Here is a 133795-nt window from a genome sequence, read left to right as displayed (position 1 = left end):
GGGGCTCCGCCTTCCCAGCCACAGCATGTCTTCCACGGACGCCTTTATGATCCACGAAACGCCACGGATCGCCGAAGCTCCCACGTAATATTTCCTCCCATTCCACGCGCGATCTTTCGATTCTTCTCCGGCGAGAGTGCGAAGGAGCTGCGACAGCCGACGTTGTACGGCCGCCGTGGATGTGCACGGTCTGCGGGAGGAGATGAACTGACGGCACACCGGACCCCTCCCACTGCGCAATGCCCCGCCCGTCGCCCCGCCCAGCCCGACCCATGCCCCGCCCGACGCCCCGCCCCTTCCCGCCCATGCCCCGCCCATGCCCCGCCCGCGCTGTGCGCTTTGAATAATGACGCTGTGATTAGAGCGGGCAGCTCGGCTCCGGGTGCAAAGCTGCGCCGAAGTCGTGCATCTTAAAAAGATGTTAAACGTTCCGGGAGGGGCAGCGTAGGACAGACCTGTAATCATCCTTTACTCTTCATTTTTCTGACGCTTTTCTGTAAAGCAAAAAAAAAACTCAATGTACTTTTTTCAAGGTACTGACAATATTCACTAATTTATACAGCTGCTCAAAAGCACTACTGCAAGAACAGGGGTTTGGACCCAGACTCTTAGGTTGCAGGATATCAGCTCTCACAACTAGCCCACGTGCTTCAATCCTGCAACCCTGTGATGACTGTTGACACCACATGTTCATGTTGTCCCATTTTGAGCTGATTAGTAGGGACACAACAGGAGGCTGCTCTTTTTCTCTACCTTCATTATTATCGTAACATATTCACTTGAATGACACTTTTCTCTTAAGCTGCTTACAGGGCTTCACCCATTTATACAGCTGGGAATTTTTTTTATCAATTCAGGGTCCATCAGCTGCAAGTTGAGATCTCGAACTACTGCGCCACCTGCTGGTCTCTTGGTGAAGTTGTTGTCTTGTTGGCAGTGTGTTCGGGGCGGTTGCCGTTACCATCTATGAAATAGTTTGAGTCTGAGGAAAGAAAGGGAATAATAAACAGTAGAGAATAAAATCCTGCCTCATCGGGGGCTTCTGATGACAACCATAACGCACCCAACCCCCTCCCCGTGAAGGCAGGAGGGTGGGTAAGGAAGTGGGCAAGCAGTGACAGGCCCCAGACGCAGACATCATCATCATGAGAGACCTATTGCAGTCTGATTACAGGTCTCCAACGGTCCAGCAGAGCGTTAATATTTAATTGGATGACAGACACGAGTGCTCCATAGTGCTCCATGGGCTACACTTCACATGAGTTACTGTCTTTAATCAGGGCAACACAGCGAAATGCCGGAGTGCCTTCTTTTTTTTAACAGAGCCGTGGCATGGTGGAAAAAACAGCATTTACAAAAGCTGGTCAGATGGTGGCATGGCAGTTTATAAAGTTAATTAAATTTACATATATACATAGATATATTTAATGCATTCTTATAGAATTTCAAGGTTCTCTGTTAGCACCGTTCCTGAATTATTGCTTTTTTCAAGATATTCACCTGAGTGTTCGGGTTAAATTTATGGTTTTAAGGCACCCGAGTAAAGCACAGACAGATATAAGAAATTGCTGGTCCGAACAAGACAACAGGCACAACATTTTAAATGATCTGAAGCAAAAGCTCGTGAAGAAAGATAAATCATGTTCACCCTGGAATTTAGATTTACGTGTATTCACTTAGCAGACACTTTTCTCCTCTCTAAGAAAAATACAAAGAGCGCATCACATCGACAGAAGTGGGTTGGATGCAGACACGAGATTCTAGAGTTAATTTGTCACATCCCACCGTATGAACCAGTGTACGACACACGAGCAGCTGCAGAAAGGCTTATCCATCCATCAGTTTCCATCTTGCGTGGAATTCCTTAAAAATATGGCTGATTTCTAAGTCAGCGACACTATTTAGAGAAAATCTTCAGAAAAACGTTTGTGTTTTGCTGAGGTTTGACAAAGCTCCACATAGACAGAGGCAAATGTTGTTTCATTTTCATTATTTTCTACATAAATACTGAGGTTTTCAAAAATGATACGGTTAATTTATGTTTACCAATAAAAATGACATTGAGCATTATGTCCAGAAGCACTGTTTAAATTCCATCCCGAAGCACACCAGAATATTCTTCTGTTGATACAGCACGGAAGCCCCACATTGTCTGGAATTAGAAAAACCACCTTTTAGTTGTGACTCGAGGCTCTGGGATTGGGACATGGGGTTATTGCTAGAAATTGTGGCCAGGATAAGAACAACTTACTCTTCAGCAAGATTCTGTCAGCTGTTTGTGCACCCAATAAAAAAATATTAAATTTCCTTTTGTTTCCTCCGAAAACCCACAGATGCAGCTGAATTAGGAGGCCCTACAGAAAAAAGCAGCTTCAGGTTTCAGGGACTCAAAGAGTCTCTCGGAGGTCTTACCGGATGGGGAACCCCGATATTTGCCCTCCGAGAGAAGAAAAGAAATAGAAAAACGAGAAGTAGCACGTTTTCAGTACGTTCCCCTCGTCAAGTTTTCATGGCATTCACTGAACATGTTAAGTATGATCTGTGTGAATCTCCAACAGCGTGTGAAGGAGCACACTTCTGTCTTCTTCAGACATTTCAGTTAGAATGAATCCCCCAGACTGATAAATGCTTAAATAGAACCGTAAATATCTTGCATATTATGCATTGCCATGGTAACGTCGCCCCTCCAGCCGTGCTAACTCGCATTATTTCCATGGCAGTGGACCCCCCACCATAACTCCAGTGGCAAATATACTGCTTGCACAGACATGGAGAGCAACAAAGTGGGAGAGCGTTTGTGCAGGAGAAAGAGGAAAGAGGAATTCCTCTGCCCAACGGCCGCCCAGCCCTCATGCGTGCATGGGTTCAAACACATTGCAGTTTCGGGTGCCATTGACGTGGCCATTGAATGCAAAAAATGTACATTTTAAAACCACGCTGGGCATTTGATACCATCAATGGAATCTTGTGAGGTTTGGTGAGGTGGCAGAGGTTGGTTACCAATACTGTTCTGATGCACCTTGCGAGGTTCGAGCTGTGCTTTCGCCTCAAAGATAAGGAGGTGACCTACTTCCGCGTGAGTGTGCCGACCTCCTAGAGTGACAAAGGGTGATTCGCTCTGGCTGGTGTACACTCTCCAGTGCCTTCTGGCAACATATGCATGACCACAGCATTTTCACTGTCATGCACCCAGCTCTTGTGTGGCTCCTGTTGGTTCTCATGTGCATGAACATGGCTGAACAGACCCATTGGATCAAATTTGGGGTTGCATGTACCCTCTACCAAGTCCATCGTCCATGGCTAAAATCATGCTGATGTCAATAGTTTTTCCACTTGCATTTTTGTATGTATGGGGCTCAACTCTTTGTAGCCTCTTCTGTATGCTTTTTTCGTGCCCACCCATCAGGGGGCTTTTTATGCTGTCCTAGGTAACATTCAACATCAGCAGCATAGAAAGGTCATTTGATATAGTCATCCCTTGATTTACAATCTCTCTCTGTTAGAAATTTTGGTATAATGGCTCTTGGCTTTTGATACCCAATTTTCGATTTACGAAACAAAAATCAATACAATGAAATTTATCCAAAGGTGGGTGCGGTGGCGCAGCAGGTTTGGCTGGGTCATTCTTTCCGGTGGGTCTGGGGTTCGAGTCGTGCTTGGGGTGCCTTGCGGCGGACTGGCGTCTTGTCCAGATGTGTGTCCCCTCCCCCTCCAGCCTTGCACCCTGTGTTGCCGGGTTAGACTCCGGCTCACCACAACCCCGCTCGGGACAAGCAGCTTCAGTCAGTGTGTGTGTGTGTGTGTGTCACTTGAGTGAAGCGGAAGCACAATGATGTACTATAGTTAGTGCATATGCATTCACATCTGGAATGTGTGAGTTTAGCTTTAGAGTAGGGCATTATGGGAAGTGTATGAAATTCTAAAGGAGTGTCATCTTGGATGCCTTATTTAATAACAAGATTGCAGAGACAACAGAGCCATTAACAGTTTAGCTGACAGATTTTTTGGTATGGATGTGCATTTTAGCAACATCGTGCAGTTCTAGAAAGTTCTTCACAATAAACACAACATGCTCAGTGGCTCCTTGCTTGCCCTGTTGCTCATCATGTGGAAAAACTGATCGATTACAAAGAAATGTGGGAATTACCCTGCAGAAGTAACTCCTCTCTGGGGTTTTTGACAGAGACAGAAAAGCAGCCTGGGTTTTCCAAACATGGTCTGGAAGCAGGACAGCAAAGGTATCAGGTATAAGGCACTTTATTTTGTGTTTTGCTTTCTGAGATGTACATCACTTTAGAGAGAATCATCTGCTAATTGAATAAATGTAAATGTAAGTGTTTATAAGTTATAAGTTCATAAAATCTGAGAAAGCTGTGTTGGGGTTTTCAAGTGCGCTGAGGACGCATTATTAATTTTTTCATTTAAAGTAATGGGAAACAAGTATTTTGGTATCTGAAATTTCAATATCAGCACCATTTTCAGCTGTGACTTTTCTGAAGTGGAGCACTTATTGAAAAAAGAAAAACCATTGACTCTACCATGTCAACATTTTGCTACAGCAAATGAAGAATCTACACCAAGTTCCCGTAGCTAGTGGTCCATGTATATTCTAAGTCCATCGTTCTATTAAAAATCCAACAGATTACACCATTGACTTGCATATAGACTTTGCCAATCTGGGTAAAGAGGACTAAAGAGCAGAAGCATGTTGACTGATATGTTGATCTTGAAATGTCTCAAGCCTCAGCAAAAAGTGACACGATCTTGGTGATTTTTCATCATTATGTTCTGTTAATTGCCTTTTCATTCATTTTGAATAGATTGTATCTCGGCGTCATTTGTTTCTTGATAGATGCCTTTTCCATCATTGGTAAAAAGATGAGTCACATTTCATTGTGGGGATGGCACTCTCCTCGCAGGATCCTCTCATGCTCATGTGGTCCTGATGCAATACGGCAGCTGGAAAAGTGTGTCATGTGTTGGCTGCAGAGCTGCAGGAAGGGGGTATCATTAAAAGCAGCCTCTGAAGTGCCCGTTGCCAGCGACTCGGGAGGGCGTGAGAGCAGAAGGATAAACCTGACAGCTCCCATCAGCCTGGTGTTTGGGCTTGCTTTTTGACCGCCTGGGGGGAACTTAACGGCAGAAGTAACAGAAACAATAGCATACTATCCCCAATGGGCACACCCTCTCCTGGAGCCGCTATAAAGTAAACCCATGATGAAATGTACTGAATCACAATGAACACATTATTAGGTCAGCTGGTGAACTTGAGTGTTGTACTGTGATGTGCCATGAAATCTGTACTCCAGTCAGTCCATAACAGATAACATATTAGTGGAGCTCATTAAAAAAGTACGGATGAACAGATTTTGGGAATAAATCAGAAAATCGGTTGGGTTGTACATTTCACGGAAAATATAACACTTGACTTTTCAGTACGACACTTTGTGTTGATTGTTTTGTTCATTAGGCCAAAACTGCATCTTTAATTTTCTTAAACATCATGCTGGCAAATGATAAATTAAAATAGCAGTAAAAAGTTGCACTGCCTGTAGTGTATTTTTCTCACCATTCATACCGATGGGCTCCTGGATCTGTGATTTGCAGTAAAATTCAAAGATAAACCTGGTATGTTCCATGTTTCTAAAGACTGAGCTTGTCAGATTTGCCACTACAAATTAAAGTTCAGCAAGGCTTCTTTCATTCAAGAAGTACACTGTGACACAAGTACATATATGTGCTTATATGGAAGCAAAAACTTTTTTTTTCCCTTTAAAAGTTGAAACTCGGAAGCATGTTGCCTGTCTGCATACACAACAAATGTTTTCCAAGGTTTTTTCCACTCTTATCTGCGGGGTTGTCTGTGTGGCTGCTGCATCTCTCACGATGGAGAAGGTAAAAATAGGTTGAGTCGCTCCCTCCCAGTCTTTTGCTGTCTCAAGACATTTTCTGGATGATGAACTCCAGCCTGAGGAGAAACTGCGTTGAGGTTCAGGAGGAGAAAAACACCCTCTGGAATTCTAAATGGCTCCCAGCAGCAAGAGGGCTTCTTGGTTGTATAATCCTTACCCCTGCGCCGGTTCCAGTGTGCACGTGGCGCAGACCGCTGCACCGTTACATCCCCTTTGGAGGACCTGAGGCACTTTAGATTGGCTGAGCAGAAGCTGAAAGATTCCGAGATCTGTCAGAATCTGAATCCAATCCTCAGGTGTCATCCTTTCGAAGACCCCTACTGAAGTATGTGGTAGAACTACTTTGGTGCAAATCTATCTATCTATCTATCTCTGTGGTTGGACAAATTACAGTTACATTAATTACACATGTGAATGACAGAGAGAGTGTGTTCCGCTGATGTATGGATGAGTGAGCCATTGTAATTAGTGTGTCTAGCAGTGTAAGTCACCGCGGTGAATAAGGTGTGTGGGCTGATAGTAACACTACATCGAGTTCATTGGGAGTCGCCCTGGAGAAAAGTGTTTGCTAAAGAAATACATGTAAATGTAAAATGTAAATCTATCTATTGTGCATCAATAATTACTTGTCTGATTCAGGGTCGTGAGGGTCCAGAGCCTATCCCAGAAGCATAAAATGTAACACACGGTACACCTTGGACCACATGTTAGTCCATCACAAAGCCACCCAGAAAATACCCCAGACTCGGTTTTCCTCTAACTCAACAAAGAAGAAAAGAAGAAAGCTGAGGTCTCACTTCTTTATAATAAAACATGATGTTGAGAGACTTTTAAAGCTCACATCTGATTTGTTACAGGGTGTGTTGCTCTTGTTCTTTCATGAGCTTTTCATCAAGAGGAGCCGTGAGCTGTAAGCGCAGTCCCTGATAAAACCTGGGTTCTGAGGCTTTCTGAGTTGAGGATGGCTTTCCGTCTTGAGCCGCTGATGCGCCACCACCATCCCCCCACCACAACGGGTTTTCGGCAAGCGGAGCAGAAGCAACGAAATCCTTTGGGGTGGCCTCTGCAGCACTCGGGTGGATTTTTTTCCTCCTTTGTACTCAACAAAAGTCAGCAGGGCCCAGCTCCCCTCTCCCTCGCATTGCTCGGCGTCTCAGGGAGAGAGCCTGGGAAACTATGACTTCACTGTTTTCACGGCACAAAGGTCCATTGTCTCCCTTCTTCAGTATTTCACTCTGAAGGCCCGAGTGGGAGGCTGTGTTCGCCTCCACCAGGCCGAGGCACAGGGAAAACAATGTCCAACCGGGGATTCTGTGTGGACGGCCGCAGAAAAAGAAATTAGAATAATACTGAAAAAGAAAAAAAACATTGGTCAGTGGTGAAGAATCTGGTATCTTAAAAATTCCCTCAATGCGAAAATGAGGTTAGACCCTTTGGTTTGAGAGAACAGTGAGCGTATGCTTCCCCTTTAAGACTTTTTTATTAGTCACCATAATATGCCAACCAACTGTTATTTTTACTTTTGAATTTCAACTATGAAAAATTCTCATTTAATTAAAAAAGCTTTGTCTGGGAAGACCCATACAGTGTCAGAACATCTGCTCTGCAGGCAGTTCAATTCCCGCATAACTCTGTGTTGCATGGAATTAATTCCATTACAGGATATTTTTATAGTTTTTGAACGATGTCACACAGACCAGTCAATAAATTAGCTTTGACAAAACAATGGTGTAGATGAGAAAAAGATCTATTATGTGAGTGCAGAGGTCAGAGGGGTGAGATGGTGTGAATAAGCAGCTGCCCCCAATTCCTCAGCGATCGGTAGGAACCTTCACCAGTGCCTTGGACTTGTTGGAGCGGTTTAGGAATGCAAAGATCCTGATGGATTGCTGGATAGAGAAGATCTGAATCAGCATCATGGGCTGTCAACCATCAGATAATCCGTGGAAAATTGCCTTCGATCCAGTACACTCGACAGTTAAGGGGACTCACTTAGGAACATAATGGCTTGACTGCGCTTGAGGACCATCTGTCTGACAGCTTATGCAAATCGCCTGGGAAGCTACGTCACATATAAATACAGTCTGCAGTGAATTTGTGGAACTTCTTGTTGTACCTTCATCCTTCAACCGTTGAATGGAACAAAGCTCATTTGACCACATATTTATTTAGGGGACACTGACATTTCTGTATTTGGCAAAAGTGTGTTTCGCTAACAGAGGGCAAAAGAGATTCATATAAAGACTTCTCTCCAGAACAAAGTGGCCGTATGAAGCTACTTACACTGATTTACTCATTCGTATAGCTGGGTAATTCTTACTGGAGTACTTTAGGCTTAAGTACCTTGATCAGTGGTGCTATAACAGCAGGAAGTGGGATTCCAACCTGCAGCCTCTGAGAGTAGAAGCCATGGTGCCAAAGCTTACACCCCCTGCTCCCCTTTGTGTACTTGGATGACATATTCTGATTATTGCCTATGGTTTACTTTTATTCATTTAGCAACTTACAATGTTAAGGTTACAGTTGGTACAAGCTTAGAATTATTTACCCATTTATACAGCTGGGTGATTTTACTGGAGCAATTTAGGGTTAGTACGTTGCTCAAGGGTACTACAGCCAGAAGCAGGCATCAAACCTGCAACCTGTTGGATCCCAAGGCAGCAGCTCTAACCACCACGCTACCAGCTGTCCCTGTAGTTGCTGCAAGACAGCGATAAAGTGCCGTGTTTTTAGCTAATTTTGCGCTACATCATGTAGGAGTTCATTGGGTTTTGACGTTTTCCAAATGCTGCCCTACTACCAGTACACAGCGGATGGTAAAGCACACAGAACAGAGAGCACGGCCCGAGACTTGTGTTTCAGTAACTGAGATCGGAGCAGCACTGACTCATTTTCTGGAACTGTGAAACCGGAGCTGTGTGTGTCCACTGGCACAACAGGAACCCCCTCACTCGTTCTTGTCCTGGCAGCACATCTGGGCCTAAGATGACACACATAATGTTATTTGACCCTCCTTTAACCTCCTTCATAATTGCACTTGCTCGGTATGAAATCATTGCCTCGCTTCGGTATTGGAAAACACTAAGAATTCTTACTCTCATGATGTATTTGATACATGTTTTATGTAATTTTAGTCTTCAGTTTGGTTTATTTTTCTGGCAGAATGAAAACAGGCATTTATACACACATACACACACAGATGTTGAATCCAGATCATCTAAAACCACACCTATAGACCTTCAAGTCTTTCAGAAATCCTAAATATTTCCTGCATCGCAAACTTGGCCGTGGAGTTTCTCTTGCAGTTCACATCTGGCATTCAGCTGCTCTCTGGTGTGTGTCTGTCGAGGCTCTAAAGTGAACGCACTTTTGACTTACTGACTTCACTCTTCTAATTCGGTCAAAGGGCCCTCGTGATTCGAGCAAGTAATGCGAAACCTTCCTCGAAATTTCAACGAAAAGGGGCCATTTCTGGGCTGGTGAAAAATGATGGTGAGGTTGTCAGTGACATCCCAACACTCGCTGATGTGAACATCCATGTGCATCTTCCTCGCACCAAGAGTACAGCGTATGAAATATTTATTAGTTTAAAGAAGCACAGTCACTTAGTCCAGTTCCGCCCTTTTTTGCCACATATATTACAGAAGTAGGTGGATATAGAAGTGGTAGGGATTATATGTTTTCACTCTTATGAATTAGAAAATTCATCCATTTCTGCCCAGCTGAGTCATAATTAACCCGATCATTTAATTTGTTGCCCTCTGGTGGACTGGTGTCCCATCCAGGATGTATCCTGCCTCACACCATGTGTTCTGGGATAAGTTCAGACTCACTGTATCCCTGAATTGGACAAGTAGTTAATGGTGAATGAATGAATGAATGAATGAATGAATGAATAGGATGTTTATTTTGTGTAGCGCCCTTGTTCAAATGGACAAACCAACCTAGACTACAAATTGAGCTGAAAACTCCACATGAGAGCCTGCTGTAACAATGTGCTGAGCTCATATTCATCAGAGATGAAAAGGGACATTTCAGTTAATATCAGTAATTCTCTAAACCTGAGGACCTCATCCTTCAGAGAGTAAAATAAAGTTCTTTGGATTTTTCATTTGAGATGGTAAGTATTTGCATAACAAAGTAGCATTTTTAAAATTTCTGACTAAGGAAGCTCAAATATTGCAGGAAGATCGGTCAGAAACCCGTGTATCATCTTCTCAGACTTACTAAAAAGGTGCCGACAAATCCTCAGGTTTCCATCTTACGAAAGGAGATCTTCTCTGTCACAGAGGACCACTATAACCAGTGGCTTTGAAAAGGAGTAAATCTGCCACTGAGAGACCCCTTTGTGAAAACATCCTTTTCTAGCTGCTGAATGAGGTCACCATTAAAATGCTTTTCTATAAATGCAACCAGACTCAGAGATTATGGCAAAGCAACGAGTAGAAAAGGGAGAATGTGGAAGGATCCTTCCGCAGCATTAAAGGGTCTCGTTTTAACATGAAAACCCACCCCCTACCAACAACCACTTCATGAAACCAATCAGTCCCTACCCTCAACTGCTCCACCCAACCGACCCTTCTCGTCAACCACTGCACTCAACCACAAACCCCTACTTCCAACCACCTCACCCAACCTACAAGCTCTTACCCTCGACCACTACCCCTAACTGACCAACTCCTCTCCTGAACCACTACGCTCAACCACCTCTCCCCACCTACCAGCCCCTACCCTCAACCACTCCACACAAAGTATGGATACCCTCAACTACCATACTGAACCAATCAGTCACTCCCCCAGCAACCCCACTCAACCAAGTAGTCAATACCCTCAACCACCCCACCCAGCCTTTACCCTTAACCACTACATTGAACCACGCACATCTACCCACAACTGCCTCACTCAACCAGCCAGCCTCCACCCACAACTATCCCACCCAACAAACTATTGCTCAGTGGAGAGGGGCTGTGGGAGTCTTAAGTCCTCATGAGGCTACCTCTGGCTTCACGGTTGGGAGCATAGAAAAGGGATGGGGGCAGGCATCAGTGTTTTCAGTGAAGGAGCGACCAAGATAGTCGCCTTTAAGGGACATATTGAAAAATGAGTCACCACGTTTGGTGGAACTGCAGGTTCTATGAGTATATCCTGAGTATAAGTTTGTGGTGCGACTATCTTCACATTTCAATGAGTTTCATGTGAGGAAAACTGGAATGTGGAATTCCTTTAAGTGCGTGAATATGAATGGAATTTGAGAAGATTATTCCACGTGCAGTTTGCCTCTGTTGTAGGAAATATCATCTCCTGAGCCTTGTTGGCACTGCTGAACCACACGCTGAAAACTCAATGTGTCTGAATGCAAGGATGGTCTATTCAAAAGTGATTACTAAATTACCAGAGGGATAATCAAGCACAGATTTATTGTTTCTCTCTTCTGTGTGTCAATATATACAAGACGCACCTCTCCCATGCGGTAAATATGTTTCAATGAAATATGACAACATGAACACAGTCAGGTTTTTTTGGCTGTTGTGAAGATGCAACATTCAAATATCCGCCCCCTGCCACCTGTCAGGGGGTAGAGCGCCACTCCTTGGCACCAATGCGCATTGACAGGGTTCTCCAGCTCCGAGCTCCAGGACTCAGAGTAAAATCCATTTTTCTGGTGGCTTGCAAACTGAGTCTCTGGCATGTAGCGCTGTGCCTCAGTCATGCTTTTAGTGCGATTTCATTTTTCCAGCCTCTATTCATATTTTAGAGGGCAACGCAATCTTTGTATTTTCTGTGTTGTGTTCAGAGTTTTTGATGGAGATGGTTCACTGTTATGGCAATGACCAAATGCCTTGGAAACAATGTGAGTGGTCGCAATGAGACGGATCCGACTGATGGCACTTCCATCGTCCACATCATATATATTTATGTACATACATATACACATCTGACTGCATATGTGTATGAGGATAACAACATCTTGGAAGTTGGGGACTATAAAAGAGAACAAAGGACAACTACGTTCTCACACTTCCTATAAAGCAACCAGATGACAGAAGCTCCACCTAGACCTCATTTATAGAGATGCTATTTGCCACTGCAATACAAGACAGATTTGATCATTGTCTGTCTTACACAAGCGGCCCAGTTCACTTGACATGAATGTGTCACTAATGATGATGGAAACTAGAGGAGATCACGGGATTCTTGGTACCAGACTTAGAATCACTGTATAGACGAAATCTGAACATGAAGTATGGCGTTCATGGGCTGACCAGGGAGCAAGGTAGGGTACACCCAGGACAGGATGCCAGTCCATCACAGGGGAATCACATACTCATTCAGTCACACACACACACACACACACACACTAAGGGCAGAGTGACCAATTCACCTGAAATACATGTAGTTCTTATTCTTCAGCTGCATAAACAAATACATATTGCTTTCTGGCTACACATGTGACACGTCACTTTGTCCTCCAGCCACTTCCAAAGTCAAACAATGATTTGTCTCGAGGACTTAGTGGCCAGAGAAGAGAGAACTTTGTGCAGCAGACATCCGTCCATCTGTCTATCTCTCTCCTGATCACAGACACAACGTGAGCCATTAAAAGCGAAGGTTTCCTTGCTGAAGGACTTCTATCAAATTCATGCTGAATTGCGCTACTCCTCTATTCTCGTGGATGTTTTTTTTTAAATGGGAGTGAAAGTGGTCACATGTGTGCTCCTCTTGGCAGGCAGACTGGTGTTTCTCGGGGTAAACAGAGCGGCGGATCTTACAGGCGGCCCCTCCAGCCTCCTTCCAGCTGGGAGCAACAAAACAATCCCATCTGGGCCACAGAGCTCCGGTCATGTGAGTCCAGCCTGTTGTTGTCTTTGTTTTTTTTTTTTTAAAAAAAATCTTGACTCTTACTTCCCCACTCATACCGAAACAGGCAGCCCTGGAAACAGAGAGTCCCACCCTGCATACAGCCACAGCTTCATCACAACTGTTCTTAAACAAAAGACCATTCGGGGGGAGAGTGTGTGTGTGTGTGTGCGTCTGTGTGTGGTGGGCATTATAACTCCTGCTCATCTGGCTCCTCTTCAGTAGATTTGGCACTGTGGCCGCTTGTTTTGGAAGCCTTTGAAGCTTCTCCCCCCTTCTTTTAATTTTCCACTTTGCCGTTTGAGAGAAAATTGATGCCAGCCTGCAAAGCAAAACAAACATATAATTAAAGAAAGGGCTCAGCGGCCGTCGGTATCGGGAGACACTGCGTCGTGTGCTGATCGTGTCTCCGCAGAATGACGGAGACACTAGGGACACGGTCAGGCAGTCGGTCCAAGCCTGGGGGCACAGCAGACACGTGTGACCTAAAACCCCACTGACCGACATGCCGAATACATCATCTATACCTTTCAGAGACAACGCGCTTTTCAATTTGATGTAAAATGGTAGGTAGGCAGGGGGGGTTGGAACAGGTCCTGCTCTCCAGTGGGTCTGGGGTTCAAGTCCCGCTTGGGGTGCCTTGCGACGGACTGGCGTCCCGTCCTGGGTGTGTCCCCTCCCCCTCCGGCCTTACGCCCTGTGTGTTGCCGGGTAGGCTCCGGTTCCCCGCGACCCCGTATGGGACAAGCGGTTCAGAAAATGTGTGTGTCGTAGGTAGGCTGACTACTCGTAACCATTTGGCAAAGAAATGTTTTTTAGCGCTGTGGACGACACCAGAAGTTCACTCTGTAAACATGCGAATGACCGAAGTGTTTAAATTTCTCCCACCTGAAAAAGTGACATTTGATTTGGACGGCCAGTCTAATGAATTCTGGAACATCTGGACAGCCTTCTGGAAGTTATTAGAAAGTGCTACAAGATCACACCTGACAATTTGTAACCTTTGGATACTGAGCCCTCACGCTACGCTTTGTTGACATATTGGCATTTTCTCGGTGTTCTCTCTCTCTCTCTCCGTATGCTGTTGTGACCCTGTGCTGCTCATATAAGCAATAAGAAAAGTAATAATAATTGGATTGACTCTGATCCAGTATGTGTTTGTCTGGGTTCAGTTATCCATCTAATTCCCCTTAGCCAAACAGGCCTGGAGCCAAAAAAAATTCCAGTTGTCAAGGTACGTCGGATTGACTGGGACCAGAGTGTTTACAAAACAAACCCCTCCAAAGAAATCTATGGAACTGTGCTGCCGTTGCGTGTTGCAGTGTCACACCCTCAGGAATCTACAGGAATCTAATGTGGCACCACTTTCACAACAACACAACAGCAGCATGATCTCCGATCGCGCATTTCCATACTGTCCAGGACAAACTGTGCTTTTCACTCGAACATCACGGTTCCCACGTGGAAATTTGTGCACATTTGCATGAGTCCATTTGCATGTAGACGGACGAAAAGGCGGAGGCTCCCAACTTGCTATCAGTGAATAAACAGCACGGTGAGCGTTGCGCACCCGTTATTTAGTGGGCGGTGCTTCACAAGTTACACTGACTCCCTCTTGCTGTGACAGGGACACGTTTTTGGAGCAGATGGCTGTACCCCCCGTGGACTGTACTGGTCAAGGTTGGGGAAGCACATCACTTCCTGCCAGGGGCCAACGAAGACGTGTGCAGACATCGATCCTCCGCAGAGGGCCCTGCAGACACACTTTGCAAGAGAATATCTCAGGAAGGTCCCAACTGCGAAACTTTGTGAGTCTTCGCAGAAAGCCGGAACACGGAGTAAAGCAGCTTCGGGAAAATGTCAGTCAAAGTTTCTCTAAAAAGGTCAACGGGTCAGAGTGCCTATCTGAAGTTAGCTGACATTTCTTCAAATGTGACTTTTTTAATGGGACATAAAGAGGCACAACAGGGTGTAATCAAATATTAAGCAGAGCTGGGTAGAATACGTATTTATGTTTGTTTATTTCGCTCACACTATCCTCCAAAGCAGCTTACAATGATTCACCCATTTATACAACTGGGTCATTTTAACTGTAGTAAGGTGGGATTCAAACCCGGGTCTGTTGAGCCAAAAGGCAGCAGCTCTAACCACTGCGCCCCCTGCTGCCTCGCTATGGGTGGCTTTAAATGTTCAACAGAACCGCAGCTTCTAGTAACTTCTTTGGGGAAAAACTTTGAATGATCTCAGCTACAGCGCCATCAGATAACCATCGTGCTGTAACGGGTTTCTGTTACTGTGGTAAAAGAAGTGATTGTCACACATATGAATGTTTATCCTGTAAAGTGCAGGAATGTCACTTCATATTTTATTCTTTGCTGCTGCAGTCATATAGAGCGCCTAAAACCTGCCTTGTGCATATAGTCTCATTTGCTCTGTACTGAATTTCATCTAGTTCTCGCTGATTTTATGAGCTATAACTGCCCCCACCGAGGAAAAGAAAGGCTCTTCTGCTTTAAAACGGAGAATTTCCAAATCCTTTTTCGAAAAACTTTAATCTCTATTCACTTGAAACATGTATCATCATGTCATGTACTAATATCCAGTTTGCTTCTGTGACTTCCGTCACTAAATCATTTAACGTTTCACAGAGACGCAGATTAAAATTACTTACAGTGTCGCGATTAGAACGAGAGGCATTTCAACGACTTACATCCGACAGACAAAGGTAAATTACAGTTTTTACTGTAAAGGGTTATACTCTAACGGTGAGCTTCTCGCGCCCTCTACTGGCCGCAGTCTGACTGCCAATTCACCGAGGTGCTGTGAACCGGAAGTGTTGGTGGAAATGTGTCGTACACGAAACACCGCAGCTCACATTATCCTTGTTCAAATACGATGGGATTTTACGTTCGAAACGTGATCTGATGTACCGAGGGGTAATGAGAGCTTTCATTCATATTTCTCCTGACATCTGCTTAGTGGCTCTGTTCCGTAACCCGGAAGTATATTTCGCGCCACAACTCATGGAACGCGCGTTACTTAGAGATACACACTGTACATAGCGAGACCCCACAGCAGCGTCGTCCGCCATATTGGAAAACTTACTCACCTTGTACAGAAAAATACAAGATGCACTGAACCTTTCTCCGAAAAAGTCTTCCAAGTTCTGTCTCGGACAGTTCTCAACCTATTTCCATGAAATATATATAAAGCTAAACATTTTCAGTTGATCAAACCCGCCATCATCTACTACTGCCTGTATCTGTATCCGCTCTGTTACTATTCATTGCACCGTAAGTGTACTCTGTATTTGTATCCCCCCTGTTATTACTCAGGAATCCCACTGTTAGAACGAGACGACGTAGTAAGCAGAGACGCTAGCTAAGTTACGTCTTGTCAGTCCTGAATCATGACTTTCACTTACTACTGTTTTTAGAAGTTAGAAAAGCAAAGTGTTTAGACTTTACTCTTTGGATTGAGCTTTCCAGTTCCAATCAGAAACGTCTGCTAAATGAATAAATGTAAATGTCTGACCACCACAACATTGTCGCCGCGCCGTTACTCTGCCGCCCACAATAACCCGGAAGTATATTTCTTGGAGTGGGTTACAGTGGCGCCTTCTATGCCGTTCCCCCACATCGCTGAGCTCGTCGTGTGTCCCGTGACCCGGAAGTACATTTCTCCATGTGGCCCGAGCTTGTTCGTGTATTGGTGCCGGTTTGCAGTTATACGAACTAAGACAGTTGTGATATTATTAGTTAATGTTCACGGCGTCCGCTTTGCCACATCTTGTCACTTTCACGTACGGAAGAAGGTAACAGTCAGTGCCAAAAATATAAACTTTTTTTCTCGTGTTAAAAACTGTCTCCTTCCTTGTTTGCTGGGTGACGTCTGACTCTCTCTGTCTGTGTGAAAAAATTGGCGTCGTCGTTATGAACCGCTTCATCATCAGTTTCAATGAGCTCACAACGGGGATCATAAAATGGGATTTAAACGTAGCAAAAGCAGCTGCTCATGACCGTGTGCTGTCAGTGTGTTGACACCTCCCGGGAACAGCGAGTGATTGAAACGATGAGTTCTGTCCCGCAGCTTTTTGCGGTGTGTTTTGTTGTCGTTTCTCGATCATCATCATCATCATCATGTCCTGCAGGCCATTCACTTCCTCTCTTTGTGTGTGTGTGTGTGTGTGTGTGTGTGTGTGTGTGTGTGTGTGCGCGCGCGCGCTCCAGCAATGTCTGCCAGGCACGGTGAGCAGACCCTCGAGGACCCGGAGCTGCAGTGTTGTGGACACGACCGTGGTCCAGTTACGGTCACAATGGGGGCCACGGTGCCCACGGGCTTCGAACACTGCGCTGCCGAGGAGGTCCGAGAGAAACTCGGCGCTGAGGCGAAAATCAGCAAGGACCGTGGTAGAATATACTTCCAGATGAGCTCCGACAGCCTTCCCCTGGTAAGACCGCAGAAATCGAGCGAACACAGTAAAATCGCTCCAGAGATGTGTCCCGCTTCTGGACGATTCTTCTCTTCCAAATGCCTGTGCTCATGTATGGTTTGAGGAGTCAGGTAACCATGGTAACGCTGCATGTCAGCTTGGATAGAGGTGTAAACAAGGAGAATTTTTTTTTTTCTCTCCAATGCAGGGCAGCAGTGGTCCAGAGCCTATCCTGGACAACACACACACACACAGCATCTCCTCACCAAAATGTCAGCACCTGTCTGTATATTTCATGCAGCTGAGATCATTGTTACTCTAATCAGTTGTGTTGGCGAGTCACTGTGTGAGGTAAGCAATATGCTTGACAGTGACTCAGCAGTGACTCTTCTCACATTTTTAATCCTTTCACAGTAACTCTTTGCCTTGTGTGCATCTCTGAGTGTTTCTCCAACCAAAGCGAACGACATCATGTTCAAACCTGCTCGCACTTGTTGCCTTTTGAAAGAAAGGTGGCCTTTTATGACATAACCGGGACTTTGGAATTGTGATAGTTTCAGTGGTGTTGCGCAGAAACAAGGTGGCTCTTTTGTTAGGCATGTCTTGTATCAATAAAAAACAGAGAAACTCCAGTAGATTTCCTCTGTTTACTCTGCTCACGCCCCCACCCCTCAGTGGTAACTGCTCAGTGACTCAGTGCCATGAGTAAATTGCTATGATTTCACAGTATTGTGGTGATGTCATAGAGTAATGTTGAACTGAAACAGCAGAGGCCTCATCTGGCATTTTTTTTTAAAAAACTAATTCAAACATTACGTTGCATTTTCTGTCTGTTCTGCTCCAGGTGCATCAGCTGAGGTCGGTCGACAACTTATTTGTCGTGGTTAAGGAGTATGTGGACTACCAGTTCAAAGATTCAAAGGTTAGTAAGCTTTGGAAAAGGGATTAATACTCCCTTGACAACTTTCCCATGTTTTCCCATGACATACCTGTCCCTGGCGCTGAAACCGACCGTACAGATTCTGCAGGCTGTTGTTTTAACGCTGTGTATAAACGGGTGGTTTAAAAATAGTGATGATGATTCTGCACCTTATTATTTTCATTGATTGGAAGTTTACCTACAAAGTTTGTATCCAGGTGACAATATTAAGGGGTGGGGGGTGTTGCACAGTGCCAGTAGACCCGCTGTGTAAGATGTTTTATTAAGAGCCTGTGTTACTGGCACTTTAATGCACGCCATCGCATGCCGGTAAAAGTGTGAGATCAATACGCAGTTCTCTTATTTTAACAACAGGAGGAGACGCTCAAGGATTTGCAGGATCTGGCCTCGAAGCTCCCATGGACGAACCCACTGGAGGTTTGGAAACTGAACAATGTGCTGAAGAAGAGGAGGTGGCGGCGGAGAGGGGCGAATGTCTCCAGGCCGAACCCCAGCAGCGATGGCGCCAAAGAGGGGACGCAGGAGGGCGCTGCAGACACGGAGACACAGAGCCTCGAAGCAGAGCCCGAGCAGCCTGGCAGAGTGGAGGAGGACTATGAGGACAACCAGGGACAGCAGGACAAGGGTTCTGCAGAAACGGGGGCTGAGGGCACCCCTGGAGTGCTCAAGTTTCGGGTGACGTGCAACCGGGCCGGCGACAAGCACAGCTTCACTTCTAACGAAGCCGCGAGGGACTTTGGCGGAGCCGTGCAGGAGTTCTTCCAGTGGAAGGCAGACATGACCAAGTTTGATGTGGAGGTAATGCTGCGGCAGGTTGTCTCAACATGTGTCCCGTGTGTGCAGGCTCAAGTGACATCTCGTCCGTCTGCCAGACACAACAGTCGCTTCAGCGAAATGTTGCATGTCTGGCAGGCAGGGTGACGACGGCTTGGCGGTAATGCTGTGTAAACATTTTGCCTGGCAACCGGTGCAGTCGCTAAGCACCGCTCCGTGCCTGATCGGCGGCTCAGGAGTGCTCTGACATACCCTGCAGGTTCTCTTGAACATCCACAACAACGAGGTGGTGATCGGCGTTGCGCTCACAGAGGAGAGCCTCCATCGCAGAAACATCTCGCACTTTGGGCCCACCACTCTGCGCTCCACGCTGGCCTACGGCATGCTCAGGTGACCCGCGGCATCACCCTTGGACCTCAAAGGCCAACTTTTCCTTTTCAGTTAAAAACCAAACCAGCACCTCTTTTATTTGAAACACTTGTTGGGTTTTTCTGTTGAGTGTTTTGTAGTGAGGGGGTGAAACGATGCAGCACAGGTGGCAGCGAGGCAGAATGTAAAAGCCTCTGGAGAAGAGAAGTCATCCTGGGTTACCTTGGTATTTCTTAGCCTGATATACATATTGAACAACGGAGGCTGGTGGCGTAGCAGTTAGAGCCACCATCTTGCATTTGAAGGACTAGGGTTCGAATCCCACCCGCTGCTGTATTACCCTTGATTCAGGTACTTTTCCTGAATTGATACAGCAAAAGTTACCCAGCTGTATAAATGGGTAAATTGATGTAAACAGCTTAACAGTGTAAATTGCTTTGGAAAAAAGTGTCAAGTAAATTATTTAATTTAGATTAATTAATTAATAACAATAAGGTGCACTGAAGTGCCACAAGTGGCTCCTCTAGAGGTTAGAGGTGTCGCCTGCATTCCTGCACAGGCACTTGTGTTTTACATAAAGAAACAGAGTAATGAACAATGAGTCCATTCATCGTGATTTAAAGGAACGTGTCACAAGATTTATCAGGATAAAGCGGGACAACGACAGCATGTTGATTCGTCACGCTGATGAGGTGCTTCATGTTGCTTCATGTCAGTACCCTCTGTTGATTTAATTGAGTCACTAACTGTCCCTTTCACTGCAGAGTGTGAAGTGCTGTATGTTTCTTTCACTCTTTACCTTCAGGCTTTGCAAGCCACAGGTGTCTGACGTGATAATTGACCCAATGTGTGGAACCGGAGCCATACCCCTCGAGGTGTGAGAGCGCAAGACGTGTATATACATGTTGGTTACGTTGCCTGGATTTTTTTTTCTATGCTTCCGTTAACCGTACCAAGAGTAATGTACACACAGAATGTCCGCGAGGTACTGTCAGTGGTTAATATCGAAGGTCCTGCTTTGTTGTCTCTTCATGCAGCTACCAAGTGACATAACTGCTGATTTTTTTTCAATCCACCAGGGGGCCCTTGAGTGGAAGCATTCTTACTACCTGGCTGGAGACAACAACGACCAGGCGGTGAACCGCACAGTCAACAACGTCGCTCACATCCACAGGAAGAGACAGGAGAAAGGCTGGTGAGGCCCCAGACTGCGCTTCGCTCCCCAGTCAAACATCCATTAAAATGCACAATGTGCAATTTTGGAATTTCTTGACACCCTTCCGGGATTTGATAGATGGCACTGTGTGATCATACCTGCTAAAAATTTCCACCTGTAGGCCTTCTATTAAGGAAGTTGGCAGCTTTGCAAACTCTCCATGTTTCCAACTCAGTGCGGTTTATGAATGTAATAAATAAATTGAGAGAGAAAAAAGGTTTGAACACATTTGTCACACACATCCAGTAAATGGCGCTAATGCGTCCGGGTGCTAATGCTTTTTATGTTTTGAGCACAGTGGACCGTGGGGTCTGCCCATAGACACGGTGCAGTGGAATCTGTGTCGTTTGCCGCTGAAGACGGCTTCTGTGGACATCATCATCACCGACATGCCCTTCGGGAAGAGGTGATCTGCAGGGCGCGTTCCTGAGTCAAACCTTTGCTTAGATAGCAATGACCTGTATAGAGAGTCACTGTAGCGTTTATTTGTGAATTCACTGCAGCGCAATGTCAGGAAAAAAACTGCAGGAAACAGTAATGTTTGTTACTAGTGCTCATGAATTTGGTCGGCTTTCGAGCCCAGGATTATGTGAAGGAATTATTGCAACAGAAGAAAACATTGCAACTTGCCTATGTCGTATTTTGACTGAAAGAAACGTTCGCTCAAACAGATGCTCTCAGGGGGCAGCAGGTGACGCAGTGGTTATAGCTGCTGCCTTTGGTTTAAATCCCACTTCCTGCTGTAGTACCCTTGAGAAAGGTACTTACCCTAAGTTGCCCCAGTACAATTGCTTCGCTGTGTAAATGGCTAATTTTGATAGCTTAACATTGTAATTCCTTTGGGGAAAAGTATCCAGTAAATTAATACATGTAATATGGTAAGAATTATTATAAGCAAAAAGTAACACTTGAACTTCACAGGAATAGTTTTAACAATTATAATTGAATAATATTTAACATGGCAGGATTTTGTAATCTTTTTTTGTACAGTTTCAAATGTTTTTTTGGAAGGGAACATGGAATATAAAAATATTCCTTGTGGGTTTTGTTGTCCGCTTGTAACTTCTACGTAATGTGCTGACTGTACGTATTGTTGTGTCTGCTTATTTGCCTCATTTGTTCCTGAAGGATGGGCTCAAAAAAGAGGAACTGGGACTTGTACCCCTCGTGTTTGAGGGAAATGGCCCGTGTTTGTCGACCCGGGACTGGCAAGGCCGTGCTGTTGACGCAGGACAAAAAATGCTTTGCCAAGGTACTGGATGATGCTCTCAATTTCCTGTGCGCCCGGCAGCGTCGACTGGGTGTGCGGTGGATACGGCTCGAAATTCCCATGAAAACTGTCGTGCTTGTTGGGTGGGATGGATAATGAGTCAGACTTGTGAGCTGGAACTTTGGACTTAAAATAAAAAAAGCAGGAAACCAGTGGCTTTTTGAGTGTCTCAAAAAAAAAAAAAGTAAAAGAAGAGGTTCAAGCAAATAAGTATCTGGTCAAAGGCTAATTCTTGCAGATACTTTTCGAATTACCTAGACTGTGCAGACTGTGGAGTAAATATCAGATCTGACATAAGAGGGCAGAATTTCCATTTGAAAAAAGTTGGGCCAGAAGGAGTTCGGCAGGGATGGGAAGGTGAACTTCGGTCTTCTGTGATCATTACCAAATCGTCTACAGCTTTGTCAGATTTGGGTGTCGTAGTGATAAGTGAGACGTATCAGTATTTCTCCAGTGAGGTTCCATGAGTACAAGGTATCCGTTTTCAAGAGCTCAAGGATCAGGGATCGGTTCCAGGTGTTGGAAGCAGCAAGATGATCAATAATAAGCGTGTGGTGGGTAACTGCGGTCCAGAGTCTATCGTGGAGGAATGTCGAGTGAGACATGGTTCATCCTGCATGGGACCCCAGTCCATCACGGGGCAGGAAGGAAGTTTTATGTCGAAAAGTAAATGTCTCTGTTGGAAATAGAGCTGTTTTGTTTTCACTTTCAGGCTTTGTCCAGGATGGGGGGGCTGTGGCGCAAGTCCCACACAGTGTGGGTGAACATCGGTGGGCTCCACGCTGGCGTGTATCTTCTCAAAAGGGTGGCGTCTGCTTTTGGGGAGACCCCCGAAGACACTGACGAGAGAAGAGACCCTCGAGGCGCCGAGACGGCCGGGGAAGAGAAAGAGGAAAATTAACGGAAATTAGCAGGAAGTCCTCCCTTGTGGTGCAGAGCAATATTGACAATATTGACAATATTTACAATGCAGAACAATATTAAGAGTGTCCGGTTTTCTTACATGTGGAATTCAGGTGGATGAACCCCGAGCTGAAAAAATTCAGTGTGAAGATCATTTCTGTTGTAAGTTATTTCAAGCTGTCAAAATTATGGTCTTAGAAAAAAATGCCAACAGTCTGTTTTCTTTCCACTTAACTGCTGTCGTTTGGAAAATTAAATGTTCTAAACCCAGATTTTGGAGTATTGGTACTTTTTTATTTAGCAAAACTAATTTGTGGGCTCTGACATTCTGCATTTTTATTTGGGCAGGGGCATGCTGTTCAAACTGACTCTTCTTTGTATTTAATTTCAGCAAAAACACATGTTAGGTGTCCTGTCCATTTGCGTTTGGGGTTTGAAATGTTTCTAGGAGAGATCAATACAGGTGTATCAATAAGGGAAAGAGGGCGAGAAATAGTTGCAGTGCTTCTCCCTGCAGTCACTCTCTCTCTGTCTGCTTCACTGCAGTGGTGCCTCTAGTTCACAGGCAGGAGGGGGTTCGAATCCCACTGCCTGCTGTGGTGCCCTTAATAGAGGCTCTTATCTGGAGGTGGCTTTGGCCGAAAATGTCCTTTAAATAATAGTTAATAATAATAGTAATAATAACAGTGTTATGTGAGTCACGTCACTGACGTAATTAAGCTCGGAAAACGTGTTTTAGGCGAGTATGATCGAACACACACACACACGTGCGGGATGGGGTGTGTATTCCGTCACGTCTCATCGAAATTTTTTTTTTTTTTTTAATGTGACAAACGACGCAAGAAAGAAAAGCGGGATGGAGATCAACACCCCTTTTCACGCCCCTCGTCCTCATGATATAAGGAGGGACCGCGAGCGCGCACACAGACACGGACACACACACACACACGTGGGCGCGCAGACAGACAGACAGAGCCGATCAGGTGTGTGAGACCGAGATGTGGACCGCGCAGCTTCTCTTCTCCTGCCTGCTGCTGCTACTCCTCTTCGTCTTCATCCTCCTCCTCTCCGGACGGACCAGGTGAGCCCCGTCCCCCGTCCGCCACCACCCCACCGGCACTTTGTTACTCTTCATTTACCTCTCCGCTTTGCCCACTTTCCGCAATTACTCTTTACCCACCCCGGTAACTTTTACTCCATCAGTTCAGTCCCGCTTCCTCCACCGCGGCGTCACTGCACGAGGTGGGATTCGAAGCAACAACCTTCGGGTCCCGTCTAAGTTATTTGCTCCATTGAGCGTTTCGGGATTCTTGTGCGCTTCTTGACTCGGTCATTTATATTATTGTCGTTATTGACTCTTTTTGCTCTTCCGAACAGACAGTGTGCGTCTGAAACACACACACTGCACGTTCAAAGATGATGTACCTGCGCAGTTACCATAGCAACTGCTCCACGCTGTGGTGCTGTGGTGGAAAAGTGAATATACTCTAGTAAAAGCAAGAGTAAAGAGTAAAGGAGGGGGTACACACTCGTTTGGAGGCTTGGAGTGTGTTTCACTTGCTTCATTTAATCTATTGACAGACATCATTTCCAAAATGTTCTATATCACACTGTATGATTTGTAACCTTTACATATATAATGTATTAATCTGAGTTAATATCCATCCTATCCTATCCTAATATTGGCTACTGGGTACCGAACAGGGGCAGTGTACTGGTACTGGTAATGGTACTGGTAATGGTACTGGGGGTCTCTCCTCCATCATTGTCCCTGGCTGTTGCTCCAGACTTTGACACAAGAGCTTCACTTTGTCCTCAGATGTGATCTGTGATACAACTGAGAAAAGTAACAAACTAACTGTGCTTCGAATCCCGTGCCTGCATCCAACTCTCTCCTTCCGTCGAAGTGATGAACCCCTTGTGTTTTTTCTGAGCCGTACTTCGCTTTGGGGAAAAGCATCTGAGAAATGACTGCACGTAAATGTACCTGTAGTTAATAATTAATAGTAATAACAAACTTTATCAACTATATTATTATTAATTATTACCAATTACCTGTAGCAGGTTATGATTTACCCTGTTTACCCTACGCTTTGGGAATGTAGCAGGTCAACAACAGCACAGCACAAAGTCTTATTATAGACACGTTTTGGCTCAGGTACCCATGTGAATATAGTGCAGCGCCAGGAATTTCCCCTCAGGCTCCAGCACTCAGAATGAAGCACTAGGAAATAACACACGATCCATATTTCCATTTCCCTGAAACAGTGATTTAATTTAGATAAGCCTGGCATGGGAGCGCCACGGCTCAGGCTGTCTCGGGTTCTCGGCCGCGTGTTCCCCCTGGGTTTGTGTGGGTTACTGCGGGTCCTCCGGTGATCCAAGAACACAGTGTCTCAACGAATTTATGACCCTCATAAATTACCCCAGTGGAAAGGTTGAGTTCTGTGACCCGTCCAGGACATGTTCCCAAATCCCGGGACGCCATCCCAACGTGACCTTCACCAGATAATTACTGAAAACAGATGAGCAGATAAATGAGGCTGTGGCCCAGCTCAGTGTTGTCAGTAAAACTTAATTCCCTGTTTCCAATAATTGTCTCCAACTTGTATCGTGTGCAACGAGAAGGAATTTTAGAAATTGCAATCTTTAAAAAAATTTTTTAATAATAAGCAGTTTTGTTAGAAAACTGAAGATCTGCCGCCTTATATATGATGTAAACGCTGTCTGATTCATCGCTGCTCTGTGTCTTTGAAAGTTTGTCGGTGACGTTTTCTAGGAAACGTCTGTTGTCTGTTTTTTCCCTTAGCCAACTTCAATTTTGAAAATAAGTTCAGTTTTCAGCCCGTTTTCTGTCATCCAAGTACACTACAAATTTGTGTTCTGCACATATATAATCTTCACGTGTTTTATGATTACATAAAAAATTTATATTCAATGTTATGATGATAAGGGGGGTGCAGTGGCGCAGTGGGTTGGACCACAGTCCTGCTCTCTGGTGGGTCTGGGGTTCGAGTCCCACTTAGGGTGCCTTGCGACGGACTGGCGTCCCGTCCTGGGTGCGTCCCCTCCCCCTCCGGCCTTACGCCCTGTGTTGCCGGGTTAGGCTCCGGTTCCCTGCGACCCCGTATGGGACAAGCGGTTCTGAAAATGTGCGTGATGATGATTAATAATAATAATATGCTACTTACAATGGTTTACCCATTTGCATAATTATCTTACACAAGAAGAGTACAGCGGCAGGTAGGATTCAAACATGAAACCTTCTGATCCAAAGGTTGTCTGGGACTATTTGAAGCTTTTTGTTTCTTAACAGTGAAAGTGTGTAGTTTTCCATGTTTGACTGCTATTTTTTGGGAGTAACAGTGTGAAAGCAGCTTGTTGCTCACTTTGTAATCGCACATTTGCTGTGTGGAATCCACAGCGATCGGAGAACTTGATGTAGAAGCGTTGCCATCATCACCGAGGGTCACGTGTGATGATGAAATGTGCTCATTTGTAGCACCAAAGAGCATAACAATCATACGACCCTGGTGATGCTTCTTGGATATGTTGGATATGAATGTTATGGAAGGAGGTAAAAGATGAAAGTACAAGTCACTCGGTCCCTTTCATTAACCCCTTGTCCTTGTCAGGGTCACAGTGGTCCGGAACCTGTCCGGGGGGGTGAATGATGTTGGTAAATGTGTGGAATGACTGTAAAAGTGCACGTGTGGAATCGCCATCTTTTCTGTCGTACCTGCAGATCGAAGAGAGAACCGCCGTTAGACAAGGGCCGGATTCCGTGGCTGGGACACGCCCTCGAGTTCGGAAAAGATGCCGCCAAGTTTCTGACACGAATGAAGGAGAAACACGGCGACATTTTCACGGTAACTTTGCGGCTTCTTCCAAATCGCAACGTGCGCGCAATATGCGCCGGGGGCGTTTAGCACTTGACAAATCTCAGCTGGAGAGCGGAGCGGCGCGCAGGTGGGGCTGCCGCACTTTTCTCGGCAGAAGAAGAGAAACTTTTCGAGAGAAGAAAATGTTCAGTGCAGAAGTGGCCTCTGCGTGACCTCTCGCGGCGTCACGCATCTCGTCCACGTCGTGGGCGATCTCGTCGGACAGGTTCGGCCTGCCGTTGCGCGGAATAAGGAGGAGAGGCGTTCGACCCCGAAGGAGCACGGCAACGAAGCGCCGGCGTCCTAAGTAACTAACGCTCTTTGTCCTCCAGGTGCGGGTGGCGGGTCGCTACGTCACCGTGCTGCTGGATCCGCACTCCTATGACGACGTGCTCCACAACTCCACCTCCCTGGACTTCAGCCGCTACGCCCAGGTGCTCATGGAGCGGATCTTCCACCTGCGCCTGCCGCAGTACAACCCCGCTGCCGAGAGGGCCGCCATGCACAAGTACGTCGCCCCCGGCCGATTTCTGGGAATTGTGCGCTTTCGCGCGCGGCAGTAGCAATAAAGTCTGGAGTAAATTCGGGAATTTCCCCTTAACTTAGCTTTTTACGTTTCTTATTCGGAAAGGATTTGCTACTTTCCACGCAGCAGGACCATGTAGAATAAAGCCTCAATTTACAATCGGTCAACTTGCGAACGTTCGGAAATATGAAGAGATCGGGGAGTCGCAGCAGTTCCTCTTGTTGCTGTTTGACTGGAAAACAAGAATTGTAAAGGGGCCGCAGGCGGCGTAATGGTCTGGGGAGGTGCCCAGGTCATGGGTTCGCATCCCACGTACTGTTGTGACCTATGCCGTAGTATAGCTTGTTGTGACTTATGCCATATACCTTGAGCAAGGTATTTACCCAGAAGAGATAAAGTAAAAATTACTGTATAACTGTATAAGTCGGTAAATAATTATAAGTAGCCTGACGCTGTAATTTGCTGCGCAGAAAAGCTTCGGCCGAATGAGTAAATGTCACAAAAAAGGTGAAACGAGGTAAAAAGAATGTCATCAAACATCACCACTACTTTTCTCATAGATCCTTGTTCTCTTTGCATCTGAGGAGTAAATGTCCACGCTTGTTTCTCCAAATATCTGTTCACCACCCTTCTGTGTGCGTGTGAGTGTGCGTGTGTGTGTGCGTGCGCACGTCCACCCTTTGCACAGCTGACTGGATGCAAAAAACTTCCTTTTTCATCCTGAACTGCACAAGTTCTTTCTTATCACGACAACCAAGATTTTATCACTGTAAATAGAAAAAACGTCGGTGTAACTAAGGTTGGCACAGTGAATGTTGCTGTGGACCAGCGATGAAGTCAAAGGTCAAATTCCAGCGAGGGGCCGGGATAGACGCTCCGGCAAATACAGAGTACAAATATGGCGCTGCGTGCTGTGGGCAAACGGGGTAAATAACCCTCTACAAAGAAAGAGTGAGTGAGTGACGGAGCGCCGGGGTCGGGAGGACACGGTAAGAGTGACTCTTGTCCACCTTCTCAGGCATTTCCACGGGGAGAGTCTGGCTCGTCTGAACGCCACCATGTACCGCAACCTCCGGGGCCTGCTGGAGTCCGACACGCTCCCCGACCCGACGCGCTGGAAGCAGGACGGCCTGTTCAACTTCAGCTACGGCCTGCTCTTCAGGTTCTCCGTCTGCGTTACACACCCTGCATAAACAGTTTACAAACACATCTTTAACGGGACCATTGTTTGTAAACATACGGGGGCGATACTTGGTGGGGGGGGGGGTCACATAGCACGAGGCCTAAAAGGGTGGGACGTTATTCCAGCCTCCAACTCCTACCCGCACCAGCATGCACCTACTGACATGCAAACATGTCGCCTGGTCCATTTCATCTTGTCCGGTGTGTGTGTGTGTGGACTGATATCCACATCGGCAGGAAGATACAAACTTTACGGATACCAAAATATTCTGTGCTACCAAACATGAAAATGTATATGGGAAACTTGGCTTCTTTATTTTTATCAGTTAATGTGTCATTACATTTGTGTTTTCATTATTTGGGCTTGTATTTTTTAATATAGATAGCTAAATAGATAGGTGGATAGATAATTCAGAAGCAGATAACAGAGTCCACACCGCCAGCCACAGTAAATCACTGCGCTGACCTCTGACCCCACTCCTTCTACAGGGCCGGGTATCTCACCCTGTTTGGAGCGAGACACAACAACAAAAACGGGCCGACTGACATCTACAACGCGTTCAGGACGTTCGATGGCCTCCTGACAAAAATGGCTCGGACGACCCTCAAGCCAGGTACGGGTGCGAGAAACGGCGATGCCGCAGGATGACTGTTAGGTGAACCGATTACCGGAGACCTGACTAATCCCCAGCGTCTCAAATCAATTTCTTTGCTCTGGACTTTTCGGGATTACACCACATACTTCAGTGTGATGCAAGAACGTTTCAAACAATTTGCAACATCATATTAGTCACGTCATGATCATGTCGTTACATTTGATACAAGCAGAAATACTATCAGGTTCCTGTATATTTTTACACTCTGCATATATCCAAAGGTTTGAACTTAAAAAAGAAGATTTTTTATATGTATATATAAATTGCATGGCGGTTGACCAAAAAACAACTTTCACCACTTTTTCAGTGTGTTGTGGACTGAAGTGACATTGCTGTATAATAGCAGTGATCAGTGCTCATCTCACATCTCACTGCTCTCCCATCTGTGTCTTTCATCACACCTGTGCGGCACCACCTCTGCCCCGCTCTCATCTGATCCCGACACGCCCGGTTCCCCTCTGCCCTCATGACTCGCTTCTCCATCACCCTTTATTCACAACACCTGACCCTTGTTTCTGCGGTCCCGCCCTCAACAGAGGAGAAGCGGGAGGCCGAGTCGGTGCGGAAGCGCCTCTGGAGCCTCCTCTCCCCGGCCCGGCCAGGCGAGGGGGCGGCACCCAGCGCTTGGCTGCAGGGCTACCTGAAACACCTCGAGGAGGACGGTGCGGACAGGGATACGTGCACGCGGGCTTTGCTCCTGCAGCTCTGGGCCACGCAGGTGAATCCCCACCCCGCGCCCACGCCCGCCACGCACGCCTCATTCGTACTGCTCAAGCGGTGCCGACTCCAGGGTCACACGGAGCGTTACGGTTCAATTCAATTCGGTTTATTTTCATAGGGCTCTTCTCACGCAGTGACGCAGAGCACTTGAACACAGGCAGTAGGCAAAGAAACAAATACAGCAGATATAATGGTGCTAAGAATGAGCCTTTGTTTTCATTGTGTGCGGGAATTCCGCTCCTGCGGAATGCACGTGACACGCGTCGCTGGCCACCTTGTGACGACTGCCATGAGCCAAATGACAGAGTTTAGCGCACGCTGTGGCACATGTTCACGTACCAGCTCTGAACCACATTCCCTGCATGGACCTGCTCCGCCTTCATATGATGTTTCGCAACATCGCGGCTTCGCTTCCTTTGAGTGGATGAAGGTACATGAATCGACCTCAATGGGAGATGACGCGCTGTCTTTTAGCTTCGCCGTCTCCCGGTCGGCCACGTTGGCCGAGGTTTTCTGGCTGGCTCCCGTTGGCCCGTGCTGGGAAAAAACACACGCAAACACATACGCTCTCGCTCTCCAAGCACGGGCGCAGTACCTCAGTCAACCACTCGAGTACGATGTTGCCTTGCCTCATTTCACTCCGCAATACCCATCTTGGTCAAACTCGCAGAAGAAGAAATGAGACTCCGGGAGCAAAGGTGTGAGTCTCTAAACTAAGAGTGCGGCATCTTTCAAAGTCTCCACAGATGAAGGAAGAGGTGAATTTGCTGCTCCACTGCTGTAATGACACTTTAGGCCTGCTTTCTCTCAGCGACATGGACATTAGGGAGTGGTTAATTTTTTATTTGCTTAGCGTAGCCATATCCGGAAAGACTTTGCGTAACCCGAAACTCTGGCCATTATCAACTTATAAAGTTGTACATTAGCCAACATCTTTTAATTTAAATATATTTTCCAAATGTTCAAATGTTTGTACTGAGCTGTGTCTCAGTTAGTCAGCCTTCTTCAATAAAATTCCTATCCAAGTCCAATAAAAATGTGGGCGTGTGACAAATGGCCATATTTCATAGGTTTTAACGACCGTTTTATCGAGATATTCTGAACCCACCCACTGATACGGGCATTTTTTTTCCAATACAAATCACGAGGTCACCGTGCTGACGTCCTGCGTCTGTTTCTGTTGCTAGGGTAACGTCGGTCCCGCCGCGTTCTGGCTCCTGGGGTTCCTCCTGACCAACCCTGAGGCCATGAAGGCGGTGAAGAAAGAGTTCTCCGACATCCCGGTGGCAGCAGACGTGCCCGAGAACCTGATTTTGGAGAAGTTGCAGTGCACCCCTGTGTTTGGTGAGTCTGAGCTGGGAGCCTCCAAGACTAGGAGGCCTCGGGACGGTCTTATTCCTGCACATCCTACTGAGCACAAACGAGGCTTTGCTTTGAAAGAGACGCTTTCATGTCTTGGTAATTTATTCCGCTAATAATTTATATGCTCAGCCAAGTATGGAGAGAAGAAGTGAGGGTGGCATTTTCATGCTGTGTTTGAAATGACAAGATGGATTGATGTGATTAAAGTTCAGGGCAGTGGAGCAGAAGGTGGCGAGGGTGGAGCTCTTCCAGGTATTTCCGGGTTATAATCAGGCCTGGACCTGTGAGCCAATGACCAAATTACTCAGCTGTAGTCCAGATGCTGTATGGAGAGTGATTCAAACCAATTTTCAAATAATTAGCATAATTAGGTGAGTTCTACAAGACTTCGAAAAATAGAACTTGTTTGCTTCTGCCCTGAACCTGCTGTATCAGGCAGGTGTTGCGATCATATTTGATGTTTCATATTTAAAAGGTAATTTTTCCATAGACTAAGTGCTCCTCTAGCTTCACACTGGATGCAGGACACAGGATGTCCAGTGTAGATGTCACGTACAAGCTGCTTCTTAGTGCTTTTTTTTTTTTCAAGTTATAAAGCATTGCTTACTTAAGAAGGGACTTCTAGGCTTTGCTAAGGGTAAAATGTCAGGACACATTGACACACAGTGTGTGAGTCACAAGTGCAGCCCCTTAAACACTCTGCACAGAGATCTTTCAGAAAGTGCAGTGAACTCTGACATGTATCGCACAAAGCAACTGATGACGGCGCTCTGACGCCCTGCTGAGCCGCTTCTATCTCGTCCGCCTCCAGACAGCACGCTGAGCGAAACGCTGAGGCTCACCGCCGCCCCCTTCGTCACCCGGGAGGTGCTGACGGGCACCACGCTGCACATGGCGAACGGGCAGGAATACGACTTCCGACAAGGGGACCGCGTGTGCCTGTTCCCCTTCCTCAGCCCCCAGATGGACCCCGAAATCCACCGTGAGCCAGAGGTGGGTGTCCTCCGCGCCTCATCGGGAACATCCAGGCCCCATCAACCGAAGAGCATATTGGAACAGATTGAGTGCTATCATAACAACTGCTCAGATGTTCCAATACATGGCAGATTAGGTACTGAGAATCCAGGCACGTTAAAATTCGTCACGATGCCGTTTGTGCTGTCACAGCAACACGGCGAACAGGCAGTTCACGGCTGTGTCGTGCACTTGTCTACAATTGCACTTCCACTGTTTACACAGAGTTGTTAATACCCTGGGGAAAATCACTAGAAATAATGGTCAGTGATGACGCCGTAGTAATCTTGTCCTTTTATAAACCAGGGTTTGGCACTGCAGGTGGTGCTCCGCGTTGGCTGGCGTCGGTCTGGCTGATTGTTCACCTCGTAACTTTCGTCACGCGAGCGCATGTCTTTTCTCCTTTCTGAGCAGAAGTTCAAGTTTGACCGGTTCTTGAACGTGGATGGGACGGAGAAGAGGGATTTTTTCAAAGGTGGGCGGAGGCTCAAGTATTACACCATGCCGTGGGGAGCCGGAAGGAATGCCTGCGTGGGCAGACACTTCGCCATCAGCGCCATAAAGCAGTGAGTGTCTTCACGCGACCCCGGGGACCTGGGCCGCCCAGTTAGCCGACAGTAATTGATTATCCCGTTGAAGGGAAATCCCTCTAGAGTGCAGGAAAAAGACATTTTACCCACACGGAGGGTGGGGTCACCCTCAACTGCACACTCTGAAGTGACCTTCATACTTGACGGTTATGTCCCATCACGATTCAGCCGACATGATCTTTACAGTCACCTACTCTGGCTCCCCAGAGGTTATGGCTTATGGAAAAGCTGCATTATTTCACTGAAGTAAAAGTCCGAGTGACGAAAGTATGTTATCTGCTCAGCTTCCTTTTCCAAGGATATCGAAATCACAGGTATAATCATCCATTCACACATCCATTATTATTTACTGCTTGTCCAGTGCATCACAAGTACACACTAAGTGCAGTCTGAAGTCACCAGTTCACCTGAAACACATCTTTGGACTGTGGGAGGAAGCCCGTGTGAACATGAGGACAACGCGCAAACTCCACATGGAGCGAAATGGATTTAAACTTACCTGCAAACCCTTAGCCCTAGAGATGTGATGCACCAGCGCTATCCTCTGTGCCACCGTGCCTCGTTTGTAATAATGTCACTTGACAATCGTCTCTCCTTTTCTCCGTGATGTTCAGGTTCGTGTTCTTGGTGCTGAGCCGTTTGGACCTGGAACTGTGTGACCCAGAATCGGTTTTGCCGGCAGTCAACGCAAGTCGCTACGGGTTTGGGATGTTGCAGCCAGATGGAGACGTGCTCATCCGTTATAAGTTGAGAGACCTATTATAGGGTTTGTAAATGAGACAACTGTGATTATGTCAATGACATTGGTATGAAAACCACTTATTTATTTTGCAGTATTACAGTATGTTTTAATATATATATTAAACTAATGTGTCATTTGTAAATGTTTTTTTCTGTTTTCACCCACAAAGTTGTGTTGTGAAAGAATTGTTTGATAACTTTCATCTGCAGACTGTCTTTGTCCACGTGTAAATAAAGCCTACACGTTTTCTAATATACAGTGGGCCTCTGTCATTGTTCATACTTTCCACAACCACATAAGAATATGGAGGATGTTTTCTCTCCTCTTTTTTTGCATCATGTGTTATAATAATGAAGTGCATCCAAGTTCCTCAATAGTCCAACAAATCGCACCCGACTCGTGCGCCTTTGATGCTGATTTAGAGCGCTGCACTCAAGTGGGGCCTGTTTGGAACGAGTGAGGCGCTGCTGCTAGTTTAAACACTTGCTGACTGCTCATTAATAATGTGCGTCGCGCGCTAAACAAAGTGCTGCTCCGCTCCGCTCCAGGGAACATGAGTGCGAAGCGCAGATTGATGTCCTCTCGCGCCGGCTCGCGCGGCACCCAGGAGGGCATCGCCTCGCACCTCGGGCTCCTCACCTCGGGGATGTGTTTCTGCGCAGGAAGCCGCACTCAGAGCGTGTGTGTGCATCAGTGGTGTGCGGGTGCGCGTGCGGGTGCGGGTGCGGGTGCCGGACAGCCATGCTTCCCCTGCGGGTCGCAGAGAAGAGGAGTGGCAGCGCTCGTGGTAAGGCGCCCTTCGCCATCGTCGTCGTCCTCCTCCTCCTCCTCCTCCTCCTCGCTCCATCGGGGGTCTGCCGCTGACAGCACCGCAGAAGCGCTCCATATCCACACTGGTTGCGATATTATTATGTATACATATCATATTATGTCTCCAGCTGGTCCTGATGGCGCTCTTTTTTCTTGTTGCAGCGCACGTGCAGGGTTTTGCAGCTTTTCGTTGCGCGTGTAGTGAGGAGAGCGCTGAGAAAAGGCGAGGACAGTGAACACTTGGAGTGGCTTTTGGCGCTTTAACGATGCATTAATCTGCCCAAAGGCATCTGGCTTCTTCCTGCGGGAAATACGCGACCGCGGCACTCACACATGTGGACCCCACGCGTGCGTTGCCGCGCGCGCAGTCCTTTTCCGGGGTCCAAAGCTCCCCGAGAAACAGAAACACACCCTTGACAAAGAGCCGACTGTAGAGATGACAGTATTTAGACGTGTTTCCGAAATGTCTCTTCTGTTCAGCAGCTCCGACACGGGCACGGGCGCGCGCGCGCGCGCACACGAGTTGCCTTCATACTAAGAAACCACTATGTAAATTACTACTGACTGCACTTCTCGTGGCCAAAGTAAATAAACCCCCCCCCCCCACTGGAAGTATTCCCAGCCTCGAGCCGCAGAGCCCTGCAGAAACAGCCTTTTATCACATAAATTAACGTCAAAAGTGCAAACATTACTCCCCTTTCCCGTTGAAAGGGAATCCGTAAAAAAAAAAAAAGGAACCGGGGGGCCTTGACTTTTATACAAACACTCCTTCTCTAATCTCTTCTTGAACATTTGTTTCACTGAGTGCTGCTATTTATTAACTGCGCTTTATACATCAATATCTCATGCACTAATAAGGCGATGTATTGCGTTTAAGGTTGTAAACAAACTATTATTATTATTATTATTATTATTATTATTATGCTGTATCCTAATGGAACGCATGAAAAAGAACTGAAGGGTCCAGAACACACTTAACACACTTCTTTAGTGGGATTTTTGGAATTGCCATTCTTGCTCAGAAACTTAGAATTGTATGATTTAAATGTCATTTAGCATGTAAATCACTGACATATGACGCTGATTTTTTTTTAAATAAATTGATGACATTTCCGCTTTTGCCGCAAGTGATTTGCATTTTGTCACATATTTCATATTTTTATCTTTCTAGAACTGCTCATTATTTTTATCCCTTGCCAAGTGCGTGGGGGGCAACGATTAATTCGCGTGAGCAGGGCACTTTTTCGTTTTAATAGGGACAGAAGTTCTTGACAGGTCCGCACGCGGGAGACCTGCTGCTGCGCGCGCAGCCGAACGTGCGGAGCGTCCACGACCCGGGTTGCAAGGGTTAAACCGGCTTCTCGTGGCTCCGGATTGGGTTGGTGGAGCCGCCACCAGCAGCTCACCCCCCCCCCCCCCCATCCACCTCTCCATCTCCTAACCCACACCCCCCCCCAACCCCCCGCCCCAGCAGAACCCCTCCGGTTTGTCACCCTCTTCGCACGAGCACGAGCTGCACGAGCACCCGGGACTGCAAATCCAAGGCAACTGGACTGAACTTGTTGATCGTCTCCATTAAAAAATACAGGAGAGCAGGAGAAGGTGGGATTGGGGGGCGGGGGGAGGGGGGGACCGTCTCTCTCATCCCGGGTTCAACATCATGTCTGAGGAGGCGCGGTGGACGGGCGAGAGGATGAGGACGAGGATGAGGATGAGGATGAGGATGAGGCACTGACCATCTCCCCCGTGCTCCGCTGGAGAGGCTCAGAGTCTCCTGGCCGAGTCCGATCGGAAAGAAGCAGGTACGTTCTCGCGCTGTGACCGTGCATCTGCTATGAAAGGTGGGCTATAAATATTTTTCTGTTCCCTCCCTGCACCGCCTGCGTGGACGGAGGCAGTTGGATGGAGTTGCGCTCCGGTGCCACACTGTGACTGTGTTGCACAATCACTTCCATCCAGTTGTTCGCGTGGACTTATAAATACATTACTGTGATAGCTCTGTTCCTGCGCATGGAGCATAATAATTCGGCGTTTCCCGAGTGCGGTGGATGTGCACATCCAGGCGGTGTTTTTAAAGGGAACGTGGTTCGTGTCTCGCGGGAAAGTACTTTCTAATTCGCCCGCAACCGGCTCGCCGTGTTTTGCTCTTATTGTTACGCGTGGAAGTGAACATAACTCGTGCGGTACGCGGATTATAAACTCATAACAGTCACAGTGGTGATTTTGGCATGGAACTAGAGTACCGTACCCCCTCTGCTCTGTAGTCCCTCTGCCTTTGCATACTGTGTGTTGAATATATGGTTGTTCTTGTAGGAGCGAGTGAAGCCACACTGAGTTATTATAGTAACTCTGTTTCGAACCGCTAATCGTCATTAATAAAGAGGCAAAAGTGCATTGAATGAGGAATCTGCGACGGGCGGCTTTTCTCAAGTTTGCTTATTTGATCTTAATTTGACTTAATTTGAGTTGGTCCAATGATGACGTCCAACGTGATGTTTTCAGGTAAATGCGCCGTGTTTCCATCGTGCGGTTTTTGAAGGTATCTGAAACACACCCGCTAATTTGATGTTAGCCGGGTCATTCATTATCTCTTTAGGAGAGATCAGTCCAAGAGCACCTTCGCTTGCAGAGGTTCTGCAGGTCTCCCCGCGCGGTGGCAGGGCTGGCAGCTCTTTAGGAACCCGGACAAGTTCTCCTGTTTCAGTAATGAACATGACGGAGGCTGTGGAGAAGTGATGGTCGACAGGAGCTCCGGAGAGGCAGTTTCAGCACCGCAAACCGGACAGCGCTCCGCCAGGAGCCCGGTCACACTGGCCCCACCACACAGAGACACAGACACAAATACACACACACACACACACAGGAGCAAAGCCACTGGGCCTTCTTAGCACAGATTAAATTATCTATTTGCTCCCCCGATTAGTGGATAAACCAGGTGACATTGCGCGAGAAACGCTCCTTCCCCCTGCGCTCTAGGTCATCTGGCTTCGGCCACCGCTTCAGAGGAGTGTCCCTCATGTTTCCCCTCTCTCTGTCCGCCCTCGTGAAGCCGCAGGGATGGAGGACCCCGCAGCCACATGTAGAGGGTAGATCTCCACCGGGACTGGGTCTTCTGGACTGACCGAGCTCGGCGGACTCCCTCCGTGCCCGTCCACGCGTGGAGCGCGACGCATTCGGCGAGGATGAATAAAGCGGGGGGGAGGTCGACCTCGTCGCTGCCCCCGGAGCCGGTGGAGATCATCCGGAGCAAGGCGGGCTCCCGCCGCGTGCGCCTCAACGTGGGGGGTCTCCTGCACGAGGTGCTGTGGCGGACGCTGGACCGGCTGCCCCGCACGCGCCTCGGCAAGCTGCGGGACTGCAACACGCACGACTCGCTCATGGAGATCTGCGACGACTACTGCCTGGAGGAGAACGAGTACTTCTTCGACAGGCACCCGGGCGCCTTCACCTCCATCCTGAACTTCTACCGCACGGGGAAGCTGCACATGATGGAGGAGATGTGCGCGCTCTCCTTCAGCCAGGAGCTCGACTACTGGGGCATCGACGAGATCTACCTGGAGTCGTGCTGCCAGGCGCGCTACCACCAGAAGAAGGAGCAGATGAACGAGGAACTGAAGCGCGAGGCGGAGACGCTGCGCGAGCGCGAGGGCGAGGAGTTCGACACCACGTGCTGCGCGGAGAAGCGCAAGAAGCTGTGGGACCTGCTGGAGAAGCCGAGCTCGTCCCTCGCGGCCAAGGTGGGTCGGCTGGTGTCGCGCAGCAGCTCGCACGCACGCACGCACGTACGCACACACACAACTGGGGAATCCCATGGTGTGCACTTCTTGGACCATCACAGAACTGCCACTAATGCTCCTTTCAAGCAGCTTGTGGAATAACTGGACTATGAAATCCACTTATGTATGTAATAGGGCAGTCACCTTGAACCTTTTAATTCACAATAAAATAAATCTGCAGTGAGAAAAAAGTCAGTTCAGATAAATCATTGTTATGTTTCCCTGGAAGTTATTTTTCAGCACTATGATTACCAACCGTCAGGCTAATATTACTAGTACTATTACAACCATTTAATTACTACTAGTACAGTTAGTTACTATTATTATTATTAGTAGTAGTAATAGTAGTATTCAACCTGCAGTAGGCAACCAATTAACTTATTTAATATATTAACATGCAATATGTTAACAGGTCATGGGTTACCCAGTAGTTTACTGGAGTGGTCTGTTGCCTTATAATGTGAAGGTGGCTCTGCTGCACAGGTAGATTAATCATTAGAAATTTGCTTAATGAACACTATAAGTCACCTTGGAGAAAAAGCACCAGCTCAATAAATAAATGTTACTGTACACAAAAAAGGGTGAGAACAAAGAGAAACAGCTATACGCTTCAGAACAGAGGGAAGGTGCAATGTTGAAGCCCTGCAGAACTTCCTGCTCACGCTGCCACTGCCCTTAGCTCAGCCCTGAACGAGGCGTAGCGCCATAGTGATGATTAGGGAGACCGTGGTTGTCACATAACACAATCACTGCCTTTTAGTATAAAAGGTCACTTTGGACGTTTCCCTGCCACATAGGGCTCTCAGGAACCTTGAGACTGGCAGTCGCACATCAGTGGACCGGGTAATTCACCTGAGAAAAAGTGTAAGCACTTAAACACTCAAAAGGTTAAACCATTTCAAGGGCCGGTGAAGGGGAGCTATTCTTGTGTGGCAGCGATCGGGGCAAGAAGAAGACGGCAGAGTTCGGCCAAAATGAAAACAGCACCGGAGCTGTGGGAGCGACCGCGAACAGACTTTTTTAGGTCGGAGACACGGATAAAAGTGGCATTGCAGAGTCATAATTCATCATCTGTCTCTTTCAAAGCCTTATTTAGGAAACAACCTAACAAGGCCAAGATGGTCAGATGTATTAGGGGCTTTTTACAGGTGATGGAGAACAAGGGCATACGTACGAAAGGACCTGTACCCAAGTGACTTCAACAGTCAGCAGAGAGATTTAGCTCACTGTCGCCCTGTGTTCGTGAAGAAGTACTAAACAAGATGGTCAAAATGACACGCAATGGTCACCATTAGGGGAACTTTGCATCACTAGACAGAAATATTGCAGCACCGCACACCTGATATGAGTAACAAATTAGTCTTTAAAATGCCCCTTGTAATAGTGCCATGTGCTGTAACCCTCTCCAGGTGAATGAATGGAAATAGTCCACATTATTTTCTTTTGAGACAGAGTAGCACGGATGATGTGCAAAAGATTTGCAGGAAAAAAGACTGCAGCTTGAGTGTTCAATCTTTAAATGTCTATCCGGTTACATAGAAATATGTTCAAACGTGTACTTCAAATGGACCGAGCGTGCTGTTGCATGAAACTTCAAACCTGTCTAGATTCCTATTTACACAAGCACTTGATGAATGAGCGGCTAGTCACCGTGGCAACACTCTGTCCAAAACATTGTCTGTCCCCTGCCGGGAAACTTATGATGCGTGCATTAAAGCAGAGTACAGCATAAACTGCAGAAAGGGCCACTTCATTCATTGATTTTTCTTGTAAAATGAGAAACTGCGTTGCGATTAGCCGTTTCCAAAAAAGGGAACTGATGGGCTTTTTTCACTGTGAGAATTACATTTACTTGTCTCTTCACTACTGTTTTCACATATATTTATTTAAGTAGGGGAGATGCTCTCACGTTCAACTCAACAAAAGGATTTATTTCAGCGGTAATAAAAGGTCTCATTGCTGACAATTAAAGCAGGCAAGTGATGTGACACATGTTGTTGAGTCCATTCCAGTGATCCAGTGAGCAGCTCTGATTCTTACTTTTGATGGCATTTATTTTCAGATCATTGCCTGTTTTCATTTGCATTCATAACTACTGCCATCATGGACTGGCTGTAGCTGTGAGGTATAAATCAAGTAAAGCAGGTGTCTCTCCTTGACTTTTTAAATGTGCAGTTGATCTGCAATTAGAAGGTTCCCATTTGAAATCCTTGAAAGGTTCTCATTCTGCTGTCTGTGTTCTCATCACGGAGATTAGTGTAATTCATTTATTTATGAATGTATACCTTAAAGGACATTTGTCCTGAACCTGTCTGTGTTGAGAAGGGAAAATAGTAGATATTTCCATCAGTGAGCTTTGAAAGGGCAAGTCAGGTTCCAAGTGCTTGGAGTCAGAGGGTCTGCTTTAGTCGAAGGTTATTGATTGTGAGCATTTGGAGATGAATGCCCAGAGTGAGGTGAGTCAGGTTTCAGCAGAAAAATCTGGTTTCAGTTTTATCTGCATTAAGCAGAGGTCTTAAAATGCCAGGGGAAGAAATCATTTGGATGGAGACAAAGATAATGCGTGTGCCTTTTTGCTGCGTTAATGACATGGGGATGTTTTACATAGCTGTGCAGAGGATTGTCCTGTCGGTACAGATGTGAGCAGCTTTACCTGTGGGAGGAGCACCAGTTGCAAGGGCAAGGCGTGGGGGGCAGGGGGCTGGAGTTTGGCACGCTCTCAATTGATTTGACACCGCAGATTGTGATGTGACATATGAAGCTCCTCTTTCAAAGCATCCTTTACAGGGTGGGAGTGTATAGCGAGAGGTTTTATCCAACGTGGATATTTTTTAGTTGAGCATTTAATCTTAACTTAATGTGAGAAGAGCAGTTTTTATCACAGAGCTCAAGAGCCCAGTGAGGAGCTGGTGAGTTCAGTTGCTCATGAACTCTGGAAGCCCCTGTTGTCTCAGGAGAACGAAATGACCATCGGTGTCAAACAGCCTTGATGAACTTGGCCTACCCTCACACAGCATTGTTCTGGGGCAGCAAACTGGGCCAGGGAGGCTAGTTTCCAGAGAATCTATATCTCATTGCCAGAGTAACACCCCTGGGATGTAGTGTTTCCAGGGTAAGAAAAAGTCACAGATTTGATGATGGTGAAATGTGAAACGTTTTCAGGTACTTTGTTCTTATCCTCTGGGTAATATCTGTCATGCTTTCGAGCATCAGATGAGAAGATGAGGACATGTGGAAGCACATGCTACCATGACTGACAGGATATTAACCGTCAGGAAACCCTGACGTCGAAGACAACTGCTTTGCAATAACACCAGCTGGTGTGTGGAAACACACACACACACACACACACACACACACACGCTTTCTCTCTCTCTATGAATATAAATATATATATGCTGCAGAAATATACAGTATATGTATCTACAGCATGTATACATACAGTATATGTAATATACAGTATAAGGTACAGTATAGATACATTACATTATATACACACATATATATGCGTGCTTCAGCGTGTGCGAATCTTTATTAATCTCTGTTCATCTCTTAATATATTAAGCTTTTACAAAATAGAGGGACGGTGTGGGGGTGCAGTGGCACAGTGGCACAATGGTGTGAACCAGGTCCTGCTCTCTGGTGGGTCTGGGGTTCAAGTCCCGCTTAGGGTGCCTTGTAGCGGACTGGCATCCCGTCCTGGGTGTGTCCCCTCCCCCTCCAGCCTTACACCCTGTGTTACCAGGTTAAGCTCTGGCTCCCCACAATCCCGTATGGGAGAAGTGGTTCAGACAGAGTGCGTGCGTGCGAGCTTTTTCAAAATAATTGCTGCAAGTTGCAAGTCCAGCCAGCAGGTAGCATGGTGATTAAAGTTGTCTCTTTCATCCAAAGGATCCTCGTTTAAATCTTGCCCCTAATTAGCACCCTTGAGCAACGTACTTTCCCTAAATATGTAAAAGTTGTGCAGCTCTGTAAACTGGTACATCACTGTAAGTAGCTCAGTATAGTAAATGTAACACAATAAGTTGCCTTGAGAACCCAGCCGCCACTTTTTAACATGATACCATTGTATATCATGCTATTATTACATCATACATTATGTGTGTGCATGTCCACATATTGACCAGTGCTCTCTTTAACTGTGCTTGGTGTACTTCCTATTATGAGCAATGGTGTCCTGTCACCTGAGACGAGTCCATTGTGGTTTGGGTTCGAATGAAGTCATCAGGTTTACCGTGCGTGGACACTGACGGTCACGGGATGTCAATTTCCTCTTCGACTTCCTTTGTGCCGAATGGCTTGAGCGGGTTTGTCTGGAGCACAAGTTCCTTGTGTTGTTCATCCGCCTGGAATCAGCAGCATCACGTTGCCAAACCGCAGCGCTGCTGATGTATACTTACAACCCACTTTATGTCAAGTCAACGGGAGCTTTTTGGAGAAATGCACTGCGGCATATTTCAGATCAATATGGTTAAGTTCTAAAACAGCGAAATGAGGCATCATTATTGCAATGGTCCGTAATGTATTGCAATAAAATGTTTGCTGGCTGTACGATCCACTTTGAATTGAGTGTATTTAAATGCAAGCTGTAATTCACTGTGAATACTTCTTAAATCAGGATAGAATCTTAATTTTGACCGTTTTCCACGTGCGAGTCTAGAGTTTAAAACTCAGATGCAACTCCAGTGAAAGGAGTCTGAAGCCTTTTTCAATCGTTTTTTGAGGCCACTTACATCACCTTTAATGTTATAGTTTCTCATGTAGCCAAAAAGCCTCCTCAGAAATATCCAAATGATCACGAGCAGGGCCTGGCACAATTAGGAGCATCGATGTATTTACAGCACATTTTCATCGGTAAACATTTTCTCTGCCAAACAGACCTCACGAAAAAGGCAGTCTCTTGCATTTGCGCAGACGCATGCATCAATACGTAATTAGCTTAAAAGGAAGGAATAAAACAACTTCCCAGAGCACAGAGCGCCTATTTTGTTTCTTTATCAGCTCCAACGTGTATGATGAATGCTGCCAAAGACATATATATATGTATATATTTCTTTATCTTTATAGACACACTGGAACTAAAGTGCAGTTAGAGATGTTTGGATAGAGAAGACAGCCACAGGGTTACTGTAATGTAATAGAAGTAGGACTCGGTTGCAGTAAGTAATATACTGTGCTTTTATGGCCGAGTCCCTGCTCCGAATTGTCCGGTGATGGGAACCCCCACAATGAAGCAGACGTGTTTGTCTGTTCCATTTGGACGAAGCAGATTGCGTTTGAGGACATGCGCAAACAGACGAAAGCCTGGATACCACAGGTGTCAAACAGAACGAAGGAAGTGGTTACCTGGCAACATCAATATGTATTTAAAAAAACACCAAGACGGTTTGAGGACAAACAAGGTGGACGAGAGCAGTCAGATGTGGGGGTGGGCAGCTGGTTCGACAAAACAGGGTCATCTCAGACTGTTGTGCTTGTGTGGGGAGGGCCCTGCCCCTCAGGTGACCCATCGGTGGAGCGCTGAGAACAGGCGCCCAGCCCCGCCTCCCCACACCTTCAGCTAAATGTCAGGAAAATGTCACATTAATTATTTGTAAGGAGACTCCTCGTGTCTTTGCATTTTTGAAGACCAGCGTTCCTGACTCTTACTCTTTTACAAGACTGCTTGGGCTGTCTATAGCGGCCCCTGCTTTACGGTACCGGGCCGTCAAAGACAAAGTGAGGAACGTGTCGGCATCTTTTCCACCGAGTGACCCTGCCGCACCGGCCGGACAACATGATGCATCGCGGCCGTGCATTTGTCGGCTGCTTTTCTGCTGTGCTCAAGCCCTACGATTCACAGTGTCTTGCTCTGGGGTATGGAGGGGATGTCCTACTTTCATCAAAAGCCCCTGCATACTTATTTGTGTAAAATGTGGAGCAGAACATTAGCATCGAAGTCCACGGGTGTGGGCACGCAGAAGAGAAAGCGTCATTGATACTTTAGAACGGAGGCGTGAAGCTGAGAGATACCTTTTCCTTGGGAAATCTCAAGGTGAGGCCGTGTAATTGAGTCCTCCGGCAAACGCCCACAAACTTCGGACCTGTTTGTATCTGCTCTTCACAGGAGAAGCAAATCAGTTTGCTTGTAAAGGAACTTGGGTAAGGTTAGGGTACAGTAAGTGCCCTTAAGCAAAGCTGATGCTGAGCAGCCACTTACACACTTTTTACAGGAAGGGAGGGTACGTTACCACCGCCTTCGCTCTATGGGAAGAAGCCCACACGAACACGAGGAGGACATGCAAACTCCCTCCTGCGCCCAAACACGCAGCCCAGGCACTGCCACACATCGCCAGTTTGCAAAGGCACTGCTTACTCCTTTATAGGAGGTGGCCACGCCACATATGAGGGTCACTCAGAAAGTATCCGCAATAATCTTGTAATACTCTTGGGAACAGAGGTTATTGCAGATGCTTTTTGACTAAATCTCGTAAACGAAGGAACACATTCTTGCCATTACCTTGCCTGCCTCCAGGACCCATACAAATATGTAATGTGGATGGTGCACATTGTCCCGGTTACTGAACTAAAGGGCAAACAAGGGGCATTCGATCACATGAGAAAAACACAGTGGTTAAAAGGATCATGTCACTGACTGCCTAAGTGTCCTTATTGTGTTTATTGTTCACCTTAGAAGTACGCAGTGTTTGTGTAGGAGGGGGTTGTTGGCTATTGCTGGAAGGCGTGGCTAGGCAGACAGAACTGGCCCGGTAAGGTCTGCTGGCCCATGAAAAAGTGTACTTTCCCATGTTTCATCAAAGGGCAAAATGGTGGAGGGGAAGGGCACCCAGGTGTGTCTCCTGCCCCAACGTGTCAATTCCCAGCCAGGGTTTTGACACTATGACCTTCTGGAGAAAACACCCTCAAATTTACAGGAAGCCAGCAGAAGGCTTGCTGGAGCTCCTCCACCCACAGTGTCAGAGTCATGTTTCTGGAGGGTTCAGTCTAGCCGGGAGCAGAGAATACACTGTGTGCTGAGCACTCGGTGAGATAATATAACACATAAGACCAAGACAATGAAGCCACAACAGACCACCAGGTCTTCCAGCTTTTAAGGAATCCTGAGTGGAAGGTGGACGGAATGTTGGAGCAGTGGATAATATCGGTGTATCGCAGCTCCTGGGCCGAAGGTTTGGGCATGGGTTCGACTCTTGCTCAGTCTGTGTAGAGTTCAAGTATTTTTCCCCATATTTCCACGGGATTCCTCCCACAGTCCAGAGGTGTGTGTTTCGGGTGGGGTGGACACTCCTCATTGCCTGTGTGTAAGTGGATGAGTGTGCGATTGCTCCACAATGCACTGGTATCCCCTCTAGGAGGTACCCTGCCTCACACCCTGTCTTTCCGGGATATGCCCTTTACCACCGGGACCATTGGTGGAGAAGTGGCTGCTTCAGAAGTCTTGTTTCAGTTCAATTTACTCTGTTTCAGGGAATTGAGCATCTCTGTATGTGTCTCAAGTGAAGCAAGCAGGAGATAAATCATGTTTAACAGCATGTCAAGGGAAGCTGCCCTGCCGTCTCCCATCGGCTTCTTCCATCACTCCCCCCCCCCCCTTATTCTCATGGGGATTGAGGACCTCTGAGGAGGCACCCAGTTATGAGGAGCGTCGTGGCATGATCAAAATATGCAGCCCACACGGCTGATTCCACACCTCCTCTGATCCCGAAAATCATTCGCAAGCCCCAAAGGAGCTTCGCAAAACAAACAAACAACAACCAACAAGGAAGGGAAGGAAAAAGCAGGAAGAGGCAGCTCCGTCTCTCCGGGGCAGGCGGCACAGCCGGCACAGCGGGTGCAGCATGCAGTCGTGCTGATTACGGCGCTGTCGACTAGTTGTGCGTTTGAGGCGCTCGGCTACAAATTCCAATTATCTCTACACACCGTGCATCAGATTGAGAGTTACCGCGAGCCCTTTTAGAAACGGTTTGCAAATCCACATCCGGCAAACAGTACTTGTTCCGAAACATTTTAGTTGAGGTGCATAAAACATAAAAAGGACAACTGAGCAAATTCCAGCCGTTTAACGGGAATTCTTGGATACAAGTATGGTTCAGATGTTTGAGTCAAAAAGCACCTTGACCAAGTGCATCGGTTCACATGGAAAGAGAAGGATGGCCATCCTGGGATGCGATGACATAGTGGTCAAGGAGTTGGACTCGGAAAACAGTGGGGCTTCCCCAGCACAGGCCTCAGTCTTCATTGCGTGTTGAATTTTAAGAGCATATATAAGCACAATTAATATTGCATTTCTATGTTCTTCAAGCGCACATATATGGGTTAGGGTTGAATATGCAAAGTAGTTTGAAATGTTGTCTTGAAGCCTTCTGCAACAGGTGGTATAGTTGCTACAGCTGCTGCCTTTAGGCGTGGAGGTCCTAGGTTTGAGCTCCAGCTTCTACTGTGGTACCCCTGAGCACAGAATTTACCTTAAAATTGTTCTCTTGGGTAAGTTAGTTGGTTGCGAAAATGGGTGTATAATTGTATCTAGCTGAACACTGTAAGATGCTTTGGGAAAATGCGTCATCTCTGTAAACATATATATACCGATGAAATATATGTGTGTGGGTGTGTGTTCTTCAGCCAGTGTATGTCTATTGTTGTTGAGAAGCTGCTGAAGGATCTACAAGAAAACCATGAAATCCTAACACCCCACAGGGCACGTGAAGACGTTGTGCAAGAGCACAAGATGTGCCCTGTAGGAAATGTGCTTTCGCACACTGGCATCTTGACTAAGTGCATGAAGCCACACTGCTGCTGTTAATGTAACTTGGGAAGAACTTCCTGGGACTGGCTAGTAAGAGTCGAGGAAGGAATTTTTATACAGTACGAAGTGTACCCACAGCTCCACGTGCACCCAGCTCCTGGAGCGCTTTGCCATCACTCCATCGTTCTCCTCATAAGCTTCTTATCGGGAAAGTTGACTGCAGAGGAATCGCTGCTTAAATATAGTTCACAACGGTTATCTGCGCAGCTGTAGATGCTTCGTGGAGCGCAGTGAATTGTCGGTTGTCAGCTGAGTCACTGAAAACAGAGTGTCAAATCAGTTTTGACAGGACACCACAGTGGGGAAAGCGTTCCGTTTCCATGGTGACTAAGTAAATGTTCTTTCTTAGTGCTGTGATGAAGAGCTGGTGGAGGATGACAGCAGTTGGAGGGAAACAACATTTTCATACCCGACCCTGACGTTCGCCCAAGCGAAAGTCACTTTTCTCCAAAGCAACTTCCAACAAAATCTATGTAGTGTTATCAGCCCACACACCTTATTCACCGTGGTGACTTACACTGCTAGATACACTATTTACACTGGGTCACTCATCCATACATCAGTGGAACACACACTCTCTCTCTCTCTGTCACTCACACACTATGGGTGAACCTGAACAGCATGTCTTTGGACTGTGGGAGGAAATCAGAGCACCCCCTGAGGAGAACATGCAAACTCCTCACCAACTGAGCAGGGATCAAACCCATGTCCTCTCGAACCACCCAGGCGTTATGAGACAGCAGCACTATGCGCTGTGCCACCATGCCAGTTGTGCATAGATTAGAGTCATTGCATTAGTGTCAGTGTAAAACCCCCAGAATGAGAAAAAAGCTTTGATAATCTAATCATGGCTCTATATCTGTAATGTGACTCTATAGCTAAACTCTTTAGCTCTTTGTCTGTTGGTGCACTTTCGCATCCCTCAAGTTGTACATCGTTCGGATAGAAGCGCCTGCTACATGATTAAAAGTAAATGTAGGAGAAGTGTTTCTGAGTGTGACCGAGTGTGTGTGTGTGTGTGTGTGTGTGTGTGTGTGTGTGTGCTGACGACGCTAAGCCCAGCAGGGCAGGCGCACTCTACCAGAAGCTGTAAATCTGCACTACGACTTCCCCTTCACTTTGCTGATTCAGTTGCCGTATATCTGACTCGGGGCTCGGAGAAACGGTACTTTACAGATGGATGGGAGTTGCACGAGTGCTTTCTATCTCCCCCCATCTCCTCGACTCTCAGCTCTCTCATTAGAAGCACCACGATGACCCGGCCGCAGCTCCGTCCTCAACGTCCTTACCGTCCCGCGTGTTGCTGGCCATCGGGTCACAAGTGTCACACGATCGTAATTTCGCTCCACGCCGATTGATACAGTTTCAAAGGCATTTCCCACCTTCTCACCATTTAAATCCTTGTAATCCACAGTCCGAAACATAACGCTCCCTCATGAAAACTGGCACTTAAAGTGTAAAAACAGTCATGCTGAGTTTTGAATATGAGAATGAGTTTCCTGTGAGGTGGAGGACCCCGGACCCGGTGCCTTATTGATTGTTAGCATGTCTTTTACACCATTTTGATTTGTTACACACTGGTATACAAGTAATTTGGAGTCCTAGTGGAGAGATTTCCAATCAATCATGTAAATGTCGTTGGCGCAGCTCCGAAGTGAGACATGAATAGTTTATGAAGCAGGTGGTCTTACAGTACTGAGCATTCAGTCATGTTTTCTAGAACTGTGTTCACTTCATGACTGACATTTCGGTACCGTGTTTATGAAATCACAAAATTACATTTTCACTTAATGCCAGGATGTATGAATTGGGCAGTGTGGTGGTTAGAGCTGTCATTAACTAACAGTCATTAACTAAGTCACCCTGACAAAGGTGTCAGCTAAGTAATAATAACAACAACAACAGCAATAATAATAATAATAATAATAATGATTAGCTTATCCATTTCAGAACATTTAGGGGTCATAAGCAACATCCTACTTGCCTCCCCAGGGAGACTTTAAGGAATTAATATTTTTTCATTCAATTTTGATCAGTGAAATCTTTTAATAAATATTGCAGAAGTGTAAGACACAAGGCCAGGGTGAGTACACCAGCCTGTTTTAGAGTAGCCACACACACACTGTCCATAGCCGCTTGTCCCGAGTGGGGGTGACGGCAAACTGCAGCCTAACCCGCCAACACAAGACGCAAGGCTGGAGGGGACACACCCCGGATGGGATGCCAGTCTACCTGAAGGCACCCCAAGCAGGACTCGACCCCCAGACCGGCCACACAGCGGGCCCCGGCCAAACCTGCTGGGCCACCGCGCCCCCCGGTACACCCACTTACTATTCACCCAATTTAGCATCACCAGTTCACCTGAACTGCATGTCTTTAGACTGTGGGAGGAAACCAGAGTACCCGGAGGAAATCCGTGCAGAGACAGGGAGAATGTGAAAACTCCACACAAACTGAGCAAGGATCAAACCCATATTTTCTCACACATGCAGGTGCGGTAAGGCAGCAGTACTAGTTGCTGCCCCACCATGCTGCCCCGTGGTAAATGCAATGTAAAAAACCAATAACCACTGACTAAATCCTGTAACAAAATAAACTATAACAAAATCCTTTGAGATTCTGAAGAAGAGCAATAAAGCAAAATAACAAAAACTCTTTTAAATTTTTGAATAACGAAAACTCGACTTTTTCGTGAAAAGGCAATAAGGGAAAATTATTGGGGGGGGGGAACACCATATGTGGGCCTCTGGTGGCTTCCGGGCCTTAAGCAACTGCTGGTACTGTGTATAGAAGGACATGGCCCGGATGACGAGGACCTTCCTGCTTAGGATCCCCAAAAATCTTGACCAGACTGTTTTGAAAAATTCCTGAAAGAACCTAGTGGAGGAGATACTTGTTCCAGGAAGGTTTGTGTTGGAGAAGTCAGCCCATCACTGTCTTGGCAACACTGCAGATGATAAAGGAACAGCCTCCCTCATGAATGAAGGTGTGTTGATCCTAGAAGTAGTTCAGTTTTGCCCACTGCCACTTCACGATTGGTCTTTTTGAATAACAACACGACTGACTTGCTGAACATCTGCGTGTACGTGTGTGTGTGTGTGTGTGTGTGTGTGTGTGTGTGTGTGTGTGTGTGTGTGTGTGTGTAGGCCCTACCCATCTGAGCCATGCCATATTCCACGGTTCATTGGTTTTCAATGATTGCTGCACATGGGGGGCACGGGCAGGTGGGTGTTCCCTTATTAGGAGGCAGCGTCAGCGAGGTCTACCTTCCCCGTTCAGATGAGGCCTGTAATCAAGTTCTGCACGTGACTTGGAAAATGTGACAGACAGTAATGTAAATTGAAAAGAGCACCGAGGGGCCATTAAAATTCATAGCAGACAGTGTGATGCGAGATCAGGACTGGCTGTTTTCTAAACTGTGTTTTTAGTTGGGACCATAAAAAAGGAGCAAAAGGGACTAAGCAGAGTTAATACTGGAATACAGCACTCAAATGCGGTCAGTAAATCGGAAAAAACACCAACCACTGGGAGGTATTTTACCCCTGTATGTTGGACTAATGCCATGTTTCACTAGGTTCCTTCCTCGGGACTGAGAGTCGGAGACCAATGGAGCACTTGACCCGACATCAACGTCACCTTGGGCAAAGGAATCAGAAAAATTTAGAATAATTAATTTGAACAATTTAACATTAATTCATTAATAAATGGGGACACAATGTGTCCATATATAGGGCTAACAGCTTAGTGGTTGGGGGAAGTGGTGGCGTGGTGTAGCATGGCGGGTTTGCTCGGTACCCACTGTGTGGCGAGTCTGGGGGTCGAGCCCTGCTTGGGGTGCCTTGTGATGGACCGGTGTCCCGTCCAGGGTGTGACCCCTCCCCCCCCTTGGCCTTGTGCCCTGTGTTGTTGGGATAGGCTCCGGCTCAAGCGGTCGTTGACATTGGTTGGTTACTGGTTAGAACTACAGCCTTGCAATCAAATGAGCTGGGATCAAGCTGCTCACCCTGAACTGATACAGTAAAAATTACTCTGCTGGATATATGGGTAAACCACTGTTAGTAGCTTGGTGAGCACACCTTGCAGTGTTATTAATTAGAAAATAAGAACAATAGTGAGACTGTTTGAAAAAGTTCCAGAAGAAATAGACAAGGCTGGATCCAGATCTGTTGGCGATTCTCCCCAAAGACAATGAAAGACCAGCACACCTCATTTGCTTTGTTTCCAGTAGCAAAGTCGGGGGGTTTTGAGGGGCGCTGGGGGGGGCTGGGGTGGTTTGAAGTGCACGCTCTTACAAACCAAATTAATTAGGTGGACAGCGGGGGGCCATTTCACACCTAGCGCCACAAACTGAGCCACAAGTGGAAATTTCCTCAGGAGCCCAATGACGTTTCTAAAAAAAAAAAGAGTTACAAACGACTGGAACAAACGATCAAGATTTGTAGAGGAGACGAAAACTCTGGAGTCCCTCAAGGCTCACTGTGACGTGGGTATAAATTCAATTAGCGGAGAAACATGCCAGTATCATAGGGCGGCTTGTTCTCATCATCACGCTTTCCACAATTTACCATGCTTGTGAAAACAGAGTGAAATATATAGTGCTTCGAGGTGCTTTGAGGACAGTTCCAACAGCAGTAATTGTTGAGAGGAGGAAGCAGCGGAAAAGGAGCGCCACTTGAACAATGTCGTAAGGTGTCGGAAATATCCGATATGTTTCGGCTGCTGTGCCAGTGAAAGTGAGCAATTCTTTTTCCACAGCATTAGTGACGAAGGAATGATACTTGCCGACTGCATCCTTCATTGATGTAGCTCATCCTGTAGAATGAGTTCCTTTCACGGTGTGAGTGGGAGAACAGGACGATTAGCGCACCATCGCACCATACCCAAGATAGCTTAATGATCGCCTGCTAAAATTGGGAGCGTGAGTAAGTACAAATAATGGCGTCCAATTAAAAAGTGTCACTTGTGACACTTGAGAAGTGGCAAGGTGTGCACACGGGCGACGCTGAAGTGCGATTCTGCAGGGGGGCGGGCGGCCGGCTGGGTTTTGTCCGGGCCCGGAAGTCTGCGTGGGGCACGGGCACCGGAGACGGTCTGTTGGTGTGTTCCCTTGTTGCCACGGAGACACTTAATCTCCGTAAGCTCGTTACTTAGAGGAGGAGGGCACTGAGTCAGCCCAGCCGGGACGCGTGCTGCACATCGAGTGTGGGGGGAGACGGGGTGCTGTCATGCATCTCCATCTCCATCCCCATCTTCTCTCCATGCCTTTTCCATCACGTGCTGAGAGGAGTTCCCAGCTCCTCCAGTCCACTTTCAGAGCCCTCGCACCCTTGATCCATTATTCAGAGGGGGGCTGTCATCAGGAGTAGCATTTATCAGTGAGCCGGGGAGGGGGGGCTGTAGGGTAAAAGTGGGACAGAGGGACATGGGAGAACTCAGGGTCAGGGGACAGAGGAGTGTGAGGGTCACAGCTACAGGGGAAGAGTGTGAGATCTACAGGGGGAGGAGTGTGAGATCTACAGGGGAAGAGTGTGAGATCAAAAGGGGGAGGAGTGTGAGATCTACGGGGGAAGAGTGTGAGATCTACAGGGGGAACAGTGTGAGATCTAAGGGGAAGGAGTCTGAGATCTACAGGGGAACAGTGTGAGATGTATAGGGGAAGAGTGTGAGATGTATGGAGGGAGAGTGTGAGATCTACAGGGGGAGGAGTCTGAGATCTACAGGGGAAGAGTGTGAGATCTACAGGGGAAGGAGTCTGAGATCTACAGGGGAACAGTGTGAGATGTATAGGGGAAGAGTGTGAGATGTATGGAGGGAGAGTGTGAGATCTACAGGGGGAGGAGTCTGAGATCTACAGGGGAAGAGTGTGAGATCTACAGGGGAAGAGTGTGAGATCTACAAGGGAACCGTGCTGGAGGGAATTCAGAGCCAGAGCCACTTAGTCCTGTACACAGGTGCATTTGCGACAGGTACAACTGGAGTCTCCGGGAGCTTTTCCCAGCGGGACCCCAAATTCCCACAGTGCCGCAGCTTCTGGACAAGGGGGCTGCCGTTGTCCCACTGAAATGTGAAGCGGTCCAGTGCGGCGCTCCAGGCAGCAGCAGGAGAGATGAATATAGCACAGGAGAGGCCACCGCGAGCGCGTCTCAAGGACAGGTGTCCTTACCCTCCTGGAGGAACCAGAGCGGTGGGCGGAGTCGGCTGCTGCACGGCCACGGTCTCAGGTGGTGAGGGCTGTTATTTTTACTCAGTTGAGCTTTTTCTCTGCTTTCAATGTATGTGTCAAGATTCCAACAGAGTATTAAATATGTTTGCAGATATGGGAAGATATGTGACTCCTGACAGTCTTTGGATTATGATCCAGATTGAAAATGTGGTTTCAATTAATGTTTTCTGTAACATGAAGGTAACGGTCAGTATCTGGTCTTAATGACCGTGTGAGAAAGTGGTTTTTGTCCGTTTTCTTTTTAGATGTTCACAATTTCATTGTTCTGAGGTCTTCGTTCTAACCTATTTTGCGGTGCTTAAAGCCTTTAAGGAGTTCTTTGAACATTTTGCGTTGAGTGATTCAGATACTTTGTTGATACTTAGGAAATTTTGGAGAGAAAGGTGGAGATCTCAGGTGGAGATGAACCTTTTGGTAATTCCACCCCCGACTCGTTTTCACATTTTACTCCAGTGGCTGCAGCTCGTTTTTTACATGCATCTTTTATTTCACATTTGCCTGTTGTTGGCGACTGTGTTGTGTCGTGTGAAATGAAATGTAACACAATACGTGCAGCAATAATTCAGCTTTTCCCCATGTCGGCGCTGGCTCATTAAGCCACCTGCGCTTCAGCACTAAAGCAATAATGCTCTTCAGTTGTGCCAGAGCACAGCTGCCAATCTGCCAGCAGCAATTACGTGAAATGGATAGGGAAGAGAGCACTGGAAAGGCCCGTGTCGGAGCGGTCGACAGGTTCAATTAATAAAAAATCGTAACTGGCGTCGTTGCTTTCGCACGCTCTTATATGCGATTCAGCCTCGGAAGCAAAGTGTAAAAAAAGAACAGCTGCCAGAGACGTGCGAACTCCTTCAGGTAGGGCATCCGTTCGGAAAGCACCGGCATATTGAAGAAGGCATTTCTGCTCCAGGCGGGAGGCGAGCTGTCAGGTGTAAGTGATGAGCTGCGAACGGCAGAGCGGCGCAGGGTGCCGACGCCCTCCTCCGGGAGCCGGTTCGCTCCGTAAACACCTCCCGCCAAACCCGTCTCTTCCTCTTCACCTCAGGCTCCATCTCGCTCCCTTCCTCTTCTTGCTGAGGAAGCCCAACACAGCGCCGTGGACATCCCCGTCCACATGGTGTCGGAACGTCGCAAAACTGTGCAGTGGATATTGGATTTCATTGGGGGCAGAATATTACATTGATTCATGTATCTGACACTTTTCTCCAAAGTGACTTGCACCGGGAGCAGCGGGTTTGGCCGGGTCCCGCCGTGTGGTGGGTCTGGGGTTCGAGTCCTGCTCGGGGTGCCTTGCGGCGGACTGGTGTCCCGTCCAGGGTGTGTCCTCTCCCCCTCCAGCCTGTTGCCGGGTTAGGCTCCGGTTTGCCGCGACCCCGCTCGGGACAAGCGGTTAAAGACATTGTGTGTATGTGACTTACACTGTTATTCTACCTGCAATTATTTACCTCTTCATACAGCTGGATAATTTTTACTGGAACAGTTTTAGGGTAAGTAACACTTTGCTCAACAGTCCTACAGCTGCAGCTGGGAATCAAACTCACGACTCTTGGGTCCAATGGCAGCAACTCTAACCGCTCCGCTACCAGCTTTCCCCGATCGCCATATCACACACTTCCATTGCTTGTTAAAAGAGCAAAAATTTTTGCGCAGCGTTGAGAATGATGAGTGATGAGACAAAACATATAGCGCACATACGGCTGGTGTCGTGGGAAATTTCCATTTCCATTTCCATTTATTATTCAAATGAACCATTCATACAAATGAAAGGCTTTTTATATGTCTAGGCTGTCATTTTTAGTCAATGTTCAGTTTTAATGCTGGTATTTACAAGTTGCTGACTTTGTGCCCTAAGTGGCCGTAACGTCTGAAATAGACGCCCCGCTGCATTTACCATTTATTTGATGTCTGTTTACATTTCTCTAAAAGTCAAACCTAATTTAAAAAATGGTGAAATATTTAATATGTGTTTGCGAGTGGAATAAAGAGATTGTTAAAACAAAAGCTTTTTATAGGCTCCGTTTCCATGCAGAATGAGGTTTGCCGCACGCGGTGGCGCCGGCAGAGGTGAGAAGATAATAGAAAACCGGAGGACTGTGGGATTGGAGGAAGTTGCCATTAAAACCCTTATTGTTCGGAGAACAAAACATGCTGTTTTCCAGGTGGCGTGGCGCCTGCTCGCGAATGTGCCGGAAAGGGCGACGTGCGTACGCCGTGTTTGCACCGTAAGTGAGGGCTGATTTAGGTGATGCTCTAAAAGTACTCGGGTTCAAGAGACATTTCCTTGGCACTCTGGGGAAAGATCACCTACATCCAGCTCACTAGGCCGAAATTCACCCGGCAAGGTCACTACCGCAGTCCAGGACCGAAGAAACTTAAAGTAACAAGGAACACGATCCCCTCTTTACCCTGGTTGTGTTTGTGGGGACAGCTGGCCAGATGTGTCCCGCTGCAACCACGGTCTACAGTTTTCTTCTGAAACAGAGTGGTGTGCCCACGGGCGGGGGTTTGGGCGGGGGCGACGCAAACGCTCCGCTCAATTGATCAGCTGGATTCCCATTCACCTACTCCGGCTGAACGGCAGCGGTTGCCATGGAGACAAGCGCACGTTTCTTCAGGCCCGCGATTGGCTGGCTTGAGGGAAACCGGCAGTTGGTAGGGTTCTCCAGCTGATACATGAATTGACGCCGTCCCTTCCCTCCCATCGTTAACCCTTCTGGAATCAGCTGTTCCAGGGGAAGGTGTGCAGATCACGGCAAGGGCACAAGGTAGCTGGAGAACCAGAATTACTTTTGAAGAGTTGAGTCAAAGTGCTGTACTGGCACTCAGAGTGGAAGTTTTTTGGAATGAACAAAGTGAGATGGGAACGGTGGAATTCCTCGCTGTGATCTACATTCAGAGAGAATCTCTGCAGCTTTGATAAGATATTAAGTGGCGATGTCCTGAGAGACAGTTCTGGAAGGCAGGGAGGACAGGAAACTGATCCTCTCATTCCTCCTGGGTGGGAAATTGTGAAAAGTCGCACTGTCATCCAGCCTTGGAGGTCGAGACGCTCAAAGAGGCCCTCAGCGTGAGAGGCATCAATGAGGCTCCGCTACTCCATCCCTGGAGGCTGCTGCTATAAATACATGCACGCAAACATCCTTCACACACGTAAGCGTGCACAGGAAATACTTGAGTTTGGTGTGGGCGGACAGATGTCAAAGCACCTGGACGTGCACCTCTCTGCTACTCTGCTGGTGCCTGGTCTGCAGAAGATGTAGCATGGCGCTCGGGTTGAGGGGCGTGTGAAAAGAGAGCAGATTGAGAGGTTAAGATGCAACAGCGCCTCTGCGTGACACACACCTGTGTCTCAGAGGAGCGGGAAAGGGGACGTTCATTGGGGAGCAGAGGAAGATGCCGACTCCTGAGCTTCTGCTGCTTGGTGCTCATGGAGACCTTCAAGCTGAGGGACTTGGTGTGGATCGGACATGGACTCCATGTGGATAATGGGGTTGGAAACATACGGAAAAATGGACGGGAAGAGGAGACAGAACGGAAGAGGGCAAAGGACAGAAACGGGAGCAGAAATAGGAACATGAATGCATTCAGTGCTATTAAAGATCCAATAACATAGGGCACTTTGGGTGTGTGTGTGTGTGTGTGTGTGTGTGTGTGTGTGTGTGTGTGCGCGCAATGGAGGGAGGGTAAGAGACCAAACGTCTTTTCTAGGTCAGTGCAGGAAGGCAGTGCTGTATCTGGTTCAGCAGCTATTTAAAACTTGCTATGTAAAAATATGTCTCTATTTTTATGTTTTTCAGCCACAGAGCAGCCAGAGGATCGTTTTACAATATAAACTCTGCATTCGCATTTTTACTCCACTTTCACGGCGGCAAGCGATTAGAGATAAGGTTTTCAGCATATTCATCTTGCTCTTATTCAAAAATCCTCCTTGATCTTTTAATAAGGAAAGGAGAATGTGTGTAAGCCATGCGGCTCCCCTGAGAAAAACTATCGATAAGGTGCAGTTATGAATGTGACCTGAGTGATGGGAAGGCTGAGGTCGCTTTGTGCTCCCCATCACTGTTGTGCCTATTGTGTAATTCGATATACTAATAAACTTTACCGCTTTAAAGGCTTCACCACACGGGGCTTTAAGTTGCTCCAGACGGAGTTTCCTGTTGTGACCTGAATGTACCCTGTTTATGGGTTGTACAGTTTTAATGTACAGTGTTTATGGAGTGTGTGGAGTGCCGGGCCCCTGTCTCCTGGGATTTGTTTTGCAACAGACAGCTCTGCAGCTCCAGGGATAGGGTTGTATGTGCTCAACATCTCCCAGGGTGTTCCTGGGGTCTGCCCACATGTCCACCAGGTGTCGGGTACTCTACTGGTGCAGCCGCAAGGCGAGAAGGCCCTTGCACTGCAGTTCCAGGTCGTGCTGGAAGGAATGCGCCCCGGGAAGGACTTCTTCTCTAAGCCCTTGCTCTGCTTTGCAGATGTAGCCAGAGTTTTTGCAGCGCTTCCCAAAGCAGCACTCCCTCCCTGCAGCCATGATGAGCGTAAGTGGGCCAGCGTCGGAGCGAGCTGGGAGGGGCTCTGGTTCTCGCACCGCTCCCACACGGTCCACTGAAATACCTAGAGACCAGAGCGGGGCACAGGCGCTGTTAGCGGAGCATGTGCACGTCCTCCCCCGTCCATCTCCAGCTCTCCACCTCTGACATAAAGCAGCACCTTTTCATAATCGCCGTGATGATGATCATAATTCTCCGCCGACCTCCCTCTTTTTTCCGTTCCCTGCAGCGCCGAGCTACAGCACGAGTTGTAGCCAAAAATATAGTGGCCATAAATAAACACTGCTGACTCAGAGCAGGGTCTTAAATATTGCTGCTTAGACAAATACTGCGTACAGAGTGGGATAAATACAGATATTGATCTGATATTGTGCTTTATGAACTGGCCGAACTCTTCGTCTGGCCTCGGCGTTAAGTGCGGTCGCCGGTGTTCTGCGTTTACATACGCTGGTGTCATTGGTGGCATCGTGGCGCAGAGACCCGCTGTAGCCCGAGCGGCGAGACATCGGTTCGAGAGGCTGCGCGGCGCCTTCGAAAGTTACCGTTCCGTGAGTCAATTCTGGGAGGACGCTTTTGGATGCCGACGTGCGGAAAACTCGGTCTAAGAGGACAGGATGGTCATTCACACCCCCGATGCAGTATCCTTGAAGGGTCAGGAGTGATGGCAAAGGGACGAGGGATTCTGTCTCCACTGCGTCCCATTAAACTTGGGGACTTTGTTGTCTCTGGCCCCTGGGGCCTCCCTTAATGGCACAGCCAAGTACTAGTGCTGTCGCCACGGTGATGGAATGACCATGACTGGCTGTCCCGGGGGTGATGCGAGGGGAGGACTGTAACGCTGAGGAGGATGCTTCTCTAATGCTATGGTCTTTATCTTTTTAGCGTTTTTAAATAGAGGAGTTTTATGTTCATTTGGCAGCTGCTTTTCTCCAGAACAACATACAATAATTATTAACCAATATTAATTGACACGTTTGTCCAAGACAGCTTACAGTGCTGAATACAGTACAGTGAAGTCCCTGCAGTCATTCTCCCATTTTTACAGCAGAGCCATGGTCTCTCACTCACTGACACACACACACACACACACACACACACACACACACACACACCGGAAGGGCAATTTAGAGTCCCCGATTCACCTGAAGCACATGTCTCTGGACTATGAGAGGAAACCCACTCTAACATGGAAAGAACATGCAACGCGGATCGAGCCGGATTCGAACCTGCATCCAAATGCCCTAGTACTGTGAGGCACCTGCACTATTACTGCTTTGCTCGGCCAAACTGTGTATGTCGCTAGTAGTTAGATGTTTTTAGAAGCAATTCGGGTTAATCACCTATTCCTACAGTAGGGTCCCTTCTGGGATCTGAAGACCTCGCCTGGGACGTAGAACCTTCCGGACACAAGTTCACTTGTGTAAACCCTACAAACCTCAGCTGGTGCCTGGAAAGTGGGAAATGACTGTCATTAAGGCCATTGCCAAAATTAGGAAGCCAGAGAAGGAGGGCACTCGTCAAGCCCATAATTGGAGGGGAACACTGTGGGCATCGACGTGACCTTGTCACCAGGGACTCGGCTTTGCATAACAAACACCGCACACCTCTGTAGAAGTTCCCTTAGTTTTATACATATTCCAGGATTGAAGAGATATGAATATGCAGAGGTGACCCCTTTTAATCCATCGTTTCCCCAACTGGAATTACTGTTGATCCCAGTTGACACCAATATGTATTGGGAAGTTCTTACAGTTTAAGAAACTACTTAGAAATGCAGTTTGACCTGAGTAATTAAGTGCACATTTAAAGAGAAAACTTTATATATGAGAAACAGACACTTGGCAATTTGTATATTATAATTTACTGTAAATTAACTGGAGTACTTAATTATGTTGCCAGCTTGCCAGCCCTTGTTTTCCAACTAGAGTTAATGTGATTGTAACGCAGAATCATTGGACTCGGGGCTAGACATTGATCTCTCTTAAATATCCAGCCTCCTGTGGCTGCGGCATACTAAATGACCTGTTTGGCCTTGGCAGACACGGACAACGTGAATTAAACAAATGAACTGAACTAATATTTAACCACAGGACAGCGAGAATCTGGGCCAGAAGGCTGCGGGTTTCGATCTCGACATTCGCGCTGCTGATGTACTTTGAACGCACGTGCGGTTAAGAAAAATACCAATAAGTATTGGTGAGCCACCAGTGAAAAAAATGTGGGAAAAATTAAAGCTGTAGAAATAACTAATGAGATAAAACCTGGCAGAAGACACAAGAGTGTCGGAAGGTGAAGGTGATGGGAGTCGGTGCGTACTGGACCGGTAGGTGTGACCTTCTGATAGCGGAAAAGGGCTCGGGTGGCTAAACTGACCTTCGATGCGGAAGATGACGTTACCTTGGAGCAGCATGTGTGACCTTGTGTTAATGGAACGACACCAACTTTTTCAGCGATCCGATGTGTACGACGCACGGTTGATTGCCTTCGTGTTACCTATGTATTTCTGCAAAGATTATCCAACAGAAGATGAAACATAATAAAGCAGCAGATAGTGTGAAATTCAGCAGTGTCGACCCAGGTGTGAATCCTTGTCTCTGCTCTTATACCCTTGATCGGGGTACTTATTCTGAATTCCCAACTGTATAAATGAGTGAATAATGTTAAGAACCTTAAATCAGTGCAAGTCACCTTGGAGAGAGACGTCAGATCATTAGATGTCAATGCAGAGTAAATTAACTGCATTTTATTATAGAGGATCAAAACTCTACAATGTAAAAGTGGTTTTGTCCACCCAAAGCAATAAGAAAACAAGAGTAGCTTGGCTCACATACTTCCCCGTCAGTTGCTTTGCACTAGAGCATCACGTGAACGTGAATAAAATGACGGTGGTTCCCGTGCTTGGATTTTAAACAGGAACCTTTTCCCCAGGAGTCCAGCACCTTAAGCGATACTCCCCCTAGTGCCCGCGTCTTTCCACTCTTGCTCTGTCTTGTCTGTATTGTCGTCCCCTGCTGAGACAACCGTTCGTCCCCCCCGTCAGGAACCGTACGCCGAATGCCCCCCTGCAGTGCCGGAACTGCTGCGCGGGGTTTGTAAACAAGCCGCGGCTCCCTGTGGGCTCGGCAGGCAGACGGGCCTGAGGGTCCGCCGGTCGATTCAACGATCCTTCCGCACGACCGTTCGGGAACCGCAGGCCTATGTGCCGGTAGTATGAGCCATGCAGCCGCGTGCGTGTTTGCGTGTGCATTCGCGGCGGGGGGAGGAGAGCGCATCAGCCGGGCCGGGGCTCTCCATGTAAGGAAGGGGACGTCTCGGAGCGGGATTCCTGACTGACGGCCTGTTTACACGGAGCCTGATGGATGCGGGCGGCATGTGGAGTGTCACACGCCCTCTGGCGTGTGTTTATGTATTTTAAGAGAGGGGATTCCACTTTCAGCCCTGCGACGGCGGGTCGCACGAGTGGTGCTGAAGTTCGGGCTCGGCACCACCACCCCCCCCGCACAGCCCTGATTCGATTTTGCTGCTGCTAAATTATTAAACGTTAAAAACTATTTATACTTCTTTCTCATCTGGCTTTATCTCGCTTGCTCGCTCTGGAGCTGTTCGAGGGGTGTTGGCGTTGTGCACGCTGCGCCGTATCTCACCCTTGGGTTTCGCTGGCAGATGATCCCTTGCACCGCTCGTCCGATGCGGCGATGACGTACTGTGGGTGCGGGACGGGCAGCGGGGCATCCCGCCACGGTGAGCCACGGGACACCCGCCAACCTGCTTTCTTTGCCCGCTGATGAAGTCGTGGCGACCGGGGGAATCTTTGGTGGGGGTGGAGGGGGTCAGCCACGGTTTTAAAAACACTCAGAGATGCCGCTTTTCCGCAGGCTGTTGTTTCTTTGTCCCTGGAACCCTTCTTCCAGGACAGAAGGAGTTTCAGGTTCTGCCTGAACCACAGGTATTAATTATTTAAACCGAAGCCTGGTTTGAGGGAGAAATTAAATCTCCTGCTTTCTTCTCTGGGGTTTCAAGCACACAGGGGAGGGCAGCTTGCAAGCAGAGCCTTAAAGATCCAGTGCTTTGCTGCTCCATCACTGCGGTGCTCAGCAGTCAATGTCTCCATCGTGGCCCCAAGACCACCGCTGCAGGACAGCAGCTCTCAGTATTCATACCCACTTTCCTTTCGAATGTGTTCTACCCATAACGCTTTTCATCGAGGGTGGAGAACTAAACCCCTCCTGTCTGAATCTCACGGGACCACGGATGAAGAAACAAGGAGTGTCCCCGTCCCTTGTTATGCACGTCTCCCTCCCACGGTTCATGTCATTTCTCGATCTTTCCATCTTCCCTCCGCTTTCGTGTTGCTTTGTCTTTGCGAATGCCTTCATCTTGGCCATCCAAAAAAAGAGCCTTGTGTCACTATGGCAACCTTGCAGCAGACGCATGGCTGTTTTCCTAGGAACTCGCTTGTGAGTGTGTGTGTTTGTGTGTGTGTGTGTGTGTGTGTGTGTGTGTGTGTGTGTGTGTGTGTGTGTGCGTACCTGTCTTTTAATGTGTTTTCCTTTTTTCCATTCATTTCCTTGGTTGTACAATAACCTGTTTTTTGTTTTTAGTTCATCAACGTTTTCTTCTGAATGAGCAGACGGTACAAAAGGATCTCTTGACCGATGCGTTAACTGAAACATGATCCACATCTCCATGCAGTTCAGCTTCCTGCAGCTGACGATTAGGAGACCTTTGTGTTTTTGTGTAGCAAGGTCTCCCTTCCTCATTGTCCCAGATGTATGATGGTTCTATTGGGACTTGGTGGAGCAGCAGGTAGCGCTGGTGCCTCACAGATCTTGAGCTGCGGGTTTGGGGCCTTAAGTTTGAAACCAGTTGAGTGTGTGGAGTTTGCACATTCTCACCATGTTTATGCGGAATGTCCTCTGAGTGCTCTGGTTTCCTCCCACGGTCCACAGACATGACATGTCATTCAGGTGAACTGGTTTGAAGGGTTGCCATGAGTTGACTTTGAGCAGACAGCGATAACCCTACTTGTTGAGACTGAGGTGTACAGAAGAGTAAGAAAGGAACGGTGAGGATCTGGGCACTGGGCATAAGCTGTTGGATTTTGTGCTCAGTGCCAACAGAAAACACAGCCAAAATAAGGGACAAACCCAAACTGGCAATACGAGTCCCACTACAGTGTGTGAAGCAACTGGACTGTGAGGCTTGGATGGGTCCAGGATGTGATGGATGTCACACTGGTGTTTCAGTTAGCACTGGATACGATGCAGTGACACCATAGCAACTGCCCACTCAACTACATGGCACAGACTGCAGACCATCTGTTAACATCTGGACATCCGTCTGACTGCTGACCCTCTATGTCATACAGGGGTTCCCTCACAGAGAAGCACTGTAGCTCCTGTAAGTGTGCAGTGCAGCAGGACCGCACTAGTGTTACAGGAAATGTTTTCTAGAATGTTCCGAGTAAGCCGATCCCTTTTTATTGTCTCCTAAGTGAGCGCTAATAAGGAAAAGGACCAGTTTTTTTACAGCACCATCTGCACAAAAAAAAAAAATAAACGAAACGGGATCTCTTTTCATATTTTTACAGTCCCTGCCAAGAATGAGCTGTTCGTCTTTAAAGGTTATATCCCTCTAAACTGTTTCTGGTAAATGCCAGACTGCAACTCTGTCCAACTTATTTCTTTTGCATGTTGTTCTTCTTGTCGCTTTGTGATTTCCTTTCAGGCCAACAGCATCCCTCGCAGTGCCACCCGTGAGCCAAAATAAACATTAAAGTGCATTTTTTGTTTTCATATTAAACCTCTCTGGGTTTGTAACAGGAGCAAGACGCCTCGACGAGAGAAGCTTCGGCTTCTGTTTCCCCCCCTCTCCTCCATATCTGGTGTCTCTACACTTGGTAATTATTTAAAAAGCTGCTTTTCAAAATTTCATTGAGTGTTTGAGGAAAAATGGGTCGCCTGTAAAGGTTGTTTTTTTCTCCACCCGCCTACACCACCCCCCGCAGTGTGCCTCCACCCCAGGGCTGCCATTCCCAGCACATACACACACATCCTCTCGCACATGTGAATTTCAGCACAGAACCCCTAAAAACATACATGTGGGATGTAACATATACATACAAAGGCCTTAGAGGACAGTGTTTGGAGCTACAGCCCTGGAATCAAAGGACCTAGATTGGAATCCCACCTTCTGCTGTAAAACCTTTTGATCAAGGTACTTGATACAGTAAAAATTACCCAGATGTATAAATGGGTAAACTGTGGTACGGGGCTTCGTGTACAAACCTTACAGTGTGAATCTTTTTTGAGAAAGGCATTAACTAAAGAAATAAATTAAATAATAATAATAATAATAATAATAATAATAATAATATGCTATGCACTTGTGAAGCATTTAAGCAGTCCCATTCACACACACCATTCATACACACCACTTGCTTTTCATCAAGGTACTTAACCTGAACTGATACTGTAAAAATTACCGGCTGTATAAATGGGTAAATCGCTATAAGTAGCGTAACATTGTAAGTCGCTTTGGAGAATAGTGTCAGCTGAAATGAATAAATGTATATTTCACTGGAAAAACTCATGTTCAGTACCTTTCGCAAGGACGCAGCGGCAGGGCCCGTTCTGAGACCTTCGGATCACTGATTCAAGCATTTTGCCGCTATGCAACCTACTGGCCGCAGCGCTCTGCCCGTCTGTCCCAATACGCATTGTGGCTCTGCTGGACAGTGTGTTAAACACACACTCACGGGTACTTTTCTCACACAGCAAAGCGCACGAGAGTGAGCAATGCGGATGTGGAGGGGGGATTTTTTTTGTCTCTGGGGTCATGACAAACCCTCTCAGGCGGGAAGCTCTTCCCTTTGTATTTATACGCCGACGCAGAGGGGGCAAGCGTCAAACATAGACTCTGAGCTATGGATTCTCTGCCCTGCTATTATCTCCAAAACATGAATTATTGAGCTGAAAAGTACAGTGCAGATGAGGTGCGCTCCGTTCAGACGATGAAATATTCAGGCGCCGTGTGCGGTGGAGCTGACTTGTGGCGCACGCTGCGTGGGGGCGCAGGGACATGGGGGCGATGTCCCCAATTTGAGAACCGTGATCTCAGGCCCATGCCGTTGGGTTGAGGCTCCCGACGAGCCTTGTGTTCGCCCTGGTCCAATGAAAAAAACATCATTATTATTGAGCACGCTGTTCTCCTCATCAGGGCACGACCTGGAGATCTCCGGAACCCTCTGAGCCCACTTACCAAGCCTGCAATTGCTCTGTTAAACCTTAACAAGCTGTTAATGTGTCTGTCAGCACTGCTGTCACATATCTTAGTTGGACAAGATCTGGCTGCAACGTTGTCTAAAGGGCAGTGGGCTTCATCCCGAAGCTGCTGTTAGCGGCACAAGGCCACGGTGACACAGGTGACAACCCCTTCACCTGGACACGCTCTTGCGGTCCCATTGGCGTAAGTGCCCTTTTGCACAGTTGTATGGTGCATCAGTGCTGTGCTTCAGTCTTACGTTTATTCATTTAGCAGATGGAGCACTCAGGGATTACTGTGCGTTGTTTAGCTGGCACTTTGATCCAAGGTGAGTCACACTGCTAGATACACTGCACTAAACTCCTTACGGTCATCCACCCGTCCATACACCAGAGCACTGTAAAACACCGGAGGCTATTGGTGACACCAATTTAACTGAAACAAATGTTTTCGGACTGCGGGAGGAAACCAGAGCACCTGGAGGAAACCCAGACAAACATGGGGAGAGTATGACTGATTAAGGATCAAACCGACGTCCAATTACACAGCCCAGGCGCTGAGAGGCACCAGCCCTACCTGCTGCATGGCAATGATATCTTGATCCTTTGCACTGTTATTCTTTGGTAAATTCTGAGTCTGGATCAGAAGTGCCTGCGTATTCTATTTCCAATCACAGGTATATGTCATGATCAAAATTACAGTGCAATGAACCTGTCAGTCATGAATGTGTTCCCTGGGGACCAGTGTAATCCTCCCCAGTCAGCAAGGTGAATCATTGAAGGTACACGTATAAGAAGCCAAAAGACGTACAAATCAGCGATGAATCGAGCCAGAAATCGAAATCAGCTATGAGTCGATTTCCCCTACATGGGGCCCTCGTGTGCTGTTTGATCACAGATACAATCAGCGTCTTGATCCCAGTCTGTTTGTTGCACAATCTGACTTCTGCATCTCACACAATGACATCCATGAGTTGACGACAGCGATAAAAATCAGCGCTGATGTTATATGACTGCAATTTCACTTGGTGTGCGTTTGAAAGTGTGTGAGGTTATAGCCTCGTGAAGTCAGTGTGTGTCAAATTTCCGCCTTTACTCAAAACAATCGTTCCTTTTCCCTCGTGATGTGTCCCCTCCATGTGGTTTTTTTATCGGAACACGGCAGCAGTTGCGAAATCGGCATTGCGAAATCGGGGCCGGTGCGCGATGCGGGTTTTTTATGCCATCTGTGTGTGTATGTGTGAGCTGTCGCCATAGCAGCCCTTTCTAACAGGGCTCACTGCACTCACGCAAGTGTTTCCTTGTTCCGTGTTTACTTTCCATCTGCAGTGACAATTTGGATCTCACGAGCGGGCAGGGGCCACGACGTTATGAGTTCCGCTCCGCAGGTCCGTACGTGTGCAATCGCACGTGCCATCTGCCTCGGAATCAAAATGAACCGTCAATTTAATCATCTCCTCCTTCACACACAGATGGCTCCCCCAGGCCTGTTTTGTCATGCTCGTGCTTCTGAATGTAACGTTTTGTCCGCGGCGTGATGTGCAGCACGAGATTGCGGCGTCGCTCTCTGTGTACAAAGGCAGCCTTCAGACGGCGTTTACACTTTTTGTCCAACAGCAGGACCGATGGAGGCGGTGACTTTGGGAAAGTATAGAGGAGCTGTCAGACTGACTGTGGACCGTCTCCTATCCATAATCATTGCCTAGTGAGCGGTGACTGCGTTGCCATGACAACTGCAACCGGTGCAGCCTTGTAATGATGTGGTCGCAGTTCCTCATGGGCGGAAGAAAACATCCGGGACGGGGTCGCCGGCTATGGGCGGTTACGACGCGGCCGTGAGAAACGGAAGCGGACACGGACGCTTTGCGGCGGTTCAGTGGCGAGAACGTACTGTTACCAACAGCTGAGGGCACAAGGGCAATGTGTTACAAGCGCAGCTTACGAGGCGCTCGCCGCCAGACACGTCATGGAAACGGGCCACTTGCCAGATGTTTACACACAGCTGTGGTGTTTGGGATTTTCTAATCGTGTATCACGGCTGCTGTTGGTCATCAGTGGACCTTTTAACTGTGTCACTAGTTACACCATTACGCTTGAGCTGCGTACGATCTTACCCCACACCACTGGGCATGAGTTCTGCAGCTGCCTCTCCATCACTGTGTCCCAGACTTTCTCACGCTCTCAGGAGCAGTTGTTAGCATTTCCCTAAGACCGACTTTGAGCCAGAAGGTCACGAGTCAAGTACTCTAAAGACCCTTGCCATCAAGCGAAATCCTTAACTTCAGTTGCTCCAGTATAAAACGCTTTAAGGGACAAAACCTGAAGTTACTCTGAACAAAGGGTCAGCTAGGAAATGTACAAAAATTAGAAGGTAATACCTTCCAAATCTATTTATAAAAATGTGCTCTGGTCTGAACTGTCTGGCCAAAGAGGTGCCATCAAGGTTGCCATGAAAGAAAGCAAGCAACACGCTGCAGATCCCACAGATCAACACAGAAATTATGGCTGTGATGGTCATTTCTGCTTGAGGGACCAAAAAAATAACATCAAAGCTAATTGCTTTCAGATGGGTGTGGTGGCGCAGCGGGTTTGACTGGGTCCTGCTCTCTGGTGGGTCTGGGGTTCGAGTCCTGCTTGGGGTGTCTTGCAATGGACTGGCGTCCCATCCTGGGTGTGTCCCCTCCCCCTGTGCCCTGTGTTGCCGGGTCAGGCTCCGATTTGGAGCGACCCCGCTTGGGACAAGCGTTTTTCAGCCAGTGTGTGTAGTTGCATTCATTTCATAATTGTTTTCTGCTTATTGCTCCGTATGGTTTCGAGGTGGCTCTTATTTTCGGTCAGCACTCAGTACTGCGGTCGGTGTCACAGAAACCTCCTTTAATGCCGTAAATTCCCTCTCACCCTGTATGCTGATCATTAGCAAATCCTCAGGTGATTAGCCTCTAATCCTGGTCATGCTGTACCGGGGCCGATGGCCAGTGCAGGGCATTCCCCTCCCCAGAGTGTCTGTTTGATGCGATCGCAGTTTCCACACACGAGGAGATCCCGTCCCTGCAGCACAACAGCTAACTGTCTGCCAGGATCCCGGCTGCAAATCCATAGCCGTGGGCACGGGTGGCACCGGCAACCTTTAAACAGAGCTGCCTGGCGCTGCGGGCAAACCCACGGACCCCCTGCTCCTGTAGCCGTCCCTCAGAAGGGGACGTGAAATCCCGTCAGACCCCTCCAAGTGCCAGGCCCACCGAAACACCCACCGCAGCCCAGGGAATCGGCAGCGTCACGAGGGTCCATCCCGGGTCGGTGTGAGCCCGGCAAGCTGTCGGATTTTCCACCGCCCGGGGAAAGTCTCGCAGCCTGCCGGGGGTTCGGCTGCGCGGGGGCAGAGAAGGCAGTGCCTGAGACTGCAGAAAGAGGCACTTGCTTTGAAGCATGCGTCAGTTGTCGGCTCCACGTTGCTATCCTCAGCAGAGCATCGACACGCAGCATACAAGCATAAAGAACACCGAGACGCAGGCAGAAACCGCGTACCTGCGGGATGCATGTTTTCCATCAGCTCCTGACTGGTGTCCCTCAGCATCACACAGATGTATGCGAGTCACTGCGCATGGGCTGCTCTCCTAAATGGGATTTGATTGTTTGCAACACACTTCTGCCTTCAGTCTTCAGACATGTAAGCTTACATCATCCATAGTTATCGTTGGTGATTAATAGGTGAGCAGAGGTGAGATGTCTTGAACCACTGGACAACCTGGACAACGGTATAGGATGAGCTGCGGCGGTAGAGTGGAAGTAAAGGAACACAGGTGTCCTACATCTCTGGGGACTGCTGCAGAAGAGCTGGGAAGAGGTGGAGGGTAGTTTCTTGCTCAGATTTGTTTTCTGAAGGTTCCCCGCACTACTTGTCCAAGTCAGGGTCACGGCGGTCTACAGTTTAACCCTGAAGCAAAGAGCACTGGAGCAATCAGTTTACACTCTCAACAGGATGCCATCCATTGCAGGGTTTGTTCGCCGACTGCTATAGGAAAACAAACAAGTTTCCAGCAAGTGTTCTCAAACTTTTGACTCATTTTCTACACACATAACTCCCTTTTCGGGAGCTACAGTCCTGGCAGTTGTAGGGTCTAACGCCTTGACTACTGTAGCCCAACCTTTGAGTCATCTGCTGCTGTGGCTCTTCTCAGTCCACTGTTTCAGTGTTTGAGGTGAGCACCGTGGGAAGGTGAAACCGTGCACCAGGTCCATTTCCATGAAGGGACTCCTTCAGACAGCTAATCGATCCCACTGCCGCCCACAATATAGCCCTGACCTTGGAGCATTCCTTTATGGAGTAATCCAGCCCGAGGGGAGCGCCGAGACCACAATGCATCAAAAAAATCCCCATCACTGAGTTCAGGTTCCATGGCCTCCACCGTTTAATCATGGGAAAGAAGGATGTGGACAGGGCTATTCTGAGTGGTGCAGAGAAGCTCAGTGATGATCACCAGTGATGGTCTTACACATCCCAGCCTTGATATGGAGCAAAATGGGGAAAATTCCAATATGGAACAAATAATACTGACTCTCCACAAACTGTGCCTTTTCGTTGACACACTCTCATACAACTGCTTAACCATCTTACATTGTACAAGTGGCTGTATGTTGAATCAGTAGGGAGTTCTGAATAAACAGACAATGTATTGAAAATTTATAGAGCACATAGGAGATCTAGAGAAAAGTGGGTCTGCAAGAGATGCGATTTGAGACCCTTAATGAATGTTGAGAAGGATTCAGCAGCACTGAGAGATGAAGGAGCTAATTCCAGCACATTGGAGCTAGAATTGGTAACATTCGGGCTTTTTATTTTGGACCTCTTGTGTGTGTGGGACCACCGAGTGGGTCGAGGTGAAGGAGCGTTGTAGTCTCGCAGGATCGTAGCAGGTGATCGGGTCCTGTAGGTGTCGAGACATTCACCCTTTGACCGTCTTGTTGGCCATAACCAGAGCACTGAATCTGAGAGACAAGGAGAGGGGATACATGGGAATGCTTTGGCAGGTCAAAAACAACTCATGCAGCAGCATTCTGGATCAAGCTTATCAATCTCAACCATTAGCAGCACACACCGTTCTCCAGCTTCAGGCTTTACAGACTCACAGTACCATGGTACAGTGCCATCTGGGCAGAATACTCCTCCACCTGAAATTCCTGAGGGCTGTGCCATGTGTGCGCAGAACACTCTCCTCATTTGGCTCGTTATGAGTTCTCACAGAAGAAAGAGCAAAGGGCTCACCTGGCCCAAGAACCTCCCTCTTGGGAAGATAAATGAAGGAAGAACAGATCAAACTGGTTATACATCATACCCTTCATCTGAGAAACCTGGGAACAGTTACATCCTATAGATGCATCATTCATGGGACTCATCAATCTCACCTGCAAATATTATAAAGATTAATAATTAAGCGATGGAATAGCAACTCCAAAAAGTGGGGAAAGAAAAGACATCCAGTTAGTGACCCGACTGATCCTGGATGTAAAGATGAGGGTCTGCATTACTGCGGTCCATTACCGCACTGGCCTGTATGCCATCAACGCAGCTCTTTGCCGATGCTGAGTTTGTTTTTTCTGCACACCTGATGTTTTGAAATGTGACATATCTTCTCCTTGTAGAAACGCACTGCCTCTGCTAATGCTGAGCGGCTCTCCCTCCCTCAGCCCTCACTACAGACCCCTCCACTCCAATCGTAATGGATTTTCCGAGTGGTGTTGCCAGCTCACAAAAATGCTTCCTGTGTTTTAGAGGTGCTAATGGTCCAATCAAGCCGAGGAAAGAGTGGGGTTGTGGTTTGGGGGAATGGAGGGAAGGGGAGTTGAGCAGCATAATGATAAAGATGGATACAGAGAATGCTCCCTCAGAGATGCTGAATCCCATCCAACATTCAAAAAAAGGTTGCAGAATCCATCTCTTTTAGGGCCCCTTCTCTCCAGATCTCCCAAGTGCTCTGTGAATTTGCAATAAGGGATCTGTGACGATCGCTTCTACAATTCCTATCAATTATTTGGGCAGCTAATGCATGAAATGAGAAAATTGTCTGTTAAATGAAAAAAATGTAGATGTAAATAAGATGTGTCCGTGATCTAGATGGGAATTTTTCTCAGAGTCGCTTCACAATCTCTGAGTACTGAATAACATCTGTAAGATCCCATCAGCACGTGAAGTTTAGAAAAAGGACACTTGGTGTCAGCGACCTTTTTTCTCCAAAAAATACATTTAGAAAAAGTCAAGTGTGTCATAACTGCATTGCCATGTGTGATAGGGGTACAGACGCCCACTGGCGCTCACCTGTCACGCGGTAAATTGCATCACTTCAGTTGAGAAAGCAGGGCTTTCCCCTGGCCTCGAACCTGCAGACTGAGACACTGGGACATAAGTTCACACCACGCCCTCCTTTCGGAAAGGCCGCCGCATGGAAAGAGAGGGAACTTCCTGTCCTAAGCAGGCTTTAAATAGAATTACAATCCTATTACATTCATCCCTTGCTGTCCTCAAACACAGCTGACGGCCAAACTGCCGACCCCAATTTTCTACCGTCGTTCCTGGTTCTCGGTCGACCCGCTTCTGTCATAAATTCCTTCATTTCCCTGTCTCTTCCACCTGTCCCCCAAGGAAGAAAGAGCGTGGCGCAAACACAAAAAAAGTTCTGTCCTTGGCTTTGGAGGGCTGTTCTAGGTCAAGTCCTTCTCATTCACCCTCACCCTCCGATTTTGGCTTCCGCTGCTCATCTCTTCCTTCTGCTCTGCGTTACTCCCCTCGCTAATTTTAGCCGGGAGGACCAATTCCTAGTAAAAGGTGACTGGAAAATCGGAAACGTTGGGTTGTGATTTGCAATTGCCCATAAACATCATCAAAACCCCTCCCCATATCGCATACCTACTCCCAGTGGGAAGAATTAAGGGTGAGCCACCAGCTGGATAAGTTCCCCTCCAAAAGACCATGATCTTTTTTACTCTATTGATTTAGGCTGAGTACCTTGCTCAAGAGTACTACAGAAGGAGGCTGGATTCAAACCTATGCCCTCCGAGACTGAAGGTTGTAGCTTTAACCCTTGCAGTACCTACTGCCCCGGCAGATACCCCTATGTGGGAAGAATGGCCAGTTCAAGTGTCCCTTTCTGAGACAGAGCCATACTGGACCAGCCAGCTCCATCATCACTTCTTCATCACTTTACCATCATAAAGTACTTGGGTGATGACTATTTCTAACATTTATTGAATGGTTTCTTTATTTGTTTACTTTTGCCCTTATTATATTGATAGTTTTTACTTTCATGAATAGTGTCTCCTGGAAATTTGTGTTACGTGTGGAGGTCTACTCAGGGGCAGCAGTGCTGTTTTTGGCGCCCCAGGCAAGATCCAGTCCAGCAGCCCTTAGACTGCTATCTATAAATGAATAAAGGTGCACATACATATATGTAATGACATTTGTTCAGCCATAGATATCAGCCATAGATACATGCAGATCACGAATTACAACCCAAAACAAATTTTTTATGTGTGAATGTTATTTTTTTATGTATTATTTATAATTACATAACGGAAGTGAACTGTATTTACACACGGAACACAAATATATACTTTAATCACTGAAAAGAAGCTGAAAGGCAAACTTCTTTTCAAGACTGAAGTTTGTTACAGGAACAAATATACACTGTTTACTTCACAGAGCCACAGTTTGTTTAATAGAAAATGTCGCCTAGAAATCCGCAGCAGTTCGAAGTCACGGGACGGCGATGCCTCACACCATGTTTACATAATGTACTGTATAAGGGTTAGATGTTCAATCTTTAAAGAAAACTCTTTATTATTAAGCAAGGTTTTTTTCTCACAATTCATCTTTCGACTTGAGCAGCAAGTTTTGGTGTCCCTGTGCAATTGCCCAAGTGCAGCTAACGATATATGGAGCCCTGGGTCTGCAGTTGTTTCATGTGTGACCCTGTGAAAGTCCTCTAAGTGTACATCTAGGGTAGAGTGGCTGTATAAGAATAAATTGTGCTGCATTGTACTGTGTTGCAGTCATGGTCTGACTGTGGAAAATGCAGGGCAGCGAGGTGGATGAGGAGGGTTGATGGTTCGAGGAGAAGCGCCAGGCGGCCAGTGTACAGTTAAGCAACGTACTCCACGGTGTGGTTTCGCACCGACTGACGAGTGAAAATCTCGGACAGGAAGCTGCTTTCCATTCCTGGTCATGTATACTGATTCTGTGAACGAGGCTCCTAATCAGCGCTGTCCACAAAAAAATGTGGCTGTGTAGAAATAACCCGGGATGTTCACTTGTTCTCGTTGTTTGCTGCCTCGCCGTGGAGGTGTGGCATTGAGGCTCTTGTTTGGTCTTGGGGTCAGACAAGGCAGCGCTGGTGGTCCTAGTGATGAAGCGTAGAAAGGCTCAGGGAATAAACACAAGATACACTCCTTTCGCCTATAATGTGCTCACTCACATCCGTTTGAGGCGGGCCATTGTCATTGCCGGGTTGCCGGGAGGCGGGTGCTAAGGAGGGTGTCACCGTGGCCGCTGTGCATCTCCTCTTCCTTTGTCACCCCAACCGGCCGTGGTGCCGACCCTCGGGATCAACACAGACACGTTGCCGTGACAACATGCGCAGTTGCTGACCATCTGCGCCGTTTCCAATCAGCATCCGTGGAATCTGCCGCTCCTACAGTCCTGGGCCAGTTTCTGCTAATTGTACAGATTGGTTCAGCCATGTAAACCCTGAGTGATTTTTACCGCTGACATAAATACACATGTACCCAACACAATGTTCACAGCTCATTCATTTACATATTTGGCTTATACTTTCCTGCATTTACATTACATTTATTTATTTATCTGACACTTTTCTCCAAAGTGACTTACAATGTTAAGCTACTAACAGAAATTTCCCTTTTATACAGCTGGGTAATTTTTCTGGAGCAATTTAGGGTGAGTACCTTGCTCACAGCTACTACAGCTGGAGGGGGAGGGGAGAGTTGAACCTGTGACCTTTGGGGTCCAAAGGCAGCAGCTTTAACCACTTTACCATTGTGATTACCATAATGATTTACCATTTATACCGCTGGGCAATTTCTGTCATATCACTTTAGGGTAAGTACCTTGATCAACGGTAACTACAGCAAGAGGTGGGATTCCAACCTGTCATTTTGGAATACAAGGAATAGTTCTAAACACTACTTCTCCTGCTGCCCCTACCTTGTTACCATGGAACACAATCAGGTTTCTATAACCACAGATCATCATTTCTCTCTTGTTTTCACATATACCTCTAGTCCCTCTTTGTGTTGTATATCCAGCCAACTGTTTTCCCTCTCTGGGAGCTTTGGGCACTAATACTCCCTATTTATATTACTTATTCCCTTATTGGACACTAACAGCCAGAGCACTATAAAAGTGTGTATACACGGGGGCAGCAGGTAAGGTAGTGGTTAGAGCTTCTGCCTTTGGCCTTGAAAGACCCACGCTTGAATCCCACCTCCTGCTCTAATACCCTTGAGCGATACTCTAACCCTAAATTACCCCAATAAAAATCATCCACCTGTACAAAGTGGTGAATGATTGTAAGTCATTTTGGAGAAACGCATCGGCTAAATGAATAAATGTAGAATAACAGGCTCATAAGGTGCAACACCCTTCTCTGACCCCACGGTAGACAGGTTGCAAATCAATTCCCTTTCCAGTACAGAACAGCACCTAAGTGAGGCTTTAAAAACTGATAAAGTCATGCTGGCTGCTCTGAGAAGATAAATGAAGCCAATAAGCCTCGCTGGCCCAGTGCCCCTGCTGTCCTCTTGTCTTTACTGTAAACTACCGAATGTTCGTATGAGATCGAGCCACGCCAAGACATAGAGCAGGGCTGATAAAACTCTCAGGAAGGTCAGCAAACACCCGTGTTTAATTAAAGGAAAGTTTAAATAACCTTGTAAATGTACATTAAACAGCTGCTCACTGTTGTGTGGTGCCGAAGGCTGCGAGAAGGACTCCCTGCGGCCACTGCTGGGATTGAAGGTCATGTGTCCACTGTAAAGGCTTCGCTCCCACATACGCTAATGAGAGCAGCTGCCACTAGAGATGGTAAAAAAAAACACCACAGAATTACAGCAGCAGCACCTGAAATGTCTCTCAGATTTACAGACATTTACTTAAATGTGCAGGCATTGTAGATGGTGTCATGATTCTTTTTTTATGCTCGCTAAATTTACAGACGGTTGGCAAACTTGAAAAGAACCTTACATGTGCTGACTTTTTACAAGCGAAATTAAATTAAATTTAAAAATTAAAAAAAAAAACATTAACAAAGGAGCTCTGCTTGTGAAGTGTGAAGGACTGTAATGCTGTGCAGGAGCTCTGAATGGCTCTAGGTGAGGATGCCTGTTCTTTGTCACTGGAGGGGGGATCATGGGCGCCTGGCAGTGTCTTGCACACCTTTGAGTCACCCCTCCCGAAGGAAACTTCCGGAGAAATCCTAACTCTCCTAGCAAATAGTTACTCTGCAAAAGGGACACCAGGGGTCCGGTGAACATGTGATCTCAGCAGAACTTCTCACCCATCATCACCGTCGCCATCACCTTTCTCTACAACTGGTGGGTCGCTAGACTCTTCAGTAGGATTTCATTCATACGTCGCTGTTAAGTTTGGGTTGAAACTTCTTCCCATGTGGCTGAGGCCACCGTGGGCCACTTAGATTCGTGCCAGGATTAATTAAAGCTGATAAGGGCTGACCTGTGCCGGGCTGTAATCCTGCACTTTGCGGTGACCTTGCCCGGACTGATGGCACGTTTCAGGGAGGACTGTACTCAAGTCCCACTGCACACGTCTCCGTTTCAGGTCACTGGAACCGTTCGAATGGCAACGGGCGCGTGTAACAACATCTGAGGCTAAATTTTGGCCAATTTAATCCATGACCTCCTTGTCCAAGATCTCCTCCTGTTTACATGGACCATGTGGTCGTAGGGTTGCAGTTCTTATCACCTGAACAAAGAGCAGTTCTCCTCATGATTTGCATGTACATTTATATTTATTCACTTAGCAAGCACTTTTCTCCAAAATGACATACGACTCAGAGCAAAAGGACAGATGAAGAGATTGTACACAAGCACATGATTATGGAAACAAAGTATTTTTCCACACCATTGTTTTCATCGCACACATATCAAGCACATAATATAGAAGCAACATTCAAACGAAAAAATGAGCACAAGTAAGAGGTAGTGAAGGAAGAACTTTTAGGTTTCGGAACAGAAATTATTCCACACAGACAAGTTCTGAGACCCTTTTTGAATATTGGAAGGGCTCAGCAATTCTGAGGGGTACAGGAAGTCAGCTCCACCACATCAGAGGCAAGACTGAAAACTGGGGGGTATTATTTTAAGCATATTATTTCTAACTTTACACCCACTGCTTTTACGCTGGCGTTGAATTTATTTCTCCCCTGCAGTGTCAGAGCCAAGAGTAAAATTTTGCTTTAGAGCAATCAGGATAAAGCAGACTTGTAGAAAGTGTGTCATCTGCAAGCTGAGAGTCGTGTTTGAGTTACCCAGTGAGGCAGGTGGTTTGCCAGGGTGACAGGGTGAAGCGCAGTACAGTCCTTCGCCACCTTCATCAGCTGGCCCCATTTGTAAGGTCCAGCTCACCTGGGCATCTTGAATGGTCCCACAAGCCTCTCAAGAGCTCCGCAGCATCGCAGGTCTTGGACCCTGCCGGCAGGAGCTCTCGTTGTTAAGGAACTGAACTTGTGAGCAGCTTTCTAGACGATGGGTAAGAGGTGAGAAGATGTTGCAACTATTGTAAAGAACCTTCAATAGATGTATAAGTTTATGTTGACAATACGCAAAAAAATGTGAACTGGCATTGTTTTCTAATGTAATCAAATAAGACAGCTGCAGTAAAAAGGTGACTGGTATTTTTACTTGCATTTATATTTAGTGATTGATAGACGCTTTCCTTTTAAGTGACGTAAAGTGATAATTAACTAGTATTTGGCTGATACTTTTTTGTCCATTGGATTTACAGTGCTAGACATATGTCCAACCCATAGTCATTTACCCCATCACAGGGAAGGAATGTAACACACACAAGCACTTTAGAGTCACCAGTTCAAATGAAAAACATGTCTTTGGACTGTGGGAGGAAACCCACACAAACTCCACATAGACTGAGCTATATGTGAACCCACAGCCCAGGAGCTGTGAGGCTCCTCACTGTAAACCTGTCTGTGGAGAGCTTTACAAGTAGCAACTGTCAGAAATATATGCTTAAACAACATGTAGACATGTAGGTGGTGAGAAGAGGGTTGTCTGCCGAGATAATGAGTGGAAATATTAAATTCTCCCTGCACAGTGTCCCGTCACACCTCTGTAATTGTGTTAAAGCATTATGGTCAGACACTTAGCAACGGGGGATATTTGTCTTCTACATCGACCTGTTCTGGTTGGATAGATTAATGTGCAAATAAGATATGGGAAAAAAGCTAATTGGTTTGAATAATTAAATTTGTTATGAAAATTACTCTTTATATTTAGCTCATACAAAACAATACAAACAGATGAAGGCCATTCAGTAATGAATCCCTTTACGTCTCAGAGACAGGAACTAAATTTCATTCTCTTTTCTTTTACCGTAAAACACTGTGGTAAAAACATTTTCTTGCTAAGCCTTGCTTAAGAGCTCATAGAGATTGCTGGATCATATTAGCTGTTTGACCTCTTCTCTGTATTAAATGTCAGTTTCTGCTTTTCTGCCCACTTAGCACTAGTTTTTCCATTGATACTGAGAGGATGGAACCACATGTTGTCTCATAAGTGGGTCATGAATTAATGATAATATTTCCCGACACAACAGACACAAAGGCTTCATTAACCCAAAGCTTCTCAAGGTCACTTACAGTTACTTGAAGGAGCAAATTTAATGGATTTAGTCATTATATATGTATATGAGAACAGATCTAATACTAAAACTTTGAAAGTCTTAAAGTTTCTATTGCCAAGGAACATTAGGAAGAATATTAAGAAATGGTTCTCCCTGTGTGCAATTATTCCATGACATCACATCTGAGATCTTACCTGAAAGACCACCTTATGCTTTTGTCTTTGCAGGTCTTGGCCATCATATCCATTCTTTTTATCATTTTGTCAACCATCGCCTTGTCTTTGAACACACTCCCGGAGTTGCAGGACACCGATGAGTTTGGCCAAGTAACGGACAATCCGCAGCTGGCACATGTGGAGGCTGTGTGCATCGCCTGGTTTACCATGGAGTACCTGCTGCGCTTCCTCTCATCACCCAACAAGTGGAAGTTCTTCAAGGGGCCCCTGAATGTAATTGACCTGCTGGCCATCCTGCCCTACTACGTCACCATCTTCCTGACTGAGTCCAACAAAAGCGTACTGCAGTTCCAGAATGTGCGACGGGTGGTGCAGATCTTCCGTATCATGCGCATCCTTCGCATTCTCAAGCTGGCACGGCACTCCACAGGCTTGCAGTCGCTAGGATTCACACTACGGCGCAGTTACAATGAGCTGGGGCTGCTCATCCTCTTCCTTGCCATGGGCATCATGATCTTTTCCAGCCTTGTCTTCTTTGCCGAGAAGGATGAGGATGACACAAAGTTCAAGAGCATTCCTGCCTCATTCTGGTGGGCTACCATCACCATGACCACAGTAGGCTATGGGGATATCTATCCAAAGACTCTGTTAGGAAAGATTGTTGGGGGCTTATGCTGCATTGCTGGGGTACTGGTGATTGCCCTGCCCATCCCAATTATCGTCAACAACTTTTCTGAATTCTACAAGGAGCAGAAGAGGCAGGAGAAAGCCATCAAACGAAGGGAAGCTCTGGAAAGAGCCAAGAGAAATGGCAGCATTGTGTCTATGAACATGAAGGATGCTTTCGCCCGGAGCGTAGAGCTTATGGACGTGGTGGTGGACAAAAACGGGGAGAACATGAGCCGGAAAGAGAAAGTGCAGGACAACCACCTTTCCCCCTCCCGCTGGAAGTGGACACCGAAGCGCACAGTCTCAGAGACTAGCTCAAACAAGTCCTTGGAAGGGAAGGAGACAGGCTCACCAGATAAGGCCCGCTCCTCCAGCCCACAACACCTTAACGTGGAGAAGCTGGAGGAAATGTACAACAAGATGGCCAAGACCCAGTCCCAGCCCAATCTTAACAGCAAAGACAGAGGGTTGTCATCGAAAGCTGCTAAGCAGAGGGACGAAATTGAGATGGGTAGTATCCCCGGCCCTGCTGACCCCCTGCTAACTGCACGTGAGGGCATCGTGGACATGAGGAGTATGTCCAGCATCGACAGCTTTATCAGCTGTGCAGCAGACTTCCCAGAGAGCGCCCGCTTCTCACACAGCCCCATCGCCAGTGGCCGCGTCAGTACCAGCCCGGGGCTGGAGACCACCCTTGAGCATGAGCCCATATTGTCCCCCAGCAGCACCAGTAAAGCCACCAAGACGGAGTCCGTCCGAGAGACAAGCGCCAAAACCGAGGGCTCACGGCTCAGCTTCTTCTCCGACAGCCCTCGTGGGCTACGCTTCAGCAACCCGCTCAAAAGTCGCTCCTTCAAGGTCAACTTTCGGGGCGGGGAGTCCGGCTCATCGTCCGCGCAAGGGCCCGCTGCTCCCCTTTCCGACAGTTCAGCCTTCTCCGACCGATCCCTCCTGAGCCCCGAGGCATCCATTTACACCACAGCCAGCAGCAAAACACCACCCAAGTCACCAGAGAGCCTCATGCCTACGGTCTTCACTTTCCACGATGCATCGATCAGCAAGTACATCGATGCCGACACCGATGATGATGATCACCTTCAGGATGGCTCTGACTCCAGCCCCTCAAAGCGGCTGCTGGACAACACCAGCCCTAAGTTCAGCAGCAACAGCACCTACCAGCGGGCAGCAAACCACCTGGAAGGGCCCCAGAGGATGAACTGCGTGTTCGCCCTGGAGGGCCGGCCGGGCGTCGGCCAGGAGAACCACGTGGCCCAAGAGCCACGGGTGTCCCGCGGGGAAAAGGTTCGTTCCAATACTTACGACGACAGCATCTGAACCGCGTGAGGGGATTGCAACTGGACAGAGAGCACTGGAACACAGCGGGGCCGGAATGACCGAGCGTCATCAGGAAAAAAAGTGTAAAAAAACATGACAGCAAGAAACATAACATACGAAACACACTGGGAGTTTTGCTGCCTGGTACAGGAGACTAAGCACAGACACAGACAATAACAAGAAGGTCTGGTAATCTGCTGGTCCTCTCATGAGAAATACTTGAGGGATTTGCCTCGGACTAGCAGGACCTTCACCAGACACATGGCTCCTGCCCCACCCAGAATGAACAGGGCTGCTCTGGCAGCTGAACAGGGCTGGGGGGGCAGGACACAAGGCGGAGCTGGGGTCGACCGCGAGGGACAGCGGAACAAAGTGGAAAAGGACATGCCGCTGTCTTCAGTTCGAACGCGATTCACCCAGGGATGGCTCTCCGAGCCTCAGTCGGCCGAGACCCAACACACACACTGTAGATTAGTTACTAACAATGAGACTGCGCTCAAAAGCAATTGTCATTTTCTCTGTAGGGTTTTTTTCCCCCTCAAAACTGGCCTTAGTTAAACGCCCTTGTATGCATACATCGTCTCCGTGTTTGTGTGCGTGGGTGTGTATCTACAGGGAGTATCTGGAGACATTCAGTATTTACACACACACACACTAACATTTCATCATTAATTGAAGCTTTCCATTCATTTTCTACCAAAAATGCAACAGACCATCCACAGAAGAAACAGTCTGTGCATCGTTTGTTATTTCATGAGCATCCATATAGTGCTTAAGCTCATCTAAGTTTCCTCTTAACACAAAACTGCAGCGTCACCATGGGAGAAATACAATCACTGTGACGTGTCTTTCAGTTCATCAGAGTCACCACTGCTCCCTGGCATGGAAGATCACCTCAACATGACATTCGGTCGAAATGTCATGCATGTACAGATTTTGCGCATGTTTTCTCACTCATTCTGATGTTATTTTATTCTATTTATTTTTCTGCTAGGTGCAGCAGCCATTCTTAATTGCACTGTTAACATCAGGATGGAACAGGTCCTTGGAATACATATGTAAAAAATTCAAAACGCACACGAGAGAGAAACTCCTCAGCTTCCTTTCCTCAAAGTGGAGACTCAAGTGGGGAAAAAAAACAAGTGCACCCATTGAGTGTTTTACCTGGAGAAAAGTACTGAAATCATGACTTTTTTCAAAGCATTTGGGAGGTTAATGTAAAAAGATAATTATGAACATATGTACACAAAAAAGCAAATAAAACTGGTGCAGAATTCAGGAAGAGGACAGTTCTACGTTAAAGGAAAAAAAAGAGTAAAAATGTATATTTTTTAAATATTTTGTAAAGAATGGAATCTAGAAGAGCAAATCATGTTAGTCACATAGTTTTGCATTCATACATAGCTTTATTTGAAGAGGATTGTATTAACTAGTGAATGTCGAGAGACTGACTTCATACTGTTTGCCATTGTCTCCCAATTTGTGTAAATGTCGCAAAGTTTGCTTTCCTCCTTCTGTCCTCTATAAAATGTGAAGAGCCAAAGAGATTTTCTTTTAGGACATGGCTGGGTCTAGGTGCACACAGACACACACACGCACACACACACACACACACACACACACACACACTCGCGCACACGGCTAGTGCATACATGCAACATCCTGGCCTGCAAGTCGCTGTTGGCACCAGAGGAGAAGTCAAAAGGATGCATCGCATCCAACAGTAACAACAGAGGGAGATGGGGATTGAGGGAGTGAGAAAAGAGAGGGATCTGCTCTTCATCTCATGATTACAAGATAATTGTCCATCCCACCGGACGCCCTCCGCGTTGTGGAAGGCGCAGAAGCTGCCCAGGCGCTGTATTATCCCAGAATCCATCCCTGGTCCTGATTCTCACACACACACACACACCAACGTGTGGGAAGGGATGCACAATGATACACAAACACACAGAACATGCGCACATTGTAATGCACATGCATTCAAACACGTTCAAAAACTCCAGCCAACTTTCTGTCCCATGGTCTCCAGCTCCTACGCCGGCCCATTCCGGAACGTCCCGTCAGACACTGCATCTGTACTACTTGTTGCTGTACCTGACTCTTTAAATCAGTTGTCACAAGGATCCCAAATCTTCATGCACTTTATATCATAAGAATTTCTGTTTGATATTTAAAAAATATGTTCTGTATGTAGCAGCATATTTGACATACATAAAGTTTACCTTGGAAAGAAAAGTCTAAGACTTTGTGTTTCTCCTGTGCTTTAGTGGATAAACGAGAGCAGGTATTTTGTGCCTTTGCATTTCACAAGATGATGGTTTGCTTTGGACTGAAATTCTTCTCAGCGGCTGCAGATCAATAGAAAACTGTTTTTTTATACACTTAGGCAAAGAAAGAGGACAGCATTAAACCTGCAGTCAGAGGCCAAGAAAATCACACGGGTACAGAAATTGTTTAATGGCCAATCCGGTTTCCACGGCAGTGTGAGAAGGCCTTCCGCCCTACTGACAGCCCTGCCCCATTCCTTGCCTTATCTACCTGGTGCACACACACAAACAACTCATACACATGCACTGACGTACCAAAGGAACACTTCTATGGATTCCTAAGCCTAAGAAAAAAAGCTGAAGGATTACACCAAGGTTTCATGGGAATAGTGCTAGAAGCATGAGGAGCGGTGGGGGCAAAAAGGCATGGCAGGAGACCAAGGTTCCTCCCATGACTGGCACTGGGGCCTTCAGATTTGCACAACCGCTCTGTTTTTATTCAAAAAAAAAAAAAAAAACAGTCAATTATGTAATTACACACACACACATTTTCAGAACCGCTTGTCCCTGACGGGGTCACGGGGAACCGGAGCCAACCCGGCAACACAGGGCGTTAGGCCGGAGGGGGAAGGGGACACACCCAGGACGGGACGCCAGTCCGCCGCAAGGCACCCCAAGCAGGACTCGAACCCCAGACCCACCAGAGAGTAGGACTGCGGTCCAACCCACTGCGCCACCGCACCCATTATGTAATTAAAACATGCAAAAAGAAAACATTGGCTATGCTTGAAGGCCGGAGTCCAACGCACACCAGGGTAAACGCCCTCACTGCCCACACCGTCATGTGATGCTTTTTCCACCCGTCAGGTCACACCTGCCAAACCTGCCACCACAGATATTATTTATGCTGAGGGGAACACCTATTCGGTGATGACGACAAGCAATGAGAAAAAATGTCAGAACACTTTGGAGGATTCGAGCACTTGTCCATCACTTGGCTTTGTTTTTCAACAGTGGAGGTATTTCAGACACCTTCCCGTCAGGCCTGCTGTAGGCTGTTCCACCCCATGACTTCAAAGGAATGAAAACTCCGTTTAAATTTGGAGAGGCAGCCAAAATGACCCGTTTACCCTTAAAATGCCAGATTTTTTACTCTTTCACAGTTGTGTGTAAGAGTGTATGAGGTTCTGTGTGATTTGTGCATTTGTGTGCTTTCCAACCCTAGGAGAGCGAAACAGAGCAAAGTGAAAATTATCCATCTCCTGTCGCAGTAATCCATCCGGCCTATAAATACCAGCGTTGGCCTGCCAAGGATACGGCTCTCGCTGTCTGGGATTTCTTCCTTTGCAGCTCTCAGCAGCAGCCGTTGCCACACTTGGTGGAAGCTGAGCATCGTGGGTGTCGCAAGGTGGCATAGGGTGCCGGTGTGGACACCGGAAAAAGGTCCGTGATACAAAGGTATCCAGACCAGATGTTCGTCCATCAAAATTCATGGTGTGTTTACAACCACCCTGTGAAATCTGGAAAGGAAAAATCTGACACAAACACGCAAACATCACCAGCAGTGAGATCATCCTCAGTAAGAGGCTGAAAACTAACAACCCCTTGCTTATCATTTCTGCATGACTAATGGAACAAATAATGTTACAATGCAGATGTTTATTTCATCCTTTTATTATATTCTTTATTTTATTCTGATATGTATTTTATCCTCTAACGGTATGTTTTTCAAATTCATATATTGCAACAGAACACACATTGCAAAGCCGGATAGTTCAGCGAGCTGGAAGAGGCGAGCGGACTGTGGAAACGATGGTTCGAGCACCGAGTGCTGCATTTGAGTTGCCTCTGTCATGAGTGACGTATCCAGGGATCGCTGCCGGAGGTACGGGCAGTGGCGGTGACCACGCTGTGACAGTATTTGGTCTTTCTATCATACCGCATTACTGACTGATATAGATCCTAACATAATGACTCAGACTTTGTCATGAACTCCCCAAGACCCCTGTAAACAAAACAAGGAAGGACACACTGAGTCCTCCTTGTACAGGCCAACTCGAATATCTCAGTCCAACTACAAATCAAAGATAACACACATTCCTTTGAAAGGTTGTTCTTCTCCAGAAGAAAGCATCTGGTTATTAATGGACCATGGTAATTATATTCTAATACCTATAAAGATTTTTATGTACTCCCTTTGAATGTTTCAGATCAAAGCACTTTATATCATTTGGATATATTTTTCTCCTTAACATGCACCAGTATCTGAGCTTCTTTATGTCTAAATATATCCTCTAATACATTAGCATCATACATTATCAAACAGAAAGCACAATTTAAGTGACTTGGCTTGATATTCTTGGGTTTGTAAAGGCAGCAAAAGAAAGAGAATTTATAGGTCTAAAACATTCACCTGAACAAGAAATGTGCCGCTATTAGAGGGACTTTTAATATAATCTAACAATACCTAATCCCCGCTGGTCGCTCAAAACTGCAGTCATGAGGCCATTAGTCTTGTAGACATCCGTAGGGCGAGTACCTCGCTCAACAGTACTACAGCAGGAGGTGGGAATTGAAACTGCAACCTTTGGGTCCTGTGAAAAAACTGCACTCTGACCAACTTTTTATTTCACTTTTAAGCAACGTTTCTCTACAGCCTGCTGAATTTTAAATAAAGGAATCACATTATTGTTATAGCCCTCATAACAATCATTTGCTCATTTTTCCTTAGACAGCTCTACTAAAATAGAATGTTTCTGGGGGGGTTTAGAGACAGCAGAGAAAATACATACGTCAAAACATTTAAATTGAAACTCATATTTCAAAAACACCCCATGAGCTTTCAATCTGATGTCTGTATGCCTCACTGCTGAGTTCATTTTGCATAAGGGAAAAGGACTAATTTTAGTGTGGTTACGGAGAGATGTTCCCACACATCACGGACAGTCACTTTTGTTTAGTCTAGTGCATTTTGAGCACTGAGTCAATGATCCTGAAATGTATTTGTTTCATACATGTACAAACTACTCAGAAGATGGAACTTCCGAGGCCACCTTCCCAGCACAAACAAATACCCACAGCATTTTTGTGCATTCATGAAAGCAAAATGATATGAGATAAGAAACGATTTTAACTGAGTTATGATGTCAGACGCTGATACATGACATGAGAAAGATTACTGTTACTCTACATGGACTGTGTAGGAGTACATAACCCCTATGAAAAACGACACATTCAATATCACACGTGTCGTACTAGGGTACCAACACTAACCAGATACAGACATTGGCTATATCTTCAAGACCCCGGCGCCCCACTGTGAGCTCAAGGCAAAAGGGGTGTATGTGGGGATCTACAAGTAAGTCTTTTTATAAAAAAATGTCACCAAAATATGATTTTAATGGCTTCCCCACACACCAGGAGCGAGAAAGATGTATATGATGGAGCAGCAGGGTGCATAGCACATGTATGAAAACTCAATTTAATGACTACTGAATTTAATGAAAGGGGGCGTGCTGGCGCAGTGGGTTTGGCCAGGACCCCCTGAGTGGTGGGTCTGGGGTTCGAGTTCTGCTTAGGGTGCCCTACGGCGGACTAGCGTCCCTCCGGCTCGCCGTGACCCCACTTGGGTCAAACAGTTGTAGACATTGTGTGTGTGTGTATATATGCGTGTGTGTGAATTTAATGGCTCACCTACAGTTTGTAGCTGGTTTTATAATCATGACTTGTGTTTCATATGGTTTTTTCTTTTTTTCCAACCACTATATATATATATGTGTGTGTGTGTGTGTACATATATGTGTATGTATGTATGTACTGCACTCTAGGTTTGTATCAAGTTAATATTTTTAACATTATTATTTAATATGTAGGGGGTGCAGTGGCACAGTGGGTTGGACCGGGTCCTGCTCTCCAGTGGGTCTGGGGTTCGAGTCCTGCTTGGGGTACCTTGCGACAGACTGGCATCCTGTCCTGGGTGTGTCCCCTCCCCCTCCGGCCTTACGCCCCGTGTTGCCGGGTAGGCTCTGGTTCCCCATGACCCCGTATGGGACAAGCGCTTCAGAAAATGTGTGTGTGTGTGTATTTAATACGTTTGCATTCTACACATACTGTAGCTAGGTGAAAGGAGATGACAAAACCAAAAAAGCCGGACAAAATTTCATCTCTGAGCTGTAATAAACTGCTTCATCTGAAATTGCAGCAAATCCATGATTTGCACAATAGCACATATTCTGTCACGTCAAAGGCAACCTCCAGTGTCCTGTTCAACAGTAAAAACTGAGTCAAAATCTGTACTCAATCTGTCAGGCTGGGACGCCACCTAGTGGTCCAGCCAAACTGAACTTTTTATGCAGAGCCTCCCTGAACGGAGGTAAGTGTGGCAGTTCAGCGCATTGTGGTTTACGTTCAGCTCAGAGATACTTCAGACAAATATTTATTCGATCTGTGGCTGTAGCATCCTGAGAGTGAAGACAAGCCATGTGTTTTCCCTCAGCATGGAGGTGAATGAACTTCTACCATCTAGAAACATGACTTCTTGGCTGTCCCTACTCATCTGTCTTCTATGTGCATCAGTGATCTTCATTTGCTCATCACCAAATATATCCCTTGGATCTGCCCTTGGTGTGACCTCTCCTCCCAGGCTTCTTCAGCACATCCAAAGAATTACTGGTCAACACTCTATTTAACATTTGAGTCAACACTTGTTTGTTGCCTGCATTAAGAACAAAACTCCAGTTATGACCTTCAAGACCATCAATGAATCTAACTGCTCGCTACTCTCAAGAGAGACTGCTATGCCCCCTCGGCTCTGCCCGCTTGTTGGTCCCAGGCTCAAGAGGTCAAAAATCAAAAGCCAAAAGGTTCTCTGTTTTGATTGCAACATGGTGGAATGAGCTCCCTCTCTCACTCAGAACTGCTGAATTCCACTCAAAATTTATGAGGGGTCTCGAAACACATCTCTTGTGGACTCACTGTTTCCCTGATCTCCCATGTGCTTGATAAACATGTCACTCACCCATAGTGTGTGTGTCTGTGAGTGACAGAGAGTGTGTGTGTGTGTGTGTGTGTTCCACTGATGTATGGATGAGTGACCCAGTCTAAGTAGTGTATCTAGCAGTGTAAAGTCACCACGGTGAATAAGGTGTGTGGGCTGATAACACTACAAAGAGTTCACTGGAAGTCACTTTGAAGAAAAGCATCTGCTGAATAAAGAAATGTAAATGTAAACATGTACTATTAAATATAGAGGAGGGGTGCGGTGGCGCAGTGGGTTGGACCAGGTCCTGCTCTCCGGTGGGTCTGGGTTTCAAGTCCCACTTGGGGTGCCTTGCGATGGACTGGTGTCCCGTCCTGGGTGTGTCCCCTCCCCCTCCAGCCTTATGCCCTGAGTTGCCGGGTTAGGCTCCGGTTCCCCGTGACCCTGTATGGGACAAAGTTCAGAAAGTGTGTGTGTGTGTGTGTGTGTGTGTGTGTGTGTGTGTGTGTGTGTGTGTACTATTAAATATGTTTAAAAATAATAATTTTTACAAAAAATATATGCAGCTACTTGTGTATGTGTGCTAGTTTATTCAATGACAAATTGACTGTACTCAGTTTACATGTCTGAATCCAGATCGCTCCTTCTGTAATGCATTTTTGTATTGTTTTCTGAGATGTACATCACTTTGGAGAAAAGCCTCCCCTAAATGAAAAAATGCTCTAACTGTAAAATACTGGCTGCATTATGGTGCATTTATTAAAAATTTATTTAAACATTTTATCGTCATTAAAAAGCTGTACACTCTATTATCAAGCTTACCCAGTTTGCATATCTATATTGAAATTTTATCCCATATCTTTCACCCTACTTTGGAGCTTTAAAGTGTGAACAGGACTTGACTGTGATCTTTGTTTAAATGCAAGTTACACTTCAGGACAAACGGTATCTTAAAGCGTTGATTACATTTAACATTAAACTAATATCTAGGACGGACTGTCCAAGCTATGATGCCTGAGGTCCACAAAACCTGCGCTGCCCAGCCCACTGGTATCTCATTTTCTGCCTATAGTGTGACAGTCTCAGATGAGATTTTCCAGGATTCACATGTGCAAACTAGGAAGTTTTGCAGTTTTAATTGCAATTAAAATAGGTTGTAAACAAAATTATGAGCAAGTTAGTAGCCAAAAACACTTACACAGACAGCTAAACAAATCTCACAGATAACAAGCAGAGAAAATGTGAGAACCCAGGCAGAACTGTAACCTAGAGCCGGAGAGTAGAGTGAGTAACTTCCTTACTTATGTCTACTAACCCTCCTCATGGTGTCCCCAGACATCTCTGTCCTTGCTTTTCATTCCAAGTGATTCCAGGTGTATCCCATCCTTTTGATGTCTCCCTTCAAGTCTCACTGCTAAGTGTTTCTTGGCCGCCCTTTATTCCACTTGCCTTGGGGATTCTAGATCAGGGCTTGTCTACTGATGCTTGTGGGAGGCTTGTGGACAGTGTGTCCAGTAGGGGACAGGTGTTAATACAGGTCTACACTTTCTTGGTGGCTGTTACTGTTCTCCAAGTCTCTGCTCCATATCGAATAGAAGTGACTTCACTTTAGTGTTGAAGCTCCTAACCTTAATTTGTAGTGGCAGCTTTTTGTAGTGCAAGACGTTCTTCAGCTTTAGGAGTGCTAATCTTGCAGTTGTGGCCTTAATATTTGCGTCCTGTGCCTCCCTGCTTGTCGATTTTACTGCTCAGATGCTCTATATGAAGGCTTCTTCTTCCAGCGAAAGATTTCCACTCACCTTGGAAATGAACTGGTTTAGTGTTGGTTGTGTGAGCCTTGAATATCTTTGTCTGCCCTCTGTGAACTTTTGTTTTTCTGTTCTGACAGTTAACCATTCTGGCATGTACCCTGTTGCTATAACCCATTTATGCCTGTGAACTGATTAATTATTTATGCTTACAGTAAATGGGTAAAAAAGGAAAGCTAGGAGGTACAGTGGAGTAGAGAGGAGGCTTTGAAGCACTGACTCCTGCTGGTCGTGGTCCTGAATTCTCCCCTTCAGCTGAACTGCAGCACCTGAGTGACCTTCAGGAACAGTGTCTTGAGCACAGAGAGGACCAGGGTATGAAGCAGCAGCCAGAAAGTCTGCTCAGCTGGGGTGAACCAGAGAAAGATGAAGGACAGCAAGTGAAACATTGCAGAAACTTTAGGAATAAGTAACTAGAGGGTCTGAATAAAGATGAGCACCAGGGATGGATGAAGAAGAGCTTTGGGGAACCAGGAAACAATGAAGGAAATCTGGAGAACCAGAACTTCAGAAGTGAGAACTTTCTTGGTACTGGGAGACCAGGAACAGGCTTTGAGATCAGCTGAGCAGCGAGAACTGACCTCTGCTGGTTTCAATTCAACAGGCACTTTGTGGCCGTCCCAGGTCACGGTTAGAATTGAATCAGGCAGGGTGAGAAATTAATTCGTACTGTTATACATATTTCATTGATCCACGTTTTGCTTTCATTTAGCGTTCGCAATGCCTACGTCACTTTTAGCGCGCGTAACTTTTTACCAGCTCGCGCTCGCCTCGAGCAACGTCACAAAGGGACGCGATGACGCAATGATCGAAGAGTTCCGAAGCGGACGTACAGGTCGCGCGCCGCCGGAGTAAACGCACGATTGAGCCAAATGTGTGCGAAGTTTCTGAGGTAAAATAAGACAACAATATGCGTAAACACTACTAAAATGTTTCCTGTAATTAGATTATTGGAAAATATTCCTCCTACAGGTTTGAAGCCGGTACACCGCTTTGTGATTTAGTTATTAGTATGTTTTCTTGAAAGTGGTGCAACTTCGTCTCTAAACTCGGACGAGTTTGTCGTCGTTATATTATTAGATTAACTCACAGTTGATGTCTAAGAATAAGGAGTCAGTAGTAGGAAAGATCCATGATAAGGAGAACAAAAAACTTATATTGCAGCTCCAGATTAATTTAATGTTTCAAATTGATGTCGTGTTTTTTTTTTTTTTTTTAACATAATTTAGGAGCTCTGCAGTTTGTTCAGATGCATAGCTGTTAGATGTTTTATTTTTGACTTTATAATAAATTAGTCTTTCCGTCACACATACTGTTAGATAGTGACTCACTGCAGAGATGTGGAACTCGGCATTCTCTCCGTCTCCAAACCCTCAGCATAGAAAGAAGCAAACTAACATCAGTCTCCCAAAGATAGAGTGCCAGCAGACTGTGTCAGACACACAGTGCAGCATGGCATGGCGTCAGGGCTTCTGGAACGCTCTGTAAACTTCTACCGACTCCCTGATGTCCATAAAAGCTGTGAGAGACCTACAAGATGGAGTGAGAGCAGCGGTCACAGGTAGCATAGAGGTTAGGGTCTTCACCTTGCAGTTAGAATGTTCTAGGTTTGAATGACCAAGGTTCTTTCAAGAAGGGTAGTGCCCAAGAAGAGTTGTGTTCAAGAAGGGTCTCAAAAGGTATCTCTTTCAGACCCATTTCTCTCCAGATCTTTTAACGCCTACATAAATTTGCATCACATCATCTGTCACAATCATTTTTGTGTTTCCCTTCTGAGTCCCAGTTCTGTAGGCAGCTGCTTGAATAGTGTGTGGCAACAGAAATTTTTATATACCCTTGATTTAAATAGTTAAATAATATAAATAGCTTAGTAAACAAACATAATATCATAAGTCACCCTGGGAAAGGATATTGTCTAAGCATTTGCATCAGAACCAACAAGCAGCAACCAGTATGGCTTGTGGTAGAACAGGCCTGAAAGTGTGGCATAGTAATGCTCCAGAGCATTAACATATTGGCTTACCTTTGCAGAGAGGGAAGAACTGAGAAAAGTCCAGACCCTCAGGGGTGGAACGGATGTCTCAGAGCTGCCAGGGACCTGCCTGCTCTCTTTTCTCAACCTGGGATCTCTAGTAAATGGCCAGTCCCTCCTGTCCAAGCCAGGCTTCTCCCCAGTAGAAAAAAACAAACCAACAGTAGAAAGGAAATTCACCATGATCTTGGGCCAGAAGTCCTTGCACTTTAGATGAAGACCATCTCCTGTACAGAGCCCCTTAAGAGAGGGCAGAGCAGACCAGAACTACCACCTGGCAATTGTCTAAAGGTTTAAAAACAGGGCTACAATCTGTGCATTATATTCTGTTTTAACAAGTGTGGGAACCTGTTCTTATGATGTAGTGGGAGAGGCAGGGGAGCATGGCTTAACTTGTCTTGCAGTGATGACGAATGGTTTTATGTATATATGCTAAAGCTTTCCTTGTCAGCAACAACCTCAGTATCCAAGAACAAAATTTTAGGTTTTTCCAAAAGATTTAGGTTACTCCAGTATGTCTTCATTGGATGTTAAGGGGTATCTCAACTTTGATTTAAATATTAAGGCTCAAGCCACTTTGATACATGTATTGTGGCAATATGAGAGGATACAAATTCACTGGAACTGTGTTTAGAATCAGAACAAGCTTTATTGCCAAGTATGTTCACACATACAAGGAATTTGTCTTGGTGACAGAAACTTCCACAGCACAGACAGAATCACAGTGACAAGACACAGATGAGAAGATAGAATATGTGAATAAAGGATAAAAAATATAAAGTACACAATATACAAAAATAGTCGCTAGATGTTATATGTATGTACAGGTATGTTCTATACAAATGCAAGAGAATGTGAGTAAGAGATATGTGATAAATCAATATAATTATAAATATAAATAGCGTTGTGTATTGCACTGGTTTACTCTCTAGGGGGGATTAAGCTGTTCATGAGGTAGATGGCTTGAGGAAAGAAACTTTTCTTGTGCCTGGCTGTCCTGGTGCTCGGTGCTCTGTAGCGCCGGCCAGATGGTAAAGGTTCGAAGAGGAAGTGGCCTGGATGTGAGGGGTCTAGAAAGATTTTGCTAGCCCTTTTACGCACTCTGGACGAGTACAGTTCTTGGAGAGCTGCGGGGGGGGTGCCAATGATTCTTCCAGCAGTCCGAACTATCTGCTGTAATCTTCTGATGTCTGATTTCGTAGCTGAGCCAAACCAGACAGTTATAGAGGTACAGAGGACAGACTCGATGACTGCAGAGTAGAATTGCATCAGTAGCTCCTGTGGCAGGTTGAACTTCCTCAGCTGGCGAAGGAAGTACAACCTCTGCTGGGCTTTCTTCACAATGGAGTGAGGCTCCCATATCAGGTCCTGTGAGATGGTGGTACCCAGGAACCTGAATGACTCCACTGTTGCCACAGTGCTGTTCTTTTAACTCTTCAAATTACCTTCAACAAAGGTGTGGGTTGTCCCTTTCAATATCTGTTAAACCACAACACAGTTTCATTTCTCGTGTATATACAGAATATGGGTTGATTATTTTTTTTACTATGGCCCGCACCAGAAAGTTTAACATTTGACATGAATGATAAGTTTCATGGATTCTGGAAGATCTGGTCATCACTGTGGAACTTATTAAAATTTGGTTCATGACCACCCCTGCTAAACATCGTTGTCTTTTCTGAACACTGGTCACCTGAACCAGAAGGCAGGATTTCTCAGCTCTCATGGTCTAGTGCACCATTTTAACCAAGCAACACTTCTCTTTTTGTCTTATATAGTGGGCACCAGTACTACCCAGAGCCCCACTGCACTGTCTATATTTATTATTACATATAAAATATACAAGTCAAAAAAGTTTTATGCAGTAGTTCCCAAAGATGTAGGGCACATGTGGGTTTATTTGCTTTCATTCTTTTATTTTTCCATCGAATTACAAGTATTGCGCAGGCCCACCAAGTTTTTCTAAGGGAGGGGAACGCTAAATTATGAACTACATGTCCCAGCATGCAATGCCCCTGTCACGCATGTGCACAGACGAATTCATGAAGTATAAATTCCGCGCGTCGCCATTACTCTGTCCATTTTTCCAATTCGCTGGAGAGTGTTAAGAGGTAAGTGTTCTAAGCTTGTAGTTATTTATTTAAATTAAAAGCTTTATTTTTGTGATATTATATATTGTAACTTTTTCTTTGATCTACTTTATACGAATGGCGGTTATACGGTTGACTTGCAAATGTAACAGTGATTCCAGTGCTGCCACGTGCTGCGTCTTGACGGTCTTCCATTCCTGATTCCAATCGCGATCAATTTTACTTAGTTTTCAAACTTATAATTTCAGTCGCAATACTTTTTTTTTTTTTGCAGTCTTGCCGGAGCAGTTTTTATAATATATTGTTTAATTTCCACCCGTAGCTAACGTACTGGATGTTGTTGTTGGGGGTTTTTTTTTTTTTTTTCTTTACCGCTCACCCTCGCCTCGGTCAGAGAGAGAATGATGTTAGGACATTCATTGTTTTCGAATCGCTTTAAAAAAAATCCAACACAATGATTCACTATTATTTTCCGTCAGTAGTAAAAAAAACTTGACTTGTGGAATCCTTAACACGTGCTTGTGTGACTGCGCACTTCCAGCACTTACCTCAGGTAGCTTATTTTAATATGAAAAAGCTAACATTTATTAACGTGGTGTTTTCAGAAAGCTGCTCAAAGATGCAGCAGGTTCATCTTGGAGGACCACCATGGACCTGAGGGCACATGGCTCCATTCTCTAAAGCTCAGGTGAGAGAGACCATGGTTGTCCTCTTTCGCTCTGCGTTTCTGGGCTGTCTGTGATGACTTGACTTTTTTCCCCAGCAGATCGACTATGTTGACCTTCTGCAATTTTAAGCCAAATTTCTCTGACAAGACTGCAGTAGTTTTCTTATATGTTCGTTTTTGCTGCGTGGCTGGCTGTAAACTGGATTTTGTTTCTTACAGAAGTGATGGAGATGGAGGAAGGGATGGATGGATGATGGCTTCAGGGGGCTGAAGACGATGCAGCCCTGCTGGTAAGTGGGAGTCGGCAAAATTGTGGCTAAAGAGAAAAAGTTGGTGTCCGTGATGACTTTTTTTTTCCCCGACAGATCGACCATGTTGACGGTCAGCAATTTTAAGCCAAAGTTGTCTGATAAGGCATCTGTAGGTGTTTTGAGATGTTGCCGTTTGCTCTTCTTCCAGTTGAAAACTGGGTCTGATTTCTTACAGGGCTAACTGACAGAGCGATGGATGATCGTGGCCTGAAAATGACTGCTGCCAAAATGTAAGTCCCAGCCCTGTGGGTAAGTGGGAGTGTAGAGGATCATAGCAAGTTGCCCACAGCAATAGCTAAACACAAACCGCTGGTGTCAGTGATGACTACTTTTTTTTCCCCAGCAGATCGACCATGTTGACTGTCTTCTGTTTAAGCCAAACTTTTCTGATACACCACCTCAAATAATGGAAAAAGTCAGTATATGCATTTTGCAGTGTTGCTTAACAATGTGCTTCTGTAGGGTGGCATGTGGCTCAGCTGAAGCGATGCACAGTGGGCTTTGATTGCTTGTGTGTAAGTATGGAGTTGGTCACACACAAACACTTATTAAAGGACACTTCATTTCTCATTTGGTTAATCTGACATTGATTTCTTTATTTCAGGTCCAAGAATGCAGAGCATTGCTGCCCTCTATTCTCAAGCTCAGCATACAAATAAACTTGTTTGAAATGAATGGTGACTTTGTATTGTGAATATGGTGTCTGCTCAAAGCTTCTAGAATACATTAATTCATCTTTGCATAAATTATGCAGTTTCCTTCAGGATGAAACTTCTCAAAATGCTGTAGGGGCAGCATTGCAAGGGGAAATCATGGTTAACATGCTTCTTTTTCACCATGAGGGTTTAAACCACTACTTATGCTAGTGAACAGTAGTTAATGATGTGCTGTTTTGTGCTTAGTTATGTTCTATGAACCCCCCCCAAACAAAGATTTAGGTGTCTGAAGTGGTGTGTTTTATGTTCAGACTATATATGCAAGTCTTCTTTAGGAAGAGTAAGGTTAGAATAGGTTTTGCAACCAAGAAAGGCTACACTACATCCAAGGTACTACACCAAGTGGCAGCAGTACTTAGCTGGAATGTGGCCAGCTTGGGCAGCCTACATGTAGGACTACCCTGTAGGCAGATATCTCTCAGATTAGAGAAGTACAGGTAACATTCTTTTGGTTGGAATAATATAACTAATCTCAGACTAGAGAAGTACATTTTAGAAAGTATATTCATGAAATTAAAATTGTCCTTATGTCTTGCAACTTGTGGAAGTGATGGTATAAGATGAGAATTTGTGTACATCCTACTTTACATTGCTTTATTGGACATAAGAGCAGTTTATCTTAGGTAGTACAGCAAGTATCATTGCATTGCACGGCACCAGTGGAGGGTGGGAGGATGTAGGTTCAAATCCAGGTCAGTCCAGGTGGAGTTCGCATGGTTACTGGGTGGTGTGGTTTGTGCAACAGTGACTTCCACTGATGTATGAATGAGTGACCCATTGTAGTGTATCTAGCAGTTTAAGTCACTGTGGTGAATAAGGTGTGGGCTGATAACACTTTACTGGACTTTGTCTAAATGAATAATGTAACTGCTTTTCTTGAAGCCCCCTACTCGAGCTCATGTACAGAATTGATGTGCCATTGCTCATAGTGTAGACTGCTTTGGAATTTTTTCCACTGCGCCTGAGATGTCTGGTGTGGAGCATCACACCCTGTACCCTCACCTGTGGGCCTATGACACCAAGCAGCACTCTTTCTCTGGAGTTAGTGAGGAGATGGAAGGTGGGGCTGCAATTCAGTCACCAGAGAGCAAACTGTTAGGGTCAAGGTGCACCTTTACACCAGTGAAAACACAGATTTCCTCATCAAAATTTAATGTGAAAATGTCCATACCAGTGATTGACATCAAGCATTGCCACACAAAGTAAAGTGGAAAAATACAAAAATTCAAGCCGTGTGAGGTTTTTATATATATAAAACACAAAACGGGCACACAACATACAATGAAACATGATGGCTTCTGCATTGTCCTCCCTGCCTCGAGGAGGGTGACGGAACAGCTCAGACATTCTGCAGGTTGTATGTGTGCCGGATGGTGAGCGTGTCCCGCAGCATGAGGTCCCGCAGCCGCCAGAGCGCGTCCGCCATCGTGGTGTGAGCACCTTTGCTCTTGAGCCAATGGGATGGTAACCGGCTCTCCTGCTCCTTAGTGAGACGGACGTCTTTCCTGCGAGCTGGGTTCGGGGGGTTATAGCAAGAGCCCGTACAAATTTAATTAACTTCATCTTAACCTGCAAATTAGGGAATTTACATACTGTGTATTTGCATAATTTTTTATTTGTATGATGAATGGCACCATTACTGACGGTCCAGAGAACATCCTTTGTGACTACATTTGGGGAGGCATACATGTTTTATGAGCTCAGTGATGTCTCGTATGTGAACATTTGACTTAACGTAAAAGGTAGCTTTGAAAACCAACCGTGACTTTAGCTGCATGCAACACCAACAAAATGCAGACAAAATTTTGAACCACATTGTGATTCCACATTTTGGTCAAGCAACACTTCTCTTTTAGTCTTATATAAGTGGGCACCATTTGCTAAATTATAGACTACATGTCCCAGCATGCAATGCCACTGTCATGCATGGGCACGAGTGCTACCCACCATACTAGCGTACCACCTTCTATTTAGAGTATTTAGAGTTCCTTAAAAATTCTAGTCTCAAAGTGTTTAAACCCAACTGAACCCATCTGACATGGATGAAGTTAGACAAGCTCCCTCACCTGAGAGAGTCTGGTCCCACTTGCTGACAGTGGAGGACTCGGCGTTGAGGCCTTCGATGTACTTTAGGTAGGCGTCAGAGTGGAGCAGGCGCTGGGACTTGGGAGGTGGGGCCACGAACACTGGCGTGGAAGGCTGCTGCAGCATAGGCTGGCCTACCTGATAGTGTCCGGGGTAAGGGGGCGGGGCCTGTTGACCCAGAAGGTCAATGTCGATTAGAGTCGAGCCGCCCCTCACACGTGTCCTACAACACAACTGCACCCCACACACAGGGTCCGCGTCACGAACCAGTGATCGATGACATTTGTCGCGATTCCAGATACTTTCCCTTAAACAAGCTACCGGTGTTCGACACCATTTTCAAACAAGTATTTATACGATGATCCTTCATATTTTTAAAGATATAAATTCACTTTAAAATATATTTTCACATTTTTTATCAAAAATCTCATAACCATAATGTATCTGAATTTAATATATCTATGATCAAATGCATAGTTTTTTTTCCAAGCAATCCAAATTAAAGCCGTTAAAAATGTGATATAAAACTATTTAAAATCTCAATATACTCTGAACAATAAAAATTTAAGTGAAATTATGTTTTTGTTGATCTTTTGTCATACCTTAAAGATGTCATCGTTTTCTCCATAACCCTACAACACTGTGGCTTCTCATCGCTGTAGCAGGGCTTCGAAAAATCTTAAAGACGTTTATGAGCTACCCAGGCAGGCGGCCGGTAGCGTACTGGTTACTTCTGCCGCTGTCAGACCCAAAGGTCACAGGTGCGACACTCACTTCTCGCTGTCGTAATCTGTTGCAGGGTACTTACTCCAAATTACTCCAGTAAAATGGGTAAATAACTAAGTAGTTTAAAATTGTATGTCGCTTTGGAGAAGCGTCTAAACGGACAGCTGGTAGCGTAGTGGTTAGAGCGACTGCCTTTGGACCCAAAGGTTGCAGGTTTGAGCCTCACCTCTGGCTGTAGTACCCTTGAGCAAGGTACTTACCTTGAATTGCTCCAGTAAGATTACCCAGCTGTATAAATGGGTAAATAATTGTAATGTTAACATTCTAAGTCGCTTTGGAGAAAGCGTCAGCTAAATGAATAAATGTAAAAGCATCAGCTAAATGTATTAAATGTAGGTTAAAATGATTAGTTCTGAAAGAAGTTTAAAGGGCCTGAGATGATGTTCACAAAAAATTCTGATGAGACTCATGAAACAGCAGTTTAAAGTCCAACAAGTCAAATGTTGTCAACAAAAAGGCCACATGGAGAAGTCGGCTGTGTAGCAGGGAAATATATGGAAATATGAACTGATGGTTGGCAGTTCAAGATCAGTTCCCTGATACTGCTGTAGTAGCTCTGACCAATTACTTACCTTGAATATATACAGTAAAAACACACATGTATCAATAGGTAAAATACTGTAAACTACTTTGAATTAAACCATCAGCTAAGTAATTATTTCAAATTACCTGACATAAGGCTCAAGACCCTTCAGAATTTTGCTGCTTCTATGCATTTACCAAACATTTTTGGTTTATCCCCCAACTATAAATTGGAAGAGGTTTACCTGTGGTCCATAGGAATGTCCAGTACCAGGATTCCCCGTCATACTGTTCACACCTTGTCCCATGACACCTGTTTGGAAAATCACCAGTTCAGTGTCACCTTTTGGAGCTCTCGGTTGGGGGCTCTCGACCAAGGTGACGGACTTTTATGTTTATGTTCTGAGTTTCTCAGACTGCTAAAAGGAATTGAGATGGTCACTTACAACGAGGTTCTTCTAGCAGAAGTCAGCTTGTTTAATGTTCTCTAGTCATAAATGCACTTATACTGTATGTAAACAATAACTGAGACCCAAACACTAAGAAATGTGGTACTTCGTGGCAGTGTGGCCATTCGATGTTATCGTAGAGCCCACGGAGCGGTCGCTGTTAGATGTTTCAAGCAAAAGTCGGGACTCTAGAACAATACAACTTAAGGACGGCTATTGTAAATCTGGGTTGTTGCAAGTAGCATACATTACGTCATAAGTGGAGAACCACCCGTACATCACAGAGCTTTGCATTTTGGCCGAAAACTATTGGCTGTATATGCTGTTCACATGGTTCACCCACGTGGTTCACTGTGACGCAGAACAGGACAAGGTCTGAGCAGAGAGTAGGACTCTTGAACCTATGGTGCAGGTAGCCCCTCCAGCAGGTGACAGTGGCAGACAGGAAGCAACTGCATTCGTGTGGAAGGTGATGGTTGATAACGTTGTCCTTACCCAGGTACGGCATGCCAGGGTGGCCCAGCGCACTGGGCTGTTGGGGTACCCCAGCCATGCTGCCCATACCATCAAGGGGGCCCTGCGAGGGCAGCATGGGTGGGCCGTACGCAGCCATCATGCCTTGAGCAACAGAACACATCCATGCATCAAGGTCATGCAGAAAGTCATGCAACACCAATGAACTTCAAAGCATGGAAACCTCAACGGGGTGGGGGGGGGGGGGGGGCACACAAGGGCAAAACAGAAAACTGATGTGTTAAAGGTACTTTAAAAGAAAAACCATTTTATGCACATGCATTTAAGATTTCGATGGCTTTTAAGCAATAACAAAGCACGTTTAAAGTAAACATAAAAAAAAAAAAAAAAAAAACCCAACAGTGAACAACACATTTTGCAGAAAAACCACCTCAGTAGGTGATTTTAAGAGACAGATGGGTTTACAAAGGATTCCAATATAAAATGTACTGTGGGAGAGATGGGATGGATATAAAAAGAATTTATGAGCAGTTCTGCTTCTTATCTCAGCCCCACTCTCACCAAAAATCTGTGCTGCATTGCTTTATGCGTGAGGGGTTACCTGACACAGGCGTCATGGTGTGGTTAAGCATCCCCATTGGGGTCGGAAGGGGAACCACGCCAACCAGGGGCCCTGCGGGGGTACCTGCTCTGGGGGACGTTGCCTGCGGCTGCTGGGCCGCTCGCTCCCGCTCCTGCTGCTCCACTACCTTGGCTGCTCGCTCTGCAAACACACGGATATAGAGGGAGACGTTCATGGAACACCTCCAGAGTAGGAAAGGGCGGGGGGGAAAAAAAAAAAAAAAAAATCCCCACTTCCACTTAACTCTCAATTTACAAACAATTCAGACAAGAAGTCGGTTCTTAACTCAATTTGTTTGTAACTCAAAAGTTAATTTTAGTATGAAGTGGCAAACAATAAGAGTTAATCCATGTACTCAGTAATGGGTTAAGATCTGTAAAAACTAGGCAAAACTATAATAAATACATGTGTACAATTTTTAGCCATCCATTATCAGTTAAAGCTTGACCAGTGCAGGGTCACGGTGGTTTGAAGCCTATTCCAGAAGCAATAGGTTTGAAGAAGGTACTAAATCAGTGTTCCACTTTTCTTTTTAAGTCCCTTAAATTTATTACACTTTAGCTACATTACAAATATAAGTACTGAAAAAAGTCATTTTCATTGCCTTCCACTCAATGCCGTTATTCGATTCATGACATAAACATGTCTCATTTACCAGTGTCAGTCCACTTCGAAATTTATTCTCACAATCAATAAAAGCTTAATAAAACAAATGTCTCTCAATATGTTTTCAAATAAGGGTATGTAAAAAACTTTGAACATAGCTACAGTTATTAGAAATACTATAACTTAAAGCTATATTAAAATAAAAATGTTTCAAATGAAAGTAAAATGATATTTGTCCCATAAATGTGTGTAACATTCCTGATTTTGTTATTGATCGTTAACACTCGGACACAAGCTGAAGACACTATGTGAGCTGAATAATGGTGGTCCTACACACATCATCTGTTTCTATTCTGTTTGTGTGTTTTACTGCCAACTACTGGCTGGACACAGAAATGCAGGTGGCTTTTGCTTCACAAGACTGAGATGGTAGAAAAACATAACAATGACAATAATGTAATAATAAAAAATAAACAGAAAAACATTTGCATCTTCAAAAAAGAAAAAGGGTAACAAGGAGCCACACACAGCCAAATATGATTTAAATAAAGATGTTGCACTGGCACTGTTATGAAGTATTCATTGGGAACGTTTTGTCCATAGACCTAACAAAAATTTACTTTCATTCACTTTCTTTTCTTTTGGTTGTCGTTAACATTTGAACTTGAGGACTAAAAGATAATTTACAAAGCAAATAGTTCTGCAAAAATGTGATCTCAGTCTTCACCCTGAGTTCTCTGGCTGTCTTATTTATTGTTATTATTGTTACTATTATTTACTGTTATTAGCATTACTCATTGTCATTGTTTTGTGCAGTATTTCTATTGTTTTTGTTCATAGTCTGTGGACAAGCATTCAAGAAGAATTCCATGATACTTGTACATGGTACTTGTACCTATGATGACAAACTTGAAACTTGAAATCTCACATATACTTATATGAAGGGTTCACAGTCTTGCTACAGTCTCAAAAAGTCATCCCAGCCTTCCCTGCTAGCATGGCTGTACTTCAGCTGTAGAACTTCATATGTCGGTTGCACAGTTCAAGACACCAGCATTTTAAAGCCAACCAAAGGGTTAACCAAACTCCGTCAGGTCTCCTCACCTTCGTACTCGGCCTTCTTGGCAGCTTCGAGGTTCCTCCACTCCGTCCCCACCAGGCGGCTCAGCTCACCGAAGGAGAAGTCCGGGTGCTGGGACTTGATCACCGCTCGCATCTCGCTGCTGAAGAGGATGTAGCCACTCATGTTGATCTTTCTCTTTGACCCTTCCTTCTTGCAGAGGCCTTTTATCAACTTTGGTGTTGACTGCAACCAGAGCACAGGATGTGAAGACTTAAAAATCATACTCAGCAGCTACATATTCACTGGCATTGGATGTTATTATGCAAGTGGATTGATGGGGACGATTTTCATTTAATGCAAAAAAAAAAAAAAAAGAATAATGTTCAAATAAAATAAAATATGTGTTTTTGCCTGAGTGGGTGCATATGGCATGATGTCCAAGTCGCTTGCCAGAGGCGTCTGTAGCTGAGGAATGGTTGTTGCATCTGCCAGCTCCCCATCTTCCTCTCCGAGGTCTTCCAGCTCCTCGTCGGTCATGTCCGCAAACTTAGCCTCAAGCTCCTGGATCTTCCTGTCCAACAGCGGAGATGGTTCCTTCTGGGGCACGATCAGCTTTCTGAAACAATGAAAGCAAAGAGGGGGGGGGGGGGGGAGGAGGCATTCAGTATTTGTAAAGGATTGCTTTAACAGCCACTGACTGGATACTAAGGTATCCAAGGAGTTTCCACATGACCCATTGCGCAAGTGTCGCCCACCTGAAGTAGTAGATCTCATCTTCAACCACCTTGCTGGAGAAAGAGAAGCGCTTCAGGCCTTTGAACTTTTTCATTTGCTTCTCGCTCTCAATATAGCGGCTCTCGCACACCAACACATCGTCCTCAGGCACTTCTGTCGGTCGGCACGACAGGTAATCTTTGAAGGAGGACACAGCGCACTTCCCTGTTGGCAAGGTAATTAAGAAATGCAATTATTATTTATTAGACAGGGGTACACGATTGGACCTGTGAATTATTGCAAGCTTTTGACATTCTGCCCTTGTTTTCTGTATGGGACATTTTTGCAATTTCTCAGCGTGCTATTTCTGCCTGTATACTGTGACCCAGTGCTGTTTAGAAAGCTATTAAAAAAAAAGAAAGAGCATTATACATGTATGTTTGTTACAGAATTTCCCTATCTCTGATACTCAACTTCACGATAAACATTTATTCACAGTTCATTGGGAATAACTTAACTCAGTGTTTAATACACAATAGATATATTAAATTAGTAGCAGTCAGAGTTTGCGGTTGTTTCCCGCAACATCTTAATGGGATCATTTGCTGGAGAAGCATTGAGGTGTGGTGGCCATCACATGGCAGCACAGCTCAAGTACCCATAATGCAGCTCATGGGACAGGACTCCTCGAGGTTGCTGAGGAACACCTCCTTCTTGTAGAACATCTTGGTGGGCTCATGCTCAGTCTCCTCTGGGTAGATGAAGATGGGTCCAAAGAAGTAGGCTGCACCGTCTCGCACCCACATCTTCTCAATTCTGCCCGCCACCAAGAACACCATCAAATATTAAGGTCCCCGATCATGTCTTTAGCTGCATTTTCAATCGTGGGAAGCATGAACATTTTACATTATAGGATGTTGCTTCTTGCAGTACCTGCCGACTCTGTGTCGCACCAGACCATGTGACCGTATGTAGACACAGTCGCCTACTTTCAGCCAGATGTCATTGTAGCGGAGCTGCTCGTAGTACCGACAGCCGGGCTCGCCGTTGTTCATGTCCACTGGCACGTCCTCCTTTTCCTGGAAATGCATGTTTTTAAAAACACATTTACCTTGCCTCCCAAAATAATGCCCACATGAGAATATTCACAGCTGGTACACTGGCTTCTCGTATTACAAAACAATCCAGTTATGAATTTTCAACAATATAAACAGTTTATTTTTAGTTTTCATACTTCCATATTTAGTTTTAATTGCACTTTATCTATTTTGTAAAATTTTGCATGACAGACCAAAAGCAACTTGTATTTATGCTACCAGCCACTAGGTGTCAGTAAAACACATGCAAACAATTGGAGTGTTAGGGAGTAATAACTGCACATGCTTATAGGAAGAATTAGTCAAAAACTGGTACTGAACAACAGTTTGTGAAGATTTTATTTTCAGACATTTTAAAATAATTTTAATGTGGTTTAAAGTTAAAATAGAGGTAGGTTTTACACAGTTTTTTTTATAATTTATTACAGCTATAGCCATTTTTTTGGGGGGGAGAACAAATTGCAAAATAAATCAAGGCATAACTGTATTACTAAAGCTTTTACTGACGTGACTTTGTGGTAAAAGTGACTTTGGAGACATGAATGTATCAAATTACTAACGAATTACAAAACTTCTGGCCCCAGCTGTGGTTGTAAAAGAGGAAATAGTTCAACCACAATTATGGTCAAATAAAATAAGAGCCCCTAATGTTTCAGGGATACACCTTTGTGCCGATAGAGAAAAGAAACTGAAGAGTAGGTGATTTATTTGTCTCTGTCAATTTTGTACAGAGAAGCAATCTGGTTTTCATGCCTCTTTAAAGCTGTATTTGTCGCAGTCCTACACATGAACCAATCCTAAAAATACGAGAAAGTGTGTATTTCGGTAAACACACCTCTCTCTTTCTGCTAATCTCATAAAGCTGCGAGTCCTCCTCACCTTGTGAAGGTCTCAGGGCTTACCTTGTCGATAATGCTGCCGACGTCTGCTCCTTTGCTCTCGTCCAACACCTCTGCCGGTTTCTCCTGCTCCTGCTTCTGAGCGTTGGCAAACACGGAGGCTACTCGTACCACACGCAAAGGGATGTCGCGAGGGCCAAACCTCACAGAGCTCAGGGGCATCGTCCACATCTTGATCTTCTTGAAAGACTTGGTTTTAGCAGAGTAGCGCGACTCGCAGACAAAGACGTCTTCTGGCTGGAAGCCCTCCGGCTGAAGCTTGAAGTACTCCTGCGGAGAAATGAAAGAGGGTAAAGTGAAAGGTTCCTGCTTTTAAGATATAACTGAGGGGAAAGAAAACCCACTCCGTAAAGACCGAGCCGTTTCACCTTCACGAACATGACGACACATTTTCCCAAGATCTTGCTGACGGGCGCTTTGTTGTAGTAGTCACTTTTAAACACCTCCTTCTCCAGGAACTTGCGTGTGGCCAGGTGGAAGGTCTCGTTGGGTCTGTAGAACCAGCAGCCGTACAGCCATTTTTCCCCTGCGGGTACAAAAGGCATCACTTCGCTTGCGCTGCACAGAACTGCCATCAAAATCGGTTTGCCAGCACAACATTTTCTTGGTACTTTGTAGGAAAATTTACTTTGGTAACATGGTACAGTTAGTAATGCTCGCTGCTGTGGTTGCAAGCCACCGGCAGGAAGCGCTCAGCAGCACCGCGCGGCTGCCAGTCCTAGAATTTATTGACTGCGGCACATACGTGGGAGAAAACCAAGATTAGGGCTGTAGGTCTTCTCCACAGTGCTCCTTCTTCAAGTGCCTCTCAAACAGAGCATGTTGATTGGGCGACAAGCTAAGACAAGCTTGACCGACAAAGCGGTTACCTGCACTGTCCTGCCAGAGTCGCTCGATGCACACAATGTGCGGCTGCAGGTTGCTTTCCGCTGGCTCCACATACACGTAGTCTCCTACGTGGTACGTGCTGTCCTCAAAGCTGCAGTCCTGGCTATAAGTGCGCTGCAGACCCGAGTGGCACAGCCCTCCAACCGCGTCCTCGCCCCGCTCGGCTTCTGGGACAAGTCAGGGGCCCATGAACGAATGAGCAAACGAAGTAACAAAATGTACAAATGAACGGATGTTTCATTTCAGTTCCTTCGCACCTCTCTTCTCCTCCTCCCTCTTCAGCTTGTCCTCTTCCATCTCCTTGGGTAGCTTCTCCTTCTTCTCCTTCTCCACGTCGCCGTGTAGCTGCTTGGCCGTGTAGCCGAGTGCAGGCGACAGCATGATCTCGCCGTTCTTGCACAGCTCGTCCCGGACCCGGATGAAGAAATGCTGCAGCTCCACGGCGTCCTCGAAAATCTCAGAGTCCGTCCTGCGTGCATGCGTGCGTGGGCCAAACCACAGCCCCGTTTAATTCATTCCACATTTCATTTTGCACACAGTGTTTTTAAAAAAAGTACACAGTATGATAGCTCATGAGACTGGCTCACAAGTTGTCAGAAAGATTATTAATTTAGTTTATGCCTTTCTCCAAATTAAATAAAGTTCCATGCACAAGAGGTCTAAAATCAAAAGCATGAGAAGTGGTTTTCAGTTCTGGATCCAATGTAGTGGAATAAACTCCCTCTGTCACTCAGAACTGCTGCGTCTCTCTCTCTCTCTCTCTCTCTCTCTCTCTCTCTCCAAAATGGGTTTCAAAACCCATCTCTTTCGGGCTCCCTTCTCCTCGAGAAATGCGTACTACACCATCGGTTTAAGAATGTTTTTAAAAAAAAAATACGGAAGTACTCATGTGATGTATACTGGTTCATATGGTGTTGTGTGACAAATGGACTGTAGTCAAGAGTCATGCGTTTGCATCCAAATCTCTCCATCTGTTCATGTGATGCACTGTTGTATTTTGTTCCCCCTTTGGGGAAAAGAGTCTGTTAAAAGAAAACTAGCGTAACAACGAAAGTAATGAATTACGAACTAAGTGAACTAATCAACTAAATGATTTTTATTACATTACATCATAATCACGAGGAAGCCAACCGGTTGTCATTTTTTACTAACCTGTGCAGCCGTCTCGCCTTCTCCAGCACCTCGAACATGTGCTCCTGGAAGACGTCCAGCCTTCCGTACCTGCCCCTGTCCACATGGGAGCGAATGATCTCGAAGTTCAGCGGCGGTTTGCCGGGGTTCGCCGGATCGCGCGAGGGGATCTCTGCCAGCGAGTCGCTGTAGCAGCGTCCCTCTTCGTCCTGGTGGTTGAGCACGGACACGAACAGGTTGCGGATGAGCTCCTGGATGAGGCGCGGGACGTCGGGCACGTGCGCGTCCTCCCCGCCCTCCAGGTCGCGCCGAGTCTCCAGCAGAACCTTGTGCAGCACCAGGGCGTCCTTGTAGATGAGCGACTCGGGCTCGTTGTAGGTGCAGGCGTTGTTGAACATCAGCACAAAGTCCTCCACCAGGGCGTCCACGTCCTGGTACTTGTTGGCCAACATGTGGCTCCTGAGCTTCTCCATGTCCATGGGCTTCTTGATTGCGACGTAGTAGTCGGGCAGCTCGGCGCGCGAGGGCAGCCGCAGGAAAATGGTGCTGAGGCGGCGGCCGCGCCGGTCCGTGTAGTTCTTCACCGCCTCGTAGAGCTCGTTCAGCTTCTGCTGCAGGGGCGTCAGGTACTTGGACTTCTTCGGGGAGACACCGCTCTTTCCTGGGAGTGCACAGCCAACAGTTACTATGGGCAGCGGGGCGCAGAGGCGCTGCGGCACGAGACACGAGGACTAATTTCGGCATCCGTAGCCCCGGGCACGTTCATTGGGACACGTGCGAAAAGAGGGTTAAACGCCAATGGCGTTCCCCACCATTCACCTCATGTTCTGACGCTAAGCCACGTGGTGGATGGAGAAGCCGAAGAAATTTTATTAGGAATTGCATAAAAATTCCACATGTAATCTTCACTATGGGGGAACCTGAACGGCATGTCTTTGGATTGCGAGAGGAAGCCAGAGCACCCGGAGAAAACCCACAAAGACAAGGGCTGAACACGTAAACTCCACCCAGACCGAGTGGGGATCGAACCCACGTCCTCCCGCACCGCGAGACATCGGCGCCACTCGCTGTGCCGCCGTGCAGCCCGTATTTTTACGGATTCGAAATGTAATTTTGAAGTTTTAGTTGCGGTAAATTTCTGTCTCACAATCTTTATTCTTTGTTTTTTTCCCCTGCCTTTCGAATTTCCCCAAAATGTTGTCGGCGGGGAAAGGCAGCGATCACAAGGGCCTGTTGTCTGAGTATTTAGAGCCTCGTACAGCGTTACGGTTTCCAGCGAAAGGCGTCCTAATTGAGGTTTGATTCACTGGGCCGCAGGGATCTTCACAAACAGTACAGTGGCCACAAGTTCCTCGTTTCTTTGCGAAAAGGCTTAAGGGTCAGAGACACGTACTTATTTTCAGCTTAGGGGAGGCCACGTCGTCTTCGTCCGGTGGACCCAGCTCCTTCCGCTTGTCCTTCAGGATCTTCTCCAGGGCGATGGCATCGTTGTAGACCTTACATGGGGCCAAAGAGTAGATGGTAAGAACAATTTCGGAGGTTGCTACCGAATAGGCACCTGGGGGCTGTCGGAACGGAGGAATCACGTCCTGAACGACTGCAAATGTTGTCTTCTTGCAATCGCAGTGATTACGATAACATAATTTCCCTTCTGTTCCCATAGATTAGCAGAATTTACGTTTTACACCGATGGCTATTTATAGATCTTAAGAGAGCAGTACATCCGATACCTTTCGCCAAGGGCAACGGCAACTGATCGTGTCCTGTGCTTCCATAATAATAACAATTATTCATCATCATCATCATCATCATCATTATTAATTCAGCTAATACTCCTCTCCAATGCACCGTACCGCATTAGATAGTTATACAAAGTTGCTTATAATTATTCACCCATTTACACAGCTGGGCAATTTACTGTATCAATTCAGGGTAAATAGGTTGAACAGAGGTACTGCAGTGGGAGCAGGAGTTCGAACCCACACCTTCTCCTTACAAGCACTACCACCTGCTGCCAGCCACCCTCGCTACCGTACTACCCGCGGCCCTCGTGAGACACCGGTGCGCACTTTCCCGCAAGCGAGCGGCAGGTCACTTTCAGCCCCACCTGAGATCCTTCCTCGTTGTAGTGGCGCGCGTTGCGGAACATCAGCTTCATGTCCTCCACCATCGACTCCTCGCTCAGGTACTTGTCGGAGCGAATGTTGTGATCGATGCTCCTCAGGTCCATGGGCTCCAGGATGATCTTGTAGTAGTCTGGGTAGTCCTTCTTGGAAGGTTTCACCAGGAAGAGGTCGCAGAGGCGCCTGCCTGTGCCCGGTTCACGGGCCTCCGTCACGGCGCCGTACAGGACCTTCATGCGGTTCTTCTTGACGTTCTTCTTGTGGCTGCCCAACGCCGAGGTGCGCAGCGGTGGGGGGGAGACAGAGCCGTTTTTTAAACTGTGTGACGAAGCCACATTTTTCAACCTTTCTTCAACCTCAACCCAGAGTATGAGTTTAAATGTCATTAAAAGCTGGATTGAAGTTCTACCATTTTCAGATGATTCGTTGAGGAGAAAAATCATTTCAGAGAGCAGCTAAAAAAAATTTTTTTTATTCAAACGTTCAACACTGTTTCCTTTATGTCTTGATGACCTCTAAAAACAAAATCACTGCACTGAGATGAAGAGGAAGCTATGGGTGCTATGAAACACAGCACCTTGTTTTCAGGGTTAGACAAACAAACATGACCTCAACCAACATCATTTTTTGTAAACAAAAGGGGTGGGAGAGGAACTATACTTTCATTGCACTCTAGTCTGGATCCCACTAGAAGCTTCTGCTCCAACGCTTGAACGCGAGCAACACGAACGTGACATTTTTATTTATCCGACACCTTCACCCAAGGCAACAAACACAGTTAGATATTGAACTTTACACTCATTTACACATTTATACAGCAGGGTATTCCTGCTGTGTCAATTGTGTAAATATTAAAAGATATTGATAGGAACAAATATACAGTTAAAATAAAATCTGGATTAGTCTACGAATAAGCTTTTTTGACACAGCACACTATACAAGGCGTGATGCTCTGAAAGGGCCTTGTGTCAAAGGAAAGAAAAAAAAAATTCACAGAGGCAGTTTTCCCCGTTTGTCTCCCTAATGCTACCATGTACTCGGAGCTGAAGGAATAAATACTTTAGCACTTGAAAGAATACTAATTCAGTGCAGTTTACTTACTCTTTAAATCACTGCTCCAACATATACTGTGTTGCCACCTACGACATAATAAGGTATAACACCACTCACTTACCGGTGTACTTTACCTGATCCACCTGTCAAAAAATTTGTCATCAGCTGCCTAGAAAAATATAGGATTTCTTTGCCACAAGCCAGTGCTCCATATTGAACATATTGGCCTTATATCCTTTATGAACCTTCTGGAAAATCATGTCTATACGTAGTCAAGCACTTTCAGTTCGTGGCTCGGGATTGACGAGCGTCTTGGATTTTCTATCACTCTCTGCTGTTTTTTTTGCATTTTCGGAAGGTCAAACACACACCGAGTCGCTGACACGGACCCAGCTGCGGGTGCAAAGCGGAAGGGAGGAATTGGTAAAACGGGTGAACGAAGGCAGGCGGGTAGATGTACCTTTTCCTCTTGCCGGCGCCGACATCGGACATGGATGAGGAGAGCATGCTGTCCCCGTCCTCGTCTTCTCTCCTCGACAGCTCCTTCCTCTTCATCTGAAAAAACAGCCCCACACACACACACACACACACACACACACACATACACACACGTTAATATTAACTTCACCTTCCTCCGAAGTCCCCTGCCTCACTCACACACACGCCTAACGAATCCATACCCGTTCCGCAAAATCGCCGCTGTCCGACACACACGAGACACCAGCAACCAGACAGACATCTATCAAATAAGTACCAGACCCTCTCACCCTTCATGTGCGCGTGCACACACACACACACACACACACACACACACACACGCACGCACACTCGCAGACATTAATATTAAGCAGTTTTGGGATGCAGACACACACGTTTCTGAGAGCACATTAAAATTAACGAACGTAACACTGCAGATGCCCTCTCCCCCAACGCGGAGCCACACCGAATGAATATTTAACCGGCCGAGAAAGGAGGAACCCCAAACACGAGCACCCAGCCGTCGGGAGCTGCGCATAACACACGCTCCTAAGTGCGTCCACAGAGAAGGGCGGCGCTCGCGGTCACTTAACATCCAGGTGTTTCCGACACGAACTTCATGACGGGGAACCGTTAACGATACGGCCGCAGCAGAAGTTACGAACCATCACCACACAAATCGTTCATTCGAGTAACAAGGTGCCAAACGAAGGTTCCTCAAACATCCCGGAGCCCGTGTGCGAACAGAGAGGTGCGGAGGGCATCGGTGAACGTTCGTGCGGAGGCCGGCAGCGCAGAGTGACAGCAGCAGCCTCTCATGAATATTTAAACGCAAGGTGACACTCCATCGTCCTCTAAATGCCAGTCAACCCCAGCCTGGAAGTATAGCGTCACACATGAGTGCGAGCAACATGTGCAAAGTCTCAGAGACGCTGAATGGGGAGTGCTGGGGGGTGGGGTCTGGAAAACTCTTAAGAATAAGCTTATAAAGTGTATTGACTGGGGTCACTGAGTGTGGAGATGACCAACCAAGAGGGGCTGATGTGCGAGCTACAAAAAGTATTCACCCCCCAGAATTTTTCAAATCGTATTGTTTCGCAGCACCGAATCACGATGGCCCCGCGGTCCGGCTCCGAGAGCGACGACGACGCCCCGCTTGCCGGCGAGTCCTTCTACAGGTCGGAGACATACACCCGCTTTGACCGCCCTCGTACGCATCTCTTCACGAATTCCAGAGTCGAAGGATCAAACGGGCGCCGAAAGGGCTTCTTGTCCGTTCGCCGGGGTCGCGCGCAGTCCGGCATGGACGTGAGCAGCCCCATCTCCACCGGTAATCTTTTTGACGCCGGCCGCCAGAAAAAACACTAACAGGACCGAAACGCATTTCCACATGTCACGTGCGATGTAATTACAAATATCGAACACAAGAGAACCGAGTGCGTAAGCGTTCCCATGTTCAGGTCACCATTCGGTAGAGGCATCGGTAAGAGCCCAGAGTCTATCTGGATGGGTCTGTACCAGCTTTGCTCATCTTGACACTGCAATTCTAGCCCAAAAACTACTCATATTTTGTCACGCTGGATGGAGACCGAGTGGACTACAGTTTTCAAGTCCTAATTCAATGCTGCAAAACAACAAAACAAAACCCCCAACGGAGGGAGGACAGTTTCAATAGGTACTGCACACACCTGTGAGGAGGAAGACCTACTGTTACTCTGTACACGTGTCCCGTTTCCACAAGTCTAGTCCAAAGCCACCCACCAACCTGCAGAATCTGCTGCAGCTTCAAGACCCTCTTATAGATGGGGGAATGGGGCACGTTGTAGCGCTTGGCGTTCTCAAACATCAGCGTGAAGTCTGTGTCGATCTGCTCCACGCCCTCATACTCGTTGTTCCTCATCTTCATCCTGCGGAGATGCCCAAGTGTCACTCAAGGACACGTGCGAAATTTTAAAGCGATTCGAACACCCGCAACACTCAAAAAGGGTCCTTCAGGACCCAACTGCACTTCCCAGATCTGTTGCAGGGAGATGGGGTGCTTGATCTGCTGGAAATAGTCGGGGTACTCTTTGCGGGAGGGCAGCTGCAGGAAGGGCTCGGCGATGAGCTGCCCCTGGCTGTTCCTGCTGCCGCGCACCGCTTCGTACAGCTGAAAGACGGGGCTGCTCGCGTCCACGCCGGACTGCATGCTCTCCGCCTCCGACTCCCCCTCCTCGCAGCGGGCGACCCCCCCTGCCGGGAGCGTACCGGGATGCCGCGAGCCTGGCGAACGGACGAGAAGCTCCTTCAGTGCCGATCTGATCCTTCGACTCCGGAATTCACGAAGAGATGCGTACGGGGGCAGTCAAAGCGGGTGTACGTTCCCGACCCGTAGAGGGACTCACCGGCAAGCAGGGCGTCCTCGTCGCTCTCGGAGCCGTACTGCAGGGCCATCGTGATGGCAGACAGCCGATCCCCCTGGACGGACCGCCGGTTCCTTACACGGAGACACCCAGAGAAACAGGTCACCGCTCATCCACTTAATCGTCTCAGCTGGACTGGACAGAGTAAGCGAACAAGAGTCCTTCCGCGTGCGCGGTCAACACGTAAAGAGGCAACACAGCAGCTCGTCTCGCGGGACACGTGCCGAGATACCGCCGGACGCTCGGCCCTCCCCGGCGCGCGTCGCTGACCGCACCTGATGCGGAGACTAGATTTCGTGGGCTCGGCGTGCTCCATTTCCATCTTCCTCTGGGTGAAAATCTTCTTTATGGTGTTGGCATCCTTCAAGAGGAAAACGACAGGGGCTTTGCCATGTACATCGCAACCGCGTCATCGACGGCTCAGTCGAACCCAATTAACACGGTACCAGATCAACTACGTGTCCAATTTGGCGAGCGAGGAAGGAAGGGAAATGTAACGCATACCTTAAAGATCTGCGATCCGGGTTCGTTGTACGTTTTGGCATTTTTCACCATGAGGTCTATGTCTTTCGCCATGCCGCTAACACCTTTGTAGTACCCCACCTAAAAACGAGTCGTCAGTGGCTTGGGGTGAGAGCAATAATGTTTCAGTTGGGTTTCTGAACCCAGCAAATAAATACATTAAATACATACCGTACACAACTAAATGCGATGCCACATACCTGTATTCTCTGAGCAATGGTTCTGAGATCGATCGGCTCCTTTATTATGGTGTAGTAATCAGGGTATTGCTGCAAGCGTACAGATATTTCACATTTTACCATTACGTGTACATAAAAAGCATAACGAATGAAACACAAATAGCTCCGCGAACAGGACCGCTCCGGGCTAGCGCTCACCACTTTGGACGGAAGTTTCTGGAAGAGCTCGCTGACCAGGCGCCCCGAGGGCTCGGTGAAGGTCACCACAGCATCCAGCAGCTGCTCCAGGACCTCTTTTAGGCAGCTGGGTGGAGTCTGTCATTCCAACATAAACGCACAACTTTAACAAACACTTGTTTTATTAAATTGCGGGACCCTGCGCCTGTACTGGGCACTAGCGGATTGCGTGTGACGCGTCGGGTAAAAGAAGGGACCGAGGAGCTGCGGGCGAGCACCGACAGCCTGTTGTGGTTCTTTACTAGGTTTTCTTATTTAAACCGTGTCATAAATACTTGCGCCAGGGGACTCGGAATCCCCAGGCGTGCGCACGAGGCATCCCGGCTCACGAGAGTAAGGGTCGGTCCGATCAACGGGAGAAAGACAGTCCGCTGTGCCTGCTCAAGGCGAGAAAACCACACAGCTGTCTAGGTTGCTGACGTTTACATTTTATTCATCAGATGCTTTTCTCTGCCATTCGGAGAAAAACACACAGTCTGAGACCACTTGCCCCAAGCGGGGTCGCGGTGAGCCAGAGCCTAAGCCAGCAACACTGGGCGCAAGGCTGGAGGGGGAGGGGACGCATCCAGGACGGGATGCCAGTAGACCCGTCTCGAACCCCAGACCCACCGGAGAGCGGGAACCGGCCAAACCCGCCGCGTCACTGTGCCCCGCTCATTTCACCAACAAACGGAGCGGAGAGACACAGATACAGACACACAATCGTCACGGTACAGTCGGTCCGTCCAATAACAGTGCTTTCCTGACGCACATCACACAAGCAGCTGCATTTCAGATTGATTACGAGGGTCTCATCTGCTCCACGCCAGATGCGAGTACCAGCCAGACCAACTTTTGCTCTTATTTAAGTTTGTGAGTCAGGGACCAACTAAACACACAGAGCCTCCCTCTCCTTACTTGTTGCAAAACACATTGAGAGAAAAAAATAAATAAATAAATAAAAATATTCAAATATAGAGAGAAGCTCTTTGCACGAGGTTCCTTCTTAGAAAAGATTTTTACCTCTTCTTCAGTAGAGGTTCCTGGATTTTCCTGACTCTCCTCCCCCTCTTCATCCTCTTCCTCGGAGTCACCCCGTTGCACAAATTCATTCTTTGTGCGCAAATACAGGTCCCACAGTTGACATGCGGCCTTGTACTCTGGGCTATCAGTCTGCAAGCACCACACATGCACAATATGTTTATGCACACACATTTAAAAAAAAAAAAAAAAAAAATTGATATCAGGTTTTATAACTCTGTACATGAATATTTCACCTTGTAGTAACTCTTGGCATTGTTGAACAACAGCTGAAAATCACTGGTGAGTTGCTCGACATCATCATACTCTTCCATCTTCAATTTCTGTTGGATTTTCATCATATCTATGGGCTGGGTCACCACTTCGTAATAATCCGGCTGGTTCCTTTGCAAAAAAGAAACAATTTAAAAATTTTCCAAAAAATTAAAAATAATGATTTAAAAATGCGGTGAAACGCCCTACATGGAGATGGGAAAAATTACTCACCCCCATGTGAATTGGTTTTGTTTATCTTAAGCTGAACTTTAAAATCACAATATAGCACAAAAGGGTGGGAAATTAACATCATGTAGGGGGGTAACCGAAGTTCACCGAACAGCATCATAAAATGGGTATCTGTATATAATTACTGTGTATACTTTACCCACTAGAGAAAAAATAAAAAGGTCAACATTAAAATCAGTACTTAAAGTGATACTTTAAGCCCAGTAATAAAGTCACCATTATTTACTGTGACTGAAGCCTTTAATGTAATGCAAGAAACCATGGAATAAGGAACTGTAATTACAAAAAAACATTTTCTCAGCAATTTATACACCCTTCTCCCAGCATTTGAACCCAACTCATTCCTGAAAATCCATCAGTGTGTTTAGGGTGTGCAGACTGAGGGGGATATTGTTATTATTCGCCATAATTTCTTATTGGAATTTTTTTTTTTTTTTTAATTGTTTCCTCCACCAACAAGTTATTTCACTGGAAGAGTGAATTTTATGGCGATTTTCACATTTACATGTAACAGTAGTGCATGGCTGGTTTGAACATCTTATATTTTTGCTACTTTGTGTATTTTACCAGCCATAAATTATGGAAAGGAACAGCAAAATGGGAAAGGGAAACACAGTGAACTATGGGCGTAGTTCTACAGCACTTTGTACGGCAGATTATAGATGTACAGTATATCATAACTTTGTTTCCATTATACTTTAACACCAAAAACAAGGATTTGCAAGAAGACTTCATTGTTGCCAACGGAGCCCATTGGAGAACGCACTCATTGGCCAATAGAGCAACCGACGTGGGGGGAACTAACTAACTAACACAAGAAGGCAAGACAGCCTTCAATGTAAGCGGAACCAAGGTGGTGTCCATCCCCAGCATCCTCAGTCTGTATGCAGGCCTGGGGAGAGTTACCGATGGGTGAAGTACATAGAGCTGTTCGTGCGTTCATCTACTGTGACGGATCACTAATCTAAAATGACAGTTCATTCGGGTTGTACAGGTACAGACATTGAAACCCGGATTTAGCGTCCCATCGGACCTGTAACAAAAAAAAAAAAAAAAAACCCACCAGGTAACTTGAGATGGAGAATTTGATCCACTTATGTCAGTATAGGGGCTCCAAGTTTGCACAAGTCAATATCCATGTAATGAGTGTCCATATAATGGGAGAGGGGGGCACTGCATGAATAATGAACGAACACACACACACAATAATGTACATAGGGTCATGTACCTTCTCTTCGGCGCTCTGATGAAGAGCTCGCAGAGCAGCCTCCCGTGGTCGTCCTTGTAATCACGGATAGTGTTATAGAGCTCGTGACACACCGCGATCTAGGAAGACATTCACACAACTTCAACCAGCTGCAAAATTACATTACAATTAATTACCATTCTTTGATTTATTCACCATTCACAATGCAGGTAAAGAAGTAGCAGAGCAGGCGAAATAAGGACTTGCAGAAGGAAGAAGCAAGGGGTCGGTTAAAGCCATTCGTTCACGGGTGGAGATTAATGGCTTTTGGGAAAAGAGCTAAAGGCAGAAGAAGGGGCAGCTAGAAGGGTGTTACTATAACAACTACGAGCAGGCCGTGGAGATTTATGTTTCCATCTTTGACGTTTTTTTTTTGATAGACACCACATGTAGACTTATGGTAGGGCAGGCAGTACTGCGAGCAACAGTATCAAAGGCTAGAATCAAAGGCCGCAATGAGGACTGGAGAACTGCCGGGGCCATAACGGTGGAAAAGACCGAAACACAAATCCGGCCAGAGGTTCGGAGGACAGTTTGGCAGCGCACGGGTTCCTTCTCACGCCGCGTGCAGACTCGCAGACGCGAGCGAGCGGCCGAGTTCCGCGGCCAGGCGACGCCAATTCGGCTTGCCGCATCGTGGCTTATGCGAACGGGCCTTCGGTTCCACCCCACGGGATGAAAAGGAACCCGCGGTGGGTCTCGGGCGCTGGGGTTAGGCCAATGGGACGGAGCAACATTGAGACGAACCTTGTTCCGCTTGCTGCTCTCCCTGCTTCTGCGTAAAGGTGGAACGAGACTCGCAATTCCACTTACTGGGTCCACCGTGGGGAAACTGGAAGCCCTCCTCCTTTTTCGGCCGCTTCCAGGTGTGGAGGAGGACATCTGGACATCGTCAAAGTCCCCCCCACTTACGCTACTGGAGGGAGAGGTGGCCCTCCGCCTTTTGGATCCCATCATGGGAGCGGAGCCTTCGAAGTGGCGATCGGATCTAATTGATGAGGACGACACAGGAAGACACACTAGAGCTGGACCACACAACGAGATGAAAGGCGCCGCATCTCAGAGCCCTTGGGATTCCCACACAGTGACAGTCACGGTGGTTGGTAGGAACAAGTATCTGGCACGAGGAAGGCAGCCGGACGATGCGCTAGCAAGCCTGGAGCGAGAGGCGCAAAGCAACGCCGGCCAAGCGCAGCATCAGCGCGCGCATCCTCGGCGCGAGCGGCACACAGCTGTCTGGCAGCTGCTGGTCTGCACGCGCAGCCGGCAGGGAGCTCACATCAACAGCACAGACAGACAGAGCCTGAAGCAGCTAAGGCGTCGATGCAAATCATGTCACGACGTGTCATTGAAAACGTGTATATAATATATATATGTGTGTATGTATATATATATGGTTAATCAGTTCAATCCCCTGGCTGCACGCGACCGACTCCTGCAATTTAAATCAGCAGGACCAATCAGAAGAGAGGCTGCTACTGACAGGCGGACCATCGTAACAAAGGAGGACTGAAGACAATGAAAAGATCCAGCAGCAGCAGCAGCAGTTGCGTTACTGGGCAGCGACACACACTGATCCGACAATTTGGTCCAATTTGGAAACGGAGCACTTGATGAGGACGGAAGGTGTGTGTGAGCGCAGGCGACAGGGGAGAGACGCGCCGCCCGCGGAATGACAGCCGACGACGAAGACGAGGACAATGAGACAGGAACCGCAACCGACAGCAACAAACAGCGCGCGCTGTCCGCGAGCACAACGACGCCGCCGACGAGCGCCGCGCGATATGCAAATCAGTCACGTGCAGCCGTCTAGCGTCAGCTTACCTGGTATCGCGCGTCTTGATACGATGCGAACCTACTAAGAATTACTCCGTTGTTTATGTGGACAAGTAGCACAAAAACTTATCTTGGAAATCTTAACCCTTTCCTTCCCGGGAGGGAGAGGTGGGCGGAGGGAGACCGGAAATCTCAGTTCTATTCATTCAAAAGAGGGCGGGACCACAGGCTGAAAGGAACGGAAGTTCTCTCCGTTCATTGGCCGGTGGTTCGTTGGCCACGCCTTCCACGCCTATGGAGCCGGCATTACGCTGAGCTCATTGGCGCTCGGCCAGTTGGCCACGCCTTCCGCGCTCGTAGAGCCGGCCCTCACCCTAATGTTATTGGTGCTCCCGACACGTCTCAGCGCCGCAGACGAGCCGTACCGCCCTTTCTGCTCCATGTGCTGGACGCGGCGGCTTCGCAGCAAGATGTACGAAAGTGCGACGCTAACTACGTTATTGGGAGTTCCCACATATATTGTAAGAAATATTAATAGTGGAGCGAACAAGGTAAGCGGAGTGTATGAGTCAGTAGCAGCGACAGCCATCTTTTTTACTTAAATGGTTTTTCTTTGAAAAAACCAGTCGGACGAGTCAGTGTCTGTGCAGAGAAAGAAAGTCATCATCAGATATCACTGGCACTGAGAGAAATGGGAAAAACAGGGCAAGTCTGGATCTGCAGTGAAGACTTTAATCCAACTCTAATCTCATACTCATAGCCTTAACAGACTCCAAGTATATTAATAGACTTGGGTGTGTTGAGTTCCGTTATTTTTATTACCTTGTTTTTGTATGTAAGAAGTGCTGAATAATGTGTTAATTATCCGCTACTGGATTGTGTGACATAGCAACAGCGCCACCTAGCCGAACAAGGGCTATATTGCATCATCAACTTGTTCCGCTAGATGGCGCTGTTGCTCATTTCGAAAATGGTTTCCTGCCAAACTGTAAATTCTTTGTTCCAAAGGGACATGTTACTGCAGTAAAATGCAGCTGTACAAACAAGAAATGTTGTTCCACTGAAACTTTGGAACATGCATGTTTTTTTTTTTATGTGAGGGAAACTGCACTGCACTATACTGCTTTTGAGATTGAACAGCAACTCCTGAACAGATGTTTCTGAAAAGGTCACAGAATATGATGCGAGAGAGTGATTTGAAAAAGGGAGAAACATGTAAGCACCTTCTCACCAGGCATTGAATGATGTGCTGATCAGCTTTAACACACCACTATATCAATAATCAAATCTTCTCTGGAATTGCCAGTTCAGTGCATTCTGTGCTCAATATTATATGGGTTCCTTGAGCTCCTGCTGTCTCAGCATAAATCATCTCTGTTTCTTTTTTGGATAATGGTTCAGTGAAATGTTCGTGACTGCTTTGATTTACAGGGATTTTGCCATCCATCATGTGTGGAGAGTTAGATTTGTGCTTGAAAGCAGAAGTACGACGACAGATCGCCCAGCTGAAACCTCCCCGAGTGACTGAATGGGGTAAGATCATCTCATTGTGTGGTGAATCTGTGTCATCCAGTGAGTCACATACACAGGGGGTCTGCGCACAGGCTGAGAAAAGAGGAAAACAGAATAAGTCTTGATTTACTGTGAAGACTTTAATCCAACTCTGATCTCGTAGCTATCCAGACTCCTCAGTATATCACATATGTGGGGCAGCAGTGAACGTAGTGTTTAGAGCTCCTGTCTTTGGGCTCAGTGCCTGCAGGTTTGAATCCCATCTCCTGCTGTAGTGCCCTTGAGCAAAGGGCTTAACCCTATACTGTGCTGGTAAAAATGATCCAGCTGTATAAATGGGTAAATGTAGGTATCTTAAAATTGTAAGATGCTTTGAAGAAAAGCATAAATATGTGGTGGCTCCTATTATTTCGAAACTCCATGTTTATTGGTATAGTAGTTGTCATGTCTCGTCTTATTTTTAATTTCTTAGTTTTTTGTCCTAGGAAAAAGTATTGAATCTGCTTTTTATTATGTGCCATAATGTACAGGGTTGCCACAGAGTCCCTATGCAAGCATGTTAAACTTTATTAGAAACTCCATTCGCCCCACAAATATTAATGCTTTATTCCTTTATACAAACAAAACATAAAACATAGATTATTATTAACAAAGGACAGGGGTGCAAAGGGATTTTGTCTTCACTCTGGGTTTCTCTATGGTACATTGGTGTCACCACAAGGTGGCGCTGCAGCTCATTTTAAAACAATCCTGCCAGTGTGAATTCGATGTTACAAAGGGACACGTTGCTGCACTCAGGTGCCCCTGGAGGCGCAAGAACTCAGTTCTTTGTTCCGCTGAATGTTTGTGAAATTAATATTTTGTTTTTTTTTTTTTTTTTGTATGGAGTTATTTCAATACATTCTATGCAATGTATTTATAGCGGTCAATTTGCTTGCTACTGCACGGTTCTCAGTCTAAAACATTTGTTGTTTTTAGGTGTCCAGTAAAATGTTTGCAGGAATGGACAGGGCTTCACCTTGTCTGAGGAGACACTTGGATTTGTGTTAAACAATTCTTCAAACGCAGATCACTTTGTTAAAACATCTCGACATGACTGTCCAGGGTAAGATCATCTCCTTGTTTGGCGAATCTGTGACATCCAGTGAGTCCCACACAGAGGGGTCTGTGCGCAGGCTGAGAAATGAGGAAAACAGCACAAGTCTTGATTTACCGTGAAGACTTGAATCCAACTCTGATCTCGTGGCTTTACCGGACTCCTCAGTACGATATGTCACACGTGTGGTGGCTCCTGTTAGCTTCCTACTGTATTTTATCTTGTAGATAGAATGTACCTCGCGTGAATTAACCACTACTGTGTGCATCGAAGCAAACTGTGCAGTACTTTGAGTCGATACCGTTACTGTGAAGGATTTTTTTTCCACGATTCCCAATCGCGGAACATTAATAGCATTCTTCCGAAGTGGAGTCGTTCGGCTCTTAATGTTGCGCTGAATGTGATTTCTAATGAATGTAAATGAACAATGAGCAAAGGTGTCTCCATGAAGTAAGGGTGAATCCACAAAATGAAGCTCCAGCCCTCGTAATGCCTGTGTTCTCATTAATCTCATGAAGTGTGCTTTAGTGAAGATACACGGGGGTGCTTTTAATTGTAAGTCTGGGTATCCCCTTCTCGTCTCTCTCCGCTGACTTCCTGTAGCTGCCCATATCCAGTTCAACAGCCTGGTCATGGTCTGTAAGACCATTAATGGATCTGCTCCCCGTTTCCTACAGGACTTGGTCACTCGCTACGCTCCTCCGCCTGTCCCGGTTTGGTGGTCCCACTCGCAAGGGCTCCAAAAATCAAAACCCTGAAGATTCTCACTTCTGACACCAGTGTGATGAAATGAGCTCCCTGTGTCCCTCAGAACTGCTGAATCCCCCTCAACCTACAAGAATGGTCTTACACAAAACATGTCTTTCATACCCACCTCTCTCCTGTTCTCATTTCCTTACGCCATGAAATTACACTGCATTATGTCAAAAATATCTCTATCAATTCTATATACAGCAATTTGTAACGTGTGATGTGTGCTGCTAAAAACGGTGGTATTGACCAAGTGGCTGTATTTAGAAGCTTCCTTATGTATCTATCTACAGGTGAAAAGCACTTTTGTTCACTTTGAGTTATATGGTGCTTTGAAGGAAAGTGTGTGCTAAATAAATGTAAAATGTAAATTAGTTTTTATCTTGTATTGTTCAATCTCTGATTATATGGTACATATTCATTGCATATTTTGAACAAACTAAATTTCAGCCGTTTCTCGTAAAAGTAAAGTGAAAAGTGCAGCTCTTTTGTAACAGTTTCCAGAACTGTAGTACACCTGCATGTTGCTTTGCTTTCACTCTTCCGTCCAGTTCGTCCTATACAGGTACTGCCCAGGTGTGCTCAAACTTTTGACTGATTCTGTGCCATTAGACTTATGTTAATATGACAAACCCTGTGAAATTCCTGACAATTTATATCTCCTTTACCAGCTTTCAATTTTATGACAGTCCAAAGACATGCTGTTCAGGTTCCCCCATAGAGTATGAGTGTGACAGAGAGGGAATGTGTTCCACTGATGTATGGATGAATGAGCCAGTGCAAGTAGTGTATCTAGCAGTCTAAGTCACCGCGGTGAATAAGGTGTGTGGGCTGATAACACTACATAGAGTTCACTGGAAGTCGTTTTGTAGAAAAGCGTCTGATAAATAAATGTAAACTACAGGGATGCGGGACTCAGGACTCAGGAAGAGGTGGGATGGTTAATTAAACTGAACTACTCAAATTTCCATTAATGTTATTCACCACAGAAGAAAAGTACAGGAATTTCAGAAATAAAATGTCCATTTACACTTTCTTCAAGTCTTTAACTTGCTGCATGTACTATTTATGCTGGAATCTGAAATGTGTATATAGTCATCCATAATTTACATGTAGTAACAGTTTTTAAAACATGAAACAGAGGTCAGCTAGCAATTCAAGGTAATACTAGGCAGGTATAAAAGCATGGTAAAGGTGTTTCCTCACGCAGTAATACTAATGAAATTGAACACGAACCTGAAATTATCCATTATTGTGGGGAAAACACAACACCCAAGTGACAGGAATTCTCCCATCTTTGGAGAACTAAGACAACATTAGCAGTGGATTAACACCACCTTCAGCTGCCAGAATGCTGATGTCATTTGAAATAGGCAAAAATTAAGTACAATGAGAATAATGTGAAATAACCACATGTAACCAAAAAAAAAAAAAAAAACAAACTAAAGTGCAAAATAACATGAGGCTGAAATGAACGAATTCAACGTATAAGCAAAAACCACATTTCATCAGGACCCAGACGACCATCTTGGTCCTTAGGTTTGCAGCACCGATGGGTCAAAATGCTTTCAAGATCAATAAATTCTGACAAACCACACAGTGGGGAAAGTTAGTCTTGGGTAGGTGTTTCCAAGATTCACCTTTAAGAGCTCAACATGAGGCCATGTGTGCAGCAGGCTCCTCAATGGCTCTATATGAGAAAACGGGAGTTCCAGAACAGTCTTCCGATCCTGTGTTTCCTGAGCAGTCGCAGGTGGGGCCTTTCGGTCCACGTGATCCCAGCCGGATTCTACTTGTCCTCGCTGTGCCTCCGAATTGGATGGAACTTCCCTGTCGGATCCGGCACGTACCACTTGTCCCAGACGTCAGAGAAGGACGCCCTCCCCCACGGCTTGTAATGTCCATTCCAATGCAAAAGCTTGGCAGCCTTCACAAAATGGGGCGAGTAGCGGTTTCCAGCACCTACAGATCCTGAATAAATAATTTAGGATAAAATAAGAGAGGATAAAATTAGATACTGCTTTACTCTCCCTGTAAAAAAAAATTGCAGGCCACACAGCAGCTCAAAATGACACAAAACAACAAAGTGCAGTTACACTAACGAAAGACAATAGGTAATAACATAAATAATACAAATAACCAAAAATGACAAAATCAACACTTGCAAATTACAAACAAATCATTTCAAGTAATTACATGACTGCATGGACTAACAGCATCAACTTTTGTAAATTAAACTCCTCGAACTCAATCCGGTACGCACCAAGATGGCGAACGTGCCACATGGGGTCAATACTGGAGTGGCGCTTGTAGAAGACAATCAGCAGGGGGGGGGTGGTGATGCTCTCTGCTAGAGTCTTGCTGTAGAGGTCATCCCTGGCAGGGGGCGGGGGGACAAGACAAACTACCATTTCGAACCATACAAAAATGAAAAGAACTTCCCCAAAGGCCGCTTTTCCAGACCCATGTGTGATTCGAAAGCTACTGCTGTGAAGCTCATTTGATTTTGCGCATCCCGTACAACTCAGATCAAGAGTTCACTTAGAACTTCCGCAGATTTCAAGGAGAGGATCGAGCGGCTGTAGCACCGTATGACTCACTCCACATTTTTCTTCATCCATGTTTCCAGCTGACTGGTGATGTTCTGGCGTCTCCATTCTGTGAGGTTTGCCACAAACACCCCGGGGTTGAAGGAACACGTGTTGGCGCGCATCCCGAGCTTCTTGATCGCTTCCTTCTTGAAGTCCAGAAAGCCAATGTAGTTGATCTAGAATCGGATTGACATTTCCCACCGGATCAATACTAGAACAGCATCATTTATGGCAAATGACACCGCAGGACCAAAATTAATGGGAACAATTTGTGCTGCATCAGCAGCCCTTACAGTCAGAACCTCACACAGTTACAGACAAACTACTGGGTGCTGCTATAGTAAGATAACTTGTGTGGCTGTGACCCTCATAGCCCACCTGGTTTCCCGCGCCTCGGACTATGCCTTTGGAAGATGCAGAGTCACAGTCGTCCGAAAAGGCGGCTGCATGTCCTGCCCTGACATTAGTGTCAAAAAGTTCCTGAATGTCACCTGTAATGTACATGTATAAGGTTATCAAGTCGTCGTCATCAACTTGCGGGATAAAATTAATCTATATGGACAGTGTTCCCAGTGTTGAGACATTGCTCAGTCAGTGATTGTTATTTTCATATGATCAAAAAAAACATGAATCATGTCACATCAATGAAATCAATGACATTTGTTTTGTATATGGCACCTTGTACAATGACATCGTCATCCAAATAGATCGCTTTCTCCACATCAGGTAAGAAGTTGGCCACATAAAATCGCGCAAAGGTCAACTGCAAAACAGTGAAAATTATGGTACAGAGATTATCATTTTCAAGTCAGTTTCTCTCACACTTTACCAATTAGTCTGCAATCTTACCGGCTTCACTGCATCAACCTTCTGGGGGTCTTTGGATACTTTCCCGTTCAAAATCTGTGGCTCAAACAGGATTATTTTATACCTGATTTGATTCAGACTTGTTTGGCTGAGCCATGTCCTGGAAAATAGACAATTTGAGTGGGATTTTTTTAAAATTTATTCATTGTGTAGGGGAATGTGAACGGTACGCACTTTAAGTAGTCAACAGTATCGTTGGTTGTGACTATGTAGAAGACGACATTGGCCTTGGTGTTGTGGTAGGCGCTGTTTATGGCGGCCACGGTGGCACCCAGCCTCTCCTCTGCCGCTGTGATGACCACCGGGACTTCGCTCCCACTGCGGAAGACAGGTGAGTGCTGCTCTTCCAGGTGTGGCAACACATCCCGGGCAGAGTCTGTGGGATGAAACACATCAGCAGGTGGCGTGGTGGTCAGTGGGTCTATTTTGTCTGTTGTTGCTGCTCCTCTTTTCCCTGAAACTTCAATGTATGTTAAGCTCAGCCTCATCATTTGTGCTTCCAGTGAAAGTTCCGTTTACTCGTTTACTTGACAATTTTCTCCAAAGCAACGTACAATGTTGAGTTATTTAGAACTATCTATCCATTTATACAGCTGGGTCCTAGGAGTCCAAGGGTTCAAGCTCTAACCTCTGCACCACCTGCTGCCCCCTAGATCCAGCTGTTTCTTTGCCTAACTGTCAATGGTGTCCTCAAAAGTCATTTCCAGCACCACAACTCAAAGGAGTACAAGTTTTTCAACTGCTGTTTTTCATGCCCACTTTTCAGGTCCAAATAGCATTATAGTGAACATCACTGCTTGGACCAATCTAACCTTAGAATATCATCAACATATTTCAGGACCTTTTCCAGCTGTTTGCCTTCTGACATCTGGATCCCTTGCAGAAAGTATTAACCATGAATTGATACAGTAAGAATTCAGGGTACACATCAGTAAATCAGTATGAAATCAAATATATATTGTGAACTGCCTTAGACAAATATACCAGCTAAATGCAGATGAACAAAATTATGAGAAAAATAATAACTCCAGCTGTGCTATCTCACAGGAGGTAGTGCCTCTGGAGAGACCATCTGTCAGCACCATCTCCCAAGACTCAACCCCGAGGGGTTCTGGCTGACAGTCTGCCGGCAGCACTGACTTCACCGGCACTGGTTACAGACTTCGGAGGGGGTCGAGGACTGACCCCTTGCGTAGGGGCAACGTTGTAGTGGGGCGGGGGGGGCCTTCCCATCATCCCTCGCAACACACGTGCATATGTGTTGCTTTGGTAAGCGTTTCGGTGTATTATGTTAATTCTCTTTAGTGCTAATGATGTTAGTTACTGGGGTGCTGTTACCGGCCAGTACGTTACCGCGTATTTACTCTGAACGACCGGCCACTCCCCACCAGCGTGTCTGACAGTACATTTCGTGTCATACCCGCGTTTTTGTGCGCGTCCAGGGAGGAAACTACGAGTCTGCGCTCGTGCTGCAACACATAAGAGCAAAGAGCGGGAAACGTCCGTTCCTCGAGCCTTTCCCCGTGACGACAACGGGAGGGCGAGACGAAGACGTGAGCGTTACCGGCGAGTTCGCTTCGGGTGAAGTCGTTCAGGTTGAGGAGGTTCCGATGCACAACGATGAGGAACACGATGCCCACCAGCACCAGGATGAGCACGTTCACTGCAGAAACAAAGAGAGGACAACAGTGGTGGCCGCGTGCACGCGTCACGAGCTCCTTTTCTTTGGACATCCTGGGGACACAGATCAGATTTGCCACAGGAAGTGAAAAAGGCACACAAATATTAATATAATAATATTATACTGACCTCTCCGCACTGACATCTCACTTCATGGGAGGACTGACCTGCGCAACGTCAGACACACCACAGTTTACATCACGAATACATTATAATCCAGCTCAGCATTGTTAGTTTTACTGCTGTTATTCCTATTATTTTTATTCCTCTAGGGAACAGAGAAGAGTCAGCAGGCAGCAGCACAACAACACACGACGTGATGATGATGTTTATATATCATTCACAGCGAATGTTGCCGTGTTTACACCAGACGAGTAAAGAACCAAAAAAAGGCTCGACCAGGCTGCAGCTTTAATGTTTTCTGTAACATGAAAACAGGAAACCTGTGGTAAAACACACACTTACTGCCCACCGAGCTGTCAACGCACGTCTACCGTCCAAGTGCCAACTCGACACACACACGTCCGCGCGCTGCGAGTCAGGCTGCTCACCAAATAGGTGTCTTGGCGTATGCCTGTTTTAAATGACGAAAATAACTACATTTCTAAGACGCCCTAATTGGTTTTTAGTGACAAATATATTTATCTCTGTATTAATATAATCGAATTTATATATGTACATATGTCTTTCGCGATCACACAATAATTACATTTCAGGCACGGATAGACGAGGTCCTAAAGGTGTGACGTCAGAGAGGAGCCCAGGGTCCTGAGTCGGAAAAGATCTGACGTTTCCTTAATCAAACGGTACCATTAAGATTCTGCTGCTTGATTTGCAGGCGAAAACAGTGTCAGAACAAGGTTCATATCGTCTTTTGTCTCTTTCCTCACGTTGGGCTACGATGCTGTCGATCTTCAAATCCATTCCGACTCATATGGTGAGAGTATAACTTAAGCTTTGCCGAGGATGAAAGGAGGCAGTAGTAGTAGCTAGCTAGCTGCGGTGCTGCAGCAGCAGAAATCTGACTAGCCTAGCCTAGCGTTTTGCATTGTCTGTTTTAATCTGATTATTGGTAATTATACCTTTCAGTTTCATTCCCCCCCCCCCCCCCCCCCATGAAGTTTGCCTATTTGTGATGTTATTGTTCTCTGCCTCACACTCTGGCTGAGGCTGAGCGTGGGCCAGGTGAGGTGGTGGTTGTATTTTCCTGGATACTGTCATTTTTTTTTTTATTTGACATGTCATGTTTCAGGACTACAAAGGTCAGAAGCTGGCAGAGCAGATCTTCCAAGGAATCATACTCGTTTCTGCGGTGAGCTCTGAGTCTGTGTGAGTGAGTGAGTGAGTGAGTGTGTGTGTATACGAGGCAGAGAATATTATGGCTCAGTCATAATCATAAGGCTTTATGTTTGGCCTATTATTGCAGGCATTTGTTTTTGTGTTTCAGTGTATAGAATATGTCTGTGTTATAATACTGATGTTTTCCTCTTCTAGGTTATTGGATTCATTTACGGTCTCATCGTTGAGCAGTTTGGTTGGACGGTTTACATAGTATTGGGAGGGTTTGCCATTTCCTGTTTGGTGAGTTGAATATTTTGAATAGTGAACCTGATCTGTATCGATTATATGTGCATAATGTATTTATACATTATGTTACAATACAGTAACAATATGTTAATATTTTACTAATAATTTTATACACTACAAACAAACCACTTTTGACAACTACTACAGGGCTGCAGCTGATGTAGAGTTTAGGACTGTTGCCTTTGCAAGTGTAAGTCCCTGGTTTAAGTTACCCTCCAGTTGTAGTGCACAATCAAGATACATTACACTGAATTGACACAGTAAGAATACCCAGCTGTATAAATGGGTAAATTATTGTAAATAGTTTGTTGTAAAAACCTAGGATTTATAAGAATAAATGTGAATCCCAAGTAACAGTAGTAGTAATAATAATAATTAGAATAGCAAGGTTTTAAAACCACTCATTGCTGGCATCCAGAGTATGGTTGCAGGAACAGTTTTCATTGCCCTTGCTTGATTGCAGCTCACTCTACCCCCCTGGCCCATGTACCGGAGACACCCTTTGACCTGGCAGCCAGCTGTACCAGAGTCACAGGGTGATGTGCGGGACAAACCTCAGGAGAACGTGAAGAAACCAAGGAAACACAAGTGAAACATGTTGTATCTGTACACGAACTGCTTTGATTCACTTAAAAAGGTCCTTTTTTTAAAAAAAAAAATGCGAGATTTCAGATGGCTTCCTGTGTCTCACCAACTAATAAACATTTGATTTGTAGGAAAAAGACAAATGTATGTCTGTATTCGTAAGGCCAAATGGTATAATTAAATTCAAGCAGAATGTTCCTCTGTATTACTTATGTATTTGCTTTCTTTTTGCAGTCACATAACGAAAGCAAATGGTGAAGTGTTCAGGCAAGGTCAGTCTTTGCAGGCAATCAAGTTCTACAGAACATCTGTGCTGTGGTTTACCACGTGTATTGGTTGATGCTTAAAATACTTGCAAGGCCTTTGCACAGTGTAAATGACAATTGTCTGAATTGTATGTCAGCTGTAAGTGCACATTCACCTAAAGTAAGTATTTTAATATATATTTAAGTCTGAATGTCATGTATACAATACTTCCCTGCGAAGTCATCTTTGAGATTCATTCAGTTCTATACATTGTCATGAATTTCAGGAAGATATTTGCTCAGCTTCTGCGATATCACAGGATATATCTGTTTTGACAGAGTGGGTATGGTGTGACAATGTCTGCATGATCAAGCCACGAAAGAACTGCAGCTGTTGCCTTATGAAATATAAAAAAATTCAAATTGGGCCTGTGCTGTAAAAGTGTTACACTGTGGGATTATAGTTCTCCATAAGCAAACCGTTACTCTGCTTTTATTGGTAGTATTATTGTACCGAAAAAACAAAAGCACCCCCCAGCTACTGAATTTACAGACAAAATCCAGAGTGCATGCGGTATTTTTCCACCAGTAAAATTACACCGGTGTAGTCATCAGTCTCAAAACATCCAGCGTTTACGTAGAGGGTTGGCTGTGCTTGCACTGCTTCTCTAGTCACTTAATCTTTGAGATACAGAGGATGATCAAACATTTTGCACCATTTTTGTCACCTTATAAGTACATTGCTATTTCCCCAGCATCACCTCTGGTCATCTGAACACAGAAGCTCGCTTGTTAGTACATCTGCAGCGGTGCTCCCATATTTCCATCCCACACAAACAAACCCCAGAAGCATTGTTTGGCGACAAGGACATTGTTTGATGCATATCGCACACAGCAGACCTCCCGACAGTGGAGGTGAGGGCAGCTGCACTTGCTTCCTCTTGCTAACAAGCTGATACCATCTTCTGAAAGCTGTTGGTTCAGTTTCATTGACACCATCTAACCAAAATGAAATGAAACAGTTGCTTGGTTCGGAAAAGCGCATTCAGAATCAACCAAGTGTTAACCCCCCCCCGTGATAACAGGTGACACCATTTACTGCAGCAGAAGCTGGGGAAGGATAAAACAATGTGACAGAAGTAGCACCTTTTACACCGATGTGTACAACAGCACAAAATAATGTGTGACGAGAGGCTTTTTGACTCAATCGGTGTCACAACTGCTCACTTGCCTCTGCTCTGGTACCTTTCAGATCTCATTGTTCTGTGTCTCCTGGGAAGCCAGGTTGTTCTCATAATCCTAACATCTGGCACAAGGACATGTTTAATATGTGCAGCGACTGTGAAGAGATTTAGATTAAAGAGGATTAGGCCACACATGCCTTGCTATCCCCCTGGAGGACGTCCACTAGGCTGCACGCTCCCAGGACGCATCTTGCACCTTCAGGCTCATCGTCTCCCTGAAGGACGCGCAGGGATCACGGTGGAAGATATGCTTTTAAAGAGTGATGCGGTGTGCAGATTTGGGCTGAAGGCAGGGGCCCTTAGAGCGAAATGAAAGCTCATTTCATCTCTCAGAGTCTAACTTTGGCACCACTGTCTTAGGAAACATTAAACAGCTTATGAGGATTACTCGTGTTATTGCTGACAGATGTCAAAGTTGCATGTACCTCAATCCAGGGAACCCACAGTGCATGATGGGAAGTCATGGAAAATCATGATACAGAGCACTGCAACTATATTGTAATATTTTTTTCATAATTTAAACATAGAGCATGATTAAAGAAAAAGAAAAAAACTGTGCCAATGGTACATCTGAAAAATCTGTAGGGTAAAACACCTGGGACACAAAGTTATAATCCCAAAATGTTTTGCTTAGTATTATGGGATCAAATTCTGTATTGAATCGGCTACAGCTGGCTGTCTTCCAGATGTGCAGATTAATAAACCGTCTGTCTAGCATTAATATCATCATCTCTAGTGATTATATGGGACAGTGAGTATAACTGTGAACTACATCTGCACAGACTTGGCACCTATTTGTGAGCCATTGCTTCATCAACCACCACTTCAGCACAGAAATAAAGTGTGGTCAATGAAGTCATAGTGACTAAATTATTTTAATTTGAACAAATACAAAATAATACCATGGGCAGCTGGAAGCACAGTGATTAGAGCTGCTGTCTCTGGACCCAGGGGTTGCATGTTCGAATCCCATCTCCAGCTATAGAACCCTTGAGGAAAGTACTTACCCTGAACTATGCTAATGAAAATGACCCAGCAGTATAAATGGGAAATAATTGTAAACATCTTAGCATCGTAAGTCACTTTGGAGAAAATTGTCAAATAATCATACCGGTCCGCCTGGGTGGTGCAAGAGGACAGGGGTTCGATCCGTGCTCAGTCTGTGTGGGTTTCCTCTGGGTGCTCTGGTTTCCTCCCACAGTCCAAAGACATGCTGTTCTGGTTCACCCATAGCGTGTGAGTTACAGAGAGTGTGTTCTGCCGATGTATGGATGAGTGACCCATTGTAAGTAGTGTATCTAGCAGTGTAAGTCACTGCGGTGAATAAGGTGTGTGGGCTCGAAACACTACATAGAGTTCACTGGAAGTTGCTTTGGAGAAAAGTGAGAAATCAGTGTAAATGTAAGAAAAGCTACTCTGAAAAACAAGTTCTCAGCTAACGACCCTGCATCAGTGTGGAAAGGCCTGAAAAACATCACCAACTACGAAACTCCATCCCCCAACATCTGGCTGACGAGCCGAATGCGTTTTACCGCAAGTTTAAAAGGCTGGTCTCACACACCACACCTACTCCAATTTTGTCTCCACATGAACATCAACACCTCCTGCACCCCCTCCCCTCTCCTGTTACTCAAACTACTCTGTGAAGAGGATGTGTGTCGGGTCTTCCAGAAACAGAAGACAAGGAAAGCACCAGGCCCCGATGGCGTTTCACCTGCCTGTCTGAAAGTCTGCGCTGATCAGCTGTCACCCATCTTCACCCAGATCTTCAACAGATCGCTGGAGCAGAGCAAAGTCCCCTCCTGCTCAAACGCTCCACCATCATCCCGGTCCCAAAATCACAGGGCTAAATGACTACAGACCTGTTGCTTTGATGTCTGTAGTCATGAAGTCATTCGAGAGACTGACATTGAGCCACTTGAAGGACGCCACTGGACCCCTGCTGGACCCCCTCCACTTTGCCTACAGGGCGAACAGGTCAGTGGATGATGCAATCAACATGGGACTGCACCTCATCCTGCAACACCTCAACAAACCAGGGTTCTATTCGTGGACTTCAGTTCAGCGTTAACACCATCATCTCAGACAAAACTGATGCAGTTTTCTGTGCCCACCGCCAGTGGATCACCAACTTCCTGACAGACAGACAGCGACTGATGAGGCTGGGAAATTCACTTCCGGCACCGGCACAGTGAGCACCGGTGCTCCTCATTGGTGTGTGCTCTCCACACTACTCTTCTCCCAATACACTAATGACTGCACCTCCAAAGACCCCTCTGTGAAGCTCCTCAAGTTTGCAGACGACACCAACAGTTATCGACTCATCCAGTTCAGTGATGAGTCTGCATGCAGGAGGGAGGCTGAACAGCTGGCTGGTGCGGTCAAAACAACCTGGAGCTGAACACGCTCAAAACAGCGGAGATGACTGTGGACTTCAGAAGGAACCGCCCTGCACTCCCCCCCCCCCCACACACACCATTCTCAAAAGCACCATGTCAGCCATGGAGTCCTTCGGGTTCCTGAGTCCTACAATCTCCCAGGACCTTAAGCGGGACACCTACTGTATATTGACTCCACCGTGGAAAAACGCCCAACAGCAGATGCACTTCCTTCACAGACTGAAGAAGTTCAACCTGCTGCGGGACCTGCTGATCTGGTTCGACTCAGCTGTCATTGAGTCTGTCCTGTGCACTGCCATAACTGTCTGGTTTGGCTTGGCTACCAAATTGGACAGAATTAGGCTGCAAAGGACGGTCAAGATGGCTGAGAGGATCATCGGTGCCCCCCTGTCTACCCTTCAGGTCCTGTACATTTCCAGAATGAGGAAAGGGGTGAGCAAAATCGTTACTGATCCCACACATCCCGGGCACAAACTCTTTACACTATTCCCCTCTGGCCGGCGTTACAGAGCACTGTCCACCAGAATGACCAGATACAAGAACAGTTTTTTTTCCCTCAGGCGTCACTCTCACAAACAGTTAACCCTAACCCCTATAGGTCTCCTGTCAATGCAACAATATCCCATCACTTTTGTAATTTAATTATTTATTTACTTTTTTTGCATTTATACTGCTATTTATACTCTTGCGTTATTTATCCTGTAATTCTGTGTCAGCTGCTTGTTGTCTGTAAATACTGGAAGCATCAAGAACCACAGCAAATTCCTTGTGTGCATCAGCGCACACACACACACACACACACACACACACACACACACACACACACACACACACACACACACACACACACACACAAACACACAAACTTTCAGAACCGCTTGTCCCATACGGGGTCACGGGGAACCGGAGCCTACCCGGTAACACAGGGCGTAAGGCCGGAGGGGGAGGGGACACACCCAGGACGGGACGCCAGTCCATCGCAAGGCACCCCAAGCGGGACTTGAACCCCAGACCCACCGGAGAGCAGGACTGCGGTCCAACCCACTGCGCCACCGCACCCGCATCAGCACACTTGGCCAATAAAACACCTTTTCACTCTCGTTCTCAAATAATAAACGTAAATTAACGGCTCTATGTTTTCGCAGGTTTCCCAGCTCGGCCACCAGATGGCGCAACTGAAACATCGCGAATATGGTCCAATATCGAGAATAAAGATGTTATTTGGCTGCACCTTTGAATTATGGTACCTTTACACATTGCTACAGTTTTACGTGTGCGTAAACTTTCAAATTATATAGAAATGTGTTCCATGAAATACCAGTGTGTTTAACTGTAAACCTTGGGAGAAACTGTTAAATGTAATTACGGTGAAGCCTAATTAGTTATTTGAATCAACAGTGACTGCAAATTATGCAGTTGTCTCAAGTTACATTATTATACTGTACATGCAAAAAAAAATGCAAATAGAGGGGTCACTAAAATAAGGGTTAGTGGGGGTCAGGCCCTATTAACCGGCTTAACATGGTTTATTGGCAGGGTCTTCTGATATCTTCCAGTACTTTTAATGTAATATGTGCGTTAATTACATACAATTCAGCACAGAGAAGCAAAACAGTGTCACGGCGCCTAAACGCCTCCAAAACGCTCTTCGACGGTTTACC

General features: G+C 46.3%; 6 protein-coding genes, 3 long non-coding RNA genes and 6 other non-coding genes across 16 annotated transcripts; 12 read left to right on the top strand and 3 right to left on the bottom strand.

Annotated features, from left to right (window-relative positions):
* Nucleotides 1-16451: 16451 nt before the first annotated feature.
* thumpd3 (THUMP domain containing 3) lies at nucleotides 16452-22978 on the top strand. Its single transcript, XM_018734121.2, has 10 exons — nucleotides 16452-16584; nucleotides 17000-17220; nucleotides 18047-18124; nucleotides 18497-18940; nucleotides 19176-19306; nucleotides 20091-20160; nucleotides 20365-20480; nucleotides 20800-20907; nucleotides 21630-21753; nucleotides 22484-22978. The coding sequence occupies exons 2-10, from the start codon at nucleotides 17002-17004 to the stop codon at nucleotides 22670-22672; spliced, it is 1479 nt and encodes a 492-aa protein (XP_018589637.1). The 5' UTR covers nucleotides 16452-16584; nucleotides 17000-17001; the 3' UTR covers nucleotides 22673-22978.
* A 660-nt stretch (nucleotides 22979-23638) lies between these two features.
* Nucleotides 23639-33561, top strand: LOC108923412 (prostacyclin synthase-like). The gene is made up of 10 exons (XM_018734123.1): nucleotides 23639-23755; nucleotides 26420-26543; nucleotides 26888-27063; nucleotides 28100-28243; nucleotides 28753-28877; nucleotides 29456-29637; nucleotides 30827-30983; nucleotides 31813-31994; nucleotides 32430-32581; nucleotides 33220-33561. Exons 1-10 carry the CDS (start codon nucleotides 23673-23675, stop codon nucleotides 33368-33370), a joined length of 1476 nt encoding a protein of 491 aa, XP_018589639.1. The 5' UTR covers nucleotides 23639-23672; the 3' UTR covers nucleotides 33371-33561.
* Nucleotides 33562-35777: 2216 nt separating this feature from the next.
* LOC108923362 (potassium voltage-gated channel subfamily B member 1-like) lies at nucleotides 35778-80386 on the top strand. The gene is made up of 3 exons (XM_029247645.1): nucleotides 35778-35959; nucleotides 37207-37894; nucleotides 77879-80386. Exons 2-3 carry the CDS (start codon nucleotides 37340-37342, stop codon nucleotides 79829-79831), a joined length of 2508 nt encoding a protein of 835 aa, XP_029103478.1. The 5' UTR covers nucleotides 35778-35959; nucleotides 37207-37339; the 3' UTR covers nucleotides 79832-80386.
* LOC108923335 (uncharacterized) lies at nucleotides 73440-76398 on the bottom strand. Its single transcript, XR_001965224.1, has 3 exons — nucleotides 76321-76398; nucleotides 74734-74849; nucleotides 73440-73469 (listed from the first exon to the last, which is right to left on the bottom strand). It is a non-coding gene; the product is annotated as an uncharacterized LOC108923335 (long non-coding RNA).
* A 12594-nt stretch (nucleotides 80387-92980) lies between the features above and the next one.
* LOC108923384 (uncharacterized) lies at nucleotides 92981-94662 on the top strand. Its single transcript, XR_001965228.2, has 6 exons — nucleotides 92981-93030; nucleotides 93615-93697; nucleotides 93896-93966; nucleotides 94163-94217; nucleotides 94450-94502; nucleotides 94592-94662. It is a non-coding gene; the product is annotated as an uncharacterized LOC108923384 (long non-coding RNA).
* On the top strand, nucleotides 93741-93829 carry LOC114909371 (small nucleolar SNORD12/SNORD106). Its single transcript, XR_003797256.1, has one exon. It is a non-coding gene; the product is annotated as a small nucleolar SNORD12/SNORD106 (small nucleolar RNA).
* Nucleotides 94006-94098, top strand: LOC114909372 (small nucleolar SNORD12/SNORD106). Its single transcript, XR_003797257.1, has one exon. It is a non-coding gene; the product is annotated as a small nucleolar SNORD12/SNORD106 (small nucleolar RNA).
* On the top strand, nucleotides 94296-94386 carry LOC114909370 (small nucleolar SNORD12/SNORD106). Its single transcript, XR_003797255.1, has one exon. It is a non-coding gene; the product is annotated as a small nucleolar SNORD12/SNORD106 (small nucleolar RNA).
* A 1276-nt stretch (nucleotides 94663-95938) lies between the features above and the next one.
* Nucleotides 95939-117792, bottom strand: LOC108923445 (protein polybromo-1-like). The gene is made up of 30 exons (XM_029247892.1): nucleotides 117627-117792; nucleotides 116616-116790; nucleotides 115785-115882; nucleotides 114289-114436; nucleotides 114035-114184; nucleotides 112994-113110; nucleotides 112817-112885; nucleotides 112599-112697; nucleotides 112370-112455; nucleotides 112077-112168; nucleotides 111696-111954; nucleotides 111458-111599; nucleotides 109676-109770; nucleotides 108147-108426; nucleotides 107433-107535; nucleotides 106061-106700; nucleotides 105166-105377; nucleotides 104890-105075; nucleotides 104389-104546; nucleotides 104024-104290; nucleotides 102958-103103; nucleotides 102683-102840; nucleotides 102066-102249; nucleotides 101722-101926; nucleotides 101352-101553; nucleotides 99621-99782; nucleotides 99041-99163; nucleotides 98328-98409; nucleotides 96770-96969; nucleotides 95939-96215 (listed from the first exon to the last, which is right to left on the bottom strand). Exons 2-30 carry the CDS (start codon nucleotides 116757-116759, stop codon nucleotides 96043-96045), a joined length of 4980 nt encoding a protein of 1659 aa, XP_029103725.1. The 5' UTR covers nucleotides 116760-116790; nucleotides 117627-117792; the 3' UTR covers nucleotides 95939-96042.
* A 185-nt stretch (nucleotides 117793-117977) lies between these two features.
* On the top strand, nucleotides 117978-121732 carry LOC108923379 (uncharacterized). 2 transcript variants are annotated; one of them, XR_001965227.1, is made up of 4 exons: nucleotides 117978-118129; nucleotides 119010-119111; nucleotides 120069-120195; nucleotides 120864-121732. It is a non-coding gene; the product is annotated as an uncharacterized LOC108923379 (long non-coding RNA). The 2 variants fall into 2 exon arrangements; XR_003797246.1 differs by having other exon boundaries at nucleotides 117978-118793.
* Nucleotides 118265-118337, top strand: LOC114909369 (small nucleolar RNA SNORD19). The gene has a single exon (XR_003797254.1). It is a non-coding gene; the product is annotated as a small nucleolar RNA SNORD19 (small nucleolar RNA).
* LOC114909367 (small nucleolar RNA SNORD19) lies at nucleotides 119186-119258 on the top strand. Its single transcript, XR_003797252.1, has one exon. It is a non-coding gene; the product is annotated as a small nucleolar RNA SNORD19 (small nucleolar RNA).
* Nucleotides 120269-120338, top strand: LOC114909368 (small nucleolar RNA SNORD19). The gene has a single exon (XR_003797253.1). It is a non-coding gene; the product is annotated as a small nucleolar RNA SNORD19 (small nucleolar RNA).
* A 90-nt stretch (nucleotides 121733-121822) lies between the features above and the next one.
* glt8d1 (glycosyltransferase 8 domain containing 1) lies at nucleotides 121823-126615 on the bottom strand. Its single transcript, XM_018733993.2, has 10 exons — nucleotides 126540-126615; nucleotides 126204-126241; nucleotides 125959-126057; nucleotides 124569-124770; nucleotides 124377-124494; nucleotides 124206-124290; nucleotides 123906-124018; nucleotides 123537-123703; nucleotides 123200-123312; nucleotides 121823-122907 (listed from the first exon to the last, which is right to left on the bottom strand). Exons 2-10 carry the CDS (start codon nucleotides 126217-126219, stop codon nucleotides 122726-122728), a joined length of 1095 nt encoding a protein of 364 aa, XP_018589509.1. The 5' UTR covers nucleotides 126220-126241; nucleotides 126540-126615; the 3' UTR covers nucleotides 121823-122725.
* Nucleotides 126616-126831: 216 nt separating this feature from the next.
* Nucleotides 126832-128383, top strand: spcs1 (signal peptidase complex subunit 1). The gene is made up of 4 exons (XM_018733994.1): nucleotides 126832-127011; nucleotides 127327-127386; nucleotides 127569-127655; nucleotides 128125-128383. The coding sequence occupies exons 1-4, from the start codon at nucleotides 126976-126978 to the stop codon at nucleotides 128251-128253; spliced, it is 312 nt and encodes a 103-aa protein (XP_018589510.1). The 5' UTR covers nucleotides 126832-126975; the 3' UTR covers nucleotides 128254-128383.
* The last annotated feature ends 5412 nt before the right edge of the window (nucleotides 128384-133795 follow it).

This window comes from Scleropages formosus, chromosome 22 (assembly GCF_900964775.1).
Source record: "Scleropages formosus chromosome 22, fSclFor1.1, whole genome shotgun sequence".
Lineage (NCBI taxonomy): Eukaryota > Metazoa > Chordata > Actinopteri > Osteoglossiformes > Osteoglossidae > Scleropages > Scleropages formosus.
This window is presented reverse-complemented; position numbering and strand designations above follow the sequence as displayed.

Excerpts from the sequence above, each read along its gene's own strand:
- LOC108923362 (XM_029247645.1), top strand. The coding sequence starts at position 37,340 with ATGAATAAAGCGGGGGGGAGGTCGACCTCGTCGCTGCCCCCGGAGCCG. Across the intron at positions 37,895-77,878 it reads GCTCGTCCCTCGCGGCCAAG|GTCTTGGCCATCATATCCAT; the intron begins GTGGGTCGGCTG and ends TTGTCTTTGCAG.
- glt8d1 (XM_018733993.2), bottom strand. Across the intron at positions 124,495-124,568 it reads GATACTGTTGACTACTTAAA|GACATGGCTCAGCCAAACAA; the intron begins GTGCGTACCGTT and ends TCTATTTTCCAG. Across the intron at positions 124,019-124,205 it reads TGACGATGTCATTGTACAAG|GTGACATTCAGGAACTTTTT; the intron begins GTGCCATATACA and ends TGTACATTACAG.
- spcs1 (XM_018733994.1), top strand. The coding sequence starts at position 126,976 with ATGCTGTCGATCTTCAAATCCATTCCGACTCATATG. Across the intron at positions 127,012-127,326 it reads AATCCATTCCGACTCATATG|GACTACAAAGGTCAGAAGCT; the intron begins GTGAGAGTATAA and ends GTCATGTTTCAG. Across the intron at positions 127,656-128,124 it reads GGTTTGCCATTTCCTGTTTG|CTCACTCTACCCCCCTGGCC; the intron begins GTGAGTTGAATA and ends GCTTGATTGCAG.
- LOC108923412 (XM_018734123.1), top strand. The coding sequence starts at position 23,673 with ATGTGGACCGCGCAGCTTCTCTTCTCCTGCCTGCTGCTGCTACTCCTC. Across the intron at positions 23,756-26,419 it reads CTCCTCTCCGGACGGACCAG|ATCGAAGAGAGAACCGCCGT; the intron begins GTGAGCCCCGTC and ends TCGTACCTGCAG. Across the intron at positions 26,544-26,887 it reads AACACGGCGACATTTTCACG|GTGCGGGTGGCGGGTCGCTA; the intron begins GTAACTTTGCGG and ends TTTGTCCTCCAG.
- LOC108923445 (XM_029247892.1), bottom strand. The coding sequence starts at position 116,759 with ATGATGGGATCCAAAAGGCGGAGGGCCACCTCTCCCTCCAGTAGCGTA. Across the intron at positions 114,185-114,288 it reads ATGCCAAGAGTTACTACAAG|ACTGATAGCCCAGAGTACAA; the intron begins GTGAAATATTCA and ends TGGTGCTTGCAG. Across the intron at positions 112,169-112,369 it reads AAATCTAGTCTCCGCATCAG|GAACCGGCGGTCCGTCCAGG; the intron begins GTGCGGTCAGCG and ends TCTCCGTGTAAG.
- thumpd3 (XM_018734121.2), top strand. The coding sequence starts at position 17,002 with ATGTCTGCCAGGCACGGTGAGCAGACCCTCGAGGACCCGGAGCTGCAG. Across the intron at positions 17,221-18,046 it reads GCTCCGACAGCCTTCCCCTG|GTGCATCAGCTGAGGTCGGT; the intron begins GTAAGACCGCAG and ends GTTCTGCTCCAG. Across the intron at positions 21,754-22,483 it reads ACAAAAAATGCTTTGCCAAG|GCTTTGTCCAGGATGGGGGG; the intron begins GTACTGGATGAT and ends TTTCACTTTCAG.